A 144,179-nucleotide genomic window follows, 5' to 3' on the forward strand; every position below is an offset into this window, starting at 1 on the left:
GCAGACATGCGGAGCAGGCATGGAAAGGAAGGCAGAGAAGTGGAGCAGCACAGAAGGAAGGGAGGGAAGGCAGACATGCGGAGTGGGAAGGGAGGGATGGAAGGCAGAGAACTGGCGCAGCACAGAAGGAAGGAAGGGAGGGATGGAAGGCAGACATGCGGAGCAGGCATGGAAAGGAAGGCAGAGAAGTGGAGCAGCACTGAAGGGAGAGAGGGAAGGCAGACATGCGGAGTGGGAAGGGAGGGATGGAAGGCAGAGAACTGGCGCAGCACAGAAGGAAGGAAGGGAGGGAAGGCAGACAAGAGGAGCAGCACAAAGGGTGGCCTAGCTGTTCTGAGCAGGGAGGGAGGGAGGTCGGGCTGTCCGGCTGAGCACTACTCTGCATATTCCCCCCCTGAACTGTTCAGCAGTACAATAGTAAGTATTCTTTATTACCTGTACAGCCTCCTGGCACTTGCCCCTAACTCTTCCCTAACTCATTTCTTACACACATTTGTCTGGTGTTTATCCCAAAAGTGACTTTTAACTCTTTCCCTGCCTTCTGTGACTCTGTGTCACTGCTATGACTGCTGGGCTATTTATACATGAAATTGCCATTTTGCTATGACTTCTGGGGGTATGAAATTGACATTAATGTGAGTTCTGCGGGGTATTTATAAATGGAATTGCCACCCTTCTATGAGTTCTGGGATATTTATACATGAAATTGCACAATACAGGTGAGTCTGCATTATTCTGCCTTAGGAGAGCAAACTGTTTTTATCAAGGTAGATCTGATGGAGGTGTCCAGAGTAGATCCCAGGGCTACAAAGTCTGGGCACCCCCGATCTAATGAGTGTGATGCAGCTGCTGGTGTCTGTATGTATGTATGTCTGTATATATATATGTCTGTCTATATGTCTGTATGTATGTATGTATGTATGTCTGTGTATATATATATATATATGTCTGTATGTTGAGGGAAGAGCTGCTGGTAGTCGCTTTATTGTATGTTGCATTGAGTCCATAGCTGGTGGTGCTGTGTTGGTGCAGATGACAGAGCGCTGGCAAAGGCCTAGTTCTAATGACTCGGAGCTGCCCATCTGCCTGGCACTGCCCATGATCAGTATTAGCCTGTGGCACAATCAGCTAGGGGGCAGCCAAATTGCTGAGGGGTGGGGGGGGTAGAAGTGGAACTGGGCAGTATAACTGAGCTCAGTGGGGAATTGTTCAGTTGAGAACATAAAGGTGCAGCTTGTAATGTTATAGCACCCATTATAGCACCCATTGTAGCACCCATTGTAGGATCCTGGCTGTGGGTGCAACTGGCCGTAACTGGGGCCGGGGTATTTCCATCTAAACTCCCCCTCTCAGAGGCACAAGATATTCACTGACTGTAACTATGTGGGGAGGTAAGTGACTCCCTGATTGCTGCTGCCATTGGCCACCTCGGCTGTGGTTGGCACAAAGGTAGGATAGTGGGGTACAGGTGTCCCCCTTCTATTTGTACCTGCAGGAGATTGGGGGGTACAGGTGCCCCCCTTCTATTTGTAGCTGCAGGAGACTGGGGGGACAGGGGCCCCCTTCTATTTGTAGCTGCAGGAGACTGAGTGGCTGCTCTCCTCACACTGTTTGTGCTGACGGTGCAGTTTCCTTCCTCGGCTCAATGTTAATCCATGTGGATTTGTGGGATTAGCAGTGGCCTCACCTGCTGTGTGAGTGTGTGAGTGTGGGGGAGCCCCGGAGCGGCCAGTGGGACCCCACTCAGGAGAAGAGACACAGATAGTGAAGGCAGATAGTTGGTGCCCAGAGGGTAAATACCCCCCCCCCCCCCCCCAGGAGCAAGAGGAGGTTCTCAAGCAAAGGGCACAGGCTGGGGCAACAAGGAGAAGATTAACATCAGCGCTGCCTTGTCTGGATCAGAGCAGAACCCGAGCGCAACCCACCGCTGCCAACTTTACCCTGTCTGAACTTTACTGGATTTTCCCTGTGACCCCCCCCCCCAGAAGCAGCAGCTGTCCCCCTGTGTTATTTGTGAGGTGCCGAGACCTCCCAGTCTCTCCCAGAATGTTGGCTAATCAGTCTGCCATCTGTCTCTTCTCTGGGGTGTGCGCCACTCTCTTTGCTCTGGCCCTTCTCTACTATCTGTACTGGTGAGTACTGGGGCCAGTCTGGCTCTCACTCCAGCGGTTTATGTATGTATATATGTATGTATGTATGTATGTATGTAGGTATGTATGTATGTATGTAGGTATATATGTATGTATGTAGGTATATATGTATGTAGGTGGGTATGTATGTAGGTACGTATGTATATATGTATGTGGGTATATATGTATGTACGTAAGTATATATGTATGTAGTTATATATGTATTTCGGTGTATATATGTATTGTGACATGCCACTGGCCTGCACATGCACTTTTATGGGGGAATTAGCATTTGGTAGGCAGGTAGCGTAGGATTTTGGAGCTTAGAGACCGGGACCCCAAGGTTTAGGACAAAGCACAGGTTTATTAAGCACTGGACATTCCCAACAAAAAGGCAACAGAAAAATGTTCTGGTTACAGTTCAACAACTTCACTGTAGAACATGCAGGGTACAGTTCAGTAAATACATTCAGGGTTCCCCCCCTCTGGTCGCTCACCATCAAGGGAAACTCTCCCCCTCTTGCACCTTGAAGTATTTTGGCCCTGCTGGCTTCCCCTCCTGGGACTCAGACTCACCAGCCTCTGCCAGTCCTTTTCTCTTTCTTTCCCCACAAGGGATTTAGGCTCCAACCTCTGGAACTCTCTTCTGCCCAGCTCTGTCTCTCACAGCCCCTCACTTCCCTGGAGACCCCTGAGTTGTGCTCACACAGTCAAATACAAGAGTCCTCTGCACTCAACCCATTGCTCACACAGCCCTTTTACATTGCCAGGTAAATCCTCTCTCAGCTGCCACTTAATTACCTGGCGGAGAGGGAATATTAACCCTACCTGAGCCCAGTATCCCTCTGCAACACCCATCTTGCACTTTAAATGTACTCTTTTGCATGTACTTTCCTGCAAGACACTGGTGTTTTCCAAACACTCTGTCACAGTATGTATGTATGTAGGTATATATGTAGGTAGGTATGTATAGATGTAGGTAGGTATGTGTGACATCTATCCAACAAGTGCAATTGTGTGTTTGCTTTTCTACAGATCACGATTGTGTGACTTATCTCTATGTGTGTGTTAAGGTTGGATCTGGCACAATGGAATCTCCTGGCAGGATCTCAACTTCATTCTGCCTTACAGGGTCCTCATCCCCCAAATATTTCCCCCCTTTAAGTTATTTTCCTTCTTCTTGTTACAAACTTTACAGCATCATGATACTTCTTTCCTACCCACCCCTTCCCAGCTGGAACCTCCGTCTTCTTCTCCTTCCTTCCAGTTCCTGTGTATGTTTGTGGTTCTTCCCCGTGACTGTGGGGCGATATCATTTTCTGTTCTGTGATTGGTTGTTCTGTTTCAGGACGGTGACATTAAGTGAGGGTCCGTGCAAGCGCTTCTGATCCGCACCTGTAAGATGGGGCTCTGGGGGTTCCTGAAGACCCAGTTTGTGGTCCATCTCCTCATTGGCTTTGTGTTTGTTGTGAGCGGCCTGATCATCAACTTCCTACAGCTTTGCACCCTGCCTCTATGGGGCATCAACAAGCCGCTCTATCGCAGGATCAACTGTCGCATGGCCTACTTGTTATGGAGCCGTGAGTATTGTGGGGTGAGGGGGTTCAGCTCTGTTTGGGGAATGGTGGGCAGCGGAGTCTTACACCCTGGCATTCCTAATATGAAGTACTTGTATCATGCACACACAACATTTCTACTCTATATATTTCTATTTATACCTGTGAGTGGGAGCCGCCATATTATATTTCTTAAATAGTATGACTGCCCCCTCATGTAAGATCAGAGTATCATCCTGCCCCTGAGCCTCTATATTGTCCTGCCCCTGAGCAACATTGTATCCACCTCTCATTTAAAGGGTTTACCTTACAAACACTTTTTTTCAGTTCAGTTGTTCACCATAAACAAAGACTATTTGCAATTGCTTTCCATCTATTATTTTTTACCGGTTTCCCAAAATTTAAGTTTAAAGTTTAATGTCCCTGTCTCTGGTGTTTAAGTCTGGCTGCTCAGTGATCCAGGAGCATCTGAACTGTTATAATTTGCTACATTGAGTTGCTCCATTTCTCAGTAGGATCTATGGGGAATATAAGTGTAACTATTGGATCAAGTCTAACAGTTGCCTTTAATGTCACTCAGGGATTCTGCTCAGTAGGGACAAAGATAAGAAATGGATCAACTAAATGTATCAATTAAGAACAGTAAAAGCGTTGGCTCCCCCCCCCCCAGAGCTGCTTTAAAAGGTGAAATGAAACTTTACACTTCAATATTAGAAAAAACATCACAAATAGAAAATAGAAATTCATTTTTTCTGGGGAACTGTCTGAAACCAACTGAACTGAAACAAGTGTTGGGAGGTGAACAAACCTTTTAAAGCCTGAGTATAAAGTCTGCCCCTGAGCAGCCTTGTATTGGAATCTTATGGGAAGCCTCCATATTGTCCTGCCCCTGAGCAACATTGTATCTACTTCTTATGTAAAGCCTGAGTATCATCCTGCCACTGAGCAGCCCTGTATTAAAATTGCATATTGTCCCGCCCCTGAGCAAATTTGTATCCACCTTTCATGTAAAGCCTGAGTATCATCCTACCACTGAGCAGCCTTGTATTAAAATTGCATATTGTCCCGCCCCTGAGCAAATTTGTATCCACCTATCATGTAAAGCCTGAGTATAATCCTGCCCCTGAGCAGCCTTGAATTCAGATTTTATGTGAAGCGTCCATATTGGCCTGCCCCTGAGCAACATTGTATCCACCTCTTATGTAAGCATGAGAGCAACATTGTGTACAAATATCCCATGGTACCTATTTTAGGAATACACCAGGGCACACAGTTTGGATTGTTATGATTTCCCCATTAACTGAGACCATTAATGCAGTTGTGCCCATACCCAAGTACTGTCAGACAGGGAAGCACCCCTTGTGCCACTGTACCATAAAGCAATCCCCTCCTTGTAGCAGCGCATTCCAAACTAATAGAGCCTTGTACACAGTCACTGCTTTATGGCTGCCACACGGGGCAAAGTCCCAGGATGAATTAGGTAGCCAACAAACTGCTCAGCCCAGATCTGTCCTTGATTGGCTATGGAACCATTTATGTGGCCAGTCCAGCTGTGCAGCTATTGGTTAGCTCGGAATGGGCATGACCATGAGGTGGGGGTGTGGTTACCCATTTAAATCTTCCATGGGTGGGGCCAGGGCATATTAGAGGCAGGTTCTGTGATTCCTGTATGTTTATACTGAGCCCCACCGCAGGCAATGAATAGTTAATAATAACCTGCATTATTCAGTGCAGCACCCTCTGCTTTCCCACAATGCACTGAATTATTAAGAGTTAAGGGATCAAGTTCTGCGTGTAGGAAAGGATCTGAGAGATCCGCTGTCTCCTGTAATGAATAATACTCCTTTGGGCTCCATCCTCTGTACAGTCCTGCTATTATCTGCCCTCCCCCCAGGAGTCACAGGAATGGTACAGTCCAAGCATGGCATTTATTCTACTAGTATATCCCTGCCCCCAAATGCCTGCGTTATTCTAAAGGGCGTGGCTAAATTCGGTCATTCTTCCATTGCAGTCTTTCTTCCCTGTCCCCAAAGAGCCCATCAGGCTGAGGGGGAGGCTAAAGGTTACTCTCTAAAGGTTCACCCACAACACCTCCCCGGTTACCTCTTCCATATCTATATATTTGTGTGATTTCATATCATTGGGGGCTGCCATTATTGTTCTGGTACCTATGGCTGGGCACTGGTCGGTGGGGGGCATTTCCCTCTCCCCCATACCTAGATGTCAGTCTATTCCCAGTGGTTACCTGGAAGTATAATCTCTCTCCTTCTGTCTGTGGCCCCAGAACTGGTGATGCTTTTGGAGTGGTGGTCGGGCACCCAGTGCACCCTCTTCTCTGACCAGAAGACCATCGATCACTTTGGGAAGGAGCATGTGATCATAATCCTGAATCATAACTATGAAATAGATTTCCTGTGCGGCTGGACTATGTGCGAGCGCTACGGAGTCCTCGGAGTAAGTTGCCCGTAATTTACCCTCACAGCCCCCCATATGCCCTACCATGTGCCATCTTGTCTAACGTTATTTGCCTATTGCAGGGTTCCAAGGTACTGGCTAAGAAGGAGCTGCTGATGGTGCCGCTGATTGGCTGGACCTGGTACTTCCTAGAGATCGTATTCTGCAAGCGCAAGTGGGAAGAGGACAGAGACACCGTCATCCAGGGGCTCAAGGACTTGAGGGACTACCCAGAATACATGTGGGTGAGTGCAGAGAGGGGACAACAGGAGGATTGGATTCTCATGTCAGAGAAGGTATAGAAACAATCACTCACTAACTCATTTCTATGGTGCGAGTCAGTTTGGTGGCCACTTTCCTATATCTGGCAGCAACCTTACTCCTCCCCCCCCCCCCCCCATGGCTAAAGCGAGGAGGTGAGCCTGGGAATTCAGCCAAAACTGCTGTGATGAGTTCTAAGTAGAGAAACAACAAATCCACTATTTTGGGATCCTTTGTGAAAGATTCGGCTGAATACAAAATCCGAATTTCTCATTTACATATTCAAATTATGGCTAGGGAGGGTGAGAGAGAACAACTTCCTTGTTTGTGCGATGAAGAGATTTTAAAGAGGGTGGTTAACTCTTTTTGTATGTTGTAGAATGGGGAATTCTAAGCAACTTTTCCACTGGTCTTTATTTTTTCTTTTTTTATAGTTTTTGAATTCTTTGCCTTTTTCTTCTGACTCTTTCCAGCTTTCAAATGGGGTCACTGACCCCATCTAAAAAACAAATGCTCTGTAAGGCTACAAATGTATTGTTATTGTTACTTTTTATTCCTCATCTTTCTATTCAGGCCTCTCCTATTCATATTCCAGTCTCTTATTCAAATCAATGCATGGTTGCTAGGGGACCCTAGTAACCAGATGGCTGAAATTGCAACCTTGAGAGCTGCTGAATAAAAAGCGAAATAAGTCAAAAACCACAAATAATAAAAAATGAAAACCAATTACAAATTGCCTCAAAATATCCCTCTCTACCTCATACTAACAGTTAATTTAAAGGTGAACAACTGTTACACAGTGTAGGTGTCTCTGGTGTTTTGAAGTCTAACAGTTGCCTTTAATGTCACTCAGGGATTCTGCTCAGCAGGGACAAACATAAGAAATGTAACAAATAAATGTATCAATTTAGAACAGTTTACAGGGTCAGCGACCCCCCCCAAGCAGGTTTAGAAAAGTGAAAAATTCGACTTACACTTCAATATTAAACAGTCACACATAGAAAATGAAAAGTAATTGAAAGTCTTTAATTCTGGAGAACTGTCTGAAACCAACTGATCTGAAACAAGTGTTGGGAGGTGAACAAGCCTTTTAGTTGTTCCTTGAGAATCTGATCTGTCATTTTTCTCTGCTTTTCCCTTACTGCCCCTCACTCAGACACTCAATTCCCTCCCACTTTCTCTTACCCTCATTGATTCCACCATTTGTTTTCCTCTAGTTCCTGCTGTACTGCGAGGGCACCCGATTCACTGAGACCAAGCACAAAATCAGTATGGAGGTGGCGGATAAGAAAGGCCTCGCTCGTCTCAAACATCATCTCTTGCCCCGTACCAGAGGATTCACCACTGCAGTTCAGTGTCTGAGAGGCACAGGTAAGTACCCCCCGCAGTTAACTCTTTCTGTGCCCCTTGAGGGAAGCACATTCTAACCAGAAGTTCTTAGTGAGTGCCACAGAGTTACTCCAAAAGCAAAGACACATTGTTCCCTTCAGCTTGTCTTTCTCTCTCTCTCTCTCTCTCCAAGTGCAACTATCTCTCCTCCATTCTCCTTCAGAGTTCACTACTTGCTTCTTGCACCCCCTGCTGAACAAGTGGCCTGAGCAGTTGTATCTCTACTCAGTGCTTGCACCATCGCTAGTGCCAGGGAAACCATGAGTAGATCAGAGCGTGGGTCGTAACATGGGATAGGGCAGGAGGAGCTGCACATGAGATACAGGAAAACAAGAGATGGAAGGAGCAGTGATATATAGGATATTTAGGGTCACTGATACAAATATGTTTTGGGGTTGGGGGTCCACCGTCCCAGTCACATTACTATGCTCCCTTTTGCAGTGTCAGCGGTGTATGATGTCACATTAAGTTTCCGTGGGAACAAGAATCCATCCTTGCTGGGAATTCTGTATGGGAAGAAGTATGAGGCCGATATGTGTGTAAGGTGAGATTTAATCGGGCGTTGGGGGTGGAGGAGGAGGAGTTCATGTTTTGGAATGTGTCGCGGTTGGGCCGAAAGGGACAGATGTATATTATACGGTTTCTTCTCTTTCCTAATCGTGCACCATCTCTCCTTTATTTTGCTCAGACGCTTCCCCTTGGAAGAGATTCCTGAGGATGAGCAGGAGGCAGCTGCTTGGCTGCACAAGCTGTACCAGGAGAAGGTATGGAGGAACTGCCCCCCCCCGATGCTGCTGTAATGGGGTAACCTTGGCACTATAAGGGAATATCTGGCCCGTCTACATGTGTAGTCTACATGTGTAGTGCTTGGTACATGCCTGTGGAGCAGAGACGTTTTAATTGTGCATAATTTCTCCATGTTTACTCAGTCGTTCTCTTTCCCAGGATGCTTTGCAGGAGCAGTACATTCAGGAGGGAACCTTTCCAGGAACCCAGATTGTGCCCCCCAGGCGGCCTTGGACCCTACTGAACTTTTTATTCTGGGCTACACTACTCTTATCTCCTCTGTTCTCATTCGCCATTGGGATATTTGCCAGCGGATCTCCCCTCCTTATCCTTTCCTTCATGGGCTTTATGTGGACAGGTAACGTACCATGAGTAATTGCCCTGTGTAGGGATGGGCTGCTGGGTGCCTTGGTGCTCTGATGTACACAGCCCTATTTCATTGAATGTTTTGTCCCATGAGAGGGATTTAAGCATTGAGTCTCTGGAAGTTTTCCCTTTGTGGCTGCACATCCTCCTTCTGACCCTACAGGGAAGCTTCATGCCCAATAGAAAAGTCTGCAGACAGGTCGGCAGCAGTCACAGTTACCCGGGATGGGGTATTTATACGTAGCATGGGAATGACTTGTAGAGGGGCTCCCGCTTTTACCTGGGCTGATTGTGTAAATGACTGGAAATGTGATTATTTCTCTCCTCCCCGCAGCCTCATTCGCAGTGCGACGCCTGATTGGCGTGACGGAGATCGATCGGGGATCTAGTTACGGGAATCACGAGGTGAAGAAGTCGATTTAGCTGCAGGAAAACGCTGGGACGTCCTGGACTTTATCTTTTTATTTCTTACTAACGTGAACTGAGGAGGAGGAGGAGGGAACTCATACAGGCCACACAGTGACATTAAGAGCCAATAGGATCCTGCCATTACATAGACACAAACCAATGTCACTTCATGCTGCACATTCTCTCATCACGTGCCGTCCTGTAACCACTCCCTCTGTGCAGCACACAGGGGTCGCTCATTCTCCAGACATATAAACCCACTCGCTGCTGCTGCGCACCTCTCTGAGCCAGACCCCCCCACCTTCTGACATCTTCAGGCTGATGAAGAGGACACAGGAGGCCCCCAGGCCACTCAGCATTTCCTCTGCATGGAAAAAAAATAACACACCAATCCGCTTTCCTCTGCACGGAACAAAGCATGCTGGGACTCCGGCAGCACGGACTACTCTGCACCTCTAGATCCGAAACACCCCCCCCCCCCCCCCAACCAACAGTAGGTTTCAGGCTCTTCTTGATGAAGCCATGCTTTGAGGTACAGTTTGCTTAGGAACTGCCCCTTTTCCCTTATATCGTACCTGTAGCAACTATTCAACAATATCTGCAGTGCGCCCCCCAAATCTCACCCTAATGGACCCACAAACTTAACTGTTTAGGAGAACAAACCAGCATTCTCCCCAAATCTCCCCCAGACTTGCCATTAGGCGTGGGACCACCCCCTTTTGCTACACAGGTACAGTACCTCTCTTCTCTGCAGGGCACATTTACACTCACACTCTCTCTCTTACACACTCTTACACCTGCATGCTCTGCTGGGGAGAGGGGCACATGTATTTCACCTATACTTGGTATTGTGGGGCCCCACTGAGCAGGAGGCGGGGTTCCACTTACTCAGGGGAGGTGCCATACATCTGGCCAGTGTAGCACAAAAGGGTGGCTTTAATGTGTATGTGCTCATGTGTGATCAATTATTCTACTAGAAACCCAATATATATATATATATATATATATATCCCCCCTAATCCTGAGGGAAACACAGGTGGGTGCAACTATATGTCACTAAGTGAGGGGGGGGCCCCCAACAATCCCAAAATCGCTTTCTCTCCCATTGGAACACTGCCGCAGGATATTTTGAATGGGGTCTGGGTTCCAGCATCTCCACACTCCCTATCTGGCTCCCTCAGTTTTCCTATTCTATTAGTCACACCAGATGCACGTGGCCCCTTCTGAGCCACGGGGCCCCTTTAGGGTTTGGTGTTGCCTCTGCCTGAGGATAACGGTAGAATTTGATAGAGGTGGCGTCGGACATAATTATGATGCTAATTCAAAGGCATATCGGCATCTCATAGAGCAGAGTCACTAACGTAGGGCTAATCCCATGGGTTTACACGTGTGTGTCCTAGTGCAGCGTGTGTTTATATATGTGCAAGGGCCGCCTCTCAGGAACAACTGGAGCATTCTCTCTCTAATCATGGAACAAACGTCTCTTGCACAGTTATTCTCTGCTAGATGTGGCCCCGTGTGTGTATTTGCCCCCGTGCTGGCTACTTACCAGTGCAACATTAAACCTCTGTTTGTTGTGCTCCTGCTGAAAGCTTTGTGCACTGCCTGTTCTCCCAATGTGAATGTTGTACCCATGAAGAGCTGTGAATAGTTTGTACCAGCATGTGAATGGTGCGCACCCTGAGACCTGCTGTGTCTGAGCTCTCGTATAGATTGGGGTGCAATGTATGAATGATGTGGGTCAGTATTAGTACATAGTGTGGTACCTTTCCTATTTCATGTTCCCTTCAGCATGTGAGTCATTAGTTGCACTAGTTTTTTGTGTGTCCCCCTTCTCTTGGCCAGATCAGTATGTGTGTCCCCTCTCCTTCCCAGGGCCCCTGCCCCATATCAGGGTGTGAGCCAGTATATAGTCCCTGCCCTGTGTTGCTCCATTCTGCTGCTGCTACTGAGGAGCTGTGGCCCCCTGGAGCCACAGACATTTTATGAATGGAGCTCTTTTGGGGAGACAGTTGTACACACTGGGGTGCAGGTGAAGGGAGAGAGCAGGGGCCACAGTCCCCCTGACGTGTGTATGTTGTGGAGCTGCTGAGTGTGTGTGTGTGAGTGAGTGTGTGTGTGTGTGTATATGGAGTGAAAGCTGTATGTGACATTTACACACTGCACATGTTTGTACACACAGGGGAGGGGCTTCTCGAGTTTTGGTACACAGGGGTAGCTCTCTACTCTGCTTTCAGTTCACATATCTCTGCCCATTTCCTCACCCTGTAACGACAGACTAGGAGTAATAAATAATACATGAACTACAGTGTGCGACTCATGAATGAGCTTGTGGGCGGGGCACTGACACTCCTCATTCTGCTGCCATAGACGTTGGTGAGGGAAGGGGCAGGACATGGAGTTGCACTTACTCACCCCTCAGTGGGTGTAACAGGAATCACCCGCAGGCACAAGACTTTCCAAAGTGGGTACTGGCACATTGTGCAGGCATTTTAATTGTGCCCCTGTATTGCTGTGCCTAGGGATTGTATATGTGCCCTTGGGGTAAATCATGTCATCACTATGGGATTAAAGGAGAAGGAAAGGTACTGAAGCAGTTTATTGCCAATAGATTAGCCACACTAGTGCAAACTATAACGCTATATTTATTCTGCAGAATGTTTTACCATACCTGAGTAAACAGCTCTAGAAACTCTCTGTTTGTTTAGGATAGCAGCTGCAATATTAGCTTGGTGTGACATCACTTCCTGCCTGAGTCTCTCCCTGCTCACTCATAGCTCTGGGCTCAGTGGGAGAGCAGCAAACTGAGCATGCTCAAGCCCAAGCCCTGGAGGTTTAAGCTGATACCAGTTAGTCTGATACAGAAGCCCATGAGTACACAATAGAAGGAAAGAAATGTGCTGTTTGACAGAGGACTCAGAGCAGCATTACTTTGAGGGGTTACTGGTGTATTTATATAGACCTTTCTGATAAAGCTCACTTACTTTTAGCCTTTCCTTCTCCTTTAAGGATTTGCACCAATGTAGCCATTTCATTGGTCTCTGTGGGGGCGGGGTAGAACTGTATCATCCAATAGGAAGATGTTGTCCTGCTGTGCCGCAGGTTTCCTTTACTCTGGCACAGTGGGAAACTGCAATGGATCCCCACACATAATTGTTTGCACTTGGGGAGGTTACCCCGTTTATTTTGCTACCACAGTGGGGCCCCAACATGTGCAGGTTACTGGCAGCCTGACACTGTACAACTACTGAATATGGCGGCTCAGCAGACCCCTGGCCCAGGCTGAATGGGGGTCCTGCCCCTTACTAAGTGTCCAAACAATTGTAGTGAGGACTCGCCCTACTTGAGAGCAGCTATAGATAAGCCTGGTGCATCTCCCAATGGCACCCAGGACTGTGTGAATACTTCTAGTATTTCTTGAAGTACAACCAACTTGTGCATATAAATAGGTGATAAATAATTCAATCATGATGTCATCATTAATTAACCAATCAGTGAAGTTTAAAATACAAATAGGACACCCATACTCCTCCCATCACAACAAGTATGTGTAAATAAATAATAAAGCAAGTCCAATCTCAGTTCATCGTGGGTTAATTAAAATAAGCCGATCCAACGGGAGACGTTTCTTTCAAATGTAAGAGAAATCCACCTAGAAACGTTTAGTACATAAGCCCAAATGTAAAATGACCTATAAAACCAATAAATACTACAAAATACGGATATCCTATGTGAGGAAGACAGGAGTCCAGGATAACTGACCCTGATAATAAATTCCGTAGAGAAACAGAAAATGTATCTGTAAGAGATAAGACATAATAAAACTATTCCATATAGTCAATATTTACAAAAAGCAAATGATATTCTTCGTTCAGTCCTTTCGGATGATGAGTTTGCAGTAGCCAAATCCAATAACACTCCCTTTGAATTCGTAACCTTTTTATTAGGGATGCACTATTTTGGATTCGGCCGAACCCCCGAAGCCTTCACTAAAGATTCGGCCGAATACCAAACCGAATCCGAAGCCTAATTTGCATATGTAAATTAAGGGTGGGAAGGGGAAAACTTTTTTTACTTCCTTGTTTTGTGACAAAAAGTCACATGATTTCCCTCCCGTCCCTAAAGGTCCCCATACACGGATAGATCCGCCCGTTTGGTGATGTCGCCAAACGAGTGGATCTCCCTCTGATATGCCCACCTTGAGGTGGGCAATATCGGGCTGATCTGATCGTGGGCCCTAGGGCCCAACAATCGGATCCTAGCATTCTCAAACAGGCGGTCGGATCGCGGGACTGCATCAACGAACAGATGCGGCCGCGATCCGACGGGATTTTTAAACCGATCCGATCAAGATCTGTCCGACTTTCGGCCAGATCTCGATCGGGGAAGCCCGTCGGGGGCCCCCATACACGGGCCAATAAGCTGCCGACACGGTCTGTCTGCAACTTTTATCGGCCCGTGTATGGCCACCTTAACTTGCATATGCAAATTAGGATTTGGTTCGGCCGGGCAGAAGGATGCGTCCGAATCCTGCTGAAAAAGGCCGAATCTTAAAGCGAATCCTGGTTTCGGTGCATCGCTACTTTTTATATCCTACCCTTGTCCAACAGTTACTTTTTCTATAATTTGGCACCTCATTTGCGACACCTGGTGGCCAAGGCTGTGAAAATATTTAGCTAAAAGGGTTTCTTTTTTTTATTTTCTGATCCCTTTTATTACTCTTTGAAGTTTCACCACTTCCAGTGCTTCATTTTTGAGACTCTCCAGATCTGTCAGGTTTGAAGTTCCGTATGACTGATTTATGTTCATTCAGTGGCTTTGTCCTACACAGGCCTTACAACAAGGGCACTTTATATAAAATATCTCACATTGTGACTATCTCCGCTGGAGAAACAATTGACCGGATGTTTAGTGGCCAAAGTCGGTGCATCGCCTCCTCTCCTGATATAATCCCGTTACAATGTCTGCAGGGAAAAGTGCCCTCACATACCTCCCAATATTTTGGAAGTAAAAAAAAATGTTTTCCGCACGTAGCGCAGCAATTTTTTGACCACACCCCTTTCGGTGGCCACACCCCCTAATTACCATGTTCATTTTACAAAATTTGGCAGGTTATGAAATTTTGAAAATATTTCTCCTCATCTAAACTGTGTTTTTGTGTCTCAAAATTGTTACAAAGTATCTTATTTGCACCTGTTAGCTGTTCTGGGCTCTCTGCCAAAAGCCAATTAAGTGAGAAACTTTGTTTCTTTTTCTGGCTGTTCAGTGCAGAGAAAAGAGGGACTTTCCAGTACAAATGAGGGACTGTCCCTCCGAAAAAGGGACAGTTGGGAGGTATGCGCTTGATATTAGCCATCTGGGCTAGATCCCTTTTGTGTGTTTGTCTTGGTCATATTAAATCACCAATATTTTTACCCCTCCGATAGGAAACTATTGGGGGAAGTTGAAATAAATGGCCCATTTTTTGGATCAGTTTAAATATTCCCCAATTCTTTCAACAAACACAATTGATAAAGGGCTGGAAAAGCTGGAAACGTCGCTTAGCTTGAGGCACGAATAAAGCAACAACTTGTTCACCGTAATCAAAGTGTTGCTGAAGTATCTTCTTATTCCCCAATTCTTTGTCATTATTTTTTTACAGGCTTTGGAGTTTGTCCCACAAGTAGAAACAGAAGGGATTTGTGCAACACTTTTCTTTGCTTTACTCGGTCTAATCAAAGTTTCCTTCTGGGGAATTCTTGAAGCCTCCTGTTTAATCGACAACAATTCGCTTTCCTTGTAGCCTCCTGTTCAAATAGATCATCGTTTGATGTAATACGTTTTACTCTCAACAATTGGCTTTTAGGAAGACCCTTAAAAACCCCCTTGTGGATGGAAACTAGAAGGTGGCACTAAATGATTTTTGTGGGTTTAGTGACGTCACTAATTGATTCCCTGCTCGTTTAATGTTCACATCAAATTAATGTAACCGACTGTCATGTGCTTCAAAGTCAAACTTGATGGTGTTGTGTAACACTGATTGACAGATCATTGACCAACGGAGACAAACTATTGAGACCACTCGTCCATAGAAAGAACGTCTCATCCACATGTCTCATAAAGGAGTGGATGGACAATTCTGTATGAGGAAAAAATAAAGGTTTTTTTGAAATTGTCCATGAATATGTCCCCATTGCGCAGCCCTGTAAATAATACTCAGTATAATAATAATAATTTTTGGTTATTACTCATTGAAGCAATGTACACAGCAAGTTTACTATATGTGTCAGTAAAGGACCCTGAGAGAAATAAGTACAAATCATTTCAATCCCTTCCTCGTGGGGGGCAGACGTATAAAGATCCTTTACATCAAGTGAGCAAAGAAAAAAGTTTTCATTAGGGATTTGCACTTTTTCCAGTCTATTTAAAAAAATCTACAGTATCAATCAGGCAAGGCATCAAACTGGGTAACACTTGCACTTTATGTGTCAATAAATATGGCTAAAGGTTACCAGAGAGACCACGTTTGACACAATGGGGCGACACGAGGAATTCACCAGATCCTTATGAATTTTCAGCAGAAATATATATATGAGGTGTCCTGGGGGCACAATGAAACCTTACGAAGTGTCCCCATGTCAGGGATTCTCCAACCTGAAGGGCAAGTTCTGTTAAAGGGACCTGAGTTGCATCTGCACCCCCCCCTTATTTCATGTGCTCACCCCTTATTTCATGTGCCCACCCCTTATTTCATGTGCCCACCCCTTATTTCATGTGCCCACCCCTTATTTCATGTGCTCACCCCTTATTTCATGTGCCCACCCTTATTTCATGTGCCCGCCCCTTATTTCATGTGCCCACCCTTATTTCATGTGCTCACCCTTATTTCATGTGCCCACCCTTATTTCATGTGCTCACCCCTTATTTCATGTGCCCACCCTCTTATTTCATGTGCTCACCCCTTTATTTCATGTGCCACCCTTATTTCATGTGGCCCACCCCTTATTTCATGTTCCCGCCCCTTTTTTCATGTGCCCCGCCCCTTATTTCATGTGCTCGCCCCTTATTTCAATTGTGCCCGCCCCTTATTTCATTTCTGCGCCCGCCCCTTATTTCATGCGCCCGCCCCTTATTTCATGCGCCCGCCCCTTATTTCATGCGCCCGCCCCTTATTTCATGTGCCCACCCCTTACTTTATATGCCCTTCTTTCCAAGCCCACCATGCTGAGTGTCAGGCTTCAGTTCCAGACGTCTCTGCTCCTCTACAGACAGAAAGATATAGGAAGGCCGGGATTATTTTCCAGAGAAGACAAAACCGTACAGGGTAGAGACGGAGGCAAACTAAATCCAGGAGCCATTTATCAGTTGGTCTGGGTAAAAGGTGGGTACTTGAGTCCCTGCTGTGTCCCCAGGGAGAAGCACATGAAGGGGCCACATGAGGTCCTTGAGCCTCTCTGCAGTGACAGTGGCCTTGCTCAGTCTCAGTGGGGATCATAATAATAATAATAATAATAATAAAGAGCTCTGGGGCCCTTTATCGAAATTCACAAGATCCTTAGGGGCTGCTGCAGTTTATGGTCATATTTGCTGTTCCTTGAGGAAACCAGAGCACAGACTGGTCACTAATGAAACATGGGAAAGTAGAAATAGAAAGTAGTGGCCCTGTAAGGAATAAATCAGCCCAGTGTTGCCTGGATCTGCCCAGTCACAAGGAAGGAGCCAATGGGAAGATGGGATTCTGCTTCTGTCTGTATATAGGGAGTAACAGCAGGTAAAGCCTGTGGCACCGCCCCTGAGGACTTGTAGCACCGCCCTCGAGGATTTGCAGCACCATTAGGATAGAGCCCGCCTCCAGCATCTCTCAGAGGTATAAATAAAGTAGTGGGGACCAGGGCTGCCATCAGGGGGGGACAGGGGGGACAAGTGTCCAGCAGTGCTGCAGTTTTGAAAGAGCCGGGCCCCCCTTATGAGTGCCCGAGCAGTGCGGCCATTTCTCAAGTCCCCAATACGGAAGTGTCGAAGGACCTTAAGCCACAAAAACAGCCGAAGTCCCGAAGCGGCAAAAAGACCCGAAGCCACGAAAACAGCTGAAATTGAAGTCCTGAAGCAGCGGAAAGACCCAAAGTCACAAAAGGAGGCGAAGTTGAAGTCCTGAAGCCATGAGTTCAATTCTACTGACCACCAATTTGTCTGTGTGTGTTTTTTTGTTAATCCCCGGGCCACCAATGTATTATTTTAATATTCTATAGGCCCCTGCCACCAATGTTTTTTTTTTAATTTGTAAGGGGGGACCTTGCACCAATGGGTTTTTTTTAAAAAATGTTTGTGCCCCAATTTATTTTTAACTTGTAAGGGGGCTCCTGCCACCAATGTTTTTTTTTTTTTAAAAAAATAAATAAATTTTGGGGGGCCCCAATTTATTTTAACTTGTAAGGGGGGTCCTGGCGCCAATGATTTCTTTTAAAAAAAAACTTTTATGGGGGGCCCAGGCGCCAATCTTTTTTAACTAATAAGGGGACCCTGACCTTCAATAGCTTTTTTATAACTTGTGGGGGGGAGGTTACTTTTTAAGCGCTGATCTCTGTGTGGTCTTTTAACTGTGATGTGGAGTGGGCGGGGTCTGGGGCAGGGCTTGGGCACCAGTGTGGGTGGGGCCAGGGTAGGGTACCCCTTTGTGGGGAACCAAGTCCTTAGAATGATATTGCTGTGACCCCTCCACTGTCTCAGCCTCACTCTGGTCTCTGCACAGGAGGCTCTGGGCTCAGGGAAATATAAGAGTAAGGACTGAACTGCAGTATCTGCACCTGCCACTGGGGGGCAGTATTTCTGTCAGTCACTGATCAACTTCCTCACAGGGGTCTAACTACTGACTGTGTGACTGGCTCCTCCCTCTCATGTCAGTCCCTCCCATACGGAGGGAGGAGTAATTCTGTCAGTCACTGAGCAACTCCCTCACTGTGTGACTGGCTCCTCCCTCTGATGTCAGACGAGTAATTCTGTCAGTCACTGCATGTGTAACATCTTCAGCATTTAGCTTCCCTTCTGTTAGGCTGTTGCCCAATACAAATATGGCCGTGTTGGCGATGACGTTTCTTCTAGAAGGCCAATCACATGATTGTTTTTACAATCACGCCCTTTTCTCTCTCACCTATTGCGGCTCAACGTGACATCCCGCCTCCTCCCCAGCTTGTCAGTTTCTACCCAATGGCCGCAGGGGAGCTTCTCCGGAAGTGGCGGTGTCAGCTGGGTAGGAAGGCGGAAGTGAGCGTGAGCTGCCTGCGGATAACCCGGGATGGAGCGGTGACCGGTGCCCATGGAAGGGGCGGGGCCTGGAGACACCGGGAACGGAGACGGGGAGCCGGAGGTGGTTTGCACCATGGAGAACAAGCCCATTGTCACGTGTAAGGTTCTGCGCCTGTCAGTGCGTTCTGTGCTGCGATTTGTGACCCTCCTACTCCCTGTGGCTCCTCTACCGACCCGTGTCACTGACAGGGACCCCCGTGAGCTCAGCCCTCCCTCATGTACCGCCTGTACAGCTGCTTAGTCCCCTGTAACCCCCTGTAGTCCAGTGTATGGGCCTCGCCTACATCTGACTCCTCCCACATGTGACTCCTCCCCATCATGTCCCCTCCCTCCTGCCCCCCATGTACATGTAACACTAAGCAGAGCACAAGGAGTTCATGTCCAGCCAGTGAGAGGGGCTCTAACACTTCAGGTCAGGGCCTTCACTAAGTGGAAGATTCCAATGAGGGTGAAGTGCAACTACAACTCTCAGGCTACTGTGCAGGTGAAATAGGAAGATGATGGACTGCAGGAGGTTATTATGGTGAAACAAGAAGGGTGATTGTTTATTTGTTCAACACAAATGGCCTCAGGTTTAATTACAGTCAATATGAGGTATAGGCAGATGTAAAATCACAGGCTGGAACAGGCAGATGAGCTGAGGAATGTGACTCCCATGTAGTCAAATAATACATCAATTCCCTCAGGCAGTTCTACCTCAAAGTGGTCCGGATCTCACCCAGCAGAGGGGTCAGGGAGAAGGAGTCTAAGCCTCATCCCTATTCACTGTGGTCCCTTCATTAAAGACAATCCCGGAGCCATGGGAAGCCTCTCCTGCTACTGATCCTGGATGGAGCACAAAGCTGCTCTTACTGTCTGTCCTCTCTATCTCACTCTCCTAGAGAGTCTATAACAGATATAACATAATTCTAACTAACCTCATTCACTGGGCTCCGTGGTCCCCAACTTAATCTCTAATGTTTCAGGCCCCTTCACTGGGCCTTGTTGTACCCAGACTCAATGAGCACAACCAGTAGGTAAGGACACCAGCAGCCAAAGAGGAAGATCCACCCCTTTCTAAACACTATATGGAAGTGTAACAGGAAGTGGTCATTACACCTCTTGGCCAATAACACTAGTTCTGTAAATATAACTAGATACATGGGCTTTTGCCCAGCAACTAGGGAAAAGGAGGAAGGGTAGGGATGTAAAGCTATAGGAACATATTAATCCTATAGGTCCCTACATGTATATACCCCAAACCCTCCCCCCTACATGTGTATATACACCTCCCCTCCTTCCTCCATGAGTATATACCCCCCCTTCTACATGAGTATATACCCCAAACCTTCCCATACCTCCATGTTTACATACCCCTTCTAACTCCGTATATATACATACCTCTGTATCTTCATGTGTATATACCATAAACCCTCCCACATACCTGCATATATATATATATATATATCCCACCCAGAGCCGGGCCAAGCCGGGCAGGCGTCCTAGGCAGCCTGACGGCTGCTGGGCCGGCTAGTTGCGCGCTTCTGCGCATGCGCAAAAAGACACTTCAGCGCATAGACGCGTGGGCGCATAGACGCTTCTGTGCATGCGCAAATCGACGCATGCGTTCGCGTACTCGCGGTCGGCAGTGAAGGGACCGGACTAGGGGTAGGAGTAAGTACGTGCCTGGCGCCCCTCCACCTTTGCGCCCTAGGCACGTGCCTACTCTGCCTACCCCTAGTTCCGGCCCTGATCCCACCTCTCCTTTTTCTGTGTGTCAATACCCCACATCCCCCACCCTCCTGTATCCAAAATGCCTTTACCCTTCTTATATATCCACTCCTACGGCATGGGATATGTGTGTGTTTATACCTCTACTCTTTCTACGTATCCCGTCCTGCCCCACAGAACCTGTTAGGGAACTGAAGCCTGTCTGTGCTTGTGTGACTGCAGGGCTGTGATTGGCTGTCCCCTCCTACTGTGCTTCTGGCCCAAAGTAAAAGCTGCACCATATCATTCATTATATTGGGAGTTGGGTTAATTATCCAATATTTTGCCTTTAAGGAGCAAGTCACACCAGAGCGGTATAAAAATCCCCACCCAACATCATAAGCGAAACTTGAGTGTTGTCTGCCCCCAAGTACATTACAGTAAATTATACATTTTCCTGGCACTGGTGGGGGATGATATTTCCAGAATATTATTCTGCTTGGAGATTAGGGGATTCCCTGAAATGCTTCTCCTCTGCTCATTGTGTTGGGCAGCCGGGCAGTCTCTTCCCTGCAACACCCCCTCTCTGTTACCATGAGACTTCAATATAGATCTGTTATATTATAACCCTATTGATTCCCTTCTTCTTCTTTCTGCAGCATAGAAATCACTATCTGTACTTTATTATTGACGTTGCCCAATCAGGATGTATCCAGAAGGTTGCACACGGTGGCATCATAAGACCATTTGCAATTGGTCTTCATTTTTAATTATTGTGGTTTTGAAATAATGACACGTTTTTGTTCTGCATCTCTCACTTGGAAATTCAATTGCTATCTTATCACTAGGGCTTAGTTACCCTAGCAACCAGGGAGCAGTTTGGAATGCAGGAAGGCCTGTAGAGAAGATGTAGAAAGGGATCCATGTCATTGAGAAAATACAGAGATCCTGGTGTTAATCATTTTGGGCCCATGTTCATCCAGGGACTGGTCCAGTTGGAGATTATTTTCCCCCTGGTGAGGCAAATGGAGAGACATGAGAGGAATATTTCTCTGTCCCTGGGATGAAGCAGCAGTTACATAGAAATGATCTGGAACAAGCTTTTTGTTCTGGGGGGTTGCATTGTCCTGCCCCCGATTCTGAAATACATTTACAGGGGAAGATTAGTTCCACCGCTGCACTTATAGCCGGGCATCCACTGGGGTCTGTAAATTATATTGTATTTAATATTTTTATTTAATTTAACCAATCAGAAAACATGTCAGCTCCTGCGCAAGCCACTGTATATGTGCAGAGCAACTTGTCCATATGTTTTACTGAGCAGTTCAAGTTAACACTACTTACCTTTCATTTAACTTTGTGGGGAGGTATTTTGTGGGCTGATGGCTCCATTATTCCTGCAGTGTGTGTATATATATATATATATATATATATATATATATATATATATATATATATATATATATATATATAAACAATAGCAATATACTGAGCAGACTGTACATGTAGAGATACAGTTAAAGTGAGTGAGCCCTGAGGGCAGGTAACAGTATTTTATGCAACCCGTGCAGGATCAGGCCACTCAATTAGCTACAGTAAATGACATCAATATTATTTTCTTCCCATGAATACTCATTACCCCTGTATGATGTTGTGTTTCAGGGGCAGGAGACCAGAATGTATTCTATGCAGTTTTCCCCATCCTGACGCAGCAGCTGCCCCGGGAGCCAATGGAATGGAGAAGGTGAGACCCTTTTTACTGATGCCCCTGTTGCTTCCCTTATCCTGCCCCTCTCATCCCGCCCCTCTCATCCCGCCCCTCTCTCGCTGTGTGTGCTCTAGGTCGCCCTCCTGTGGCCTTTCTCTATGTTCTGTACATTCACTATCAGTACTATAACAGAGCCTTATGCTAAGTACCCCTTCCCTACCCTCTAATCCTGCACTGGCACATTATTTGCTCACTAGTCACCCATTGCTCTAACTCCCTGTTTCATTAGCCTCAAGCTTCTTTAGCTTGCGTCCCATTAACCCTTCCAGAGCTCCAGTCTCAGCTTATTGCCCCCACGTCTGAGTCATTGAGAAGAGACCCTCTATTTATCTCTCTTTTCCCTTGTCTCAGGGCTTACGGTCGTGCCCCAAAGATGATTCACTTGGAGTCCCAGTTTGTACCATTTAAGGAAGAACTTCTCCCGAAAGAGGGGAACAAGGCATTGCTCACCTTCCCCTTCCTCCACATCTACTGGACAGACTGCTGTGTGAGTAGCACCCACTGACTAGAAGCCTCTTGCCTCCGGCACAGGAGCACTTATCCACAGTAATAAGTGATGGAGTCAGGGGGCGGGGCTATACGCTTGTTCATTGTCTGGTCTTCTTAATGGTCTAATAGGGGTCCTTTGTGTAGATACGTAGGTGGTACTGTTGTGTGTGATTGGCTTCCAACTCTCTGTTGGGCAATTAATCCACCAACTGGCTGCAGCCTTAAATGTGATACACAGGCAATTTCTTTGTTTTGTGCCCATAGCGATGTGTGTGCTATGCCTGCACCGTGCTGGAGGGGTATGTAGTGATTTGTGTGCAGTCAACCATTGGTATTAGTTGTCATGTATGAGTTACACACACTGTACCCACATGGGACAGATCTGAATGGTTTGTTACTTTCCCTGAGCCACAGAATTATACAGTTTAATAGAACCACATCATGGGGCAGTTGTGCCTTCTGGATCCTACTGATTCTTATAAGTGACCTGACTGAGCTCCCAGAATGGGCTCATACGTATCTCATTGCTCCTGCTGTAATCTTGTATCAGCAAATCAACGTTTTATTATTTATATATATATATATATATATATATATATATATATATAAATACTTGTGAAACAAAAATGATTACATTTGGTCATGTATTTATTGAAAAAGAATGATCCAATAACATATCTGCATGGGGCAAAACTAAGGGAATCCTTTTCATTCAATCTCAGCTGAGGGGTAGAAAGATAATGAGGGGCCTCAGCTTTGGGGGACACAGTGAGGAAGGTGCCTTGGACATGCCACGAACAGAGCAAGGACTCTCCACTGTGGTGGCAAAAGGAACACAAAGTATTCAGAGATGTGTTATTTGTGGGAATATTTGGGGATCACAGTGTTATTTGTGGGAATATTTGGGTCTCACAGTGTTATTTGTGGGAATATTTGGGGATCACAGTGTTATTTGTGGGAATATTTGGGTCTCACAGTGTTATTTGTGGGAATATTTGGGGATCACAGTGTTATTTGTGGGAATATTTGGGGCTCACAGTGTTATTTGTGGGAATATTTGGGTCTCACAGTGTTGTGTGGGAATATTTGGGGCTCACAGTGTTATTTGTGGGAATATTTGGGTCTCACAGTGTTATGTGTGGGAATATTTGGGTCTCACAGTGTTATGTGTGGGAATATTTGGGGCTCACAGTGTTATTTGTGGGAATATTTGGGGCTCACAGTGTTATTTGTGGGAATATTTGGGGCTCACAGTGTTATTTGTGGGAATATTTGGGACTCACAGTGTTATTTGTGGGAATATTTGGGGCTCACAGTGTTATTTGTGGGAATATTTGGGGCTCACAGTGTTATTTGTGGGAATATTTGGGGCTCACAGTGTTATTTGTGGGAATATTTGGAGCTCACAGTGTTATTTGTGGGAATATTTGGGGATCACAGTGTTATTTGTGGGAATATTTGGGTCTCACAGTGTTATTTGTGGGAATATTTGGGGATCACAGTGTTATTTGTGGGAATATTTGGGGCTCACAGTGTTGTGTGGGAATATTTGGGGATCACAGTGTTATTTGTGGGAATATTTGGGACTCACAGTGTTATTTGTGGGAATATTTGGGTCTCACAGTGTTATTTGTGGGAATATTTGGGGCTCACAGTGTTATTTGTGGGAATATTTGGGGCTCACAGTGTTATTTGTGGGAATATTTGGGGCTCACAGTGTTGTGTGGGAATATTTGGGTCTCACAGTGTTATTTGTGGGAAAATTTGGGGCTCACAGTGTTATTTGTGGGAATATTTGGGGCTCACAGTGTTATGTGGGAATAATCAAGGTTCACTGTTTTATTGGTAGGAATGTTTGTGGCTCACAGTTCATGTGGCCTAGAACTGGGCTATTTGGGCTATTCCTTGGATGCCCCTCAGTGTAGGCATGGGGGGTACATGCACGGTTATTGGCCCAAATGAAATTGCTGCAGAAAGTGACAAGCAAGAAGCTGATATTGCCGCCAGGTTGTGGCTAAGACTTGGTTATTGTGTCCTGGGGGTTTGAAGCAGATGTATAATAAACTGTCAATAATTATCAATAATGAATCCATAATTCACTGTTGATATAGACATGTCCCCTGTCTCATGTGTTGCCCTCTGTTTTATTCTATATAAGATTTACAGAACCTTTATCTGATTGGCTGTGCTGCTCCCACACAGGGAGACTTTATTGCGTGTCTGTGTATGGGGTGTATATTGTAAGTAACCCCTCCCTATACAGATAATACCCTCTGTACTCTTATGTCTTGCACACTCACAACATACACTCAACCTTGCTCATTACTGAGTCTGTGCCCAACTCAGTCACTCTGGGCTAAATTGGGCTGTTGGCAATTTGTATGGGCATTAGTCAGGTGACCCCGCTGGTATAGAGGGGCCCAGTCTGTGCTTATATTGGCCCCTGTTCTGCCAATGGAACAAGCACAAGAAATGAAGCAAATGCTGTTTGATGAGTGTGGTATAGTCTGTATGATATTCTGTGTGATCTCCTGCATGAATGTGCATGGGGGTGGAGTGTAAGAGAACACAGGGCAGCGGAGCTGAGTCATTCCCCCTGAGTGGGGGGCACTGATCAATAACGGCTCCTGAAAGCAATGGACGTGTTTTCTCTAGTCGACCCTCCTGTCAGTGCAGACGTTAGGGGTTACTGTATGTCATCCTTTACCTCTCGAGACGGGACAGAAATTGTTGATTCTTGACTCCTCCTCCTGCTTATATGTGGCTGGCTCCACCCCCTCACGTTAGTTCTTTGTCCTGCCTTAAGCCATAGATGCAAAGATTCGAATGATCGGACTTCCCCATCTCCCAACCACCTGCCACTAAACTTTCAGATGAAATAAAGTAGAAAAAGAACAGATCAGCCGATGTTCTGCCCCTTCATCAATCGTAGGAAAGTTATGTCCGACGTCATAGGACTGAGCCAGTACCGCTTAAGTGGAGCACTACAGGTCAGGTGTTAAACTGTGATACATATCATAGAAAGACACTAGTACACGCCAGTCCACAGGGACATAGAGAGCAACTAGAGCCAGTGAGGCACAACACTAGAATTTCTGGCCCTACTCAAATCAGATTATTAGTGTTGGAGAAAGCCGACTCCTTAAATGATCTCAGGGCAGATATACAGGCCACGGAAAGAGCATGAAAACCAAACAAGCTACCAAAATGTAGACGCCGCAAGCATTCTTTAAGAAGGTCTGAAAGAAATGATTGTTCAGACTGTAAAGTCAGTTCAAAAAAAGGGGAGGTACAGGGACCACCAGTATTGTCTCCACAATCCACTATATCACAACCAGCACAAGGGCCAGCCTCAACCCCTAATATAGAGGAGAGGAGCTCCTCACCTGGGCCAATTCTACCTGCTCCTCCAACACCAGTCACTCCTCAGTAAGCCTCATCTGAATGTTCTGCACCCGGAACCAACCAGCACAAAGTTCCCCAACTCAAGTGCCTCCACAGTTTGGTGAATTCTTACAGTGGAGCGTGAACACTGTCCAACCACCCCCCACAACCACTGCTGGTAATACTCAGACAAGTAGCGCACCGTTCAGACTCTCGACTCAGATGAGGGATTAACTTCTGATTCTCAGGAGGAGGGTGTTCTTCTTTTAGATATGGACACATCTGATCACTTACTGTCCAATACAGATTCAGACTCCGAGGATGAACAGATGTCGGCCACTAACCCCAGGTGTCAAAAAGATTACTTAGGGAAATGATGCAGACATTGGAAATAAAAGATGAGACAGTAGACTTCTAGTCGTTAGGGATGGGTGAATTCGACCTGTTTCGTTTCGGCAAAATGTCGCTGACGCCAATAAAAGTCTATGGGCGTCAAAAAAACGTTTTCGCGCTGCGAATTGTTTTGACACGTGTCTTTTTTTTTTTTTGACACACAACGCCATACAAGTCTATGGGCGGCATTTTTGCGGCGAAACAAGGCGAAAAAATTCGCCCATCCCTATTAGTCATCCAAATTAACATTTCCAATATTCAATTCTGTTACACAGGCCATTGAAGCAGAATGGAACCAACCAGATTTTTTAAGACTTATCCTGTACCAGACGACCACCAGAAGAAATGGGACAAAGCCCCTATAGTGGACTCGGCAGTGGCCCACCTGTCCAGACACACAGCGTTATCTGCCGAGTGGGCATCATTTAAGGATCCATTAGACCATCGCATGGAATCCATTTTGAAGAGATCCTATGTCCAAGCAGCAACAATATTAAGACCAGCAGTGGCATCAGGCTTAACTCACACAGCCAGACATTGGGCACAAGAGCTTACTCGACACCCACCGTCATCAGCACAGAAATTACAAGGTGAGGTAGACAAACTGGTGACCACATTCACATTCCTCGCAGAGACGGCCATGGAAATCGAAATCAGACTAGGGACCAAGCAAATGCAGTGGTTACAAGACCAGCCTTATGGCTCAAACATCATTCAGGAGACACTGCGTCAAAACTAAGTCTGTCAAATAGATTTTCCAATAGAAAAAGTAAGATATCCCAATCCAGACCTTTTCGCCCCTTTTGGTCGAACTTCAGAGCAAGCCCAACCGACCAGACAAACGTAAAGCACCGTGGCACCAACAAACTCTTCCCAACATTACGAAAACAACCTCCAACAGAACTACCTCATCCTGACTCAGCCCAACAAGGGCCAAATTGGGTAGGAGGCAGTTTACTAAGATATCTGGGGGATTGGGAAATTCACATAACAGACATGTGGGTACTAACTATAATTCGGCAAGGTTACAGAATCCCCTTATCCACTCACCTACCACCCTGAAGGTTCCACACATCTTCAACTACACCCAACAAGGAGCACCTGTTACAGCAAGCAGTCTATTCACTGTTGGGAGCAGGGGTGATACAGGAATATTTACAATACCGGAGATACAGAGGATTTAATTCCAATCTCTTCCTCATCAGGAAGAAAGAGGGCACCTTCAGAACAGTGCTGAACTTGAAATCCCTGAACCCAATCTTCACCAATCAAAGGTTCAAAATTGAATCTGTCTGATCTGTCAAAGTGGCTATGGAACCAAACAACTATATGACATCCATAGACCTACAGGGCTCCTATCTACATATACTCATCTACCCGAACCCAGCAGATTACTAAGCTTCGCCATAGGCGACCAGCACTACCAATTCATGACGTTACCCTTTGGGCTCTGTACTGCGCCACGTGTTTTAGCCAAAGTACTAATGCCAGTCATAGCCTCAGATCACTGGGGATAAAAATCCTACTTTATTTGGACTATATGTCGATTACAGCACTGTCAGTAGCTCAAATAGCCAAAGATACTCAGACTTGCCTTCAAGTACTCACCCAACACGTATGTCTGATAAATTTCCGCAAAAGTGCTCTACAACCAAGCCAGACCATATGGTTTTTGGGCCTCGACTTCAACTCCCGAGCACAAAAAGTGTTCTTCCCACAGGACAAGATAAACTGATACAAACCAAATCGCAGACAGTCTCAGCTGAGGACTGCCTGCGGCTGCTGGACTTTATGGTGTCAGCCTTATACGCAATCCCTTTCTCCAGATTCCATCTTCGGCTACTTCAGAACAATTTTCTAGACGAGTGGAACAAGAACCACAAGGATTTACAACAAGCGATAACCATATCCCACATGAGCAGATAAAGTTTAATGTGATGGAGGGCCCCGGACAACTTTAACAATGGCAGAAGTTGGGCTCCTATCCACTGGGAGATCAAGACCACAGATGCCAGCCTCCGAGGCTGGGGAGCAGTTTACCAAAATCACACTCTACTGGGAATATGGGCACCAGGAGATAACACGCTACCCATCAAGTTCCAATTCCTGGAACTCAGGGACCCCTCAAGCATCCCAATTTGCCTCTCCTTCGTTTAACGGTGTAACACTTGAGACCGGATGGTGGACCCAACAAGAGTACTCACAAAATACTATAGACATTTTACTACAAGCACACAAACAGTCTACAGCTAGAGCATACTACAAAGAGAACGTTCCAGACAGCAACAGGGTGTCCACTGGGAGGATAGTTCTTCATACACAGTAATTGAGTTCCTCACAAAAGGCTTAACCCTCCACACACTCAAGACACAGGTGTCAGCCCTAGCTGTCCTAACCCACACACGGTGGTCAGACAGAGCAGAAATCCAACAATATTTTAAGGACTTAGCTAGGGTACACCCCCCCCCCATTGAGACAGGCGCTCCCAACCTGGGATCTGCCACTGGTGCTGACTGTCTTGCAGAAACCCCCTTTCGAACCACTGGTATTGTGCGATCTCAAGTGTCTGTCACTTAAAGTTTCCTTCCTGGTAGCCATCACTTCCGCAAAACAGGTGTCTGAACTTGCCGCCATATTCCAAACCATGGACCTCTCTCCACTCAGATAAAGCAGTACTCAAGACTTCAAATGGTTAGAGGACAACAAGGTGCTCCAGAATTTATTGTAAGGTTACTCACCAAACAGTGAAAGTGGTCCGGGTGCCCCAGCCCCAGACCCCCAGCTTCAGGGAGCGGTACAGCAGAAGATAAAGAAGCAGGGCTGACCGGCACTCAAACGGATCCACAAGACCAAAGATGCTCAGTTAAAAGATACATTTATTGGTAGAAAAATTAAAAATAAAGCTTCATCTCCATCCACCCTCCATCAAGACTGCCGCAGAGTTCCTACCCAAAGTAGTTTCCGAATTTCACATCAACCAGGACATTATATTACTGTCCACAACCGTCACACGAGCGAGAGAAACTGTTACACATGCTAGACGTAGTGAGGGCCCTGAGAATTTACCTAAAAAAGATCATCAACGTACCGACGATCAGACAGCCTTTTTGTTTCCTACGCTGTGCCCATTCTACAAGGGCACAGAGCACATCTTGGGCACTCCAAAATATGGCAACGGCAGACCAGATCTACACAGCGGCCACTTGGGCCTCATCAAATGCTTTTATCAAGTTTAATGTTTTTGCTTCACAACTGTTCAGGCTGCAGTAGCATAATGAGCAGGTATTCTACGCTAGGCAGCCAAGGGTCATACCCACCCCAATAAAGGGACGTCCCCTAATGTCTGCACTGACAGGAGGGCCGACTAGAGAAAAGGGGATTTTATACTTACTGGAAAATCGTTTTCTAGTAGGCCTGAACTGTCAGTGCAGTAAGTCCCACCCAGGCTGATTTTAGTATGGGAGAGGGGCATCTTCTGTCACTATCATTTCTATATGTTGTCTCTTGGTCTTTCTTCTAACTATAATGTCTCCATCAACTGAGCTTTCCAAAAGAACTAACGGGAGGAGGTGGAGCCAACCACATATAGGCAGGAGAAGGAGTCAAGAATCGTCAATTTCTGTCCCGCCTCCAGAGGTCAAGGATGACAAAACCCCTAACGTCTGCACTGACAGGAGGGCCTACTAAAAAAGGATTTTCCAGTAGGTATAAAATCCCTTTATTTAGCTACTTCCATGCCCAGGACTCGCTGGCCTCACAACTAATGACTTGGCAAATAGGGGCCAATTTCATGTGACTGCCTGGCCACTAGAGGGCACGAGTTTCCTGGAGTCTGTGGGCAGGTATAGTTACTAGGGATGCACTAGGAATCCACTATTTTGGATTTGGCCGAACCTCCGAATCCTTCGCAAAAGATTTTGCCGAATACCGAATCCTAATTTGCACATGCAAATTAGTGGTGGGAAGGGGGAAAACATTTTTTACTTCCTTGTTTTGTGACAAAAAGTCATGCAATTTCCCTCCCCACACCTAATTTGCATATGCAAATTCGGATTTGGTTCGGCCAGGCAGAAGGATTTGTCAAATCTGAATCCTGCTAACAAAGGCCGAATCCCGAACCCAATCCTAAATTTGGTGCATCCCTAATAGTTACCCTTGAATTTGTAATGAAAATTAGTTAAGGATTTCAGTGGTGAGTTTGGCCAGTCACAGTCGTCTTGTCTGTCTGTCTGTCCAGGACACGGAAGTCTATAAAGCCACAACAAAAGATGACATCACCAAATGGCAAAACGCCCTGCGCGCTCACAGCACCACTGATTGGCTGATTATGGTGGTGGAAAGTGAAGCAAAGAAGAAGAACAAAACCAACATTCTCCCCCGGACGTCCATTGCCGACAAGATCCGCAGCGACTTCTGTAACAAGCAGAGCGACAGGTGAGTGATGGGGAGTCTGGAGCTTATGGGGGGTATGTTGGATACAGGGGGGGCAGATAAGCAGTACATGTCTCTAACACACACAGGTGCATGGTGTTGGTGGATCCTCTAAAGGACACGTCTCGATCCCAGGAATCCTGGTCTATGTTTCTAGCCAAGCTGCGCACTCTGCTCCTCACGTCCTTCACCCGAAATCTTGGCCACTTTGAAGATGAGATGAGGACCCTGAGAGAGAAGAGAACTGAACCAGGCTGGAGCTTCTGTGAATATTTCATGGTCCAGGTAAAGGGCCCATAAATCCCTGGTTATACACAGAACTCTGAGTCACTGTATTTCCTCCTTCTGGGCTGTTCTCTTTCCCATGGCCAAGCAGGAAGCTCTTCCTGGGTATAATCCAATCTCTCTGTACATCCGCCTAAGCTGTTCTCTTTCCCATGGTCAAGGATTGAGGGAGAGCAGGCTATGGGAGCTTGTGCCTCACTGCCCTTTCTCTCCCCAGGAGGAGCTGGCGTTTGTGTTTGAGATGCTGCAGCAGTTTGAGGATGCTTTGGTTCAGTACGATGAGTTGGACGCTCTCTTTTCTCAATATGTACTAAACTTCGGTGCTGGGGGTAAGTACCATTACCTGGAACCCACCAACTGTGCATGGGAGAGGATGGTCCCTGCACATTGTCTGCCACAACTGTACGACAGTAAGCGATAACCAGGACCAGCACTGCCATTAAAGGAGAACTAAACCCTAAAAATGAATAGGGCTAAAAATGTCCTATTTTATATGGTGAACTTATTGCAGGAGGCTAAAGTTTGAGCTTGTCAATAGCAGCAATGATCCAGGACTTCAAACTTGTCACAGGGGGTCACCATCTTGGAAAGTGTCTGTGACACTCACATGCTCAGTGGGCTCTGATTGGCTGTTGAGAAGCTAAGCTTAGGGCTCGTCACTAATTATCCAGCAGAAAATGAGCTTCCCTGGCTGTAATATAAGCTGATGCTACAGGTTTGCTGATTATTCAATTCTGATGCTAATTGCACTGGTTTCTGTGCTGCCATGTAGTAATTATGTGTATTAATTACTAATCAGCCTTATATTGTGACATTTCTATTCTATGTGTACTGTATATTGTGAGTGGCTCCCTAAGCTCAGTAAGTGACAGCAGCACAGAGCATGTGAATCAGTGAATCAGCAGAAAAGAAGATGGGGAGCTACTGGGGCATCTTTGGAGACACAGATCTTTACTGCTAAAGGGCTGTGGTTGCCTTGGGCTGGTACAGAAGCACAAAACCCAAATGTACAACATTTCTAGCTTCTTCTTTAGTTAGGCTTTAGTTCTCCTTTAATAATGCCAAGGGTGGGTATTAATGTAAGGCATGTTTCAGGGTGGGTGCCATTTTGTTACAGATGGGGCCAATTGGTTGAGCTCATTCTGCCAGCCAGTGAGGAGATGGGACGGCCTGGCCCTGCGCAAACCAATCGACATGGAGAAGCGAGACCTGATCCAGAGGCGCCAGGCCAACCTGCTGGAGCTGCGCAGTTACCTGTTCTCCCGCCAGTGCACCCTACTTCTCTTCTTGCAGCGCCCCTGGGAGGTGTCGGGTCGAGCCCTCGAGTTACTCCATAATTGTGTGCAAGAGCTGAAACTGCTGGAGGTGAGTGAGGGGGTGCACTTGTGCGAGTGATAGTCTGACAAGGGGTAATGGGAAATCTGACTCTAATTGAATTCCTTCATCTCCCTCACCTGTAATTGAACTAATTCTGCACTCCCCCCCCATATGCACCCAGTGTTCTACCTTCACTCTTCTGTCCCAGCAGCACCCTCAGCCCTGCCACAGGGACACCCACTTCAGTCTCATCTCCTTTCCTTCAAGTTATGCCCATAAAAACACTTGCCCTTTTCTCAAGTGGTTAGACTTGGTTATAGTAACCCCCCATCTACAGAATATGGTACGATCTGCTGTGCCCACCACTTTCCCTTGGTTGCTGTAAGTTTATCATTGAGAGGGGGCAGCAGATGAGATGGAAAAGAGAAAGGCAAAGACTGAAGACTATGATCCCCTCTCAAGGGCATGTCATTGCAAGTAGAAGAATGGGGTTCAGTGTTTTTCACCCTGTCAGATGTATTTATGGGAGTTGCAGTTCATCTGATGCTGATCTAGGGGCTCTCTGTTAAGGTAGGAGCCTCCTGTGACTCTTTGGTCTCTTCCCTGTAGGTGTCTGTCCCTCTCGGGGCTCTGGACTGCTGGGTGTTCCTCAGTTGCCTCGAGGTGCTTCAGAGGATTGAGGGGTGCTGTGAGCGAGCTCAGATAGAGGCCAACGTGTCCCACACCGTGGGTTTGTGGAGTTACGCCACTGAAAAGGTGCGATGTGTCTGACACTATCTGACCAATCCTATTAGTGTCTGATCAATCCTATTGGTATCTGATCAATCCTATTAGTATCTGACCAATCCTATTAGTATCTGATCAATTCTATTAGTACCTGATCAATTCTATTAGTATCTGATCAATCCTATTAGTGTCTGATCAATTCTATTAGTATCTGACCAATCCTATTAGTATCTGACCAATCCTATTAGTGTCTGATCAATTCTATTAGTATCTGATCAATTCTATTAGTATCTGATCAATCCTATTAGTATCTGATCAATCCTATTAGTATCTGATCAATCCTATTAGTATCTGATCAATCCTATTAGTATCTGACCAATCCTATTAGTATCTGATCAATTCTATTAGTATCTGACCAATCCTATTAGTATCTGATCAATCCTATTAGTATCTGATCAATCCTATTAGTATCTGACCAATCCTATTAGTATCTGACCAATCCTATTAGTATCTGACCAATCCTATTAGTATCTGATCAATCCTATTAGTATCTGACCAATCCTATTAGTATCTGATCAATTCTATTAGTACCTGATCAATTCTATTAGTATCTGATCAATCCTATTAGTGTCTGATCAATTCTATTAGTATCTGACCAATCCTATTAGTGTCTGATCAATTCTATTAGTATCTGACCAATCCTATTAGTATCTGACCAATCCTATTAGTGTCTGATCAATTCTATTAGTATCTGATCAATTCTATTAGTATCTGATCAATCCTATTAGTATCTGATCAATCCTATTAGTATCTGATCAATCCTATTAGTATCTGATCAATCCTATTAGTATCTGACCAATCCTATTAGTATCTGATCAATTCTATTAGTATCTGACCAATCCTATTAGTATCTGATCAATCCTATTAGTATCTGATCAATCCTATTAGTATCTGACCAATCCTATTAGTATCTGACCAATCCTATTAGTATCTGACCAATCCTATTAGTATCTGATCAATCCTATTAGTATCTGACCAATCCTATTAGTATCTGATCAATTCTATTAGTATCTGACCAATCCTATTAGTATCTGACCAATCCTATTAGTATCTGATCAATCCTATTAGTATCTGATCAATTCTATTAGTATATTTTCCTTTCATTGGAGACAAAGCAGCAGATCTGTGTAAAGTGAATGTGGTACACACTCCCTCCCTGCTCCTATAACCATGTTATTGTGTAGCACTAATGACTGGCACACTAATGACTGGCACACTAATGACTGGCACACTAATGACTGGCACACTAATGACTGGCACACTAATGACTGGCACACTAATGACTGGCACACTAATGACTGGCACACTAATGACCGGGACACTAATGACCGGGACACTAATGACTGGGACACTAATGACTGGGACACTAATGACTGGGACACTAATGACTGGGACACTAATGACTGGGACACTAATGACCGGGACACTAATGACCGGGACACTAATGACCGGGACACTAATGACCGGGACACTAATGACTGGGACACTAATGACTGGGACACTAATGACTGGGACACTAATGACTGGGACACTAATGACTGGGACACTAATGACTGGGACACTAATGACTGGCACACTAATGACTGGCACACTAATGACTGGCACACTAATGACTGGGACACTAATGACTGGGACACTAATGACTGGCACACTAATGACTGGCACACTAATGACTGGCACACTAATGACTGGCACACTAATGACCGGGACACTAATGACCGGGACACTAATGACCGGGACACTAATGACCGGGACACTAATGACTGGCACACTAATGACTGGCACACTAATGACTGGCACACTAATGACTGGCACACTAATGACTGGCACACTAATGACTGGCACACTAATGACTGGCACACTAATGACTGGCACACTAATGACTGGCACACTAATGACCGGCACACTTATGACCGGCACACTAATGACCGGGACACTAATGACTGGTACACTAATGACTGGCACACTAATGACTGGCACACTAATGACTGGCACACTAATGACTGGCACACTAATGACCGGCACACTAATGACCGGCACACTTATGACCGGCACACTAATGACTGGGACACTAATGACTGGCACACTAATGACTGGCACACTAATGACTGGCACACTAATGACTGGCACACTAATGACTGGCACACTAATGACTGGCACACTAATGACTGGCACACTAATGACTGGCACACTAATGACCGGCACACTTATGACCGGCACACTTATGACTGGGACACTAATGACTGGCACACAGTCCTTATAACATACCCCCCGCCACCCTCCTGCTGCCAGTCCTTCAGGTCCCATTGTGCCCTCCTGCTGCTGCCACATCTCCATTGATTTCATGGTGTTTGTGTCTCGTGTCTCAGCTCCAGGCTCTTGGCTCCCTGTGTGGTTTGGTGTCTGAGACAGGCCCTTGTTCTGAAGATCTTCACCGGACTGTAGACTTGTTGGCTGGACTTGGAACAGAGAGGTCAGAGACAGGTAAGGGCAGAGCTCTGCTCATGTTCATGGTTTCATATTGATCCAGTCTGTGCTCTTTCAATTTCTATAATAAATACTCTGATTCCTGAAAACCCATTTAAAGCCCCCCTATAGCCCACCTATGTCAGCCTGAGAACCCTCTATAGCCCACCTGTGTCTTCTCTAGCCCACCAGTGTGGTACTGATACTGATATTATTTTTTTCGCTTGTTCCTGATGATGTTCCCTTGCAGCCAATACAGCTGACAGTCCTTATAAGAAGCTGCAGGAGGCGCTGTCCTCTGAGGAGACCTTTGAGAAGCACTATCTGGTGAGTGTGATACTGCTGGAGACTATGAGCCCATGGCACTGCCCACTCTGAGCCTGTTCTCTGCCCCCCAGGAGCTGTGCCAGGCAACCATAGAGATGTACAACAGCATCGGGAGGACTCGCTCTGCCAAGCTGCTCGGGAAGGACCTGGCCAACTTCTACATGTAATTCCCTGTTATATCTTCTATCTCTTCATCTCATCTCTTTATTATCTACATCTCTTTATTATCTACATCTCTTTATTATCTACATCTCTTATTATCTACATCTCTTCTGTTGGACAGTATGTTGAGGAGAGTAAGAGGAGAAGCACAATAATTGGGTGCACCACTAGTCACTATGGGGAGAGCTGTTGTGGTTTAGGGGAATCAAATATGGTGGGTGACTGGGGACTCCAAGCTCCTCCTCCATATTTCAGACTGTAGCTCTGGGCTTCTATAGCCAAATCCGATGTTGTATGTGGGAGAAACCACTTTTTCTGTTTTTCCCTCATTCCTTTCTAAGTGCCTGTCTTTTCAGGAAGAAGACCTGCCCACAGAAAGCTGAGCCCTTCCTACAGAGCGCCCTGAATATGTACCAATCAGAGGCCTGGGAACTGCCCCTCACTCACACTCGCAAACAACTGGCCGAGTGTCAGAGGCAACTGGGACAGACAGAGCCGTATCCTCCCTGTGTAAATCCCTTGCCCCCCAGGCAGCCTATCTGTGTCACATGGTACAGCGAGAGGCGGGGCTAGAGGCTCACCATCTGCAGTGTGGCACAGAAGGGAATATGGTGCACTCGTAGGTTTGATCCCAGTCAGGGCAATATCTGCATGGAGTTTGTGTTTTTTCCCTGTGTCTGCGTGTATTTCCACTGGGTACCCCACTTTCCCTCCACTCCACAAATACATCCAGGCAAGTTAATAAGCTCCTGATAGAACTGGCCCTAGTGCCAGGGAATGTGATAGGGACCTTAGATTGTAAACTCACTGGGGCAGGGACTGATGGGAATGTGATAGGGACCTTAGATTGTAAACTCACTGGGGCAAGGACTGATGGGAATGTGATAGGGACCTTAGATTGTAAACACACTGGGGCAGGGACTGATGGGAATGTGATAGGGACCTTAGATTGTAAGCTCACTGGGGCAGGGACTGATGGGAATGTGATAGGGACATTAGATTGTAAGCTCCACTGGGGCAGGGACTAATGGGAATGTGTTAGGGACATTAGATTGTAAGATCATGGGGCAGCGTCTGATAGGAATGTGATAGGGACCTTAGATTGTAAGCTCACGGGGCAGGGACTGATATATACTCTCTGTACAGCGCTGCAGAATATGTCAGTGCTATATACATAGAGGATAATAAAAAAAGGGAACTCCAAGACAACGCGGGGTCACATGGTGATACAGGCAGGAGGGAGACTTATGTGGTGCATTGTGAGAATGAAGAAATATTGGAGTATGAACAAATGGGGTTCAGCCTGGCGTTCCCCCCTTCCCCTGTGTGTGCGCCCCTTGTTCTCTCTGATTTCAGTGTTGATTCCTCAGCCCCCCCCCCAGATACCTCAGGACTTGCAGTCTGCTAGCGGCTGATGTGAATCTCTCTCAGGAAGAGCGACAGCTTTTCTGCCAAGAAATCCTCAAGTTTGCAGCTAAGAGCAGCACCAGCCCAGGTAAGGGCCACTCCTATGTGTGACTGGTCACTAGCACTCTACTGAGCCCCCAACTAACATACTGGTGAGCATGTACCTACATACAGTCTGGTGAGCATGCACTCTATTTGCATATTTCAATATGGAGGAAAATGTGTGTGTTAGAACTGCTGCCTTGTAGCCCTGGTGTCCTGAATATACAGACACTTAGCTCTCCCCCAGCCATCTTAATTAGCCCTCCTCCATCTTAATTAGCCCTCCTCCATCTCAATTAGCCCTCCTCCATCTTAATGTTCCCTCCTTCCTCTCTCCCCAGAGTCCCCGGTCTGCCTCCCATTGGGATCCTTCGCACAACTCACCTCTCTCAGCTTTGAGCCCCCCAATGCGGTTGTGCACGTGGGAGGGTCCCTGACCATGGAACTGACCCTTCTCAGCTTGATGCCGGAGCCCCTACAGCTGGACTATATCTCTGGCCACTTCCACTACAACCTGGACAGGAGCAGTTATCGCAAGACGGCCGAGTGGCTAACGAGGCACAAACCAGCCAATGGCACAATCTTCTTTCAGACTGAGGGGCCCCCAGGGGCCAGAGGAACGGCGCCTGCTCTAGAACTCTCTGAGATGCATGAGAAGAGCCCATCAGAGGGGGGACTAGTAAGCGCGGGCGTCATCTGTAGAAATGTCCATGTGCTGCTCCGCTCTCAGGACTCCCAGTCATCCTCCTCATTGGACAGACAGACCAGTCTCACCCTGAAGGAAGGAGCCAACACCCTGAAGTGCCACAATGTCACCCTACAACCTGGCCTCAACCACCTCACCTTTCATACACAGGTACCAGCACATAGCTCTTTGCTCCTCCCACTAAAGGGCAACACATGGCACAGAAGGGAACTATGGGACATGTCTGCCCCTCCCACTGATGGGTGACACATTTGGGAACTAGGGTGTGTAATATAATAAGTGAATGTGCTGCATAATGATATTGTGTTTTTGCTCAGGCATCAGAGTCGGGCACCTATACCCTGCGCCAGCTGGTGGCATCTGTTGGAGAGGTGCAACTGCAGCTCCCCCATATTTACCCCATCGTTCAATATGATGTATATACCCAGGATCCTCAGCTGAAGGTGGAACCCCAGAGTGGTGAGTTGCACATACAGGTCCCTATATGCACATGGGTTACCCAGACAGCTGGCTGATGTGGCTCCTCCCTCTCATTCCCAGAATGCCTCCTGGCTGGAATCCGACAGAGCGTGAAGTTCACAGTCACCACAGGACATTACACTATAAAGAATGGGGACACCCTGCAGCTGAGTAACACTGAGAATATGCCTGTCCTACTGGGAACCGGCACCACAGCCGCCATCTGCAGGAACAGCCAAGGTGAGTGCCAGCTCCTCTGCCACAAACACTCTGGCTGGTGCACTCTGGCTGCCATGTTTTTTCTGAGTGTCTCCCATTTGCTTCTCTCTCACACACACACACACTAGCATTGAGCCTCTTTCATGGCTTTACCTTTAGTCTGTCATGAGCTCAGAACAATAGTTGGGCCTTTGTGTCTGTGACACCCTAAAGTAGGACGACATTTTAGCTTCCCCTTCTCCTTTGTAGGGGTCCCCTGGCATGAGTTCATGTAGATGGGGGAGAGTGCTGTAATAATGGCTGAACATGGAACCCACTCCCCCTCATCTTGCCCCTGTATATGGACCCCCTGTATTCACACCCACTGCACCTTTCCTCTGAGCCGTACACTAACACTCCCATACACACACTTACACACACTCTCACTCCCATACATACACTCTCTCACACACATAAACACTCTCTCACACACATAAACACTCTCGCTCTCTCTCTGAGGGCCACACAACTGACGAGTGCCTCTTTCTCCAGGGGAGGTGAGTGAGAAGTCGCTCAGTATTCAGCGCTCTGAGAAGGTGACGAGTATCTGTCTGCCCCCCACACCCCCCTATCACATTGTGGAGTTTGAGTTGGACGTGGTGTGTTTGCTGCCAGAGGCCGGACACCTGCTGAATGGAGAGGTGCCCCACAGAGGGCGGGATCAGTTGGACTCACTCATCAGCAACACTACAGAACAGCGGGTGGGTGAGGGACCCATGGGCAGGGGGGAAGGGTTGGGGACAAGTGCCTGTAACAATAGGATTCATGTTGCCAAGTGATGAGAACTTTGTTTATGTGCAGGTTACTGTTGACTGTCCGTGGTCCATCTATTCCACCATCATCAGTCTGTCCTTCCAGCTGCCCCTGAGAGCTCAGCACACTCTGCTCTCCTCTGGGACCCGGTAAGTAGGACCCCTGGGTGCTGCGCCTATATGTATGCACCGGTCTCACGTCACCTATATGTATGCACCGGTCTCACTGCACCTATATGTATGCACCGGTCTCACTGCACCTATATGTATGCACCAGTCTAACTGCACCTATATGTATGCACCAGTCTCACTGCACCTATATGTATGCACCAATCTCACTGCACCTATATGTATGCACCAGTCTCACGGCACCTATATGTATGCACCTATCTCACTGCACCTATATGTATGCACCGCTCTCACTGCACCTATATGTATGCACCCATCTCACTGCACCTATATGTATGCACCAGTCTCACGGCACCTATATGTATGCACCTATCTCACTGCACCTATATGTATGCACCCATCTCACTGCACCTATATGTATGCACCAGTCTCACTGCACCTATATGTATGCATCGCTCTCACTGCACCTATATGTATGCACCGCTCTCACTGCACCTATATGTATGCACCCATCTCACTGCACCTATATGTATGCACCAGTCTCACGGCACCTATATGTATGCACCTATCTCACTGCACCTATATGTATGCACCCATCTCACTGCACCTATATGTATGCACCAGTCTCACGGCACCTATATGTATGCACCTATCTCACTGCACCTATATGTATGCACCGGTCTAACTGCACCTATATGTATGCACCCGTCTCACTGCACCTATATGTATGCACCAATCTCACTGCACCTATATGTATGCACCAGTCTCACGGCACCTATATGTATGCACCTATCTCACTGCACCTATATGTATGCACCCATCTCACTGCACCTATATGTATGCACCGCTCTCACTGCACCTATATGTATGCACCCATCTCACTGCACCTATATGTATGCACCGCTCTCACTGCACCTATATGTATGCACCCATCTCACTGCACCTATATGTATGCACCAGTCTCACGGCACCTATATGTATGCACCTATCTCACTGCACCTATATGTATGCACCCATCTCACTGCACCTATATGTATGCACCAGTCTCACGGCACCTATATGTATGCACCTATCTCACTGCACCTATATGTATGCACCGGTCTAACTGCACCTATATGTATGCACCCGTCTCACTGCACCTATATGTATGCACCAATCTCACTGCACCTATATGTATGCACCAGTCTCACGGCACCTATATGTATGCACCAGTCTCACTGCACCTATATGTATGCATTGCTCTCACTGCACCTATATGTATGCACCGCTCTCACTGCACCTATATGTATGCACCCATCTCACTGCACCTATATGTATGCACCGCTCTCACTGCACCTATATGTATGCACCCGTCTCACTGCACCTATATGTATGCACCGGTCTCACTGCACCTATATGTATGCACCGGTCTCACTGCACCTATATGTATGCACCGGTCTCACTGCACCTATATGTATGCACCGGTCTAACTGCACCTATATGTATGCACCTATCTCTTATGTATGCACCCATCTCACTGCACCTATATGTATGCACAGCTCTCACTGCACCTATATGTATGCACCGCTCTCACTGCACCTATATGTATGCATCAGTCTCACTGCACCTACATGTATGCACCCATCTCACTGCACCTATATGTATGCACCAATCTCACTGCACCTATATGTATGCACCGGTCTAACTGCACCTATATGTATGCACCCGTCTCGCTGCACCTATATGTATGCACCAATCTCACTGCACCTATATGTATGCACCGCTCTCACTGCACCTATATGTATGCACCAGTCTCACTGCACCTATATGTATGCACCGGTCTCACTGCACCTATATGTATGCACCGGTCTCACTGCACCTATATGTATGCACCCCTCTCACTGCACCTATATGTATGCACCGGTCTCACAGTCTGGGCACTGAGATGATGTGTTTTAAAAGTAGGGAGGGGTGTGTGTATGGGGCTGGGTTTCCATTTGGAGGGGTTGGACTTGATGGACTTTGTCTTTTTTCAAACCAATTAAATGTGTAACTGTAAATGTAACTATTTAACATCTGCCAACCGGGTAACAGAACACTGCTTGTGCTGGTGTGGGACATATACAGTTAGGCCCATAAATATTTGGACAGAGACAACTTTTCTCTAATTTTGGTTCTGTACATGACCACAATGAAGTTTAAATGAAACAACTCAGATGCAGTTGAACTGCAGACTTTCAGCTTTAATTCAGTGGGTTGAACAAAAAGATTGTATAAAAATGTGACAAACTAAAGCCTTTTTTTAACACAATCACTTCATTTCAGGGGCTCAAAAGTAATTGGACAAATTAAAAAAACTGAAAATCAAATGTTCATGTCTAATAGTTGTTGTAAAAGCCTTTGCTGCAATGACAGGCTGAAGTGTTGAACTCATGGACATCAGCAGATTGTGGGTTTGCTCCTGTTTAATGCTCTGCCAGGTCTTTACTGCAGCCGCTTCTTTCACTTGCTCTTTGTTTGTGGCCTTTCTGTCCCAAGTTTAGTCTTCAACAAGTGAAATGCAGCTCAATTGGCTTCACATCAGCTGAATATTCCACTTCTTTGCTTTAATAAACTCCTGGGTTGCTTTGGCTCTATGTTTTGGCTCATTATCATCATCATTTATTTATATAGCGCTGTCAAGATACGCAGTGCTTTACCTTAGTTATAACAAACAGGGAATAAATGGAGGATAACAGACAAGGATTACAGATACAATAGGGTTAGAAGGACCTAGAGATTAGAGTTTACAAACTAAAAGGTTAGAGTACAATTGAGACATTAGGATTATATAAACACTGTCATTTTTGATACAGCAATGATTAATTAAGGTACATTGAATAAGCCTCTTTAAACAGATGGGTCTTTAAGGAGCTTGAAAGTTTGGAAGGAAGGAGAAAGTCTGAGAGCTTGTGGCAGAGAGTTCCAGAGAAAAGCAGAAGCCCGAGAGAAGTCTTGTAGACGAGAATGGGCAGAAGTGATCAGAGGAGAAGTGAGGGAAGATCAGAAGCAGAGCAAAGGTTTCATGAAGGAGAGTATTTGGAGATTAGAGATGAAATATAGGGAGGGGTTTCATTATTATTGAGTGTAAATAATTTGAATTTGATTCTAGAAGAGATTGGGAGCCAGTGAAGAGACATACATATGGGAGCAGCTGATGTTGAGCGGTGAGATAGATGAATGAGTCTAGCGGCCGCGTTTAGATCAGATTGGAGTTGTGAAAGGTGACTTGTTGGAATACCTGTGAGGAGTAAGTTGCAGTAATCAAGGCGGGAGATGATGAGAGACTGAATCAGTGTTTTAGTTGATCCTGAACTGAGATAGGGTCGTATTTGAGCAATGTTGCGCAGTTGAATACGGCAAGATTTTGCAAGTGTTTGAATGTGAGGTGAAAAAGACAGATGAGAGTCTAAGATGACTCCTAGGCAGCCTGTGTGGTGGAATGAAAGGTGGTGTTGTTTACTGTGAGTGATATCTGAGGGACAGGGGAAGATCTTGGAGGAAATATGATGAGTTCTGTTTTAGAAAGGTTCAGTTTCAGGTGGCGCTGTGACATCCAGGAGGAGACAGCAGAGAGACAGTCTGTGACTTGGGAAAGGACAGAATTAGAAAGATCAGGAGTAGACAAGTAGAGTTGGGTGCCATCAGCATAAAGGTGATACTGAAGTCCAAATGACTGAATGAGTTTTCCTAGTGAAGTTGTATAGAATGAGAACAGTAGGGGGCCAAGAACAGAGCCTTGAGGAACTCCAACAGAGAGTGGGAAAGTAGTAGAAGTAGAGTTAGAGAAGGAAACTTTAAAGGAACCGTCAGACAGATAAGATGTAAACCATGAAAGAGCAGTGTCCCGAATGCCAGATGAGTATAGAATGTCAAGGAGGAGTGTGTGGTCAACTGTGTCAAAGGCTGCAGAGAGATCTAGAAGGATTAGAATGGAATAATGACCTTTAGACTTTGCCAATAGAAGATCATTGGTTACTTTGGTGAGTGCAGTTTCAGTCGAGTGTGATGGGCGGAAGCCAGATTGCAGGGGGTCGAGGAGGGAGTTGTGAGTGAGATGCTGGATCAGGCGTTTGTAAACAAGCCTTTCTAGTAATTTGGAGGCGAATGGAAGAAGGGAGACCGGTCGATAGTTAGTGGGAGAGCTGGGATCAAGGGAAGGTTTTTTGAGGATAGGTGTGATTAGTGCTTGTTTGTATAATGATGGAAAGGTACCAGTAGAGCGTGAAAGATTAAATAGGTGGGTAAGTGCAGGAGAGAGTGTATCAGAGATTGGGTGGAGAAGGCGAGAGGGTATGGGGTCAAGGGAGCAGGTGGTGGGTTTTGAGCAGACTAGAAGTTTGCTGACTTCATCTAGAGTTGCAGGGGTGAAGGAGTGCAAAGTAGATGTGAGTGGACTGCACGTTGGTCTGAGATTGTTGTCGGACGGTATGCTCAGCCTAATGAGATTGAATTTTTCATTAAAGAAATGAGCAAGATCTTGGGCGGTAACATTAATAGGTGGAGGAGGTGGAGGGGGGCATAGGAGTGCGTTAAATGTGGCAAACAGCTGCTGTGGTTTGGAGGACATAGTAGATATTAGATAAGAGAAGTATTGTTCTTTGGCTAATGATAGAGCTCGGTTATAGCAGGAGAGCATGAATTTGAAGTGGATGAAGTCAGGATCAGTTTGTGACTTTCTCCACCGTCGCTCAGCTGATCTACTACATCTTCTGAGGTACCGAGTTACACTAGTGTGTCAGGGTTGGGGTGTAGCTGGTCGGCTGTGACGGGTGATGGAAGGTGCAAGGGAGTCAAGTGCTGTTGAAAGGGCATCGTTGTAGAGAGAAGCTGCCATATTGGTACAGGAGAGAGTATTAATATGAGATATGGATTGTGCTGATACTGTTGATAATTGTTGTGGTTCAAAGGCATTAAGGTTTCTGTACGTGTGGGTAGAGAGAGATGGTTGTGAAGGTGCAGGTGAAAGCAGTATCTGAAAGGAGAGGAGATGATGGTCAGACAGAGGCATTTAGCTGGATTTGAGCAGACAGTGTCTCTGAAGAGCTCACAATTCATTCTTGTGCTTCTGTGTCACATGATGGATAAACACTAGTGTCCCACTGGCAGCCATGCACCCCAAGCCATCACACTGCCCCCCAAATGTTTTATACACAACTGTGCTATGCTTTGGATCATCAGCTCTTCCCAAGCCTTCTCCACACTTTTTTACTCTTGTCATCATTCTGCTGGAGCTTCATCTTGGTTTCATCTGTCCAAAGAATGGTTTTCCACAACTGCGCTGCCTTTTTTAGATGTTTTTTATCAAAGTCCAATGTAGCCTTTGTATTGTTGATGCTTATGAGTGGCTTGTACCTTGCAGTGCCCCCTCTGTATTTACTTTCATACAGTCTTCTCTTTATGGTAGACTTGGATATGGAGACTCTACCTCCTGGAGACTGTTCTTCACTTGTTTGGCTCTTGTGAAGGGCTTTCTCTTCCCCATGGAAATGATTCTGAGATCATCCACCACTGTTGTCTTCCGTGGACGTCCAGGTCTTTTTGTGTTGTTGAGTTCACCAGTGATTTCTTTCTTTCTCACCATGTACCAAACTGGAGATTTTGCCTCTCCTAATATTGGAGCAACTTCTCAGATGGTTTTTTTCTGTTTTTGCAGCTTAAGGAGGACTTGTTTCACCTGCATGGAGAGCTCCTGTGTCCTCATGTTGCCTGTTCCCCCCCCTCAAATCAACTCCAGGGCTTTTATCTGCTTCATTGATAATGACATAACCAAGGAATTGCCCCACCTGCCCATGAAATAGACTTTGACTCAATGGTCCAATTACTTTTGAGCCCCTGAAATGAAGAGATTGTGTTAAATAAAAGGCTTTAGTTCCTCACATTTTATACAATCTTTTTGTTCAACCCACTGAATTAAAGCTGAAAGTCTGCAGTTCAACTGCATCTGAGTTGTTTCATTTAAACTTCATTGTGGTCATGTACAGAACCAAAATTAGAGAAAAAAAGTTCTCTGTCCAAAGATTTAAGGACCTAATAAATGTAAATGACACGGAATGTATCACATCTCCAATATATTCTCTCCTGTCAGGAAATATATTCAGGTCTGTGTGGAAAACACGTGTGAGTTCCAGTTCCAGCTGTCAGAGAGCAGTCTCACCTCCACGCGGGACTTGAAGTTCCAGCCCCTGCACCAAGCGGGTATCCAGGTAATATCTCTGTGTAATGTAATGAGATGCATGTAATAGCTGTGTATATGAGCAATACATACATATCACATGACTGTGTATAACCAGTGTTTGTGTCTCACATATACAGGAGCTCCAGAGCCAGCAGTGCCTGTTCTTCATTTGGGAAGTCACATGGTGCCCGGATCTGCCCCCATCTCTGCCCTGTCATTTCTCTGTCAGCTTCTACCCCATCCCCTCCCCCAATCCCTGCAGCCACCTACAGCCCTTCACCTACCTCTTCCACCTGGAGCACTTTTATGTGAGTTACAAGCATGTGTTGTTATCTTATGGCCCTCCACTTGTGTGCTGTATACATTATGTACTCATTTATATATATATATTAACCCTCTCTTCCCCACAGACATTATACACAGTGCGTGCTGAGATCTCGCCACCTCCTGATTTGAAGTTCTGTAAGACGGGCGCTCTCTGCTCACTGGAAGTCTCTATCACTCGCTTGTGCGACTCGTTGGAGAATGACAACGAGGAGACGCTCACCGACTGCAACGGCTACAGCAGCGCCCAGCTCTTCTATCAGGGTGAGGTCTCTTATGTGCCGCTCTCTGCAGTGTCAGGGCAACTACACTTGTACGTGGTGGGGGAAATGGATACCCAAGAGGGGCCATTACTGCTTCCTTACCCCAAACACTACTCTCCTCCTCTCTCCTTCTGCTCTCTCTCTCAGAGCTCTATGCACTCTCTTTAATCTCCTCTCTCTCTCTCTCCTTTCTTCTTCTGCTCTCTCTCTCAGCTGTGTACTGGCTCTTTAATCTTCTCTCTCTCCTCCTCTCTCCTTCTGATCTCGCTCAGCTGTGTGTATTGTCTCTTTTATGTTCTCTCTTTCTGCTCTCTCTCTCAGAGATCTATGCACTGTCTCTTTAATCTTCTTTGTCTCCTCTCTCCTTCAGCTCTCTCTCTCAGCTGTGTACTGTCTCTTTAATCGTCTTTCTCTCCTCTCTCCTTCTGCGCTCTCTCTCAGAGCTCTGTGCACTGTCTCTTTAATCTTCTCTCTCTCCTCCTCTCTCATTCTGCTCAGGGCAGTGCTTGTTGCAGGTAAGTGTTTGGCACAACCCAGAGACTTACCTGTCATTGGTCCCTTTGCAGTTGCAGATGGCGGCAGTAACTGGGCAGTTTGTGGGCGGAGCTCTGGAGTTGTGATGATACCAGTGAAGGAGGGTGCGTGTCACACGCTCAGTATGGAGGTTATGCCTTTATTTGCCGGTTACCTTCCTTATCCCGACGTGCGGCTCTCCCGGTACCTCCCTCACCATTCTCACTCCCAACAACTGGATGCAGGTGAGCCCCCGCTATTGAGTAGGACAAACATGTACCTACCCCCCTACCCTGTATATGGGTTCATTATAAACTGCTCCAATGTCCCTAACTGGAGTGAGTGTGCCTTTAATAGCCGCACAGGATTCTGGGTATACGGCTACACGTGTGCTCAGGTGAGTGTTTGCTTTGTGCTCTGCATCTCTGGGACATTTTCTGTGATTTGCTCTGGGCTTTGAGTGGCGGGTGGATCATCGTATCTGCCCAAAGTCCCAGCTTAAATGTCCCACCCCCGAATAGTACAAGGCAGAGAGCACCCAGTTCACTGAAGAGCCTCCAACCTTTGCATCAAATAGAATCCCTGCCCCACCCCTAGGGCCATTAATTTAATGATTCACTTGCCTTTCTTTTGCCCCACAGACAGCTGGATTGAGAATGACTCGGTGTCAATGGAGGATCCATGTGAAGTGGCCAGTGGGCGGGGACAGAACAGAGGGTGTGTCTCCCCGGGAGCCACGGGCAACAATATGGAACACAAGGGACTCCCAATGCCCCGGCTGCAGCCCTTTCACCCCGGGCAGATCAGCAATGGCAGTTTAGGGCGGCAGATCCTGGTGGTGCCCAGCACAGACGACCATGTCCTGGAGGTGAATGTCACATGACCCTGCGCCCCTCAGGGGCGGAGCCAAACCTGTATCATGTCTGTACAGTCGGGGGTTGGACATGGAGGGGGTGGGGGCGGATGATTTCAGAACACGGCCCCGATGGAGATCATTGACTCTGCTCTGCATGTGCTCCTGATTGGGCAGGTAATGAGCGGGGGCGGGTCATCCGGAGCAGATTATCTTTGGACTCTACGTAGCAGAATTACAGGCGGGATTCTCATTGGAAATAACTGGAATACTGGGGGGGGGCATCTTCTGCTTCTTGTTGCCCCTGTCCCTCTTCTTATTGGCTTTTCTACTGGACTAACTGGGCTGCATTTCCCTTGCCACTCTCATTGCCCCCCATCTGCCCACAGCCTCCCCGGTGTTTCTCTATCACTTTCTTTGTCTCGCACAACTGCCACGTGAAATTGCCCTGTGGCACCTTTATTCTTACTCAACTGGCACAAGAGGGAAGGGTGTTGATGTTCTCAGACAGGTAGATCGGTGCCCCCCCAGGCTTGTCAGGTAGAGCTGCTCTGTGCTGGGCAACATGTGCCACTCTCATCATCACTCTGCTCTGGGGCAACGCTGGCAGTTGTGTTCCCCCCCCGCTGCTGGAGCACCACACGTTGCCAAGTGATGGAGCCAACGCATTTCAGTATTTGATGTTTACACAGACTTTATTTACAGGGACAAGGAGCTTCTTTACTTATAGTCAGTGCCAGGCTGGGGGCAGTTGTGCCAGTGGGTACAGTTCCTGGGGGGGGGGAATATGGAGGGAGTGCAGTGGGAATGGCAGTGGGAATGGCAGTGGGAATGGCAGTGGGAATGGCAGTGGGAATGGCAGTGGGAATGGCAGGGGAAATAGCGGTGGAATTCACTGAATGTGGGGAGAGGCTCTGCAGACTGTACTTTGACTCTGGGGGCACAATCTCTGCAGATGTGGGAGCCAGTGAACTCCGCCCCAAGTCTCAAACTTCTTTTTACCTCCGATAATCATGGAGTTGCCCCCCTTCCTTTCACACAATGGCCAGTCAGAAGAGGGGGTGACTACGGTGCAGCTGTGGGAATGTGGGTGCAGCTCTTGGCCTCCCACTGCTCATTCACAACAAAGATTGTCTTACGTCGGCCCCTATTTTGTGGGGTGATTTTTGCACCAATATATTCTATACACATGTGTGAGTCTGAGCCCCAATGTACTGCCCCACTCTCTGCCCCCTCCATAGTAACACTACACTGCTGCCCATTGTGATATCTACCTGCTGCTATGGGAAAGCCCCGCCCTGACCGAACCCCTATGTACTTAGCCCCACCCCCTTCTATGTAATATACCCTGTGGGAGAAATGTTAAATTAAGGTGACGCTTCTACTCAGAGTTAAAAGAAAATACACATTTTAACAGAGAATCTGTGTCCGTCTGTCTTTCACTCCGCCCAGAGAATCGCTCGTCTCTCGCCCCTTAAAGGGGAACTCCACCCAAAAACTGGTCTTTCATAGTGGAATATAAGTGTAATATTAGGCAACTTTCCATTACACGTTCAGTGGCCAGTGATCGGATCATGTTGATGGCCCAGGGAGACTCTACAGACAAGGACTAAATCAATGCACCAATGAGGTCCTCACTGACTGCGAGTTACAGTATATACGGCTATTTTCATTTATACCATTTGGCTCAGGTATAAACTCATTGTATCCAAATCACCAGCCCCCGACTTCCAGCTCAGAGCACCCCCCCCATGGATCCAGCACCAAAGTGACTTCTCTCCGAGCCCAATTGTCACAGTCATGGCAGTTTAGGGAGGGAGCTCTTTGTTCCCAGAACGTGAAGACTTTAATTCACCTACACGCCTGGTGGTACAGAGAATGGCTGACATTTGTGATTGGGGCACAAGGATGGTGAAAATAAGTAGAAACAGTGTAGTGTGGATTCTCACACCCTCCTTTCCAGTGGATATAGATAAGCCTGGTGCACGTGGGTTGAGGCTTGGCAACCTCCTAATGCAATTCTGTGGGAATAAACCTCACGGCACTCAGACCTTACACCTTAGACCTTAGACCTTAGAGTGCCGTGAGGTTTTTTCCACACAATTTAAGTAGAAACCACGTAGGGTAAGTCCCCAGGCAACCGCCAACAGGGTGGGAAGGAAAAGCAAAGAGAACAATGAGATTTTTTCTGCAAAAGAAATAACTAAAAAATTCCCCAAACTGGGCCAGAGATGAGTAATACAGGTATTGGGTGTAATCCAGATTGTACCTTGTGCTGCCCAACAAGCTGAAATACTTGGCACTGAATGGGCCCTTGGGCTGCGCTCTGTTCTAGAGACCCCCGAGTGATGGCTTTAGCACTGAAAGATTTGGCTGCTGGTTCCCCTGCTGGAACAATTGAGACTCAGACTTGTCCATTCTTGTAGTGGAGACCTCCCAGCACCTTCTACGGTTGCCACCTTTTCTGTAAAAAAAATACCGGCCTTCCTAAATATTTATCTTTATTCCCTATTAATAACATTGGGATCACTGACCTTCCTATATATTTATCTTTATTCCCTATTAATAACATTGGGATCACTGACCTTCCTATATATTTATCTTTATTCCCTATTAATAACATTGGGATCACTGGCCTTCCTATATATTTATCTTTATTCGAATGGGTCTTATAGTTTTCGAATGGGTCTTATAGTTTTTCCTATATATTGAATGCCACACTGACACGTAATAAGATAGATAATGTTTTTGGTTCCACAGTTTGCATAAAAATCTATTTTGAATCTGCGAGAGCCATTGTTGCCTACAAAATCCTTAGATGTTTTCATATATGTGCAAGCACCACAGCGAGTAACCCCGCATTTATAACAACCCTTAACTTCTAACCAATGCGCTGGCTTGCATGACCTTGGACCCACAAATAGACTAGGAGATAGAATAGACCCCAAGCTGGAACCTCCCTTATAAGTAAATTGTGGTCGTGATGGTAAAATATCTTTAAGATTGGGGTCCAATCTCAAAATTTTCCAATGTTTTTCAATTGTTTTATGGACAAATGGACTGTGGTAATGATACGAGGAAAACAATCACTCGCACCCGACCTCTCCACTGGAAGTCTTTCAGACCTCTGTGCCCTTCGATTGTGTCTATTAAATCTTGTGGTACTCTTCACAGTCAAAAGATCCTCACGACTGGTACCCACTGCCCTATCATAGGCACTCTTGATATCCCAAAAGGAATAACCCCTCTAGACGAGACGATCCCACAAAAGCATGGCCTGATCATTAAAGGAGTCCCATGAGGTGCAGACCCTGCGAAGACGCAGCAACTGTCCCACAGGGACCCCCCGTATCACATTGGAAGGGTGACAGCTGGCAGCATGCAATAGACAGTATGTATGAAAGCTGGAAAGAGCCAGAGGAAAAAGGTAAATAATCCAAAAATGATAAAATATAAATAATGAAGGTAAAAGGTTAAGTAACTTGAAGTTAAAACTGAACATGCATTTAAAGGGGAAGTTCAGCTTACAAACACTTTTTTCATTTTAGTTTCAATTTATTTATAACAGTTTTTCCAAAATCTAAGTGTAAAGTTGAATGTCTGTGTCTCTGGTGTTTGAGTCTGGCAGCTCAGTAATTCAGGTGCAGACTCTAAACTGTTACAATTTTACAACATTGAGTTGATTTCTCAGCAGCATCTCTGGAGTATTAGTAAGGGCTCTTACGGACGAGCGTTTTTACCTGTGCTCCCCTGCGTTCCGTTTTTCTGCATTCAGCCGCAGGGGAGCGCAGGAATAGACGCATTGAGCTTTTTCCAATGGGGCTGTACTCATACAGGCACGTGTAGGCGCCGAACGCAGGAAAAATGCAGCATGTTGCGTCTCAACCTGCGTTCAGCGCCTACACGCGCCTGTGTGAGTACAGCCCCATTGGAAAAAGCTCAATGCGTCTATTCCTGCGCTCCCCTGCGGCTGAATGCAGAAAAACTGAACGCAGGGGAGCGCAGGTAAAAACGCTCGTCAGTAAGAGCCCAAACTATTGTATCAATTCTAACAGCTGCCTGTAATAAAACTGATTGATAAGAATTGTCTCAAGTAAATGTATCAATTTAGAACAGTTTACAGGGTCAGCGACCCCCTCCTCCCAGAGCTGCTTTAGAAGGTGAAAACTGCACAGAAAAGAACCCCACTAGCACATGCGACTTGTGTCTGTAGTTCAAGCCCTTACAAGAGTTTTACTGCGTTGGCGCAACGTTTCGAGGCTCCACCCCTTTGTCAAGCTTGCCCTGCAGAGACAAGTCTCGTGTACTAGTGGGGTTCTGTGCGGGACACTATACAGCACAGGAGGGGTGCGCTTTGTACCCCCACACCTGAATGATGGGAGACGCTGAAGGCAGACCCATTGGTGAGATTTTAGGGCGGGGGGCTCTTATTGCCTGTGTGGGTATTGGGGGGGTTATTGTACTGGGGGCATCACTTCCAGCGTGCGGCATTCTGATTGGTCTAAAAGTGAACTGGGACTAGTTACATAGTTAGTTACATAGTTAGTTACATAGTTACATCAGAGCTCTACCTGCCCCTGTTGCACTCAAAGGTTTGCGGGCCTTGTGAGTAGGCAGTTGTATCCTGGGGTAGTGGATTGGTTTGGGGGGTACTGCCTTTCCAAGTAAGGTTTGTAGACCGAGAAAATACCGTTATATTCGGGGGGCACATAGAAAGGCTCAGGGGTTAACAGGGGGAGGGGCAACAGCTGAATTTACTTAGTATTTCAGATCAGAGAGTTTCCACCAGTGTCGGACTGGGATACCAGGGACCCACCAGAAAACTTTAGACCAGGGGCCCACTTTCCAAACTATTATTCCTCTCATCATTTAACCTCTTTATTCTCCTAGTTTTTTTTATATGTCATTACTGTACTCTAGTCTTTCAACATTAAGCCTATTTTTTGCCATAAAGAAATATGGAATGACCATGAAATAGACCAAAAGTTTATCAGTATGAGGGGCCACTGACACCTGGGCCCCCCGGGAGTTTTCCTGGTCTCCCTGTGGGTCAGTCCGACACTGGTTTCCACCATCAGCTGCACCGGCGTCTGGATTGCGTTTGGCTGCAGCGGTGAGTCCAACAGTTCCCTCCTCCCCTAATCTTGGTCCCTCCCCTCAGTTCTCCCCTTAGCAGCGTTACCTTTACCAGCAGGTCATTCTCAGCCCCTCCTGGGACGGCACCGTGAGGGCGTTCAGTTTGCTCAGGTACCCGCTGCCCTTCTGGCCTCAAAACCGGCACCGAGGGGCCACAGAAGTATTGTAACGCAAGGGGAGGAGCCACATTCGGGGACTGAGCTTTGTTTTTTACGACAATAGGCAGAGGATGAGGCAGTGTTGTTAATGGGGCAGCAGTTAATTACTTGGTACCTACAAATCAACAATATATATATATATATATACACACACACCTATACCTACATATATATATATATACACCATGCTGCTCTGATTTGTGCCACTGCTACTGAATAAGGTCAATTCCCGACTGTCTCTGCAGGTGTCGCAACTTTCGCACCTTCATGTCCCCAAAACCAGTGCAGTTCTGGTGCCTCGGGGTGGAGGGAAGAGGTTGTTTGTGCGGGGGGGGGGGGGGGGCACTGGATTCCTATGAGGTTTATGTGTGGAGCCTGCAGACCGGGCGGCTCCTTCATGTGAGTCACATTTACTAATGTACCCCCCCTGATTTACTGATGTACCCCCTGATGCCCCTTCTCTTTGCACTGGGACCCCCATTCTCTTTCAGAACACCCCCGCTCACATTGACTGACCTGTTACTGCCCTGGCACTGAGATCTACTTTATGTCCCCCAGGTAGTCACTGGGCACGAGGGGCCAATCAGCAGTGTGGCATTTAACCCCTGGTGTTCTGTACTGGCCACTGCCTCCTGGGATAAGACTGTGAGGCTGTGGGACATGGGGGAGAACTGGAGGATCACAGAAACGTTGAAGCTGAGCGCAGACGGTGAGAGGAGCAGCACTTGTTTGGCTTTGGATCCCCTTAGCCCAGTGCCACGTCTCATTCTCGCCCGCAGCCCTCGCTGTCACATTCCGCCCGGGTGGCAGGGAGATCGCTGTGGCCTCTCTGGACGGTCAGGTCACATTTTGGGAATCCGAGAAAGGGACACAAAGTGGATCCATTGAGGGGAGACATGAGCTGAAGTTGGGCCACAAGGAGCTGGACAAGGTCACAGCCAAACATTCTTCAAAGGGCAAGTAAGTGGCACCATCCGTGGCCTCCTAATCTTCAGCGTAGAGACTGTGACCCTTATTATTCTGTCGGTAGATTGTGGCCAAGAAGTTTGAGATGTTGTGTAACTACTCTCTGGATGCCATGGAGGTGGGGGCTCTGCAGGGATCAACTGGGGGGTTGGAATGGGGGGAGGTCCCTTGATCTGTTTCTCATTAGTTAGTTAGTATAGATATGGGGATATATCATTTATGTGACAGTAGGGAGGGGTGTGTGTATGGATGCTGGGTTTTACTTTGGAGGGGTTGGACTTGATGGACTTTGTCTTTTTTCAACCCAATTTAACTGTGTAACTATGTAACTATATAACCTGATCCACAACCCGCTGACCAGGAAGTGATGTTGTTGTGAACCGGAAGTGACGTCATCAAAAGTGGGACAGAAACAAATTTTGAAAAATTTTAAAAGGACTAAAATATAGACAATATAACATAAGATTAGAAATTTAGATGACACCCGCAACCTGCAGACCCAGGGCCGGATTTGTAGAGAGGCCACTAAGGCCCAGGCCTAGGGCGGCAGGATTTTAGGGGGCCCCCATGCTGCTCAACAACAGCCACATTGGCTCCGAAACACTGAGGAGACACAATCGTTTTATTAATTTGCTGTGAGCCAATGTGTGAATAAAAGGGAGGGGGTGACAAATGTCAGTGTCTCTAGGGGTCCCCTCTATGTAAATCTGTGCAGACCCGAATCTGTACCCGCACCTGTAACCCTCTCCTCATTGCCCAGGGTAGCGGCTTTTTTTTTAGGGGTAACACGTGGGTACCTGACCCCCTGCAGGAGGGAAAAAGCACAAGTAGTTCTGGTCCAGGTTATTTGCAGCAGCAGCAGCACAAGGTCAGCACCAAGTACTTTTATCTGAATTCCCACCTGATATAGTCACAAGTGTCTCTTCTCCACCCTCCTCTGCCCCTCACTGTAAATAATGTGTTTGTGGTGCCAATACCCCCCTGCTCATCATCCCTGTCAGGACTACTCCTTCTCACTCCATTATCTGCTTGGGCTGCTCTCATTAAATAATATGCTACACACCTCCCCACATTTTGGAAAAAGAAAGATTAGATTTTTAGACAACGCCTATATGTGTGGCCACACCCCCTTATTACCATATCCATTTTACAAAATTTGACAAGTTATGAAATATTGAACACATTTCTGTGGTTTTTATGTGTTATTTTAGTTTTGGAGGTAAATTGCCCTTTAAGCTGCAAGTCACAGTTTCCCCAAGAGACCTGCTTATCTTAAATGATTACAATGGTTTCTTTGCTTATCTTAAATTGTTACAAAAGTATCTAAGTGCACCTGCCACTGCCAAAAAAGCCAATTACGTTTTAGAAACTTTGTATCTATTTTTGGCTGTTCAGTGCAGGAGATCAAAATGACAAGTCGGGACATTTCAGTAACAATCCAGGACAGCGGGTTGAGCTGTGAAAATCAGGACTGTCCCGTGAAAAACGTCCCAGTTGGGAGGTATGATGGAAATGTCAATACCCCATTGCCCAGTGTAGAATGTGCTGGAGATGCCACAGACTCATCAGTTACAGACACAATATATGACACATATGTGACACCCCAATCTTCCCTGTTATGTAAGTGGAATCTTCACCCCAAATGATTCCCAACCCTTTCAGCAACATTCACATAACTGTCACCTTATCTCCAAAACTAAACTCATTGTAACCAACTCACCTGGGACTGAGACGCAGATACAGCGATGCCTCGAAATGTATTTGGGAAAAGAAAACGAGGCTCCACTTCTCTCAGTCGCCACAAATCTGTATTTCAATACATTTTGCTGCAAATTTGGGTAACATTTATATCGTTCAGCTGTAAATAGGAACTAGAATAAATACAGAAATATCTGCTCAGTCTGAGTCTGGTGGGAACAATAGTCCAGTACCTGGGGGGCGAGTGGTCCAAGTGTATTATGGGTAACAGAATGTTTGTGTGAGGGGTATCCACACCTGAGGGGTTAATAGTCTGCCGTGTGAGAGGTTAATAGTCTGACATGTGAGGGGTTAATAGTCTGATGTGTGAGGGGTTAAGTCTGACATGTGAGAGGAACAAACAATACTCTCACATACTCGGCGCCGATCCAGGACACCATGTGAGGACAACAGCGTTTGTGTAAAATTTTTGGCTTTATTTAAAAAAACACACAGGTGAGGGTTGCAGCGGTGGGTGTTCAGCCCTGTACACCCACCGCTGTTTGTACTGTTTGTTCTGCACTGAATGCAGGCGTGGAGGAGCTGGCGTCTCGCACAGGCTGAGGCTAGGAAGAGACAGCATTTCCAGGTCAGCTCCCATGCGAACCGCATCATTTTTTGTTTAGTTGACATGTGAGGGGGTTAATAGTCTGGCGTGTGAGGAGTAACAGTAGCTGAGGGGTTAATAGTCTGGGGGGGTAGAGTAGAGTAAATAGTACGTGAGGTGCATCATTACTTAAGGGGTTAATAGGTAGGAATATAAAGTGTATCAGAGTATCAGGAAGTATCTGTGTATGAGAGATGTGTATGAAAGTGACTGAGAACATGAGGAGACCAATCAGCACTCAGCCTGACAGGATTATTTCTTTCTGTAATGTCACTGACCAAAGGGAAAAAAGATCATGTGCAAGTCATCAGTTGCCAGGCAGGAAATGAAGAGACATTATTTACTGACAGTGAGAAAGGAAAATCCTTGTTCTGTAAGGGGGGGGGGGTTGGGACCCTCAGTAGAGAGAGCGCAGGGGGGGGGGGTGAGGGGCATAGGCGGAGGTGCATTTTTTGTTTGGGAAGGCTAAAATTGACCCCTCTCTAGCTGACTAAGGGCTCTTACACACGGCTGTTTTTTGGTGCGCTCCCCTGCGTTGCACTTTCTTCCGTTCAGCCGCAGGGGAGCGCAGGAATAGACGCACTCAATTATTGTGAAGGGGCTGTACTTGCAGGTGGGACGCAGCATGTTACATTTCACCTGCGTTCGGCGCATACGTGCGTCTGTGTGAGTACAGCCCCTTCACAATAATTGCGTTCGTCTAATCTTACACTCCCATGCAGCTGAACACATACCTCCCAACTGTGCCTTTTTCGGAGGGACAGTCCCTCTTTTGACAGCTCAACCCACAGTCCCTCATTTGTACTGGAAAGTCCCTCTTTTCTCTGCACTGAACAGCCAGAAAAAGAAACAAAGTTTCTCACTTAATTGGCTTTTAGCAGAGAGCCCAGAACAGCTAACAGGTGCAAATAAGATACTTTGTAACAATTTTGAGACACAAAAACACAGTTTAGATAAGGAGAAATATTATAATAAATTTCATAACCTGCCAAATTTTGTAAAACAAACATGGTAATTAGGGGGTGTGGCCACAGAAAGGGTGTGGTGAAAAAAATTGCTGCGCTACGTGCGGAAATTTTTTTTTTGTCCCTCTTTTTACTTCCAAAATGTTGGGAGGTATGTGAACGGAAGAAATCGTAACGCAGGGGAGCGCAGCTAAAAACGCTTGCGTGTCAGAGCCCTTGATGCTAATGTCAGATATAGTATTTGATGCGGCTAAAAAAAATTAACCCTCGCAACTACCTTGTGCACCTCCCACTGATTTCAATGAGAACCGTGAGGAAGAGCAGGTGGAAATGCTTTACCAACCCAAAATGCGCAGGATGAGTTTACAGATGTTCCCCTTAATTCCATCTATAATAAAGGGGAAATCTTTTTTGTTAGGTGACCTATTTTAATAGGAAGGGGCTTTTTTATTACAATTTATAAATTGAAAATCTGCTGTAGACTAAAAATTGGTTGGTTTATTTTCATGGGTTCCGATGGAAGATTGAAGCCTGTTGTATTAGGTAGGTTAGCAAGTTTCCCCTTTAAACTAAATCTTAGTAGGATGTAGAGATGGATAATCTGAGACAATTTGTAACTGGTTTTCATTTTTTATTATTTGTGGTTTTTGACTTATTTTGTTTTTTATTCAGCAGCTCTTCAGTTTGTCATTTCAGCCATCTGGTTGCTAGGGTCCAAATGACCATAGCAACCATGCACTGATTTGAATAAGAGACTGGATTATAAATAAAAGAGGATCTGAATAAAAATATGAGTAATAAAAAGTAGCAATAATAATACATTTGTAGCCTTACTGAGCATTTGTTTATCAGACGGGTTCAGTGAACCCCATTTGAAAGCTGGAAATAATCTGTTAATGTTTTTCAAAGTGGCTTGGAGGATTTTTTGGATTTTTTATTATCAAAAGAGCCATTTTGCCCCCTCCTCCACTAAAGAAAAATAGTCTGGAGCCGAAAACAGATTAAAAACTTTTAAAAGTTTTAACCTTTTTTTAATTTTAACTGTTACAACAACAGAATACAACAAACAGAAAGTGCAGTGTGTATGTGTAGGGCTACTTTGAAATAAATGAAACACTGAATAGCCCTATTAAATGTTACTGTTCTCATCTGTTTAATGTGACTACTGTTTCTGAAGCTCCATGTTGATCTTCCCTCTCTTGTCTTGAGTGTGTGACCTCAGTAAGGACCATAATGAATCATCTGCTGCGGCTCAGTCTTGCCTGTCACTCCTGGGACGTCTATACAGCCCTCGCTCCTGCTGGCGGCTTCCTGAGTGTGCGACCGCCGTAATCTAACCGTTAACTTCCCCCGGTCACACACTCAAGCAGCCGCCAGCAGGTGTGAGGGCTGTATAGCCGACCTGATAGGCAAAGCTGCAAGACCGAGCCGCAGCAATCAGGATGAAGAGCCGCATGAGGCTCCGGAGCCGCAGGTTGCCTACCCCTGTTCTATACCATTAAAAGCAGTGGATAGTGGCACACCAGGCATTGTACATACAGTAATTGTCAGCAGACATGAACTAGGATTCAAAATAGGCCTAATCACCAGCTAGGGTTGCCACCAGTGGCGGAACTACTGGGGGAGCAGGGGGTGCGAGCGGGCCAGGGCCAGCACCCCCACAGGGCCCCCCGGCAGTCCGTTCGCCGCTGAAAATGTGGCCAAATGTGGCTGTACGGATCACGCACCACGGCCTGTCCCCTCTAGGATCGCTACTGGTTGCCACCTTTAATAAGAAATATTACCGGCCAGTGGGGGGCGGGTACCAAAAGGGGGCGGTCTGTGATGCAAAGGGGGCGGAGCTACATGGTGTCAGAAAAGGGGCGGAGCAACATCGCAGAGCCGTCCACAGCGCTGGAAAAAAGGTAAGTTCTTTGCGAATTGGGGGCAGGCCAGGGGCTTTTTTTAAAGGGTATTACAAATTACCAGCAAAATATGGCATTTTACATCAGCCATTTTGGCATTTGCCAAAATCCACAGATTGTAAGTCTGGGTCTGACTTTAAGGTAGTGGATATTGACACTTTCAGTGGGTTCTGACACATCAGACATTTAGGCAGGGGACTAATAATGTAACATTGCCACAGAAACACAACCTTGGTTTTTTTTCAATATATACATTTATATTTTTTAAACAAACAAACCTCTATACTTTCCCTTGTACAACAAAAAACATTTATTATCTATTGGTCCCCCAACCCCTTTTGCTCCCCTTTCCATTCCCTCCTACAGTGTCTCTTGTTACTCTTTACTCCTATTCCCCTCACATTATCTTCTTCTTCTTTTATATATTTTTCTGCACTTTATTCCCCCTTTATCCTACTCTTATTTTCTCAGTTTTCTTTTACCCCACTGAGTGTTTCCACTACTGCATTTAATTATTGTTCCCACTACAGAGTGTAAATGGCTCATTATATTGTGACTAGTAGAAGAAAGCCCCTAATATTTACAGTACATTTAGGAGAAGGGATAAAAGCTGCAGCGATGATTCCGTTAGTGAGAAGTGCAGGTGAAATCTTACTGATCATCTTATTAGTCTTCACTGCTCTTCCAAAGCCTTCAGTTCCTGTAATCTCTCTAGCCACGCCTACTACTTGATTGGTAGATTTTGCTGTCTGTAATGAGAACTGCACTCCGATTGGAGAGACTGAAAGCAGAAAGATCCAATCAGAACGTAGCTAATTACAGCAGTACCGGGTAGAGTCCTGCGCGGGTCCATTTTTTGGGACCCAAACCCGACCCGTACCCGCAACCTGCAGTCCGCAACCCGCATTCTTACACGCTTGGACCCGCTACCCGACCCTACTCGCAAGCAAGGGCTATCCTGGCCCCTCCGCTGCCTGAGGCAGCAGCAGTTGCAGCTGCCCCCCTCCCCTGGAAATTCGCTCATAAAGTACCAGGAGCAGCATTTTTGCTGCCCCTGGTACCTAGTGGGGCGCTGCTGCCTGAGGCGACAGCCTCAACTCGCCTCATTGGCGAAGCACCCCTGCACGCAAGTACCTTATCCGCAACCCGGACCCGCTGACCATCAAGAATCAGGAAGTGCTGTCATTGTAAACCGGAAATGAAATCATCAGAAGTAGACGTGATCAGAAAAAAAGGAGTAAAACAGGAAATGCTGTCATTGTAAACCGGAAGTGACATCATCAGAAGTAGACGTGATCAGAAAAAAGGAGTAAAACAGGAAGTGCTGTCATTGTAAACCGGAAGTGACATCATCAGAAGTAGACGGGATCAGAAAAAAAGGAGTAAAACAGGAAATGCTGTCATTGTAAACCGGAAGTGACATCATCAGAAGTAGACATGATCAGAAAAAAGGAGTAAAACAGGAAGTGCTGTCATTGTAAACCAGAAGTGACATCATCAGAAGTAGACATGATCAGAAAAAAGGAGTAAAACAGGAAATGCTGTCATTGTAAACCGGAAGTGACATCATCAGAAGTAGACATGATCAGAAAAAAGGAGTAAAACAGGAAGTGCTGTCATTGTAAACCAGAAGTGACGTCGTCGGAAGTAGAAGTGACCAGAAGAAAGGAGTGAATATTGATATTGAGAAGACCCGCGGCCCAACCCGCAACGTACCGCAGGTTTTCGCAGGTACCCGACCCGCTGCAGGACTCTAGTTCCGGGCCCTGCAGAAATGAGAAGAGCTTTCCACCAATGTGCTGTTTAAAGTACAAGCTACTTGCAGTAAGAGAGTTTTTTACTTTTTTCTAGGTGTCAGCGAGGTTTGGGGAGGCTTAGCCCCTCCTGCCTTATTGAAAATCCGCCCATGTGAGGGGAGAAGCTGCTGAGGGGCTGGTTTTTGTACATTTCATTCCTTTATGTGACTGTCAGAGAGGGGAGTCTGTGGCACTGGGGTTGTCTCACTGTCAGTAAAGTGTGGGTTTTATTTCCCCACCCGCAGGTGGTACTGCCCTGTCTGTGAGTCTATGGGGACTTCTCATGTGTGACAGGGGCGGGGGGAGCTTCTGTGTCAAACATTGGGGTCAGGGTTGTCAGGTTGGTGGTTTCCAGACAAATTGGGCGACTAATTTAAAGCCCAGGCGGGTCTTAAAAGTACAAACCAGACAAGGTACAGATTTGGGCTACTTTTTGGGCCCTTGTCTGGTTTGTACTTTAGAAACCAGCTGAAGTTTCTTCTTGCCCTAATGTGCCTGTGTCCCAGTGCATGTTGGGTAATGATAAAATGAGGAGCGGACTCAAAAGTAGCAAAAATATGCTGTGGTTACATTTATTCAAGGCCACTACACAATAAATGTAAATATGTAACTACAGCATATTTTTGCTACTTCTGAGTGCGCTCCTCATTTCTGACTTTATCAGTATCTCTCGGGATAGCGGTACACCCGGAAGAGGATTTGATGCATAAAACAACACAGCTAAGGCAGAACTAGGGATGTAGGGAACGTCGGAAAAAAAGTTCGCGAACATATTCGCGAACTTGCGCAAAAATGCGAGCGGTTCGCGAACGGTTCGCGAACCCCATAGACTTCAATGGGAAGGCGAACTTTAACATCTAGAAAAGACATTTCTGGCCAGAAAAATGATTTTAAAGTTGTTTAAAGGGTGCAACGACCTGGACAGTGGCATGCCAGAGGGGGATCAAGGGCAAAAATGTATCTGAAAAATCTGCCTGTGTGTGCTTGGAAGAGATAGTGTAGGGGGAGAGCTGTTAGTGATTTCAGGGACAGATGATAGTAAGCTTGCTGGCTAGTAATCTGCTTGATACTGCTCTGTATTGGAGGGACAGAAGTCTGCAGGGATTTGAGGGACATTTTAGCTTAGGTAGCTTTGCTGGCTAGTAATCTACTGTTCTCTTTAAACAACTGCCATACGTTGACCTTGTAGGCATTGTTTGCCCAGTTTTTTTGGACGCAGCCACTGAAGCACAGTTGCCAGAAAAAATATGCCACATAAATGCTGAAAATAGTCATTTTTTGCCATATACGTTGAGTCACTACTGCCATATACGTATACACTACTACAGCGGTGGATACGGATTACGTAAAATATATTATGGCTGCTTGAAAAAAGTGACTCCGGTGTTTTTTCTGGAGACGGTAATATTATGGATATTTAGACAGAATGTGAACAAGGTCACACAGCTCGATGGCGGGTTGAAGAAAACAGTGTGCAAATAATGCCTACAGGGCAAATAATGCCTAAAAGGTCAACTTATACACTACTACAGCGGTAGTAAAATAAAAAAAAGTAAAATAAAAAAAAAATGAATATTAAAAAAAAAAATTAAAGTTGGTGCTGCTGAACTACTAGGAGCAGCAGATTAGCACACCAGTCCCACTCCCCAACACTGCTAGACTAATAGCACTGGGCTCTTATAGTAGTAGTAGTAGTAGTAGTAGTAAAACAACAAAAAATAAATAAAAGCAGTCCTTACAAGGACTACTGTTATTGCAGCAGTCAGCAGATGAGATCAGAAGCAGGACAGCTGCCCACTGCAGCTACATACAGAGCACTGCAGTAGAAGGTAGATTACTAGCCAGCAAAGCTACCTAAGCTTAAATGTCCCTCAAACCCCTGCAGACTTCTGTCCCTCCAATAACAGAGCAGTATCAAAACGATTACTAGCCAGCAAACTTTCAACTGTCCCTGAAATCACTAACAGGCAGCAGCTCTCTCCCTACACTATCTCTTCAGCACACACAGGCAGAGTGAAAAAACGCTGCAGGGCTTCGGTTTTTATAGGGAAGGGGAGTGGTCCAGGGGAGAGCTTCCTGATTGGCTGCCATGTACCTGCTGGTCTGGGGTGAGAGGGCAAAAAAAAGCGCCAACAATGGCGAACCCAAAATGGCGAACGTCGCGCGACGTTCGCGAACTTCCGGCGAGCGCGAACACCCGATGTTCGCGCGAACAAGTTCGCCGGCGAACAGTTCGCGACATCTCTAGGCAGAACATTTTTGATTACTCTGCATGTTGGGTAATGTGGTTTTTGTGGAACAATTTGCTGCCAAGTTGAATGTAAGACTACAATACCCAGCATGCACTGGGACTGACTTGTGTAGAAGTCGGGACTTACCAAATTATGGGCTCAGTCCCCCAGTCTCCCGTCCCTCTTAATCATTCTCACATTATACACTCACTTTCCTCCTCAATTTCAGACAATTTCAGGGTAAAAATCTGCTGGTCACCAACATGTCTAGAGGTTGAGCTGTTTTACTAATATTTATTGTAATTGTATTTGTATTAGGGACCCCTGTACCTCCTGGGCCCCCCTCGGTATTTACTCCCCTGATGACAAATCTGTGACATTTTGCTTCATGGAGAAATATGTCAAACTAAAAATTTGAAAAAGGCGTATTTTCACATATAATTATATATTTTTTGAGACTTTTTTTTTCCCACTGCACATGTCAAGTAATTTCAGTGGGTGAAGTTTCAGTGGGTGGAGCAGAAATAAGTCACTTCAGAAATGAAACGAAAGCTTCTCAGTGTCACTCGGCTGCTCAGCGAAGGAGAATCAGAGAGATTTCTGCTCAACTCCATTGCGACCGACAGGTTATATCTATATTTTATATATTATATAGGGGGAGGAGTTTAGTAGACACAGCGATACTTTATATACAGTTCTTTAATGTTAATTAAGAAAAGTCGCAACTAAAATATAAGATACTCTAGTGTCTAATACAAGGGCTGTAAACGCACGACATATGGAAATATTTCAATAAGTTTTTATTGGGGTTTTTTCAAGTTAAATTACAGCTTTTGGTAAAAGCCTAATATATAATTTAAGTAAAAGTTTTTACATTAACACATAATGACATTAATAATCACATTAATTATTAAAATTTGTATAGAATTGGTCACAAACAATATGTTTATACAGTATTCTAGTAATAAACTTATATTTCAAAACATTGTTATAACAAACCTTATTGTTTGACTAAATACCTCTATTAATAGTAAGTCAAGGGAATTTTTCTAGAAAAGCTATAATTTTTTAAGGTAATAAAGTATTATAAGTATATATCTGTATTACACCCCAACGGTGGACATATGGAAATAACCATTACAAAACTTGTTTATGAAGAGGTTCAGCAGTCTCTTAATCCTTATCGCTTCTTGCCAGCGGAGGTGGTTTAAGAGAGATAACAAATTTTTTGCTGACGCAGTGCGGGTGGAATAATGTGATATCTGAAATTAATATGAAATGGTATTTAAAGGATAAGTTAACCTTAAAAATAAGTGAATGTAAAATTGACCAGGGGGCTATTCTAAGCACTTTTGCAATGTAGATTCATTATTTGTTTTTTTTAATTCTATGGTATGAAGGGATACATGTACTGTTAATATGAATGAATTTTGTTACAACAGCGCCACCTGCTGGTCAGTTTCCCACCAGTCTGACCAGCAAGTAGTCAAGGAAGTTGTCAGGAAAAGGAAAGAGACTGCTCTGATGTTCTTCTGCTTAGGAAAATAATGTAAACCCTTTCTCAAATCTTTCCTAAGCAGAAGAACATCAGCCTCTTTCTTTCTCCTGACAACTTCTTTGACTACTTGCTGGTCAGACTGGTGGGAAACTGACCAGCAGGTGGCGCTGTTGTAACAAAATTCATTCATATTAACAGTACATGTATCCCTTAATATCTTGGAATGAAAAATTAATAAATAACGAATGTACATTACAAAACTTCTAAGACTAGCCCCCTCATCAATTTTACATTCACTTATTTTTTAGATTTGGTTAAGGTTTAAGGTTTAGGAATGTTTCCAAGGCAAGCCAGACTTTGGGAACTCCACAAGTAATAAAATAAGTCAATATTTAAAGGACAAAAGGACTATGAGCTTGAACCTGCTATCTTTTTGTACATTTTCCCTTAGCCCAAATAGACCAGTTGAAAATGTTGAATTCTCCAATTTTCAGATATAAAATTCATATTATACTTAGAAATGGAATTGAAAGTTGGTGTAGTGTAATTTCTGTTTGTAAATAACCAGACCATTTATCCGCCACCTTTTTGAGGGGATGTTTTTGCTACAAGGTGGGCCCATAGTCTTTGAGATATGAGATTTATGTTCAATAGGTAGGGCTTTTCGAGGAATTTATATATTGAATTGGCTAACCAGTGTTTCTGGGGGGCAAATGACCACTTTTGATGAACATGTATATGAAGTGATCACATGGCTTCAGGTTATTCTTAATCTTAAATTCAATCCAGCTAACTAATTTGCCATTAGTGGGGGTCCACTAAATCTTTGATCATTGAAGGTAAGAGCGAATTAATTTATACTTACCGACATTTTCTTTTCCCGGCCACCCCCCTGGTCAACATGAAAAACGTAACTGATGGGTATTCTCCTGCTGGTTCCAAGCCTCGGACAGAAGAAATGGTTAAATCTTCAATCTAGAAATCCCACCTCTTCCTAATTACCAATCAGTCTAATATAAAGTCACAGAATAAGGTGGGCAAGGCCATCCCCCGTCAACATGAAAAACTGATGGGTAGTACCCAAACAATCAGTCAGGGAGGGAATAAAACATACCCAAATGCTGAAATGTTTTAATTTACAGACATGGCTGAAGAAATAATAGACTGCCCAAACTGGGCCTGAGATCTAGACAAAACACCTAGTTTATAATGTTTTATAAAAGTATTAAGAGTTACCCATGTCGCTGCCCTGAAGACACTCTTGTCTCTGCTGCCCAAGAGGCCGCCATAACTCGTGTAGAGTGAGCTCTCAGCGCTTAGGTAGTGTATTGCCCTGATTCTGCTGTTCTCATTCCATGATTGGGAGAACTTCCCCGAATAATGACCCGCTCCTGTAGCCTCAGCAATGTCTGTTCTGACCTTCACCGCACAGCCCTGAAGTATTTCCTTGAAGGAGACTAAAGCCTGAAAAACAGCCATGAGCTCCAGGTTGTTAGAAGGGACTTGGGAAAGATTCTCCAACCATCTCCCTTTAGCTGAAAAATTCGAAAGATGTGCACCCCAACCTATGCCTGAGGCCTCGGTAAACACCTCTATCCAGACCGGCTCCTCGAGCAGAAGCCCCCCTCGGAGATTGCTGGGCACACTCCACCGCCCTAGATGTTTCTTGCAATTTCGGGTAATCCGAATCCTCTGGGACCAATCTTGCCTTAAGGAATCCCATTGGTCGAGAAAGGAAAGCTGCATTGGTCTCATCTTCCATTTGGCCCACCTGACAAGGTCTATTGTTGATGTCAGAAGACCCAATAAGCTCATAAATTTCCTCGCTGATACCACTGACTGCTGCCGAAACTGTGTTATCTGAAGAATCATTCGATCGATCTTCTCTCAAGGAAGATAAACAAGCCCCAATAAGGTGTCTATCTGGGCTCCTAGATAAATCATCTTTTGGGCTGGAATCAACTGACTCTTTGCTAGATTTATGATCCAGCCAAACCTCTCCAATACCATCCTGGTTCTCTGAAGATTGGCCAGCAGAGTTGTGGAGTCTCTGGCTACTAGAAGGAGATCGTCTATGTAATGGTAAACTTCTATCTCCTCCTGTCTCAGCTGGGCATGCGACAAAAATAAGGTAAGAGATAGAATTGTCGCCTGGTGTCGCAGCCTTGATCCGACGCAACACGATTGTCGGAGGCAGAAGCAGTCGCTCATGGAGTCCTACCCTAAGCCTTCACCGCACAGGCCACTCACTCAGCAGTTTTGGGACTGTCTTTCTTAGAGGCCAGTTTGCATAGAATTGCAGGGCAACAAGGACGCGAGTCGACTGTCATCCTTTAAAGATGCTTTAAAGATTTGTTTTCTCCTATAATAGAGGAAAGAAGGACACCCAGATCTGGAATTTTTCCACAGGAGTTGTATAGGCATAAAGGGGGTCTGAATATCATTAAAGCCATGACTTGAGAACAGAAACTTCAAGTGAATAGCGAGTAGAGGGGCATTTTTGAAGTCAGAGGGTCAGAGGGTCTCTTGCAATAGCGCATTTGTGTCACTTCAATAGACAGGCATGTTTTGGCCCCATATAAAGCTCTTCCTGGGGGTCGGCCCCATATAAAGCTCTTCCTGGGGGTCGGCCCCATATAAAGCTCTTCCTGGGGGTCGGCCCCATATAAAGCTCTTCCTGGGGGTCGGCCCCTTCTGGCTGGTGGTAAAAGTGCTGGTTCGGTTGGACTGAACGCTGAGGTCACATTAAACAGGTGGGAAGAATATCATATTGAATAACATGCACAGACACAGCACATTATTTTAGTATCACCTAATAATGGGGATTGTTTGGAGCTGGATCGTTTGCTCTTTGGATCAGTACAAATGTGTCCTACATGTTCCTCCCGTGTTCCACTCATTCACACTCATTTCTCTTTCAGTCACAACCTGCTCATCCGTCAGCTCATCATGTGGCCCCAGGTAAGTGTTACTGGGATAACATACCTCCCAACATTTTGGAAGTAAAAAGAGGGACAAAAAAATTTTTTCCGCATGTAGCGCAGCAATTTTATTGACCACACCCCTTTCTGTGGCCACACCCCCTAATTACCATGCTCGTTTTACAAAATTTGGCAGGTTATGAAAGTTTGAAAATATTTCTCCTTATCTAAATTGTGTTTTTGTGTCTCAAAATTGTTACAAAGTATCTTATTTGCACCTGTTAGCTGTTCTGGGCTCTCTGCTAAAAGCCAATTAAGTGAGAAACTTTGTTTCTTTTTCTGGCTGTTCAGTGCAGAGAAAAGAGGGACTTTCCAGTACAAATGAGGGACTGCGGGTTGAGCTGTCAAAAGAGGGACTGTCTCTCCGAAAAAGGAGGTATGGGATAGGGCAACACAATGTGGCACTTGGGTTAATGTTTGAGGGGAAACAGTTTGGGGATCATATTGTTCTTCGTCATGTCCGCAGCCTTCACGTGGAATAATGTTAAATTAGTGGTGTAGTTGGGGGTATTCATGGCTGGATAAGGCTTGAAACAGAATGTTATAAATTAATATATCCCACTAAAGAAAAGAGAAAATCATTTAAATATATAAATAATAAACATGTGTTTTATGTATGTAAATAGCTGATATACCTGAGGGCTAAGAGTAGGGATCACTGGGGCTCGACTGTCCTTCTTCCAGTTCACTTAAAGGGGTTGTTCACCTTTGAGTTAACTATTAGTATAATGTAGAGCAGGAGTCTCCAACCTTATTTTACCCATGAGCCACATTCAAATGTAAAAAGGATTAAGGAGCAAGTGTGAAAAATGTCCCAGGGGAGCTAAATAAAGGCTCTGATAGATCCAATGTGAACTGGCAGTCTAAACGAGGTTCTGTTTGGCAGTATAACTGGATTTTGTGCAACTACAACTTGACTCCAAACCTGGAACTCAAAAATAATCTCCTGCTTTGAGGCCACTGGGAGCAACATCCAAGGGGTCGGGGAGCAACATGTTATTCACGAGCTACTGGTTGGAGATCACTGACATAGAGGGATAGTCTGAGACAATTTGCAAAAGTTTTTCCTTTTTTATTATTTGTGGCTTTTGACTTATTTAGCTTTTTATTCAGCAGCTCTCCAGTTTTAATTTCAGCCATCTGGTTGCTAGGGTCCAAATTCCCCTAGCAACCATGCACTGATTTGAATAAGAGACTGGAATATGAATAGGAGAGGCCTGGATAAAAAGTAGGAATGACAATACATTTGTAGCCTCACAGCATTTGTTTTTTAGATGGGGTCAGTGACCCCCATTTGAAAGCTGGAATGAATAAGTAGAAGAAGGTAAATAAGGGGAAGTCTGAATAAATGGCATTTTCTATGCTGAAATCCAGCTGTGTAACAGTTATTCTCTTTCTGCATCATTTGAAATCCTGGCAGGGAAGGAGGAACTTAACACTTATGTTCCAAACTACTCCACGGCTTACAGACAGCATGCAGGAACTACATAACCCACAATGCATTGCACTGGGATGTTCCTTTCCTTATTGAAATCACGTCTGCAGGGAATTGTGGGGTTTGGAGGATGCAGGTTGAGGACAGTTGATACAAAGTAACAGTAGTCAGACAGCTCAGCAAAGTAGTCAGACAGATCAGCAGGAGAGCAAAAAGGTTAAAGGAGAATTCAACCCAACATAAAAAACCCTACCCTAAATAGACCCCCCTCCCTCCTCCCCCCAGCCGTGGTGTTACCCCAGGCAAATGCCCCTAACGTTTTACTTACCTCTCTGTGCAGATTCAGGCATCAACTTCACAGGCGCCATCTTCAGCCACTTCAGTAATTGTCTGAATGAGACTGGCGCTTCCGCAATTTTCGTGCATTTCGGTGCATGCGCATTTGTCGCAAAACAAAAAATTGCTCCAACTGCGCATGTGCTGCCACACAGGTCTCATTCTGAAGATTTCCGAAGAGAAGAAGATGGCGCCCGTGAACTCCGATGCCTGAATCTGCACAGACAGGGGTAAGTAAAATATTAGGGGCATTTGCCTGGGGTAACACTTAGCCTGGAGGGGAGGAGAGAGGGGGGTCTATCTAGGGAGGTAGGGTTTTTTACATTTAGGGTTGAATTCTCCTTTAAGTTTTTGTGGAGTTTCCCTTTAAAAACGCTAAAATAAATAAAAAATGAAGACCAATTGAAAAGTTGCTTAGAATTGTCCATTCTATAACATACTAAAAGTTCACTTAAAGGTGAAGCACCCATTATACACAGTAACAAGGATTAAGGGCCATGTGTTAATTTTGTACTGTTACTGTAATGTGAGCAGCTCTGTATATACAATCAAGATACATTGTGTATGTACATAACCACAGATCACTACAGAGAATATAAATCAACATGAGAACAATTGCATCACTGTGTCACCCTTGTTTCAATAGCAATTCAGTAGTGTATCAATTGCACAGCCCCCCGCTTCTCATGTATCAAAGGGGACCCTATTTCCAAAATAATGACACAGTAGCTATTTGATAAAGGGGTAGTTCACAGTTAAGTTTATTTTTATTATGTTACAGAATGACCAATTCTAAGCAACTTTTCAATTGGTCATCGTTATTTATTTTTTATAGTTTTTTTAATTATTTGCCTTTTCCTACTGACTCTTTCCAGCTTTCAAATGGGGGTCACTGACCCCATCTAAAAAAACAAATGCTCTGTAAGGCTACAAATATATTTTTATTGTTACTTTTTATTTCTTCTCTTTCTATTCAGGCCTCTCCTATTCATATCCCAGTCTCTTATTCACATCAATGCATGGTTGCTAGGGGAATTTGGACCCTAGCAACCACATGGCTGAAATTGCAAACTGGAGAGCTGCTGAATAAAAAGCTACAAATAATAAAAAATGAAAACCAATTGCAAATTGTCTCAGAATATCCCTCTCTACATCATACTAACAGTTAATTTAAAGGTGAACAATCCCTTTAACAAAAATCACTGTATTCTTTTTATTTTTTTTCCCGAATTGCTTGATTTTCGGGTTTTTTTAGCTAAACCCAACACAAACCACCATCAAATTGAGATTGGTGCCTCTCCCATTAACTTATACAGGACCTCGACAGATCTGAGATGGTTCTTTTTGCAGCATCGGGGTATAACGGGGCAAATGGGGTGAAGTGACGAAAATTCACCATCACGACGTCATTTCAGCACTCTGACGATTTACTAACGAGCGATGGCGTCATTTCGCACTCTAATGCCAGGCGAATTTTCAGTCTGGCGAAAGAGCGTTACTACACAAATTCACTACGTTTTTGATTTTACTGACCGTTACCTCTATCGCCAGACTTCGCCACCAAAAAACGCTGTCGTCTTTTCCTTTTTACAGGGTGATAGGCTGAAAACGATTGAAAATTCTTTTTGGGGTACCCTCCTTCCCCCCTACATTTGATAACATATGTCACATAAACTATACACTGGGCTCATGTGTAGGGCAATATAACAACTTTATATAATTTTATTAAGGTTCCCTGGACTTGTGTAGTTTAATGTATTTGCTGCAACATATACGTCCATTGTACTTTAACTTCCCGCCGTATGCAAATTAGCCACCGCTAGCGTAACTTTGAACTGCCGATTGTATTGCACCTTCGCAAGCATTCAGTACCCTGTGCGCAGCTTCAGATCTTCGTGAATTAGCGTTGGCCAGGCGAATTTACGCCTGGTGAATTGTTGCGATGTGCGTGAAGCCAGCGCTGGCGAATTTTCGCAGGTAAGTATATTTGCCCCAATGAATCTCGAAAAAAAAAAATTCCATGAAAAATTTGAGTTTTTGCCCCAAAAAACGAGACCAGACAAACTCTAGGTTTAGTAAATAAACCCCTAAGTCTTTTGCTCTCAGATAATAGACCGTAACCCAATAGAACTGAGCCCCAAATGACTTTGTTCTCAATCCCAGTTCATTGGCTGGTGCTTCCCCTAAATCCTAAATCTGTACAAATACCTGACACTGTGTCCCACCTTCCATCCCAAAATGCAAACGGAGTTCAGTTCTCCCCAATTGGACTGTAATGTTACATGTCATATTGTACCTTATTACTGAGATAATTATGTGTCTCTTTATTCCTAGAGTCTCTGCTGTTTTGCCTTTCTGTCTTCTTTGTTCTCAGAAACACATGCAGGTAAGTTCTCTATATTCCTAATTACATAATTGTGTCCCATTATTCGGAGTCCCCTGTGTAACAATGTGCAGATAATGAGCCACTGGGGGAGGAACAGTCAAGTTATTTCGGACATTATCTTCTGGTTGTATAAAGGGCTGATCATTCCATCGCTTCCCGTTCAGAAGCACAAACTCAATTATTTTCCAAAGTGGGAATCCAAACAAAGTTCAGGTTTAACCAGTGACCCTTTAGCACCAACCTTGAGATGAAATGTCATAACTTGCCCTTTAAGGAGTTGTTCCCGTTTGAGTTAACCTTTAATATGATGTAGAGGGTGATATTGTTTGATATTGAGAGAGATATTCAGCAGCTCTACAGTTTGCAATTTCAGCCGTCCGGCTACTGGGGTCCAAACGATTCCAGTTTCCAGTATATCACCACAGAACATAATAAATACAGACCTTTTTCTATTATATTACTATTTAATAATGTGCATAATCTTGGGCATAATTTGAATATTATTGTAGCCTATGATTAAGTATCTGAGTGATATGAAACGCGTAAGGCTGTATCGTTGTGGACTGAAATAAACTACTTGATGATTTGACAAGTCTGCCTGGAAGATTGGTCTCTGCTAGTGACTGCCCTTTTTCTTTATACGGTGGTCCGCTCCCTAATCTGAGGGTTCAGGATGGTGCACCTGGACCTCCCTTCACAACGGGTGAGTTCTACAAAAACCTGAGAATTTTCTACTTCTGTACTGACTTCTAACAACAAAAGTGTGTGATTTTGCGTTGCGCATAATTTGTATATTATTGTGCAAACAAACAACTCCCTGTTTATTTACCTTTCTGCCTCCCAGGAACTATTGACAGTTGATATTAAGAGCGGTAAATGTTCATGTATTTAATCACATAAGTATTTTATCTTTAAAGAAACAGAAGTCCCTTTGTGTTTCTATTCAAGACCCAACCAAAAATTTAAAGAAATTCTTGTTGAATTGATACTCACCCCAATAATCTCTCCTGCTATTCCCACAATTCTCTGCAACATCTTGTGATCGGCAACACTACAGTTTCCATCGTCGTTGTGCTTCTCTAACAAGAGGGGAGTAATTAAAGCTTCAGGTGACATTAGCTGAAATCTGAACACTCAAAAAATTGATGTTACAGACAGTGGCGGGCCAAGTTGGCACCCCAGGCAACCTGTCCGACTACGTCGCCCCCTGCTGTAGGGAAGACCGCATGCGCTAATGACACGCCAATGTGCATGCACGGAAGACAACGTGCACAGAGGACGCGCACACTCGCAAGAGGAGAAAAACTGCTGCCACAGCTTCTGGAACTAGGGGAAGGCGTCCCTGGCACCCCTCCACCTTTGCGCCCTAGGCACGTGCCCCTTCTGCCTTCCCCTAGTTCCGGCCCTGGTTACAGACATTCTCAACTCTAGAACCATTTATAGGAAGGGCCTTATAAGCTGAAGTCAACAATCAATCTTTTGTTTCATCAACATTAAGGGGGTTATTTACTAAGATCTGAATTTTTCTCATGTTTTAATAAAAACAAATGCGACCAAACTCCCATCCATTATTAATATTATAACTTGAAAAAATCAGATTGAGAAAAAACGTGAAACTTTTTTGGATTGTTGTGCAACAAACCCAGGTTTATGGAGTTTGACGCCACGAAACGCTTAAATTCTTTGGATTATCGTGCGAAACCCAGCGCAGATCACAATATCTTCAACTTGGGATAGGGATATTGACTTATACATAAACTTGGCAGGTTTGAGATGGAGTATTTTCAGATTTGGACTTTTAGCAGCCTCAGGGTAAAATAAATCTTGAAAATTTTGAATTTTCCGAGATAACACAACTGGACCTTTAATAAATAACCACCTAAGGGACAGATTGTTTTCAATATAGGAGGTTGGCAGCTGTTTCACCTCTTCCCTATTTGCTGACTTGTTATTATCACTGATTAAATCTATCTTGGTTCTTTCATTAGTAGTGATGGGCAAATTTATTCGCCAGGTGTGTGAATTCACGAAACTGCGTCTGTTTTTTGGACACCAGCGCATTTTCGCCGGCAACAAAAAATGGACGACGGCATCAAAAACTAGACGCCACCACTGTTTTGCAAATTATTCAGCATTTTGCGAATTTCGCAGGAAATTTGTGAATTTTTCGGCGAAGCAAAACGCCCCAAATTCACCCATCACTATTCATTAGCAAATATGATACTATGATTGGAACCAAAGTGAGTGGTCATTAGTGTAAACGTAATGGAGAAGACACAAAGCCCTGCGGCCGCCAGTTCTTACTCTGATTGTATCAACATTTCTTTTTGAAAGAGGAGGAATTTCCTGCAGCATCAACAGGTACAGGGTTCTTATAGCCTGTAATATATTTTTACTCTCTGTCACATTCACGTGGCATCTCCAATATCAGAGAAACGGCCTTGTATTTTTTGTGCAGGTGCCCAGTTTGCTGCCTAATGACCCTCACAGGTTGGACCTCACAATTAGACATGAGCTAAATCTTACGCCAGGTTTCACCACTAAATTGTGCTAAAAAAAAAAAAAAGTTGCTGTGGAAAAAAGCAGTGCCGTGGTCACTACAAAAAAGAAATGACCATGGACTTTCGCCGTTCTGGACAGATTTGCTCATCACTTCACAATCCTCAGAGATTCCTTTTCAGCTGCTGTAAAGCAACACCAGGTGTTTGTGGAGCACCCGGATTTACCAGTTACTCACGGCTTCTGATTTGCAGTTACAGTAACATCATCTGTACAGTTACTGATAGAACCAGTCACTGCATATTCCTCCACGTTTATTAAGCCTACACAAAACAAACATGAAAACAGTCGCTCATCTCATATTGTGTATTCTTGCGTAGTCTGATAATTTATCTATGGAGCAGATAGCAAGGAGGAGAATAACGGTAATGCATTGCTGGTCTATTCGATTTATTCACTAACTTGTATCCCAGCTCGCTTACCACCTTTCCGTATCTTTCTGCTTACTTTCAATGTAATTTACACTTTGCAATTGGTCTGGAATTTGTTCTTATTTTGGGAGCCTTATGACCGTTTACTCGCAGTTCGCCAGGAACGTATTCTCTGTACTGATCTACCCGTTGTAACAAAATACCATGGTGGTCTAGGGGGGGACGGCAGAGACGCCTGCCACGAGCTTTTTCCTCTTCCTAAAGCCGCAGTACTAGGGCGCGTGTGGCGCGCCTCTGCTTTCTTTATTGGCGCATGCGCGCTGGTGTGTTTACATCAGCGCGCAATGTTGCGAAATTCAAATGTTTAAAAGGCGCAATTGGGCCTGTGATCATTACTCGTTATAGGATCTTGTTTCTGAGATTCCTGGTGCTTCTGTGCTATTGAGCTTTTGCTATTCTGTGATTTTGATCACCTGGTTTGGCCCCTGTCTCCTTCTGACGATTCTGACTTCCAAAATCCTGACCCTGACTGGTGACTGACTCCTCTATTCCGTAACCCTCCTGATTGATCTCCTGGTTTGACCCTTGCCTGCCTGACTCCGTTTGTACTCTGCTGCCTGCCCCGACCCCGCCTGATTGACTTCGCTTTCTGTCTACACCTTGTACCACGACCTTCTGCCCAAAAGACTTTGCATTACCGTTGTGCCCCTTTGCTTGTTCAGAACCCCTCGCTTTGCACCTCTCTTATTAAGACCTGGCGGCATCCGACTAGCCGAGGGCTCCTCCGGGGGTGAAAGGCGTTAAAGGCAGAAACAAGAGCCAAGAACAGGGTGCTTAGCATTGGTTCTGAATTTAGGGTGCCGACTGTGACACCTGTATGGCTCAGTCTTTCCCAGACTGGAACCACAGCAGCAGCACCTTCTTTTGGCAACATACAAATACTGATGCCTCTTTCTCAGCTACTTTGGATGTTACTTTCTCCCGCACTGCCGGTGACTTCTTTCCCAGGAGGACCTTCCCATAACCCTACACGACCCTACTCACACCGTGCCGATAATCAGAGCAAGCCAAGACCCCTCAGCATCTCCTACATCTCCTCCTCGTCTTTTGACATCTTTCCACAATCGATCTTGCCCAAAGTGCAAGCAACACATTATTGCGGCCGTACCACCACCCTCCAGCAGTTCAACACATACCAACTACTCCTGGCGAAGGACTCTTGCCACTACATAGATGGGCACCAACATCCAACAAAGTGAAAGGTAAGTGGGGGGGAGACAGTCCCACATCTGGAGTAGCCACTGCGCCCGTCCTCTGGCAACCCTGCTAATAATAAGGCTTATCAGTCCTTCGGGTTTGATACTGACCCCGAAATTGGGTGGAGGACTGTTCCCAGTGGGCACAGAAAAAGAGTATTATGGGTTTTCTTTCAGGTTTGTCTGTATAGACATATACAGTATATTTATTTTGCTACACTTGCAGAATTTCTCTACTTTTTCATTTCTCCTTCAGGTTGTTACTAGCAGGTGCAGTTCTTCTCTTTAACCTCAGCCGAGTAGGGTTTATCTTCCTAAAATGCTTTATTTTTCTACAACCCTGACACATTTATTTAAAACAAACATTATTAAATGAGATCCTATTGCTATTGCTTCAAATGGTCCTTCTGTTTGGCGGGGGTCCACGTGAATGTTAACTTTTAGTATGTTGTAGAATGACCAAATCTAAGCAACTTTTCGATTGGCCTTCATTTTTTCTTTTCTATAGTTTTCCAGCTTTGAAATGGATGTCACTGACCCCATCTAAAAAAACAAATACTCTGTAAGGCTACAAATGTATTGTTATTGTTACTTTTTATTCCTCATCTTTCTATTCAGGCCTCTCCTATTCATATTCCAGTCTCTTATTCACATCAATGCATGGTTGCTAGGGGAATTTGGACCCTAGCAACCCGATGACTGAAATAGCAAACTGGAGAGCTGCTGAATAAAAAGCTATAAGCAAAAAACACGAATAATAAAAAATGAAAACCGATTGCAAATTGTCTCAGAATATCCCTCTCTGCATCCTACTAATGGTTAATTTAAAGATGAACAACCCCATTTAAAGCTGATCATATTTGAGTTGCCAATTTGACCCCTTTAGACCGAGTTGGCAGTTTATCTGCCTGTGTATGTGCCCTCCCCAATCTGGGTGAAAATCGGAACAGATATCTATTAATGAGGTTTAAATATCCCATTGGGGCAAGGACGGCATTGGTTCTCTACTGACAGTCTACATTTACCTTCCAGGGGTCGCACAATAATATTAGTCGGCACAATGTGTCCATATCAGGGAAAGATCTGCTTGTTTGACAACCTCACTAAATGAGCAGAACTCCCAGAACTCCCAGATAGAGAGATACGGACTGACTGTGGCTCCAACATTAGTGGGGATGAGGGATCACAGTAGGTAGGATTTGCCTTGGGTCAGACACAGAAAGTGACCATTTCTTTTATCTCTTTCACCATCTGAAGCAGTGATTGTGGAGACCCCCCTTTATGGCACAGTGCAGCTCCCCTGCAAGTTTCCATTTGTGACTGAGTTCCAGGATTCCATTGTGACGTGGGTGAAAGTATCTGATAGAGATAATGATGTTGCACCTCAGGTGGTTCACAGCTTTCAACGTGGACAAGACATCACAGAGGATCAGGATCCATCATATAAAGGGCGAACCTCTATATCTCCAGAGATGTCCAAAGGCAAAATGGATCTCACTCTCACCGATGTGACCTTTGATGATGAGGGATCTTATTACTGTCAGGCAGCCAATAGGCTCTCCAGAGAATTCAAGGAAATCCAACTCTCCATAACCAGTAAGTGGGATTCTCTTATAGAGGAATAATATATTTCAGCCCTTTAGGGATTCTCCAAGCAGTGGGGATCATGGGAGATTTACAGGGCAGCACAATTGCATGGTGGGTAACGTTGCTGCCTTGGTTCAGTTCCAGTTCTCCACAAGTCTCACCGGGTTTCCACCCAAAAGCCACAGGCAGGTTATAGTGACCAATTGTCAGTGTGATAGTGTTGATGTTAAACTGTAACCTCCACTGAGGCCGGGGTAGATCTGATGACTTGTGTATAAGTGCTGTGCAATATGTCCGCCCTATATAGAAAGAAGATCATTTCTGTGGCAGTTGAGTGTGGCAGTTGGGTTCTTTAATTGGTACAGAAGTGACAGACTGATGATGACATGTAGATGTATGAGCTTTATAAATAAGCCCACGGTGTGTTTGGGGGTACAAGCCTTTGTCCTTATACAGAGGCCAGTGTCGCTGCTAATGATTGGCTCTCACTTTCAGGTTTAGGCGCAGAAGATCCCTCTGTTACAACTGACGGGGAGAATCGGCTGAAGTGCATGAGTGAAGGACTTTACAAAGACCCTCAAGTTCAATGGCAGGACAGAGATGGCAATGATTTCTCCAGTTATGGAAAGCTGAATGTCACTGATCTCGGTGATGGGAGGAAGAAGGTGGAGTCAGTGCTGGAATATCCATATGAGACCAACAAGCAATACTTCTGTCATGTGAAGGAGGGGAGACTGAGAAGATCTGCCAGAGCTGTGGTGTCAGGTAATGGGACGAGACAATATGATGGGAGTTTATTAAAGGGGCCACACATGCAGCAATACAGTAGCATATTTTGGTTGATGCCTCTTCTCTGGGGTAAGTATGGTGCCAGGTCAGTGCTGTTTGCCCATTACAGTCACACAATGTCTGAGCAGGGTATGAGGAATATACATCGAATTATTGGCAGGAACTGTCGGCATCAGTGAGAAGTCTAAAGCCATAGGAGTCCGACCACAACTGGACTAAATGTAGCACCATCCATCAGATGTGAGGCCACTTTGGTCATGTCAGTGGCTTGAATAGTATTTGGACAGATGGCCCCACATAAATGCAGAAAAGCAAGTTAAAGATCAGATGTTTCAGTTCATAAGCTTCAGAACACGGCCAGTTATTCAGTTGGGTCGGAACGTGGCCACAATTCCTGAGCAAATGCCCAGCTCAAAATAACATTTTGCCTAATAAAAAGTAAATATAATTCCAAGCAACTTCCCAATATAAATGTATTTCTAATTTCCATGGTTTGAAATGTATGTGTAACTGTAACTGATACTGAATGCAGTGTCTGTCCCCTGTATCCAATGGATACAAAACATTGACACTATTGGGAATGGTACTTGTGCCCATACACACTCCTTTACAACCAGGGCCACCATCAGAAATCATGGACCCCCATACTGCCCTCCTGCAGGAGCCAATTATTATTCCACTTCTCACCTAGGCTTCCTGGGTCGTAGACCCTGCCAACAAGTAGAATGAGCCTGTGACTACAAAAGACCTATAAACAAATACAAGAAATGTTGTGCACAAAATGTCTTAAATATATCGATAATGGGTTGAGTGCAGAGGATCTCTCTTATCTACCCTGTCCATGCCCCATCCCTTTAGAGACCCTCAGATCTCATCTCTAGATCTCTTGGGGAACCTTCTGTCTAAGATCCCCTGAATGGAGCACACTCTGTAACCCCTAAACGTGGTCCTGTTTTGCTTTACACACCAGTATTACCTGCCAGCTTTTGCTGCAAAGGAATCCTGGCATGACCTTGAATAACAACAGGGACATCAAACATGTGCATTTAGGGTATTTTTGGGGGATCCCTTCGCCAGGGGTTATTAACTTAAAATGTTACTGTGTGAGGCCTAATGCCTAATGTTCCTGTTGTGGATAAACAGACGCTGGTGATTGTTTCTGTATCCTGTAATTACTGTGAGCCTAGAGCTTCCAGCCATACTATATAATCTAATGAATCAGCGCTAGTCCTGTTATTAATGATGTTCCCATTGGGCACTGATAGGTCAGCTCTAAAAACCAGAATGGCTACGTCTCAAGGCAAGAGATGGGCAATAAATATATAAATATATAAATAATTGGGGCTTATGGGGGGCAGACCCCTAAGATGAAAGTGTATGGAGCAGAAGCTGAGATCGGATTCCTATAGGATTATAATTCTAATCTTGTGTCTCTTTCAGATGGGAAGGAACCTGTCTTTATTAAGGATGATCCGTAATCTCCAGCAACGAGAAGCTTTTACCCTGTGATGATGCCACTCAGCTTCTAGTTTGCCAACATATGATTGCTTCAATATTCACTGAGCTGCATAGTAACAGAGTAACAGAGTAACAGAGTAACAGAGTAACAGAGTAACAGAGTAACAGAGTAACAGAGTAACAGAGTAACAGAGTAACAGAGTAACAGAGTAACAGAGTAACACAGTAACAGAGTAACACAGTAACAGAGTAACACAGTAACAGAGTAACACAGTAACACAGTAACACAGTAACACAGTAACACAGTAACACAGTAACACAGTAACACAGTAACACAGTAACACAGTAACACAGTAACACAGTAAGTTAGGCTGAAACAAGACACACGTCTATCAAGTTCAAGCTTTTAAAAGGCACATTTATTAAGGGCTGAGTTGTGTTTTTGAGGAGATTTTGCAGTCAAAAATTTATATATTTTTTGTCTTAAAAAAACTTGGATTTTTCGGGTGTTTGTAAAATTTTGTTTGAGATTTTTTTTCCCCCGGCCTGGAAATTTAAATCAGAAAATACACCATCTAAAACCTGTTGAGGTCATGTAGGAGTCGAGGGCAGAGGTCCCTTGAACCATTTGAAGATGTTAATGGCCTTCACTCGAAAACTTGAATCATTTGAGCGATTCAACTTTTTTCCCGCAGAAAACTCAATTAATTAAGCTTGCTGATTGTTTGTTTTTCCCCAATGTAGCTTTTTCTTAAATCACAAAGCATTTGAAGGAATGGAGAACATATAATACAGAGATGAGGGAAAAAGGAATTTCCCAAATTAGACACTTAATTGATGGAGACACTGGAGAGTTATTGCTTTGGGGTGTTCTTAAAGAATATTATCAATTGGAAGAAATAGATCATTTTCAACTAAAAAGAGGTACCAAATTATTGGGAAATTGATACTATATTTTGCTTTTTAAACATCATCTTTATGACCCACTACTTAGTTTGTTGGAGAACTCAAACTTTAATAGAATTCATCAAATATCCCAATTACTTTTGTCGCACAGAGAATACGATCCTTTGAAAAATTCTGGAGGAAAATGGTCTTTAATTTTAAAGGGATACTGTCATGGGAAATTTTATTTTTTCAAAACACATCAGTTAATAGTGCTGCTCCAGCAGAATTCTGCACTGAAATCCATTTCTCAAAAGAGCAAACAGATTTTTTTATTTTCAATTTTGAAATCTGACATGGGGCTAGACATATTGTCAATTTCCCAGCTGCCCCTGGTCATGTGACTTGTGTTCTGATAAACTTCAATCTCTCTTTACTAAAATGTAAGGAATAAAATGTTGACATCTTCCTCTATATGTGGTCATGTCCTTGTATTAAGACATTTTGGGAAGAGATTCAAGAATTTATAAGAAAGGTAACTAATTCCAAAATTAAATTTGTCCCACAATTTGCACTGCTTGACCTTATAGGTTATCTTCAAGAGTCGGATTCAATTTCTGATTTTTCCATTGAAACTTTTGTTTCTTAGTTGTAGCAACACGGAAGTCAATCTTTTTAAACTGGATTACAGATGCTGTTCCAGTTTTGGAAATCGTTTTTCAATATATTTATAAGATGCAATTAGATATAAACCAGTAGATCATATGACAAGGCAACATTTTACAACAAAATGGTCTTTTTATTTAGAAACATTATAGGGAACAAAAAACAATTTGTTTACAAATTTTTGGGTAAAAATTGGAGTTCCCAAAAGGTTACGTTACCTTTCTAGATGAAATTTGAATTTGTTCCATTCACATTCACATCATTATAAATATAATATTTTCTGTTTCAGGTGTTTATCAGACATAGGGGCACATTTACTAAGGGTCGAATATCGAGGGTTAATTAACCCTCGATATTCGACCATCGAAGTAAAATCCTTCGACTTAGAATATCGAAGTTGAAGGATTTACCACATTTACTTCGATCGAACGATTAAATCGTTCGAAGGGAACGATTCGAAGGATTTTAATCCATCGATCAAAAGGATTTTCCTTTGATCAAAAAAAGCTTAGAAAGCTTATGGGGAAGGTCCCCATAGAGTAACATTGGTGCTCGTTAGGTTTAAAGTGGCGAAGTAGGTAGTCAAAGTTTTTTTTAAAGAGACAGTACTTCAGTTATCGAATGGTCGAATAGTCAAATGTTTTTTAGTTCGAATCATTCCATTCGAAGTTGTAGTCAAAGGTCGAAGTAGCCTATTCAATGGTCGAAATACCCAAAAAAAACGTTGACATTCTAAGTAATTTATATTCGAATCCTTCACTTGAGCTTAGTAAATGTGCCCCATAGAGTTACAGTCAAACATTTTGGTAGTCATTATCTATTGCTTATTGCTAGTTATTTCTGGTTTTTACTAGAGTTGGTTGATGTATTTTAATAAATTTTATTTACTCTGAAATGTCTCGTCATTTGTATCATATGAATTGTTTATTGCTGGATTATCTTAAGATTCAATAAAAAGAATTTGAAAAGAAAAGAAACCATTCGAGGTGTGAGTCCATTTAAGACAGGGGTCAGCGACCTTTATTATCAAAACAGCCATTTTGCCCCGTCTTCCACTAAAGAAAAATACTCTGGAGACACAAAACACAACTTTTAAACTTATAAAAGTTTTAACCCTTTTTTAATTGTAACTGTTACAACAACAGAATACAAGAAACAGAAGTGCAGTGAGTATGTGTAGGGTTACTTTGACTTATATATGTGGGATCTGTGGATAAGGTCACTGGCAATACCAATATTTCTGACCATCTTGGAGTAACGATGTAAAGGAATGGTAAAGCCTGTAATGTATGTGGGGCGTGTAAGAGTTAAAAGAAATCTGTTAGGGCCCCAATGGTATCTTCCCAAACAGATCGCCCCATGCAAAGGGTTACCCTTGATATATTGGGACCCCCTACCAGAAACCACAATGGTAACAACTACATATTAGTGATTGGTAATTAATTCTCAAAATGGGCAGAAGGTTAACCTCTCCCTGACCAGGAAGCTAAAACTGTCACAAAAATATTAGTGGAGGATTTTATTTGTCATTATGGAGTATCAAGGACCCTCCATACAGACCAGGGTAGGACTTTTGGATGGATTTGTGGAGCGGCTCACACTCCTCACTATGTTGTTCTCATTGGTGCAAGACCATCGGAGGGATTGGGGTGACCTTCTCCCATGTGTTATGATGGGAAGCCATAGCAGTGTACAGTCCTCCATAGGATATTCCACATTCATGGTGATGTTTGGGAGGGAGGTGTGAGTCCATTTAAGACAGGGGTCAGCGACCTTTACTATCAAAACAGCCATTTTGCCCGCGTCTTCCACTAAAGAAAAATACTCTGGAGACACAAAACACAACTTATAAACTTATAAAAGTTTTAACCCTTTTTTAATTGTAACTGTTACAACAACAGAATACAAGAAACAGAAGTGCAGTGAGTATGTGTAGGGTGACTTTGATTTATATATGTGGGATCTGTGGATAAGGTCACTGGCAATACCAATATTTCTGACCATCTTGGAGTAACGATGTAAAGGAATGGTAAAGCCTGTATGCGGGGCGTGGAAGAGTTAAAAGAAAACAGATCGCCCCATGCAAAGGGTTACCCTTGATATATTGGGACCCCCTACCAGAAACCACAATGGTAACAAGTACATATTAGTGATTGGTAATTAATTCTCAAAATGGGCAGAAAGTTAACCTCTCCCTGACCAGGAAGCTAAAACTGTCACAAAAACAAGTCAAGGAATCAAGGACCCTCCATACAGACCAGGGTAGGACTTTTGGATGGATTTGTGGAGCGGTTCAAGCTCACACTCCTCACTATGTTGTTCTCATTGGTGCAAGACCATCGGAGGGATTGGGGTGACCCCATGTGTTATGATGGGAAGCCATAGCAGTGTACAGTCCTCCATAGGATATTCCACATTCATGGTGATGTTTGGGAGGGAGGTGTGTTGCTTGGAGACCTTGTTTAATGGTGGGATGGAGATAAAAGATTTTTAAATAAAACAACTATGTAAGTGGAGTCGCAGACAAGTTGGCAGGTATCAGAAATATGGTTAAATATCACCAGGCCATTGGGAAACAGAACAAGTACTTTAACTTAAAAATAACTTCCCAGGTATATGAACCAGAAGAAAAAGAATGGGCAAGAGATTGAACCAGGCCAACCGGTGTTTCTCCTAAACTTTGACCAAAGTATAAAGGTCCATATGAAATTGTCCAGAAACTCTCTGATGTATTGTACAGAGAATGTGATACAGAGGGAAAACACAGTTCTCTTCAGCATTTTGCAGCTTGAAACCGTTTCTCGGTCTTTGGACTCAGTTGGCTGAACAGCCTCCCACTCAAAACCTGACGAACCACCAGTGGTCACATCTCAAATCCCATTGTCTGATGAAGATTCCAACCCTTCCAACTTAGATGACCTACACTTGACTGATGTTGAAGGGTCTGAAGGGTCCAATTGTGAAACTGATGAGGAACCATTGTCACCTCAATGCCTGATGTCACTTTATATCCTGGGCCTCAGAACTTCACAGATCCTCCTGCCTTACTACCCAGGCCCCAGAGACAAAGAAAGGCCCCCGTGTGACCATTGTGTTCAGTTATCCAGGACACATCTTCTTAAAGGAGAGGGCAGTGTAATATTCTGTTACAACTCACCCTGGTAGTCTAGTGGTTGGACAGCAGGGGCACCTATCTTCTGCGCCGCAGGCTCCATTACCCTAGGGCGCGCGCTCGTGCCTCCTTGTGACTTAAAGGCGCAGGCACGCTGGCGTAATTTAAAAGGTACTTAAAGAGATAATTTCTTTTTACACACTGCCCGTTATAGGAGTTTGTTCCTGGTGCTATTTGAGCTTTGCGCTATTCTGTTTTGAGCCTGTTGATTCCTGTTGTGACCCCTGCCTGGCTTTTGACTATTCTGACCTCTGGATCCTGACCTTTGCCTGATTACCGACTACCTCTTCTGCTAAATCCCTTCTGATTGATCACCCGGTTTTGACCGTTACCTGCCTGACTTTGCTTATTCTCTGCCTGCCCCGACCCGGCCTGTCCTGACTATGATTCTGTCTTACACCTTGTACCACAACCTTCTGCCCAAAGACTTTGCTTTACAGTTGTGCCCCTTCACTTGTTTAGAACCCCTCGCCTTGCACCTCTCGTTATAAGACCTGGCGGCATCTGAGTAGCTGAGGGCTCCCCCCGAAGCCAAAGGAGGCTGCTACAGGCAGAAGCACAAGCCAAGACCAGGGTGCTTGGTATTGGTTCTAGATTCAGGGTGCCAACTGTTACATAAGCAGACAAATGGGGATGATACAAAGGTCTGATGGCTGTTTTGGGCAATCGGGAAACAGCAAGGCTGATGCCATGTGACTGTGTGAGGAATGCTGGGAAAGAGAAGACAAGAGAGGAAAGCAAGGAGAGAGCAGACACAGATCTGACATCAGCAGGAGACAGAGATCCCCTGGGAGGTAAAGTTGGTAAAGTGCAGGAGAAGCTGCAGCAACTGCCAGTTCCACTTAGTGTCTCAGTGAGTGTCAGTCAGGGAAGGACTTTACTCTTCATTTAGGCCCCTCAGGTTCCTGTTCCAATAGGCCTCACTGTCGCTGTTGTAGATCTGGGGCCAGTAATGGACTCAGGGAATTGTTCCATAAGAAGCAGAAGGTTCATTAATCAGGTCTCTTCTCTGATCAGAGTAGGTTACACCCCAGGTTCCAGAGCCCGTTAGGATCAGTCACCCCGGTTTAGTTACTGGCCCAGTTCTACCCAAAGTAGAGCCAGGACTGACTACTGGACACTGAACTCTATGGGAATACCGTACGGATAAACATGAACGGATTCCACATGTCCTGGGATTCATAGAGACAACACCAGGGTTACAGATAAGTGACATCAATGTAAAGTGTCACCAGCAGCCTGAACTGTCACTTATATGTTCTGCACCACAGGGGTTAATAAATGGTTAATAACTGTATTACTTTGTTCTTTACTGATATTCTTTGTATTTGTTTGTTCTTGGTTCTGATTTACATGTTCTAGTAAAACAGAGACTTCCATATTCACTCTCTTTATAAATACACAAGTGTGTCGTGTTTACTTTGTACCCGGCTGTTAACCCACACCTTGCCAGGCTACCCAGAAGGAAACAGGTCATTTGTTACAATACTGTATTCAACAGCACATTGGCAAGGAATGGGTGACTTTGTTCCGCTCTCTGCTCTGCAGAGAGTCTGTGACTCAAGCAGTGGGTGGGACTAAAACACTGATGGAAGTTTACTGGAGGAGGATCAGAGAGTCTGTGACTCAAGCAGTGGGTGGGATTATAAAACAATATATTTATCCTTTGCTGCTTAATTGAAATTCATTATTTTGAGCTCTTCCATCACTCACCACTTTTACTATGTCCTTGTCTCTCCTGTTGACTCAACTTCCCATCTGCCTGCTCTCCTCTTTTTAATATCCATGCAAATATGGACAATAAACACATTAACCCCAGACATGCCAGTAAGATCCCTGTAAATATGGACAATAACCACATTAACTTCAGACATGCCAGTAAGTTCCCTGCAAATATGGACAATAAACACATTAACCCCAGACATGCCAGTAAGATCCCTGTAAATATGGACAATAACCACATTAACTTCAGACATGCCAGTAAGATCCCTGCAAATATGGACAATAAACACATTAACCCAAGACATGCCAGTAAGATCTCTGCAAATATGGACAATAAACACATTAACCCCAGACATGCCAGTAAGATCCCTGCAAATATGGACAATAAACACATTAACCCCAGACATGCCATTAAGATCCCTGCAAATATGGACAATAAACACATTAACCCCAGACATGCCAGTAAGATCCCTGCAAATATGGACAATAACCACATTAACCCCAGACATGCCAGTAAGATCCCTGTAAATATGGACAATAACCACATTAACCCCAGACATGCCAGTAAGATCCCTGCAAATATGGACAATAAACACATTAACCCCAGACATGCCAGTAAGATCTCTGCAAATATGGACAATAAACACATTAACCCCAGACATGCCAGTAAGATCCCTGCAAATATGGACAATAAACACATTAACCCCCAGACATGCCAGTGAGATCCCTGCAAATATGGACAATAAACACATTAACCCCAGACATGCCAGTAAGATCCCTGTAAATATGGACAATAAACATATTAACCCCAGACATGCCAGTAAGATACCTGCAAATATGGACAATAAACACATTAACCCCAGACATGCCAGTAAGATCTCTGCAAATATTGACAATAAACACATTAACCCCAGACATGCCAGTAAGATCCCTGCAAATATGGACAATAAACACATTAACCCCAGACATGCCAGTAAGATCCCTGTAGAAATGGAATATGATGATTAAAGGAAAACTGTCATGTGGAAACAAGACTGTCAGTGTGTTCTGCTCTGATTAACTTCAGTCTCTCTTTACAGTTGTGCTGCAAGTTGTAGTGATATCCCCCCCCCCCCCATCATAACAATAGGAAGGTAACAACTCCCTGACACCTCTGCTGAACTGAAAGCACTGCTCATACTCCCCCCATTACTTTAGGGTGATGACACATGGGGACATATGTTACCCACGGGAAATTTGTGCAACTGACAGTTGAATAATCTCCCAACAATGCCTTTGATATAATTGGAATCCCTAACACTTGAATTAAAAAAAATTTCACAATTGAATTTTTTTTCTCCAAAAATTTGTGTTTCTAAAAAAATTCCTTAAAACTGAAAAAATTAGAGATTTATAAAGTGTAAAATACACAAAAAACCCTACTACAAAAGTCCAGCAAGGAAAAGCAGTTGAAGTCCTACAGGGAGTCAATGGGGGCTGCGCTGATCCTTTGGGTCCATTTTTAGCCATTCGACTTTTAGAGGTTTTTGAGGTATTTTGCAATTTTTTTCAGAACGTTTATGACTTTTATTCTTTTGTGCGTTTTATATTTGGATTTTTTAATAAATGACAAGACATTCATGGTTTTAGAGAAACAGAGTTTAATGGTAGTTTTTTTTTAAAAAAACTCTAAAACCACTAAAATAAGAATTGATAAATATATATAAATCATATTATTTACGTCAATTGCCTTCTGCTGTATTTTTTGGCAGTTCTGCAATTAATATACTTTATCACCTGCAATTCACATGGACGCCAAAGAAACAGTATTTTTTTGGAGATTTGTCGCTCACAGTTAGAGCAGATTTTTTTTTGTACAACAGTGTGCCAGGATAGACCACCAAATGCTTGCTTTGCTAAAAATACTCTCATACCCCTCCTAGTGGTAGAAATGAGAATAGCCCCAAGCAGGAGAAATAGGACAACTCTTACAGATAACATTGAGTAGGAAAAACAATAGCTTATCTGAAAGCAGTTCCATTGTGCAGTGCTACTGTTGTACTGGTTTCTGAACCCACAGGATCAGGCACAATGAATTGAGAAGCCTCCTACACCAATATTACAATACAATATTACATGTATTTTATACAATATTAGAATTATAAAGATTACTACAGAAATAGATAATGAACATATTAACCCCGCCAAGCCAGTAAAATCACTGCAGCAATGCATAATGACCATATTAACCCCAGGCATGTCAGTAAGATGAAAGAAAAAAATAGAAGAGAACATTAACCTCAGACATGGCAGTAAGAGCACTGCAGACATGGAATATGAGCACATTAACACTAGACATCTCAGTATACTCACTTAAGAATGGATAATGTGCCTGTTAATATCAGACATGTCAGTAAGATCATGCAACATTTTGTTTTATCTCCTCAAGTCTTTCTTTTCTACCCCTGTCTATGTCTTTGCCCATTTCTTTAATATTAAGGCTGATCCTATCCTATCTGATCCCCATTGTAAGCAGCAGTCCTGTCCTGCTTTATGGCAGCTGAGATTCTATCTGTATAACAGAACATTCTGTCCCAGTGGCTGCACAGATCCTATCTGACCCCCATTGTAAGCAGCAGTCCTGTCCTGCTTTATGGCAGCTGAGATTCTAGCTATCTGTATAACAGAACATTCTGTCCCAGTGGCTGCACAGATCCTATCTGATCCCCATTGTAAGCAGCAGTCCTGTCCTGCTTTATGGCAGCTGAGATTCTAGCTACATTCTGTCCCTTTAGGCCAGAAAGTGAGAACCTGTGGCAGATCCAGTTAGGGTACGATTAGTTGGATTGAGGGGGAGACATTCTGAGACTGGCATAGAACAAGTCTGGCTCTTCAGGAAGGTCAGGGCTGTAAGGGGCAGTTTTGGGCATTGGGTTCCGTGTCCCCTTCAGTGGTGCATACAGAATTTCTTCAGTGCTCCTTGGTGGCAGACGTGTGTTGGTACCTTTAGGGGATGGCACAACACTGGCATAATGAAGGCTGCTCCTCTCTGCTCCATCCTGCTGAGAAACACAAAACACAGAAGAGATCAAGTAACTTATTCAGTTGTTTCTGCAGAAAGAACAAGACTACAGGGTAAGGGCTGATCCTGGGCACTGGGTGATGTTTGGTTGGCACCTTATCTCCCACACCCAGTGCTTCAGCCTGTGCCCACCCAGTTCTGGGCTCTGATACCCACCTGAGTGTTTGGCCCCCTCGCTGTGCCAGGACCGGGTGTGATTGACTGAGGAGCAGCTGCAGAGAGATGAGAATATTCAGGTAAAGGTGTAATGTCCGTGTGTCCTGTACATGAGTGTGAGGCTCTATAGACACATCAGAACTGGGGGGATTAGCCAATAGCAGGACTGGCCTATGGGAATGTGGGGAGACACCCCGGGGGTTATACACTCGTATCTAAATACTGTAGGATGTACTATATGGTGTTGCATTAAGCAGGTACACTCGGGGGCATAGAATTAGGGGCAACAGACACTGTGACCTGCAGGGACAGATTGGCCATTTCTGATGGACATTTTCATTAAACTCAAAAAAAAACTGTTTGTGAAGTTTTTGTGACACTCGAAATCTGTCGCTGCAGGACCCAGTCACTTACCTTTCCAGCACTTTCTACAGGGGCCCTTCCAGCACAAGAGAAACACCAGGGGCAGAAGGAGGAGGGAGAGTAGAACATAAAGGTTCTGGTACCACTTTGTCCCTGCGCAGAGAAGAGACACAAGAATCCCAGTTATTTTCCTCTCACTGATTCATCTCATACTCAATCACTCACTCACTGTACCCCAACTCTCTGGCATCTAAATACACAAAACTCACCCACTGAGATTGTCTTTGGGACATGGAATTCCAACTCATGTAGCCCTCACCTGTGCTCACCCCCCTTACTTACAGGTGAGATACAGGTGCAGTGGGAGGAGCCTGAGGAGTGTCACATGTTGGAGAAACCTCCCTTACTTACAGGTGAGATACAGGTGCAGTGAGAGGAGCCTGAGGAGTGTCACATGTTGGAGAAACCTCCCTTACTTACAGGTGAGATACAGGTGCAGTGGGAGGGGTCTGAGGAGTGTCACATGTTGGAGAAACCTCCCTTACTTACAGGTGAGATACAGGTGCAGTGGGAGGGGCCTGAGGAGTGTCACATGTTGGAGAAACCTCCCTTACTTACAGGTGAGATACAGGTGCAGTGGGAGGGGCCTGAGGAGTGTCACATGTTGGAGAAACCTCCCTTAGTTACAGGTGATATACAGGTGCAGTGGGAGGGGCCTGTAGAGTGTCAAATGTTGGAGAAACATCCCTTACTTACTGGCGAGATACAGGTGCAGTGAGAGGAGCCTGAGGAGTGTCACATGTTGGAGAAACCTCCCTTAGTTACAGGTGAGATACAGGTGCAGTGGGAGGGGTCTGAGGAGTGTCACATGTTGGAGAAACCTCCCTTACTTACAGGTGAGATACAGGTGCAGTGGGAGGGGCCTGAGGAGTGTCACATGTTGGAGAAACCTCCCTTACTTACAGGTGAGATACAGGTGCAGTGGGAGGGGCCTGAGGAGTGTCACATGTTGGAGAAACCTCCCTTAGTTACAGGTGATATACAGGTGCAGTGGGAGGGGCCTGTAGAGTGTCAAATGTTGGAGAAACATCCCTTACTTACTGGCGAGATACAGGTGCAGTGGGAGGGGCCTGGGAAGTGTCACATGTTGCACTTGGAGGAACCTCCCTTACTTACTGGTGAGATACAGGTGCAGTGGGAGGGGCCTGGGGAGTGTCACATGTTGCACTTGGAGGAACCTCCTTTACTTACAGGTGAGATACAGGCGCAGTGGGAGGGGCATGGGGAGTGTCACATGTTGCACTTGGCAGATCACATGGGTGTCCCACAATTCCTCAGTAACATTGATGGTGGAAGTCTTGTTGTAGGTCCCATCCGGGTTCTCATTCAGGGTCTCCTGAGCTGGATTTTCCTCTGCTGAGAAGCTCCAGGAAATGTTCAGCTCCGGGGGGTAAAATCTCTGGGCCTCACACACCAGTAACTGCCCCTCAGTCTCTGCTCTCAGGTGCAATACTGGGGTCACTGGGAATAAAGACATGAACGTTTAGTACAAAGCCCGTTCCTATGTTTGTACCTAAATGTCTCCTTTGGTCTGTAGGGATGTGTCATGATATCCCTCCACTCAGCACATGGATATGTAAAGTTGAATGTAGTTCCGTCACAAAGAAGTCAGACAGAATAAAGCAGAGTGAACAGAGTTGTGTCTCTTTGTGCCGATTGCAATACAAATAAAACCAAAACAACAGAGAATGTCTATTAGGTGGAGACACACTGCTGCGTAACTTCTGAATTCCATAACTACCCCATGGAATTGTTCTAAGATAGACCTGTTGTCTTCCTTCAACACTGCAGATCTAATGTGGTTTTCTGAAGGTCATTCCATGACCCAAACCTGGAAGCTATGGGGCAACTCCTTGTGATACTTCTACTGGAGAAGCCTCAATACATGAATTTCAATGTAGAAGAATTTACTTGACTAGACTCTCTTTCACCAAGGGCTCACTCAACTGTCAAGGACAACAATCAGGCCTCACGTTCTCTTCCAATAGAACAATTGGGTAACAATGTATTATACACTGTTTTATCCTGAACATGAAAGGGACAATCAGTTGGACTCACCTGCCTGAGCTCAAAAGTTATATGTGGGGGGTAAGGGGTCAACTAAGGGCTCAGCAGAATTTCAAGGGAGGTCTTCAAGTGAGACTTTCTATAAAGTAGGAGAATGACGGGTGTAATATTGTGCGTTGCAGTGGACTATCAAACGTCAACTTTTATCTGTTTAACTGTAACATAGTAACAGAGGTTGGAAAAAGACAAAATTCAACCTTAAGTCTATATATAACCTGCCTAACTGCCAGTTGATCCAGAGGAAGGTGAAAACCCATCTGAAGTCTCTCCAATTTGCCTCAGAGGGGGAAAAATTCCTTCCTGACTCCAAAATGGCAATGGGACCAGTCCCTGGATCAACTTGTACTATGAGCTCTCTCCCATATCCCTGTATTCCCTCACTTGCTAAACACCATCCAACCCCTTCTTATACCTATCTAATGTATCAGCCTGTACCCCTGATTCACTTCCCAGCTCTCCCTGTAACACCCCTTTCCCTCCTCTAATCTCATTGGCCCCCTCCTGTCTGCTGGGAGGAGCTACTGGTGAATAAAGCATCCGACCCTTCCTTGTACCTATCTAATGTATCAGCCTGTACCCCTGATTCACTTCCCAGCTCTCCCTGTAACACCCCTTTCCCTCCTCTAATCTCATTGGCTCCCTCCTGTCTGCTGGGAGGAGCTACTGGTGAATAAAGCATCCGACCCTTCCTTGTACCTATCTAATGTATCAGCCTGTACCCCTGATTCACTTCCCAGCTCTCCCTGTAACACCCCTTTCCCTCCTCTAATCTCATTGGCTCCCTCCTGTCTGCTGGGAGGAGCTACTGGTGAATAAAGCATCCGACCCTTCCTTGTACCTATCTAATGTATCAGCCTGTACCACTGATTCACTTCCCAGCTCTCCCTGTAACACCCCTTTCTCTCCTCTAATCTCATTGGCTCCCTCCTGTCTGCTGGGAGGAGCTACTGGTGAATAAAGCATCTGACCCTTCCTTGTACCTATCTAATGTATCAGCCTGTACCCCTGATTCACTTCCCTGCTCTCCCTGTAACACCAGCAGACAGGAGGGAGCCAATGATATTAGAGGAGACAAAGGGTATTACAGGGAGAGCTGGGAAGTGAATCAGGGGTACAGGCTGATACATTAGATAGGTACAAGGAAGGGTCGGATGCTTTATTCACCAGTAACTCCTCCCAGCAGAGAGGAGGGAGCCAATGAGATTAGAGGAGGGAAAGGGGTGTTACAGGGAGAGCTGGGAAGTGAATCAGTGGTACAGGCTGATACATTAGATAGGTATAAGGAAGGGTCCGATGCTTTATTCACCAGTAGCTCCTCCCAGCAGACAGGAGGGAGCCAATGAGATTAGAGGAGGGAAAGGGGTGTTACAGGGAGAGCTGGGAAGTGAATCAGGGGTACAGACTGATACATTAGATAGGTACAAGGAAGGGTCGGATGCTTTATTCACCAGTAGCTCCTCCCAGCAGACAGGAGGGAGCCAATGAGATTAGAGGAGAGAAAGGGGTGTTACAGGGAGAGCTGGGAAGTGAATCAGTGGTACAGGCTGATACATTAGATAGGTATAAGGAAGGGTCGGATGCTTTATTCACCAGTAGCTCCTCCCAGCAGACAGGAGGGAGCCAATGAGATTAGAGGAGGGAAAGGGGTGTTACAGGGAGAGCTGGGAAGTGAATCAGGGGTACAGGCTGATACATTAGATAGGTACAAGGAAGGGTCGGATGCTTTATTCACCAGTAGCTCCTCCCAGCAGACAGGAGGGAGCCAATGAGATTAGAGGAGGGAAAGGGGTGTTACAGGGAGAGCTGGGAAGTGAATCAGGGGTACAGGCTGATACATTAGATAGGTACAAGGAAGGGTCGGATGCTTTATTCACCAGTAGCTCCTCCCAGCAGACATGAGGGAGCCAATGAGATTAGAGGAGGGAAAGGGGTGTTACAGGGAGAGCTGGGAAGTGAATCAATGGTACAGGCTGATACATTAGATAGGTATAAGGAAGGGTCGGATGCTTTATTCACCAGTAGCTCCTCCCAGCAGACAGGAGGGAGCCAATGAGATTAGAGGAGGGAAAGGGGTGTTACAGGGAGAGCTGGGAAGTGAATCAGTGGTACAGGCTGATACATTAGATAGGTACAAGGAAGGGTCGGATGCTTTATTCACCAGTAGCTCCTCCCAGCAGACAGGAGAGAGCCAATGAGATTAGAGGAGGGAAAGGGGTGTTACAGGGAGAGCTGGGAAGTGAATCAGGGGTACAGGCTGATACATTAGATAGGTACAAGGAAGGGTCGGATGCTTTATTCACCAGTAGCTCCTCCCAGCAGACAGGAGGGAGCCAATGAGATTAGAGGAGGGAAAGGGGTGTTACAGGGAGAGCTGGGAAGTGAATCAGTGGTACAGGCTGATACATTAGATAGGTACAAGGAAGGGTCGGATGCTTTATTCACCAGTAGCTCCTCCCAGCAGACAGGAGAGAGCCAATGAGATTAGAGGAGGGAAAGGGGTGTTACAGGGAGAGCTGGGAAGTGAATCAGGGGTACAGGCTGATACATTAGATAGGTACAAGGAAGGGTCGGATGCTTTATTCACCAGTAGCTCCTCCCAGCAGACAGGAGGGAGCCAATGAGATTAGAGGAGGGAAAGGGGTGTTACAGGGAGAGCTGGGAAGTGAATCAGGGGTACAGGCTGATACATTAGATAGGTACAAGGAAGGGTCGGATGCTTTATTCACCAGTAGCTCCTCCCAGCAGACAGGAGGGAGCCAATGAGATTAGAGGAGGGAAAGGGGTGTTACAGGGAGAGCTGGGAAGTGAATCAGGGGTACAGGCTGATACATTAGATAGGTACAAGGAAGGGTCGGATGCTTTATTCACCAGTAGCTCCTCCCAGCAGACATGAGGGAGCCAATGAGATTAGAGGAGGGAAAGGGGTGTTACAGGGAGAGCTGGGAAGTGAATCAATGGTACAGGCTGATACATTAGATAGGTATAAGGAAGGGTCGGATGCTTTATTCACCAGTAGCTCCTCCCAGCAGACAGGAGGGAGCCAATGAGATTAGAGGAGGGAAAGGGGTGTTACAGGGAGAGCTGGGAAGTGAATCAGTGGTACAGGCTGATACATTAGATAGGTACAAGGAAGGGTCGGATGCTTTATTCACCAGTAGCTCCTCCCAGCAGACAGGAGAGAGCCAATGAGATTAGAGGAGGGAAAGGGGTGTTACAGGGAGAGCTGGGAAGTGAATCAGGGGTACAGGCTGATACATTAGATAGGTACAAGGAAGGGTCGGATGCTTTATTCACCAGTAGCTCCTCCCAGCAGACAGGAGGGAGCCAATGAGATTAGAGGAGGGAAAGGGGTGTTACAGGGAGAGCTGGGAAGTGAATCAGTGGTACAGGCTGATACATTAGATAGGTACAAGGAAGGGTCGGATGCTTTATTCACCAGTAGCTCCTCCCAGCAGACAGGAGGGAGCCAATGAGATTAGAGGAGGGAAAGGGGTGTTACAGGGAGAGCTGGGAAGTGAATCAGGGGTACAGGCTGATACATTAGATAGGTACAAGGAAGGGTCGGATGCTTTATTCACCAGTAGCTCCTCCCAGCAGACAGGAGGGAGCCAATGAGATTAGAGGAGGGAAAGGGGTGTTACAGGGAGAGCTGGGAAGTGAATCAGGGGTACAGGCTGATACATTAGATAGGTATAAGAAGGGGTTGGATGGTGTTTAGCAAGTGAGGGAATACAGGGATATGGGAGATAGCTCATAGTACAAGTTGATCCAGGGACTGGTCCCATTGCCATTTTGGAGACAGAAAATAATTTTTCCCCCTCTGAGACAAATTGGAGAGGGTTCAGTTTTTTACCTTCCTCTGGATCAACTGGCAGTTAGGCAGGTTAAAAAAAAGTTAAACGGTTGAACGTGTGTCTTTTTTCAACCTCACTTACTTTGTTACTACTGTACGTTAGTCCTGGAGTCTTTGTCCCCACACTGCCTTCTCCCTTCTTTCTCCACAGTGTGGGAGCAGAATCATTAACATTTATCACATCATGTTATTTTTGTGCTTTGACTGCAGGAATTCAACAAAAATAACCTAAATGTAACAGATCTCTCACCATTGTTAATAATGAGGAGGGTCCCAGTCCCTGTGTAATTCATCTGTTTGGATTTGTTCAATATCAGAGCCTCACACACATACGTCCCACTGTCCTTGGGCCTCACTGAGGAGATGATGAGGGAGCTGGAGTGGCCCTTTAGACCAGAAATGAAGATCCTGGAATTATTCTGCAATGTGACATCTGTATTATTCAGTGCTGAGCCATTTGGGTTTGTTCCCTTCAGTTTCCAGTAAATATTAAATAGGGTCCAGTCACTCGGGGCACCTTGTACAGTACAGGACATGAGCGATTTCTCACCCAACAATAGGGAAAGACTTGGGGGCTCCTGAATGACTCCAACTGCAACTGCCCCTGTGGAATAAAAATATGTTTCCATATTACCCAAAATACATAGTTACCCCTCTGACAATGCAAATAATGTGAGACCTATTACATGTGCCGGCTCTTATTCCTTTTCCTTTACCCTCTCCCAACCAGAAAATATATTACATGAATACACAGTTTGTAGAATAGATGGAGAATAGATGGAGAAGAGTTGGAGAAGAGTTGGAGAAGAGTTGGAGAAGAGATGAAGAATAGATGGAGAATAGATGGAGACTAGATGGAGAAGAGATGGAGAATAGATGGAGACTAGATGGTGAATAGATGGAGAATAGATGGAGAATAGATGGAGAATAGATGGAGAATAGATGGAGACTAGATGGTGAATAGATGGAGAATAGATGGAGACTAGATGGTGAATAGATGGAGAATAGATGGAGAATAGATGGTGAATAGATGGAGAATAGATGGAGAATAGATGGAAAATAGATGGAGACTAGATGGAGAAGACATAGAGAAGCGCAGGACCCACAGCAGCACCGACTAATGAAAGTCATAAGGGCTCAGACCACAAAAACAAAATTGACTCAGTCATTGCACAAATTGCCGCCACTACTTGTCCACCTTCCAGCTGCCAGTACTTGTAGGGTTACAACAGAGGCTTTGTGGGGTTACCCTCATTAACCTTTTCACAAACATCTCCAAATCAAGAAATGTCAGTGCAGTCAAATAAGTCCCAGAGTTGCACTTTATTCTCATTATGATTCAACCTCTGAACTTCTGAGAACTCCCCTCCCAGATTAATAAAGTGTCATCTATATATCTAGGCCCAAAATGACATTAGATTACTGACCATGGATGGAAATGTTCCCAGTAACCCGTATACATTTGGTGCAAAAGGACTATCCATAGCAGTCCCTGTTTCCTGATTAAAAACTTAAGTTTCACAAGAAAATAATTGCAGAAAAATATAAATCAATTCCCTGCAAAATGAAACCACTTTTAGAAAAAACTTAACTGGTTACAACCTTTATATATAGAGACTGAAGATCTAGTGAAACCAATAGAAGTCCTAAATCTCACCCAAAATCCTCCACTGACTAAATCACAGAAGTCCAGTCCTTCCAATAGAACAGCAGGGTCATAACCAGCGGCTGTAAAACTACTCTCCCTTTATCAGTGAACTAAATAATAATATAACGATCCTTTCTCTGGAATTTCCACTGCTTTCCTTTCATTAAAGAATAAATTGATATAAACCAAAGTGACTTTCATCTCAATCTCCCTCAGGCCTATAAAGACTTTCTAAAGGTCTCCAGATAAGGACCACTTCTCATGAGGCCTAAATGTATCGGACACGGTGACTGATATTCTTTGATCATCACATAATGGGGCAAATTCACTAAGCGCCGAAGCTCCGAACGCTAGCGTTAATTCGCTAGCGTTAATTCGCTAGCGTTAATTCGCTAGCGTTAATTCGCTAAAGTTTGGCATTTTCGTTACTGCGCAAATTCACTAACGAACGCTGGCGTAGTTTCGCTAGTGTTTCTTCGCACCCTTACGCCAGTCGAATTTTCGCTAGCGACGTAACTACGCAAATTCACTAACTTGCGCAGTGTACTAAACGCTACCTTTTACGCTAGACTTCCTTCGCCACCTCAGACCAGGCGAAGCGCAATAGAGTAGATAGGGATTGTTTCAAAAAAAGTCAAAATTTTTTGTAAGTCCCAAAAAACGCTGGCGTGTTTTCTACATGATGGGTGATAGGCTGAAAAAGATTGAAAAATTTTTTGGGGTTCTCCTTCCTCCCCCCTACATTTCCTGACTCATGGCAACTTACCTAGACAGTGGGCACATGTGTAGGGCAAAATAAAATTTTTATTTGCTGATTTGAAGGTTTTCTTGGCATTTGTAGTGCTGATACGTGTTCCTCCATTGAAATTTGAATTTGGCGCCGTATGCAAATTAACCATCGCTAGAGTAACTTCGCTTCGCTTAGCGAATCAACACTAGCGCAACTTTGCAACCTTACGCTACCCCTGAGCGCAACTTCGGATTTTAGTGAATTTGCGGAGCGCTGGCGAAACTACGCCTGGCGAAGTGCGGCGAAGTTGCGCCTGGCGCAACTTCGCATTTTAGTGAATTTGCACCAATGTGTTTTCAATGTATCTCAATCCACACAGATCAGGATCCGGCCCATTGAAGGGAAAACTTTCAGTCCATAACACAAAATGATTTACTGTTTCTTTTTTAGTGGTTCCAACCTTCTTCTCTACTGGGTCTGCCACCAGCTTGGGCTCTTACCAACCCACCATTAAAACAGCAGACAAGGCCGGAGCTGGATTTACAAATTCACTGGCAATTTAATGTTTCATTGTTGAACGGTGGGGTCAGAAGGAGAGGAGCTTTTATACAATAAAAATAACTCCGGGAGGAGGTGCTCATGTTACAGGAGACACATTTTGCTGAGTTTTATGGTCAAAACCGTTTTAATTGAATTAAAAAAACAGTTGCAGTTGACCCAGTAAATCCATATGAAGTCATTAGTGAGGCTGAATGATCATTAGTCTGAACCAAACACAAATTCTACACTTTATCCAATAAAGCCCGGAGCCAGTGGGCTACTTTGGCTAAATGAAGATCTTGTGTATTTAATAACATGGGCCAGTCACTGCTCATCCAATCAGATTTCCCAGGTGTCTCATAATTATTATTTTATAATGAATCAATCAATATGACACAATGTCACTTATACTTCATACGTCACCGTTTTGTACAAATAAAGTCTCAGTATTTTACTGGTTATAGACACTTCTCCACTAATTAATGCCTCACATTATCCCCGTAATTCACCAGACACAACCAATAGCGAATGAATTGTTAGAAGCTTCTAGATGGCGACAAGAGGTGGGTGTTTCCTGGGGGTAAGTGGCGCCACTTTAGGTGCAAGATTTATTATAACTTTCGGCTGTATATGGATTTATATTTCTTCTGTGTGAATTCACACCAACAAACCTCATGGATAAAAAAGCTGAATTGTGGTTTATAACACAGAGTTTTCTCTCATTATTGTACATTACTCACTGCACATATTGTTATAAGGGACCTCTATAGACTCCCTGCTGCTAATTATAGTATAACTCTAATCTCTAATATATCACTTGCAGCAGATATTTCTTGTCAATTAATTCTACATCAAATAAATGTGATATACAGAATAACGCGGAGGCAAAATTGTTGGGTTACATGGACTGACTGTGCTTGGGGTTAGGGATGGACCAAATCCAGCAAATACATTACATTACACAAGTCCAGGGAACCTTAATAAAGACAATAGAATTGTTATATTGCCCTACACATGAGCCCACTGTATAGTTTATGTTCCATATGTTAGAAAATGTAGGGGGGAACCCGGTTATCCAAAAAAGATTTTAAAGGGATCCTGTCATCGAAAAACATGTTTTTTTCAAAAAAAAACAGTTAATAGTGCTGCTCCAGCAGAATTCTGCACTGAAATACATTTCTCAAAAGAGCAAACAGATTTTTTTATATTTAATTTTGAAATCTGACATGGGGCTAGACATATTGTCAGTTTCCCAGCTGCCCCTGGTCATGTGACTTGTGCCTGCACTTTAGGAGAGAAATGCTTTCTGGCAGGCTGCTGTTTTTCCTTCTCAATGTAACTGAATGTGTCTCAGTGAGACCTGGATTTTACTATTGAGTGTTGTTCTTAGATCTACCAGGCAGCTGTTATCTTGTGTTAGGGAGCTGCTATCTGGTTACCTTCCCATTGTTCTTTTGTTTAGCTGCTGGGGGGAAAGGGAGGGGGTGATATCACTCCAACTTGCAGTACAGCAGTAAAGAATGATTGAAGTTTATCAGAGCACAAGTCACATGACTTGGGGCAGCTGGGAAATTGACAATATGTCTAACCCCATGTCAGATTTCAAAATTGAATATAAAAAAATCTGTTTGCTCTTTTGAGAAATGGATTTCAGTGCAGAATTCTGCTGGAGCAGCACTATTAACTGATTCATTTTGAAAAAATTTTTTTTCCCATGACAGTATCCCTTTAAGGAGTTTTGCAGCCTATCTCACTGAAAAATGAAAGACGCCAGTGTTTTTGGGACTTAGAAACTTGTACCACTCACAAAATATGAAGTAAGTGACAGAAGAATGAGGAAGATCTATTCACTCCAATACACTTCTCCTGGTCTGAGCTGGCGAAGGCAAGTCTGGCGAAAGAGGTAACGTTCAGTAAAATCCGCATTTTAGTGAATTTGGGGAGTAACGTCCATTCGCCAGAGCGAAAAGTCGCCTGGCAATAGATTGCAGTCCCTGCAGACGGTAACGCTGCTGAATCATCGCCAGTGTTAGTCACTTCGCACTTTAGTAAATCTTCCCCATAGTGTATAATCTTATTTCATGCAAGTAATTAAATACATTGAAAATAAGGGACAAACCCTACGAGCCTTATAAAGATGCAACATCTAGTTAATGTGCAGTTATTGGATCCATACAGTTATACGTTTTATCAAATAACTACGTCAATGGCCTCTTTCAAAAACAATTCCATATTCAAACTTACACAAACTGCTTTAAGACTTTCCGCAACTCATCATCTCAGTTTAAAATGGGGAGATCCTTTTTAATTATCCTCTTAACTTCATAATATTGCTTGCTATATGAAGTAATAGAAGTATATGAAGTAATAGAAGTATATGAAGTAATAGAAGTATATGCAGTAATAGAAGTATATGAAGTAATAGAAGTATATGAAGTAATAGAAGTATATGCAGTAATAGAAGTATATGAAGTAATAGAAGTATACGAAGTAATAGAAGTATATGCAGTAATAGAAGTATATGAAGTAATAGAAGTATATGAAGTAATAGAAGTATATGAAGTAATAGAAGTATATGAAGTAATAGAAGTATATGAAGTAATAGAAGTATATGAAGTAATAGAAGTATATGCAGTAATAGAAGTATATGAAGTAATAGAAGTATACGAAGTAATAGAAGTATATGAAGTAATAGAAGTATATGAAGTAATAGAAGTATATGAAGTAATAGAAGTATATGAAGTAATAGAAGTATATGAAGTAATAGAAGTATATGAAGTAATAGAAGTATATGCAGTAATAGAAGTATATGAAGTAATAGAAGTATATGAAGTAATAGAAGTATATGAAGTAATAGAAGTATACGAAGTAATAGAAGTATATGCAGTAATAGAAGTATATGAAGTAATAGACATGGGTCTTTCACTGTGCAGGGCTTTTTTGGCATCATTAGGTTCCTTAAGTAGGTGAGGTCTGTCTTTCTTAAAAGCTCTGACAAATGTTACCTTTAATAAATGTAAAGGGCATCCATAGGCCTAAAAACAATCCCTCAAATCAATCTATTGTGACACAAATTCCTTATCTGTGCTACAATATGACTGAAGGCACTGAAACTGGCCAATAGGGGATCAGATAATTCCTTACAGATATGATACTTTCTCTGATTGGACATTATTACTGATAAAAGTCTCCTGTAATATCAAATTATAATATATATATATATACCAATTATTCTGAGACCAGCACTCCCTGTTGTAAAAGTTAATTTCTTTATTGTATCTGTGCCCGACGTTTCAGTCGGGCACAGATGCAATTTTTATACAATATTTATTGTGAGGTTTTTGGTATTTGTATTATCCTTGAAAAAGGTCCCAATCGGGACTGAAACGTCGGGCACAGATACAATAAAGAAATTGACTTTTACAACAGGGAGTGCTGGTCTCTGAATAATTGGCGTATACATAATTACCGTGCACCCCTCCCTTTGCTGAAACAATTTGCCGTGGAGTGCGGATACTCACTTGGAAGGATATATATATATATATACATATATTTATGATGGACTTACCTTTTTTGAAGTTTTTGTATATTTTATATATATATATTAATATGAAGTTTTAATCAATCAGGATTTGAAGATCAAATTTATATTAATGTTCTGAATTAATTTAAATATCAAAGAATGCGGCAATGAGATTTAATTTAGTTTGAAACTCTGAAGCTATGTTGCATTTTATTAGATAAAATATTACAATTTAAGCTATTCTGTTTCCTATATAGAATAGCTTAATATACAAAGAAACATTGAAGGTCTATGATACAATGTTGAGAAATACAGATACTAGACACATGATTTTGTTAGTAGATTTGAAACTTATTTAGGCATATTGTAACATATTTAAGCTTTATTTCAGATCTGGTTAAGGGAAAGCAATTTTGGATATGTTGAAGGGTTAACAATCTGATTGATGTTAATTAATGACATCATTGGATTGTGTTCTAAAAAGCCATTGGTAAAGTTGTGCCTATGACTACGTACGAATGAATACGAAACGCGTCAGGACATGGATGTTTTTAAAATGATGAAAGAAATTGATTGTTTTATTCCATGATTGCCAAATTTTCTTCAGTTGCATTTCACCTTCAGCTGCAGGTTCCGGGCGATGCAATTTGGCGATTGCGTTATTCTATTCAAGATGCATGTTTTGTATGCGAACCCTTGAGCGTGGGACCTGGGGTACACCCAAGTCATACAGTTAATTGGTTGAGAATCTTAAACTATAATAGGAATCTGATAGAATTTTTAAAATTTGTAATCTCAATACATTGAGTTATTTATAGTTAGCATTTCCATTCTCTGATTGTATATACAGTATATATATATGTATATATAAAATACACAACTGATTATTTATATATATATATATATATATATATATATAATACACAACTGATTATATATATATATAGACATATAGGAAACAAGTTCAGTGTCACAGCAGAGAATAAATAAATTAGAAATGTATCAGAACAAACAGGAAGTGAGGGATGTTGGTGTGAATTCACACAGAAGAAATATAAATCCATATAAAGCAGAAAGTTATAATAATAAACCTTGCACTTAAAGTGGCGCCACTTACCCCCAGGAAACACCCACCTCATTCTGTTATATGAGCCGCCAGTCCCATACACACTGCTGTATTAACCCATTCCTTTCTCACTGATTATTATTATTATTTATTATTTTATATTATTAAGGCAACACTGGGGCGAATAAATATGACAATCTATCAATGAGTAAATTTTTTTTTCCAAAAACCTCTGCTAGAAATGCTAGAGAATTGTGCTATAGGGCTTGAGGAAGGGCAAGATTTAGCCCGAATTAATCTGACCGAATAAACACAACTTTTCACTTTTGCAACAAAGAGGTGCTGCAGTGTTTTTCTTCTAGAGAATTGTTTTTTTTTAAGATCATTTCCTTTTTACTCTTTGATAAATATCCCCCCTCAACAGGTGTATCTCTAGGGGTACAAAAGCACTCGCTATAATAAAGATTTAGACTTGGTTACAAATACACATCTGACTCTCTCTCCCACTCATATCTAAGTATAAACATGAAAAACAGAGAATTTTTACACTAAATTTTTTTTAAAAAAAAGACAATTCGGAATTTGCTTTAAATGCACTGTTTCACCCCACAGAGCCCCAGTTTTCTGCAGAGGAATAGGAAAAAGAAACTCCCTCCATTGTGCCCAACCTGCCTATATCTCCCATATGTGCAAATCTTGGTCAAGTATCCAATGTCCTTTCTCTGATTTCCATGAAGTCAAACCCACCCCTCCCCAATGCAAATCTCCCCACTTGCTAAAGCAACAACCCCCTGGGCCAGTGAATGAAAGAGCCACTAATACATAGTAAGTAAAATCTTCTGAACCCCTAATCTAGTATATTGGGGGCACTAAGAGTAAAATAATAGGCCATCACCCAGAGGACCCCACAACCAGGCCTATTAAATAAAGATATTAATAGTTTTTAAAGTAGTGTTTTGAGGGACACAGTTTATGAAATCACCCCAGCACCTGGACTAGTATATTGGACACACACACACATATATATATAGTATAATGAATCACCTAGCCATCTGGACTAGTATATTGGAGGAGGCACAAGCCAATAGCATATTTATTCCTCTAGCACCTGGGATAGTAGTATTTTGGGGGCACCAGGAGGTCCAACATACCTGAGAGGAGGCTGAAGAGCAGGAGAGCTGGGACCATGATGCACAAGATGCTCAGAGACGAATGTGCCTCTCTCCCCCCGTGTCCTGTTGAGTGAAGGGCTGAACTCCACCTCCCATGAAACCACACAGTACGTCACGGCACATTGGTCACAATATGAGAAGAGTGGATGAAAGGCTGAGACACAACTCACTGACCCCATTCTCAACCCAAGTGGTTTGGACAGGACAGGCCATGAGTTTGGTTGTGAGGACTGGGCGGATATGGGGTGGTCTGTGGTTCCTGGAGTTGTCAAAGCAAATGAATGATGGTCATTGTAGGTATTTCTGACATTTCTGCAGATGGAACCAGCTCCACCCTGGCATGGATGATGTAGGGGCTCCACTACTAATGGTTTCTATACACGTGGTACATGGATCCTGTGTCTACTGAAGAGTGGAGTTCTGTGGATGGAGCTATTATTTGTACCTTGTTTTTAAAATGAGGGTCACGATGGCAAGAGGGTAACTTTCAAGCCTATGATTAAGTGTCCTGGTGCTTCAATAAGAGGGTAACTTTTAGGTTTAGGTTGATAAAATGAGAACGCAGAGAATACACACTGGTCACTAGTTACATACTTAAAAAATACAAAAGTTCTTCAAGTTCAACCCTTCTAACTGTCTTCAATGCATATAGAGGATACACACATGGCTATACTAACTGTAGCTCATTCCTACCCATCGTAAGGAGTCCAAAACTGCCCCCATACTCCAGATGAGGCCTCACCAGGGACCTATAAAGAGACATAATTATGTTTCATGCCTTGAGTTAATGCCCTTTTTTTATACCAAACAGAATATTATTTGCTGTAGTGGCCACAGAATGAAAACTGCCTAGAGTTGCACAGTCTGTTATCCACAAATTCCCCAAATTCTTCTCAGCTAAAGGAAACTCCCAACACACTGCCATTTAGTGTATAACTTGTATTTATATTATTTTTGTCAAAGTGCATAACCTGCATTTATCAACATTGAACCTCATTTTCCAGTTTGCTGCCCAGTTTCCCAACTTAGACAAATCACTGTGCAAAGTGGCAGCATTCTGCATGGAATTTAGAGTTTTGGCCAATGACTCAAGCAGCACATAGACTTCTAGCCTGGTGAAGAGTCTGTATGAGAACAGGCCGGGGGTCTTGCCTCTCGCACTGATGCTGCATCAGAAAGCAGACAGCACATATGGGTAATTTAAATTTTAAAGAAAGCTCCTCGCATATATGAGTTTTGTTTCCACTCTTACCCAGAAGCTGACTCATATAGAGAGAGAATATTAATCTACATAAGTGAGGAATTGGTTCTTTCTGGGCCGAATTAGCAATACAATCAGTAAAAATGTATTATCATTCTCCAATATTGGGAAATTGATTGTAAAATATTCCTATCTGAATCATGTGGATGAGGGAAAAATATTCTAATTTCTTTCTCCCCTTATACAGTTCTTATGGATTTATTCACTACCCCACCAACCAGACTGATGCTCTACTGCTCAAACACTTCAACACATTCTGACCGGTTGGTGGTTTGTACCGGTGCCCCCCATGTCTGCGGAACCTTTACTGTGAGAATCAGACGTGACACACATGCGTGTGATGAACCAAACCGGCTCTCACAGGACTGGAAATGGGACAGAATTGAGAAAGGAAAAATAAATACTTATCATTCTCCCACATCTCATGTTCACTCCCAATGATAAAGTGTTGTCTGTAGAGCACAAGCAGAGGCCATTGAGGGAGGCACCACGGCCACTAAAAGTTGCCCCTACCCCTCTGTCATGTTCATCACACAACGTACAAACTTCTTACACTGGGGCAAATTCACTAAGATTCGTAGTTTCGCCAGCGCTCCGCAAATTCACTAAAATCCGAAGTTGCACACAGGGGTAGCGTAAGGTTGTGAAGTTGCGCTAGTGTTGATTCGCTAAGCGAAGCAAAGTTACGCTAGCGATGGTTAATTTGCATACGGCGCCAAATTCAAATTTCAATGGAGGAATACGTAGAATCATTACACAAGCCTGGGAAACTTTCAAAACATCAAATAAATTTTTTTTTTTGCCCTACACATGTGCCCACTGTATAGTTAAGTTGCCATGAGTCAGGAAATGTAGGGGGGAAGGAGGGGAGCCCCAAAAAATGTTTCGATCTTTTTCAGCCAATCACCCATTATATAGAAAAAACGCCAGCGTTTGAACTTTTTTTGAAGCAATCCCTATCTACTCTATTGCGCTTCGCCTGGTCTGAGGTGGCGAAGGAAGTCTGGCGTAAAAGGTAGCGTTCAGCACAATGCGCGCCTTAGTGAATTTGCGTAGTTACGTCCGTAGCGAAAATTCGCCAGGCGTAAGGGTGCAAAGTAACACTAGCGAATTTACGCCAGCGTTCGTTAGTGAATTTGCGAAATAACGAAAATGCCCAACGCTAGCGAATTGACGCTAGCGTTAGGCGCTTCGGCGCTTAGTGAATTTGCCCCACTGTCTCACTGCAGTTCCCATAAATTCCCACTAACCTACACCTGAAAGCTTTTGTCCCTAATTGGCAGACAATCGCCCAGAGTCCTACCTAGTGCCATTACCTGACTGTGGGAAGAAAAATGCATGAAAAATGCGTAAGTCATATTATCCTCACCTTTCCTTCCACATCAACCAATGGGATTTGAGCCTTCAGACTTCTTATATAAGGAGGCACATGGGCAGCCATTAGTTGGTGGTTAGAGGAGGAGTCAGAACCATTTGTGGGGGATCTAGAGCTACAGCTGCTGTTTGTGGACTTGTTTGGGTCAATGGAAGTTGTGAACTTCAGTTTCTTATTCCAATTTCTGCTCCCTGCTCATCCCATGCCTGTCTGGCTGTTATTTTCCATTCCTCTGCCCCTTTGCTAAGTGGCTTTATGACTTATAAACTGCTTCTATCCATTTTTTCCCAGATGGGCCTTTCTTTCTCATTGTTTTCAGTGTTTTGATCACCCAGATGGCAGAAATATTGTGTCTTTCAGGTGAGTTCCCTGCAGCATGTTGAGAGGTTTAGAGCTAAACGGTCTCTTAGTTAGTTCCACGGTTAGAAATTGCTTAGTGTGAGTATCAATCCAACCCACTGGGAAGTCAGGATCTATGGAATAATTTAGCTTTAGAAGTGGGACTTGAGTTTGAGGATCATCGTCTGGAAGGACTTGGATCATCTAATGGTCTATATACTCGTGCTACATACATAGTACTACTATATACCAGCGCAATATTGATCTTTGCTCAGCAGTTCCATGCCATTGGTGCTCCTTTGTCGGCTTGTCGGATTTTTGCCTCCCACTTACCCTTATTCTAGTTACAATAAATCCTCTGTTTGTTGTTGTTTGATAAGGTGACTGCAATGAGTCAATCATACCCTAGAAAGATTGCAACATGTCTGTCCTTAAAGTGATCCTTAAACTTCAGTATAAATGTCATTAACTGCTTCAGGTCCTGATCTTGTGTAGGTATACAGCCGAACCCTTATATAACAGGGAGGTGTCTCCTTTAACAAATTCAAAATGCCACTCCCTTGGTGGGTTTAGTGCTCTGTCTTGAACATGTGTCCCTTGTCCATGGTCTTTTTGAAATTCTTATGCAGGGCTGCTTTATCTATAGGGCCAATGGGGCATCTGCCCAGGTGCTCAATTGATTTATCAAACCAATCACTCCTGCTGCCCTCCTTCTCCCGCTGCTTCTCCTGCTGCACAACGTTCATCTGTTCTACACAAAGGCCATGTGTTCCACTGTGGAACGCACAGCCATATTGGATTTATCAGCAGCAGACAGACAGGCCGAGAGAAAGTGTACACCAAGCCGTAAGCTAATGCTTCCAATCCATCCACTGATCTTCCTGGCATGTATGGAGTTAATGGAGTGCTTATTGGACTTATTTCAGTCATCTTATTGCTATTGCCCGATTGCTGCATTGCGTATTGGTAATTTCTACAGTGATTATACTGGCACAGCTGGGGTTAATATGCTGATTATCCATTTTCTGTAGAAATTGTGCAAGCACATTATGGTGAGAAGACTCTGAGGAAGTGCCAAGTTTTTATGCAAGAAACGCGTAAGTACTTGCACCACTAAGGGGCAAATTCACTAAGCGCCGAAATGCCTAACGCTAGCGTGAATTCGCCAGCGTTGGGCATTTTCGTTACTTTGCCGATTCACTAACGGATGCTGGCGTAACTTTGCTAGTGTTACTTCGCACCCTTACGCCTGGCGAATTTGCACAACAGATGTAACTACGCACTCACACACAACAGACATACACACACAGACACACACACACACTCACACACACAGACATACACACACAGACACACACACACACATACAGACACACACACACAGACACACACACACACACAGTCACAGACACACACATACAGACACACACACACACTCACACACACACACAGCCACACACACATACAGACACACACACACACACACTCACACACACAGACACACACAGTCACACACACATACAGACACACACAGACACACTCACACATACAGACACACACAGACACACTCACACACACAGACACACACACACAGTCACACACACAAACACACACACACACATACACACACACACAGTCACAGACACACACACAGTCACAGACACACACAGTCACACACACACACACAGTCACAGACACACACACAGTCACACACACACACACACACACAGTCACAGACACACACACAGTCACACACACACACAGTCACAGACACACACACACACACAGCACACACACACAGACACACACACACACAGACACACACACACAGTCACAGACACACAAACACAGACACACACACACAGACACACACACACAGTCACACACACATACAGACACACACACACACACTCACAGTCACACACACATACAGACACACACAGACACACTCACACACACAGACATACACACACAGACACACACACACACTCACACACACAGACACACACACATACAGACACACACTCACACACACAGACATACACACACAGACACACACACACACTCACACACACTCACACACACAGACATACACACACAGACACACAGACACACACATACAGACACACACACACAGACACACACACACAGTCACAGACACACACATACAGACACACACACACACTCACACACACACACAGCCACACACACATACAGACACACACACACACACACTCACACACACAGACACACACAGTCACACACACATACAGACACACACAGACACACTCACACATACAGACACACACAGACACACTCACACACACAGACACACACACACAGACACACACACATACAGACACACACACACACTCACACACACAGCCACACACACATACAGACACACAGTCACAGCCACACACACATACAGACACACAGTCACACACACAGTCACAGACACACACAGACACACATTTTGAGTCCAGCGCACACAACAAATTGTTATGCTCACAAAGAATAGCCAACATAACCAAGAAGACATTAGAGGGAACATTGCTGGTGGGTCCTAGACCCCAAGTCTGACACTGGGCAGAGAAGTTTAAAGAGACACTGACATCAGAAAATAACCTTTTTATTATCAATCATAACATTGTCTTTAATTGCTATTTATAATTTTGCCATAAAAATATTTGCCCAATGCTGTTACATTACCCATCTGATCTCACATGTTCCTGTATGAGGGGGCTGCCATATTGGTGCAGCAGGAGTCCGTTAGCATTAGAAAGTCTAATTGACAGGCTGAGATGGGACAGTCAGCTTTAAGGACTTCAAATAACAATTACTTACAAAAGCAGCAAAAAACTGTCAACATGACCTATAGGTAACTTTTCATGTAGATTAATATTTTGAAAAGAAAATTTTAAGTGTCAGTATCACTTTAAGTTTTATGGATGGAGTAACTGTTTGGAATAATGGACAAGATGACCATTGAATAGTCAGCTATAGTATATAGTGGTACATAGTGGTACATTGCAGTATATAGTGGTACATAGTAGTACATAGCAGTGTATAGTGGTACATAGTGGTACATAGCAGTATATAGTGGTACATAGTAGTATATAGCAGTATATAGTGGTACATAGTGGTACATAGCAGTATATAGTGGTACATAGCAGAATATAGTGGTACATAGTGGTACATTGCAGTATATAGTGGTACATAGTAGTACATAGCAGTGTATAGTGGTACATAGTGGTACATAGCAGTATATAGTGGTACATAGTAGTATATAGCAGTATATAGTGGTACATAGTGGTACATAGCAGTATATAGTGGTACATAGCAGAATATAGTGGTACATAGTGGTACATTGCAGTATATAGTGGTACATAGTAGTACATAGCAGTGTATAGTGGTACATAGTGGTACATAGCAGTATATAGTGGTACATAGTAGTACATAGCAGTATATAGTGGTACATAGTGGTACATAGCAGTATATAGTGGTACATAGTGGTACATAGCAGTGTATAGTGGTACATAGTGGTATATAGCAGTGTATAGTGGTACATAGTAGTACATAGCAGTGTATAGTGGTACATAGTAGTACATAGCAGTGTATAGTGGTACATAGTGGTACATAGCAGTGTATAGTGGTACATAGTGGTACATAGCAGTGTATAGTGGTACATAGTAGTACATAGCAGTGTATAGTGGTACATAGTAGTACATAGCAGTGTATAGTGGTACATAGTGGTACATAGCAGTGTATAGTGGTACATAGTGGTACATAGCAGTGTATAGTGGTACATAGTAGTACATAGCAGTATATAGTGGTACATAGTGGTACATAGCAGTATATAGTGGTACATAGTAGTACATAGCAGTATATAGTGGTACATAGCAGTATATAGTGGTACATAGTAGTACATAGCAGTATATAGTGGCAGTGTATAGTAGTACATAGCAGTATATAGTGGTACATAGTGGTACATAGCAGTATATAGTGGTACATAGCAGTATATAGTGGTACATAGTAGTACATAGCAGTATATAGTGGCAGTGTATAGTGGTACATAGCAGTATATAGTGGTACATAGTAGTACATAGCAGTATATAGTGGTACATAGTAGTACATAGCAGTGTATAGTGATACATAGTAGTACATAGCAGTGTATAGTGATACATAGTAGTACATAGCAGTGTATAGTGGTACATAGTAGTACATAGCAGTATATAGTGGTACATAGTAGTACATAGCAGTATATAGTGGTACATAGTGGTAAATAGCAGTATATAGTGGCAGTGTATAGTGGTACATAGCAGTATATAGTGGTACATAGTGGTATATAGCAGTGTATAGTGGTACATAGTGGTACATAGCAGTGTATAGTGGTACATAGTAGTACATAGCAGTATATAGTGGTACATAGTGGTAAATAGCAGTATATAGTGGCAGTGTATAGTAGTACATAGCAGTATATAGTGGTACATAGTAGTACATAGCAGTGTATAGTGGTACATAGTGGTACATAGCAGTATATAGTGGTACATAGTAGTACATAGCAGTGTATAGTGATACATAGTAGTACATAGCAGTGTATAGTGATACATAGTAGTACATAGCAGTGTATAGTGGTACATAGTAGTACATAGCAGTATATAGTGGTACATAGTAGTACATAGCAGTATATAGTGGTACATAGTGGTAAATAGCAGTATATAGTGGCAGTGTATAGTGGTACATAGCAGTATATAGTGGTACATAGTGGTATATAGCAGTGTATAGTGGTACATAGTGGTACATAGCAGTGTATAGTGGTACATAGTAGTACATAGCAGTATATAGTGGTACATAGTGGTAAATAGCAGTATATAGTGGCAGTGTATAGTGGTACATAGCAGTATATAGTGGTACATAGTGGTATATAGCAGTGTATAGTGGTACATAGTGGTACATAGCAGTGTATAGTGGTACATAGTAGTACATAGCAGTATATAGTGGTACATAGTGGTAAATAGCAGTATATAGTGGCAGTGTATAGTAGTACATAGCAGTATATAGTGGTACATAGTAGTACATAGCAGTGTATAGTGGTACATAGTAGTACATAGCAGTATATAGTGGCAGTGTATAGTGGTACATAGTGTCAGGTTCTGCTGGGTTACTGACTCAATGCCATAACCATTTGGCCAGGTAAGCAGCCTGTAGGGTTCCTCACTATATGTTACCAGGCCTTTGCAGCCCCAGCCCAACAGCAGCCTGAATTCCAGACTTGGAGACAAGTTTTAGTTGTAGAAAAACCAGTTGTAGTGCCAAATAAAACCTTCTTTAAGCTGCCAGTCCACATAGGGGCTACCCAATGGCCAATCACGGCACTTATTTTACACCACCCAGGACATTTTTTTATACTTGTGTTGCTCCCCACTCTTTATACATCTGAATGTGGCTCATGGGTAAAAAAAGGTTGGGGAGCCCTGCTTTATAATATATTAGTGCTGGGACTTTTTATTAGTCAGTACAACTCAATGGTACCCTAATAAATTCATCAGGTGAATTGTAGAGGTGTAATGTGTCTGTGCCACAGGGGTGCTGCTATACCAGGGGCTCAGGTGCTGTTGGGCCATTCTCTTATATCCATGTGATTCCCCCACATATTCTGTACCCCCAGTTAAATGCAGAGGCCCATTGTGTTAGTAGCACTTTGGGCAGATGCACCTGGAGGAAAATATTTTAGTAGTGGGTCTGTCTGTGTGTGACTGTGTGTGTCTGTGTGTGTGTGTCTGTGTGTTTATGTCTATGTGTGTGTCTGTGTTTATGTCTATGTGTGTGTCTGTGTGTGTGTGTCTGTGTGTTAATGTCTGTGTGTGTCGAGACAAGTGGGTTAATAATGTGGGTTAATAATGTGGGTTAATAATGTGAATCAGCAGGAAATGTGGGTGTGGCACTGCATATACAGAATATATTTATATATATATAGAGAGAGAGGGACGTGATGTACAGCAATGAGTGAGTTTCCTAATGACACAGCTGCTCTTATTGGGTTTGGGCTAAAAATACATAGTGACTGTGCCAATCAGTGAAATGCCACATACCCAAACCTGTAGTCACATGGGCAGATTATCCATAAATTAGACACACAAGTCAAGTTTAATGTTTATGTCTCTCTATATATCTATATAACCTGCGTAACTGATGCTGATCCAATGACTGGAGAACAACTTCTAAACCTCTCCAGTAAATTGATTCCATGATGTGATTTGTATCTGTATCTGTAACCAGATTTGATTCATATTCCTGCCACTTGTTTTCATTTAGATCCACTGTCTAATCCACCCAACCTAATCCAGATCCACTGTCTAATCCACCAACCTAATCCAGATCCACTGTCTAATCCACCAACCTAATCCAGATCCACTGTCTAATCCACCAACCTAATCCAGATCCACTGTCTAATCCACCAACCTAATCCAGATCCACTGTCTAATCCACCCAACCTAATGCAGATCCACTGTTGAATCCAGATCCACTGTCTAATCCACCCAACCTAATCCAGATCCACTGTCTAATCCATCCAAACTAATCCAGATCCACTGTCTAATCCAGATCCACTGTCTAATCCACCCAACCTAATCCAGATCCACTGTCTAATCCAGATCCACTGTCTAATCCACCCAACCTAATCCAGATCCACTGTCTAATCCCCCCAACCTAATCCAGATCCACTGTCTAATCCACCCAGCCTAATCCAGGTCCACTGTCTAATCCAGATCCACTGTCTAATCCATCCAAACTAATCCAGATCCACTGTCTAATCCACCCAACCTAATCCAGATCCACAGTCTAATCCACCCAACCTAATCCAGATCCACTGTCTAATCCACCCAACCTAATCCAGATCCACTGTCTAATCCAGATCCACTGTCTAATCCACCCAACCTAATCCAGATCCACTGTCTAATCCCCCCAACCTAATCTAGATCTACTGTCTAATCCAGATCCACTGTCTAATCCACCCAACCTAATCCAGATCCACTGTCTAATCCACCCAACCTAATCCAGATCCACTGTCTAATCCAGATCCACTGTCTAATCCACCCAACCTAATCCAGATCCACTGTCTAATCCAGATCCACTGTCTAATCCACCCAACCTAATCCAGATCCACTGTCTAATCCCCCCAACCTAATCCAGATCCACTGTCTAATCCACCCAGCCTAATCCAGGTCCACTGTCTAATCCAGATCCACTGTCTAATCCATCCAAACTAATCCAGATCCACTGTCTAATCCACCCAACCTAATCCAGATCCACAGTCTAATCCACCCAACCTAATCCAGATCCACTGTCTAATCCACCCAACCTAATCCAGATCCACTGTCTAATCCAGATCCACTGTCTAATCCACCCAACCTAATCCAGATCCACTGTCTAATCCCCCCAACCTAATCTAGATCTACTGTCTAATCCAGATCCACTGTCTAATCCACCCAACCTAATCCAGATCCACTGTCTAATCCACCCAACCTAATCCAGATCCACTGTCTAATCCAGATCCACTGTCTAATCCACCCAACCTAATCCAGATCCACTGTCTAATCCAGATCCACTGTCTAATCCACCCAACCTAATCCAGATCCACTGTCTAATCCATGTTGGGTGATGTTTCCATTGAATATAAAGACTCAGCTAAATTGGACGGACTGACAGATTCATTGGGAACAAGGAAACTAATGCATCCTCTGCGCATGCGCAACACTCACGGTCAAATTTACACCAGAAAATGATTAGTGGGCGGAACACTAAGGAGAAGAAGCGCTGCGGGAATAACATTAGAATAACCCGGCAAATACATAAGACTTTATGAGTTATTCCCTTCTATTGCCACTGGCTCCTTCTCTCAAGTACAATAACTTCTCTTCCCGCTTCCCGAGCCGCGTTAGGAAAAGAAAGAAAAAGGGAAAGCGGCCGTCGCTCTGTACGAGGAGTTTTACAAAACATAGTGGGCGGGGCTGTGGAAATAGCACAATAAAGCGTAGGTGTGAGTCATCAGTTACCGGGTAGAACAGAAGCAGACAGGTTAGTCCGTTCCCGGCAGTGTTTGTGGCGGTGCTGCTGCAACTTCTGAATCTGTAAGTTTTGGGGGGAAATATTTGGGGCGGGGCCGGGGATTCGCTCCTCCCTGGGGCACTGACCCTCAGTAGTGAGAAGTCGGGGATGTGAGGGGCGGGTGGGACTTGTAGTCTGAGGAATAATTGTCAGTGTGAATGTTGTGTGAGCGGCTGTCAGCGAGTCAGTGCTGGAGTCATTGGGAGGGAACATTTATATATTTCTGTTTCTCACATATTTATAGGATGGGTATGAGGTGTCATGGGCTGAAGGCTTCTGGGACCCCCCATGTCACGAGGCTGTTGGTATGATCCATGTGAGGAGATGCTCCTGGGCCTCAGGGGATTGTGGGAGCAGTGATTGTGTTCTATAACTGATTCAGCTCCATGTTCCCTTGTAGTTACCTGAGATCTGCTCTTGGGGGAATGTTATGGGCTCACTCTTATGTCTGACAAATAGAGGGACAGAGTCAGGCCCCCCATAAAAGTTAAACTTCATTGCTGGCCAGCCCCCCCCCCACACAAGGTAAAAAAAATTGGTAGCCAGGCCCCCCACTTACAAGTTAAAATAATGATGGTCAAAGGCCCAGGGGTTTAATTTACAAATAAAAAACCATTGTTCTTCAGTGCAACTTACCTCAGGTTCTTCTTCCTTGTCCTCTGCGATGGCAACTTCTTCGGTTTTCTTCAACGACTTTCAGCTCGGCTTCAGCTGTTCAGGACTTCGGCTTGTACACTCTTAAGGGGGGCCCAGTACAATTATACCCCTGTGCCCCCCTGATGACGGCCCTGACTGGGGCTGTGCAGTTCTTTCATAGTAATATTCCAATTACACCCCCAGTACCAGTACATTTCCTTTCTCTAAAGAACTGCAGCTCCATATTGTTCTGTGGTCACAAAACAACCCCTCAGGGACTTCTAATATCCTTATCATTTACAGTAGGGGGTACATTATCCCTTATAATACATGAGTGATACTCAGAGTTCCCTGTATAACTCAGCCTGCAGCCTTGTGCCTTTATATGGTCACAGAACAACCCCTCAGTGACTTCTAATATCCTTATCATTTACAGTAGGGGGTACATTATCCCTTATAATACATGAGTGATACTCAGAGTTCCCTGTATAACTCAGCCTGCAGCCTTGTGCCTTTATATGGTCACAACCCCTCAGTGACTTCTAATATCCTTATCATTTACAGTAGGGGGTACATTATCCCTTATAATACATGAGTGATACTCAGAGTTCCCTGTATAACTCAGCCTGCAGCCTTGTGCCTTTATATGGTCACAGAACAACCCCTCAGTGACTTCTAATATCCTTATCATTTACAGTAGGGGGTACATTATCCCTTATAATACATGAGTGATACTCAGAGTTCCCTGTATAACTCAGCCTGCAGCCTTGTGCCCTTATATGGTCACAGAACAACCCCTCAGTGACTTCTAATATCCTTATCATTTACAGTAGGGGGTACATTATCCCTTATAATACATGAGTGATACTGAGAGTTCCCTGTATAACTCAGCCTGCAGCCTTGTGCCTTTATATGGTCACAGAACAATCCCTCAGTGACTTCTAATATCCTTATCATTTACAGTAGGGGGTACATTATCCCTTATAATACATGAGTGATACTGAGAGTTCCCTGTATAACTCAGCCTGCAGCCTTGTGCCTTTATATGGTCACAGAACAATCCCTCAGTGACTTCTAATATCCTTATCATTTACAGTAGGGGGTACATTATCCCTTATAATACATGAGTGATACTGAGAGTTCCCTGTATAACTCAGCCTGCAGCCTTGTGCCTTTATATGGTCACAGAACAATCCCTCAGTGACTTCTAATATCCTTATCATTTACAGTAGGGGGTACATTATCCCTTATAATACATGAGTGATACTGAGAGTTCCCTGTATAACTCAGCCTGCAGCCTTGTGCCTTTATATGGTCACAGAACAACCCCTCAGTGACTTCTAATATCCTTATCATTTACAGTAGGGGGTACATTATCCCTTATAATACATGAGTGATACTCAGAGTTCCCTGTATAACTCAGCCTGCAGCCTTGTGCCTTTATATGGTCACAGAACAACCCCTCAGTGACTTCTAATATCCTTATCATTTACAGTAGGGGGTACATTATCCCTTATAATACATGAGTGATACTCAGAGTTCCCTGTATAACTCAGCCTGCAGCCTTGTGCCTTTATATGGTCACAACCCCTCAGTGACTTCTAATATCCTTATCATTTACAGTAGGGGGTACATTATCCCTTATAATACATGAGTGATACTGAGAGTTCCCTGTATAACTCAGCCTGCAGCCTTGTGCCTTTATATGGTCACAGAACAATCCCTCAGTGACTTCTAATATCCTTATCATTTACAGTAGTGGGTACATTATCCCTTATAATACATGAGTGATACTGAGAGTTCCCTGTATAACTCAGCCTGCAGCCTTGTGCCTTTATATGGTCACAGAACAACCCCTCAGTGACTTCTAATATCCTTATCATTTACAGTAGGGGGTACATTATCCCTTATAATACATGAGTGATACTCAGAGTTCCCTGTATAACTCAGCCTGCAGCCTTGTGCCTTTATATGGTCACAGAACAACCCCTCAGTGACTTCTAATATCCTTATCATTTACAGTAGGGGGTACATTATCCTTATAATACATGAGTGATACTCAGAGTTCCCTGTATAACTCAGCCTGCAGCCTTGTGTCTTTATATGGTCACAGAACAACCCCTCAGTGACTTCTAATATCCTTATCATTTACAGTAGGGGGTACATTATCCCTTATAATTTTATCTGTATCTGACTATTTAGCATTAAGAGTGGCCAATGTTCTGGTGCCTTCAAAGACGCCCAATCAAAATCTTTCAGCCAGCCTGATTGATGAGCCGTCCAATATCCAAGTCTTGTGACTATATCGCTTGTCTCGTCTCCCAAAATACATACACTGAATATCATATGAAAAGTGGGTTTGGATGATATTATCGGTGCATCTATGGCCACCTTAATAATGAGAACAACATTTTTTTAGTTTTAAAAATACGTTTTTCTAATGTTTTGCTACCATAAATCATTTTTCATTTCACCTCTCAACTGGTCATTTGTTTTTTTTATCTCTGATTGGGAAGGGAAAGTGGAGGCAATTCCTTGTTTAGTGGTAGAAATACTGCAAAACATAGATATTATATATGTTTTATATAAAAGAAATATACAAAAATTGTGTTCTGCACAAGCTCTATAGTGATACAGATAAATTTGCCCGTCAAACCACCCTAAACCTGCCAAACTTCCGCAATTTAAAATGTCAACATTGAGACCATGCCCCAAAAATTCCTTAAAGGGGTGATTTGCCTTTAAATTAACTTTTCATATCTTATACAATGGCCTATTCTAGTAAAATTTTCGAATTCTCTTTATTGTTTATAGTTTTTGAATTATTTGCCCTCTACTTCAGCTTTCAAATAGGGGTCACTGACCCCATCTAAAAAACAAATGCTCTGTAAGGCTACAAATATATTGTTATTGTTACTTTTATTCCTCATCTTTCTATTCAGGCCTCTCCTATTCATATTCATGTCTCTTATTCAAATCAATGCATGGTTGCTAGGGGAATTTGGACCCTGTGACCATCATGACCATCATGAGGAGGGTCTTAAGGTGCAAACAAAGAGGGCATGTGGGTACTGGATGTAAAGTTGTGTAAAGTAAAGACCTTCGTGTGCAAATGCTGGTGTATTGGGCGTAGGCAGTTCTTATCAGTCTGAGTTTTATAATGATTAAATAGAAAGTAAAAGCACTTTCTAGAGCTTATAGCTCACAAAGGAAGATCTTTCTACTCGACAGCAACTGCCGTTTGCAGGGATCTTACATCTGGGGTGATTTTTCTACATTGAGTCTAAAGATCTGGTGAGTAAAGAGACAAGCCTGGGTTGAATGGGGGGAGATAGAGCCGGTCAGTGAACAGTTAGACAGTTGGCAGTTAGTAATTGGTAAACAAATAAACATGTACAAATTTGCGGTGTCACTCATCCTGGTATAGTTCCAGGGGCCTATGATTAAGTGTCCTAGTGACATGAATTGCATCAGGCGAGAGATGACTATATAATAAAGCTTCAATTTTTAATCTACTATTTTTCTGGTCTGATCAATATGTGAGTTTGCCAGTGTGCCTGGCACCAACATTTATGCTTTTTCTATACGGATAGTTCCCAGGGCACACATAAGCACTCACCCCAAATCTCCCCCTAACTGGCCTTCAGGCTGGGCCCCCTTAGCTCATAACAATTTTACAGATATATAGAAACATTGGGGTGTCACCCTGCTATAGTTCCAGGGGTACCCAGGGTACAAACAAGCACTCACCCCAAATCTCCCCCTAACTGACCTTCAGGCTGGGCCCCCTTAGCTCATAACAAGGTTACAGATATATAGAAACATTGGGGTGTCACCCTGCTATAGTTCCAGGGGTACCCAGGGTACAAATAAGCACTCACCCCAAATCTCCCCCTAACTGCCCTTCAGACTGGGCCCCCTTAACTCATAACAAGGTTACAGATATATAGAAACATTGGGGTAACAGTCACCCTGCTATAGTTCCAGGGGTACCCAGGGTACAAATAAGCACTCACCCCCCAAATCTCCCCCTAACTGACCTTCAGACTGGGCCCCCTTAGCTCATAACAAGGTTACAGATATATAGAAACATTGGGGTGTCACCCTGCTATAGTTCCAGAGGTACCCTGGGCACAAATAATCACTCACCCCAAATCTCCCCCTAACTGACCTTCAGACTGGGCCCCCTTAGCTCATAACAAGGTTACAGATATATAGAAACATTGGGGTGTCACCCTGCTATAGTTCCAGGGGTACCCAGGGCACAAATAATCACTCACCCCAAATCTCCCCCTAACTGACCTTCAGACTGGGCCCCCTTAGCTCATAACAAGGTTACAGATATATAGAAACATTGGGTTGTCACCCTGCTATAGTTCCAGGGGTACCCAGGGCACAAATAAGCACTCACCCCAAATCTCCCCCTAACTGACCTTCAGACTGGGCCCCCTTAGCTCATAACAAGGTTACAGATATATAGAAACATTGGGGTGTCACCCTGCTATAGTTCCAGAGGTACCCCGGGCACAAATAAGCACTCACCCCAAATCTCCCCCTAACTGTCCTTCAGGCTGGGCCCCCTTAGCTCATAAGTAGTGATGGGCGAATTTAATTCCCGCGATTCGCCGCCAGCGAATACATTTTTTAAATCGCCGGCATCAAAAAAAAATGGATGCCGGCGTCAAAAACCGGACGCCGGCGCCAAGCAAATTTTTTCCCCTTTCACGAATTTCCCGTGAAAAAAGCACTCACCACAAATCTCCCCCTAACTGGCCTTCAGGCTTGGCCCCCTTAGCTCATAACAAGGTTACAGATATATAGAAACATTGGGGTAACAGTCACCCTGCTATAGTTCCAGGGGTACCAAGGGTACAAACAAGCACTCACCCCAAATCTCCCCCTAACTGACCTTCAGGCTGGGCCCCCTTAGCTCATAACAAGGTTACAGATATATAGAAACATTGGGGTGTCACCCTGCTATAGTTCCAGGGGTACCCAGGGTACAAACAAGCACTCACCCCAAATCTCCCCCTAACTGACCTTCAGGCTGGGCCCCCTTAGCTCATAACAAGGTTACAGATATATAGAAACATTGGGGTAACAGTCACCCTGCTATAGTTCCAGGGGTACCCAGGGTACAAACAAGCACTCACCCCAAATCTCCCCCTAACTGACCTTCAGGCGTGGCCCCCTTAGCTCATAACAAGGTTACAGATATATAGAAACATTGGGGTAACAGTCACCCTGCTATAGTTCCAGGGGTACCCAGGGTACAAATAAGTACTCACCCCAAATCTCCCCCTAACTGACCTTCAGGCTGGGCCCCCTTAGCTCATAACAAGGTTACAGATATATAGAAACATTGGGGTGTCACCCTGCTATAGTTCCAGGGGTACCCAGGGTACAAATAAACACTCACCCCAAATCTCCCCCTAACTGACCTTCAGGCTGGGCCCCCTTAGCTCATAACAAGGTTACAGATATATAGAAACATTGGGGTGTCACCCTGCTATAGTTCCAGGGGTACCCAGGGTACAAATAAGCACTCACCCCAAATCTCCCCCTAACTGACCTTCAGGCGTGGCCCCCTTAGCTCATAACAAGGTTACAGATATATAGAAACATTGGGGTAACAGTCACCCTTCTATAGTTCCAGGGGTACCCAGGGTACAAACAAGCACTCACCACAAATCTCCCCCTAACTGGCCTTCAGGCTTGGCCCCCTTAGCTCATAACAAGGTTACAGATGTATATATGTATATATATGTGTATGTGTATATATATATATATATATATATATATATATATATATATATATATATATATATATATATATATATATATATATATATAAAACATTGGGGAAACAGTCATAGTTCTAGGGGTACCCAGGGCACAAAAAACATGGTTCATGGTTCCAGCTATTAGTACTCACTTAATGTTGAGGTCAGTTGTTAAGCGATTTAAAGTCATATTATTCTAAAAGTGATCTAAACTCCAACATCAACCGATGGAGATTTGTAGTAGCAAAGAGTTGGTTTCAGACAGTTCCCCAGAAATCAGTAAAATGTATTTTTCCTTTAGTCCTTTTGGCAGCCACCTAGAGATGTATTTGTATTCCCTTCTAGGTAGGACAAGTGGTAATGGAAGAAAAAATAGAACAGAGGGGGTTTATCTTAACACACACCCATTAATAGAAGCTACCCAATGACATCCTAAGTGATTTTAAAAGAGGACCACATGGTGCTCAAAAGTTTTATGAAGGGGAGGGAATTCTTGCTGCCGAAAGGACTAATGAAAAGTACATTTCATTAAGTATAGAGAGCTAGCAAGTAACTAGGCTGGTTTTCCAGGCTACACCACCTTCTGGAGAATCTCTTTGCCAAAGGAAGCTTACAGAGTGGCTAGAATATCAACCTTATAATGCCATATGAATGTGTTAGGAATACTCCAATTTGCAGTTCTGCAGATGTTATCCATAGAAACAATGGCTAAATGAGCCCATGAGGTGGATATCTTACTGGTTGAATGAGCCCTGAGACTTATCCTTAATGTAGGCCATCTGGATTGTTTCCTTAATCCATCTGCCTAAGGAAGGTTAAGATGCCGCAAGTCCCTTGTTCTTCCCTGAAAAGCTGATAAACAGGTGTTCTGACTTCCTGAAATTCTTAGTGCGATTAATGTAGAGCCTTAGAGCTCTAACAACGTCCAATAGATGAGCCAAGTCATCCTCACCCTGCTTCTGTAGAATGTTTGGAAGAACTTTAGGTCTAACTTAGAAGAGCTTTCAGGATCACTCGATCTGGAAGAAATAAAAGATACTGTCTTTGACAGACAAGGCTTGTAGTTCTCCAGTTTTCTTTATAAAAGTAATGGGTACTAGAAACAAGGTTTTGAAAGATAAACACTTGAGAGAGCACTATTCTTCAGGCTCATAAGGACTCTCACAAAACTTGTTGAGCACCAAGGACAAATCCCATGCTGGAAAAGACTGAAGAATTCTGAGATGGATCTTGGCGATGGGATGGGATGCAGGAAAGAGATCTATCTAGTAGAGCCAACAGGGCTGAAATCTGCATTGTGATGGTGTTAATGGCAAGGCCCTTTGTGAAACGTTCTGGAAGGAATTTCGAATGGTTTTATTAGTGGGTTGGGTTCAAGAAGTCTGTTGTGTTATACACCAGGCATGAAAAATCTTCCAAACTCTAGAATAGACCCTATTTGTTGAATCTCTTTTTGACTGGATGAGAATATAAACCACTTATGGGGATAATCCCTGAGATTCTAAAATGGACCTATCAGAATCTAGGCCAATTTCAAGATTCTGGTATAAACATTTCCTTGAGACAAGAGTGAAGGTATTTGCGGAAGAATCCAAAACTCCCTGGCCATTCTCTTGAAAAGAGAGAACCAATTCCTCTTGGGCCAAAAGGGAACTATGAGAATTGTGGTCGCCTGTTTGCCTATGATCTTTAGGAGAACTCTGGGTAACATGGGAAGAGGAGGGAAAATGTACACATTTCTGCACATGCCACTCTTTATTATCCACAAATGAGAGGGGAAAAAAATACCGGAAGTTGTCAATTATCTATTCTGCCTTTGCATAGGCTCTGATGAAAGTACAGGATAGCTTTGAACACCACTCTCATCTCTTTAAAGTTGGGCTATGCTGATTTCTCCATCACACTTTAGTGGCCATGAGCTGTGTGGTTGTTGATGAGTCTCCCAATCCAGTCTACCAGCTGGAAGGATCTAACTCTCGCTAGATTCCTCCTGTTCTGCCACCACTCCAGCAATACTCTTTTCTCCCTGCTTAAACAGACCTTTTTCTTCAATCAGGAATTTTTTTTGATCTCATCTTGACAGGATCTCTGATTGAAGAAGAGTGACAGCAACAGTTCACAATCACTAGCTGCAACTTATGATCGCATTGACTGCACACATTACATATTTAAGCAAAAACTTATGAAATGAGGAAGGAGAGGTGGCCTAATAAGAAGAATGGAACTGCTTGTGAAAAAAAGACTAGCCCTCCCTATAATCTTTATGGCAAACACCCAGTCTCTAGAAAACAAAACGGATGATCTCTTCTGTAGATTAGCTGTTCAGCAGGATATGAAGCTCTGCTCTGTCCTCTGCTTCTGCGAGACATGGCTCACTCCATTGATTCCTGATGAAGCTGTTACACCACATGGCTACTTTGTCTTCAGACAAGAATGTGATGTCAAGTTATGTGGCAAATCACGTGGAATTGGTAATGCAATATTAATCAAACACGCATGGGGTACAGATGACAGCATTGTGAAAGTCATGTGTACTCAACATATTGAATTTCTAGTAATCAAATGCTGACCATTCTACTTGCCGAGTGAGCTGCAATGTATCTTTATTATTGCAGTCTATATACCACCATCAGCTATGGAAGAAGAAGCATTGTGTGAGCTGTATGATCTGGTCACAAGCCTACAAATCATATATCCTGATGCCGCTTATATAATAGTTGGTGATTTCAACAGATGTGGCCTCAAAAGAATGGTCTACGTAAAAAGGTTGAAGAAACCGCACCTTATGTCCTAATAGTATTCAAGCAGCACCTATGTTATGTAGGTCCACTGGTCCACGTGTCAAGTAAAAATAATCAAAAGGAGTAGGTGTGCTAACCAGCAGTGTTACGATCTCAGAACCTAAAAAGAAAAAGCATTCCCAATAGTGCAGCAAACCTATAAACAGGTAAGTGATGTATAGATATACAGAACTACTCACAAGCGCCTTGTGGTTGTTGTGCCTGTATGTGTTTTATCCGGCTTTATCCAGACTTGTGTCTAGTTTGGTTGTGCCTAAAGAGAAAAAGCTACAATAGTGCAGTATAGTTGATCTAACGTATAGACGGTAAGTTACCGTCCACGCTTACCCCTTCACCACGAATCTATGGCTGGTGAATAAATTCGCTGATCACTACTGAAGGTGTTTTGTTTTCCTATGCCTCTTAGCAGGAGGGTCTTGAGAAGGATTCTGGGTGGACATCTGAAGAAAGAAATAATATTTATTACTGAACAGTAATTCAAAGTATTACCAAGTATCCCAGAAGCATACAAACACAGCTACCTTACAGTCTAACCCAGGGGGCTGCAGCCTAGGCAGGAGTACCGTAGCCACAACATTTCCTTCTATCTCACCGAAAACATAAATTTTCCCACACCAGAAAATGCCTGGGTATCAAGCAAGAAGTAGACATGGGTTACATCGCGTACTCTCAGCAATGCACATGCCTGACCACGTGAGACATCGAGCCTTACCCATGTGCCAATTCCAATACCAGAACTGCACACTCCGGGGGAAAAAGAGGTGCAACATGCCCCTAGAAGATCCAACCACTTGGGTGAAGCTTCCTATTGTCATCAGACCCCCTGAGAGCATGAAAATCTCTGCAAAAAGAATAAGAAAGACAATGAGTATGTGCACTGTGAAGACAGGACAAAGAAACACTGAGGATGTCATTGGATAGTCTCAAATAAATCTCTAAGTTGCTGATGTGTAGGATGTAAGAGGAATACTTTTTCCAATAACTTTCTATTTTCTTTTTGTGACAGTTTTTTAATATTGAATTGTGAAGTTTTATGTTTCCCCTTCTTATGTGTTTGTGAAGCAGCTGTGGGAGGGGGGGGTCGGCGACCCTGTAACTGATCCATGAGTTGATCCATGTGTTTGTCCCTGCTGAGCAGAATCCCTGAGTTCCATTACAGGCAGTTGTTAGATTCGATACAATATATTCCTCATAGATCCTACTGAGAAATGGATCAACTCATGGATCAGCCATTGGAACCTGCATGTGGATCACTTACACTCACACCGACACTTTAATTTTGAAAAAACGCTAAAATATGAAAATAGAAAGCACTTTAACAGGCAAAAACATTGCCCCCTCTATCAATACCTGTAACTTTTAAGTAGAAAGGGGAACTTTATGTAGAATGTTTGGCTACTGACATTTATTGTTGTTATTATTATTGACACAATCCCTGATCCTTTCTTTTATTTCACGGCTAGTTTGCCCTACATATCGTTTTTGGCACGTTAATAAATAAATTACGTACCTAGTAGTGCAGTTTATTTAATGTCTAATTTCATATATTTTTTTTGAGAGTCATAGAGATAAAATACAGTGTACAGTGACATGTTATATTCTGTCTATAACTCCATTTGTTCATTCGTTTTGTGCCTAAATCACATTTTATGAAAATCATTTCTATTTATAAGGCTTGGCAATAGTTTCCTCCCTAAGTTACAAACCCACATTCCCTATTCAGTGTTTCCCTGCAGAGTCTGTTTGTAAGACAGTTTTATTTTTACTAATGATATTTTTAATCTTATTAAACTGGGGAGTGTAGATGAAGATACAACACCCTCTCTATTAACTATCTGGACATCATACAATGTAGTGGGGACAGTAACATACTTACAGGGCTATGTAATAAAAGGACAAAAACAATTTGAAGCTGCTCAGTCCTAAAAGTTGAATATTTAGCTAATATATATTCGTCGGATAAATAACAAAAAGCCTTTCTCACCCTGTAACAAAAGTTACCTGGGTGTGTGTACTTTCAAGTATGAAGGAAGTCGGCAATCACTCCGGGAGCCTCTTGTAATAGGTAAAGTTCAACTTTTATTTCAAACACATTAAAACCATTGCATCCTGACGCGTCCAGATACGAAACGCGTCAGGATGCAATGGTTTTAATGTCTTTGAAATAAAAGTTGAACTTTACCTATTACAAGAGGCTCCCGGAGTGATTGCCGACTTCCTTCATACTTGTATGTAATAAAAAGGCACTAAGTTTGCCCAGAAGCAGCAACTCATAGCAACCAATCAGAAGGTAGAATTTACTGGTCACCTGTTTAAAAGAAAACATCGTATTGGTTTCTATGGGTAACTGCTCCTTGGCAAACTTAATGCCTTTTATTGCAGTCATATGGGGTTTAGTATTATATTTTGGAAACCATGTAATATAATCTTATATCTGTTCTTGTCACTACTCCTATGAGTTTACAATCTAATAACCTTATCACATTCCCATCAATCCCTTCCCCAGTGAGCTTGCAATCTAAGGTCCCTATCACATTCCGTCAGTCCCTTCCCCAGTGAGCTTACAATCTAAGGTCCCAATCACATTCCCATCAGTTCCTGCCCTAGTGAGCTTACAATCTAAGTTCCCTATCAAAATCCCATCCGTCCCTGTTCCAGTGACCTTACAATCTAATGTTCCTATCACATTCACATCCGTCCCTGCTCCATTGAGCTTACAATCGAAGGTCCCTATCACATTCCTATCAGCCCCTGCCCTGCTGAGCTTACAATCGAGGTTCCTATAACATTCCCACCAGTCCCTGCCCCAGAAAGCTTACAATCTAATGTCCTTATCACATTCCCATCAGTCCCTGGCCCAGTAAGCTTACAATCTAATGTCCTTATCACATTCCCATCAGTCCCTGCCACAGTGAGCTTACAATCTAATGTTCTGATCACATTCCCATCAGTCCCTGCCCCAGTAAGCTTACAATCTAATGTCCTTATCACATTCCCATCAGTCCCTGACCCAATAAGCAATAGACAGCTAATATCAAGCTCTTGGCTCAAGTGAAAGTCAGCAACTCAAGGGTTGAGTGAATACCTTAAATGTAGGACAGTTGGGGTTGCTGACAGTCTGGCCCTTTTAAAAAAAGAGCTGTTGGTCCAAAATTCTGGTAGTAGCAGTACAAAACTTCAAACTTCTCAGAAACCGCTAATAAAAGAAAAACTATAACAGTGCTCATAGGTTTGACTTGAGTAAGTTTACTCAATGTATGTCTTTGGATTTAGATGCCCTTTAATGATTTGCTTCTGTTTATATATATATATATATATATATATATATATATATATATATACATACAGTGAGTAATGCTAGTGTGGTATTAATTTGGTGAAAATGCCACTTACTGTATGTGAGCTGCAGTCACATGGGGCAGATCATCTGATATAAGTCACTTAGTGATTTTCTCAATATAAAGCGATGCATTTCAGGTTTTAATAGGAATGTCTCCCTATAGCAATAATCATCTGCCCTGCACTAATCTCCCACGGCTAAACTCACACCCTACATTCCAGTTACTGATGTGTCCGACTTCCAAAAATATAGACTCAGGATTCTGGGGAAGTGGCCCATTGTGGGAATGTGAAAAGCTGATGCCCCTTACTGGTGTCTTTACATGAATGGCCAGTCTGCCCAGTGCCCACCCATCTCTCCCATTAACTCCCCCATGATTATTCCCCTTCTTGTTTACCCAATGATCAGTATAACTGCAGTGTATCACATACTTGTTTCCCCTCGCCTCATACTCACTCCCAACTTCATTTCTGTTTTTATACAGCAAGAAGCCGACCATTGAGGAACGTGATCATGAACCAGGTAAGTGTTACTGGCAAAATATCAGAATTGGGTTAAAGGAGAAGTAAAGTAAAAGATAATAAGAGGTGGCAATGCGTTAGACAATACAATCCTTGTGCCTGGTTTCAAACACAGGGCCCCAGAGCTGTAAGGCAGTAATAGACTGATAATATCAATACAGTTCACTTTGTTCAACCACTGTATCTAATTATCCCAGACGTTGGTGTGAGACGTCTTTATTTCTGTTGGTTAATGTACATAGAGACATGGCTGGGTCTCCAGGAGAAGGAGTGAGGATACTGAGGATACATGTGACCTAATTTGTGTCTTTTTATTGGCTGAGAGATACATGTGTACTAATAATGTGCCACTTTATTTCTAGTTCTATCAGTTCTACTTCCTGTGGATCGTATTAGTAGCATCACAAGGAGGTAAGTGTGTTTCCTATTAATAACAACATTAGTACATCATGGGCCAATACGAAAGCCTTCCCTTCTGCAGGGTAAACGTTACAGACCAATAGAAAGGGAAACAAATCCTGTGCATCCCCTACACTATGTATAAATATTCATATGTATAAGTTATTGTTCAAGAGTAAACAAAAGTGACAGTGTCCCCTTATAGTGTCATTTGGGACAATGAGAAGGACCCGCTGTTCTGCCCAAATCTCAAATCTGAGTTTTGGCTGTTGGGTTTCACTTCTGCAATTATGAACTTTCTTTGCTTTTCTTGTTTTTTGTTTCTGCGATTTTATTCTGATCTCACGTGATCTTACTTATGTGCTGATTTATCTCACCTACCCTAGTTATTTGCATAATATTTGCCTCTTTTGTTTCTGATTTAATCTCCTTATTCCTACTCTGCTTTTGTGCGATGGAACTAAATCCTATTTCCTTTATGGTAAATATTGGTGAGATAAAACATCAATACTTCCTGACACCTCATTGTATGAATGTAGACACAAATGCTCAAGTGTGTATCTTATGCTCTAACCAGTGTGGTATTGGAACAACCAAACTCAAATTCGAATTGTGAATTATCCAAACTTGATTTGAGTTTTTATTCAAATTGGAATTTCTAGATTTATTATACTCTGGTCCTTTAAAAACTCGAATACGACTATTCGCTGCACAAAAGGAGTTCATGTATAAGTCAATGGGAGAGGTCCAGGGACCAATTTGCACATGTTAGTATTAGTAGCCTTCCTGACATTCAAGTTTTTTTCAGAGAAAAAACTCGAATCGAGTTTAATCTAATTCGATTTGAATTCGATTTGAGTTTTCGAGTCAGTAAAAATCGTCCAAGTTTTAGATATTCAATTTTTTTTATAAATAACCCCCCAGTTGAATTTTGAGTATATTTGAATTTAATAGAGTTTAAAAAAACCTCAAAATTCGACCTTTAATAAATGTGCCTCCAAGTGTCACATTAGCCTACCAATCCCAGTCTTTTGTAACTTTCTGTATTTCTCTAGATCTCTTAGATATTCTTTTCCCAGATATTTGCCTGTGTATCAGTTCTGTTGGGCAATGCCTAACCCAGGAACTCATAGTTAATGGGATACTGTTGTGGGAAAAAATGTTTTTTCAAAACGCATCAGTTAATAGTGCTGCTCCAGCAGAATTCTGCACTGAAATCCATTTCTCAAAAGAGCAAACAGATTTTTTTATATTCAGTTTTGAAATCTGACATGGGGCTAGACATATTGTCAGTTTCCCAGCTGCCCCAGTCATGTGACTTGTGCTCTGATAAACTTCAGTCACTCTTTACTGCTGTACTGCAAGTTGGAGTGATATCACCCCCTCCCTCCCCCCCAGTAGCCAAACAAAAGAACAATGGGAAGGTAACCAGATAGCAGCTCCCTAACACAAGATAATAGCTGCCTGGTAGATCTAAGAACAGCACTCAATAGTAAAATCCAGGTCCCACTGAGACACATTCAGTTACATTGAGTAGGAGAAACAACAGCCTGCCAGAAAGCAGTTCCATCCTAAAGTGCTGGCTCTTTCTGAAATCACATGACCAGGCAAAATGAGCTGAGATGCACCTACACACCAATATTACAACTAAATACACTTGCTGCTTCAGGAATGACATTTTATATTGTACAGTGAATTATTTGCAGTGTAAACAGTGTCATTTAGAAAGAAAAACTACATCATAAAAATCATGACAGAATCCCTTTAAGAAGACAAGTGGGCTGCCATACTGAATGATCATTACTTAGAGTTCATCTACTGAACATTTCTTTTGTCTCTATAACCAGGTCATGTAGAGTCTGTGGATAATTACCTGTATGGGACAGTTGAGCTCCCGTGTGAGTTTCCCTTTGTGACTGGGCCCCAGGATTTGGTCATGACATGGCTAAAAGTGGTGCAAGATTCTGAAAATGTGGTGGTGCACAGCTATAGAGATGGACAAGACATCACAGAGCACCAGGACTCAAGGTATAAAGGTCGGACTCGCAGGTCCAGAGGCAAATTGAATCTGATCCTGACTAATGTGACCTTTGATGATGAGGGAACCTATATCTGTCAGGCAGCCAATCAGAAGTCCAGGGGATCCAAGGAAGTCAGACTCTCCATAACCAGTAAGTGGGATCCTTTCTCTTATAGAGGAGCAATCACATCTCTATACCAGAAACCATTAAGGGAAAACACACAAACCTATAACCTTATCTATAAAATACATGAAGTACTTTACTATGTGAAACATTAACTGAAATATATCAGCTTGGAGCAGAATCAAATCTTTGTGTTCACTGGGGCCTATTTACTAACAATAACATCTACACAGATTCCGCAGACTGATGAGTGGGTTCCGGTTGGATGAGATTTTTTGGGTGCAAGTGATTGATCTCTGTTCTATTGTACATTATACAGATGCCGGTGTCGCTGCTAATGATTGGCTCTTACTTTCAGGTATAAATGCAGAAGATCCCACTGTTACTATGGTTTACACTGATGGGGGGAATCAGTTGAAGTGTTGGAGTAGTGGGATTTACAGAAACCCTCAAGTTGAATGGCACGACAGGGAAAAGAAGGATCTCTCCGGCTACGGAAAACTCAACATAACTGATATTGGTAATGGGAGGAAGATGGTGGAGTCGGTGCTGGAATACAATATTGAGCCCCAGCAGCATTATTTCTGTCATGTGAAGGAGGGGAGACTGAAAAGATCTGCCAGAGCTGTGGTGTCAGGTAATGGGACAGTATAACTGGTTCTTAGGACAAGGGCACAAATAGTGTTGGCTCCAGGTCCGGACTGAGAATTAAAATAGGACCTGGCATTTCAGGTACATAGAGGCCCAATCAGCCAACACAGAGGCCCAAAAAGCCACTACCAGCCCACTAAATACCGACTTTCTATGGGACCTTATAGCAGCCCCTCTGGCATTTGCCAGAACCCACAGATTGTCAGTCCGGGCCTGGTTGGCTCCGCTGCTCTCAGCCTGCGTTTTATCTACACAACGAGAGACGTGAATCCGCTCTCTTCCTCACCTCTGTGTATCAGCACTGAAAGTACTGCTTCCACCTGAGTGCAGGTACATGGAGTGCAGATAGACCCAAATATTGTTTACTCCACTCCATGGGGCAGATTTACTAAAGGGCAAAGTGGCTTACTACTCGCAGGGACTTTGCTGATTTACTAACGGGCGCAGGTGCCAATTTGCTAGCAAAAGAGACCGACGCTAGTGGTGATTCGCATTCTATCACCAGCCGACTTTTCACTCTGGAGAATGGACGTTACTCCCCAAATTCACTAAGATGTGGATTTTACTAAATGTTACCTCTATCGCCAGACTTGCCTTTCCCAGCTCAGATCAGGGGGAGTGCATTGGAGTGCGTAGATCTTCCTCATTCTTTTGTCACTTACACCATATTATATATATATATAGTTACATATTACATATATATAGTGAAAAATGCATTAGTTCAAAAGACGCTGGCGACTTTTCCTTTTTTCAGGGTGATAGGTTGCAAAAGTCATAACAAATGTAAAACATTTTTTGGGTTTCCCCCATGCATTTTCTAACATATGGAATATTAATTATACAGTGGGCTCATATGTAGGACAATATAACAACTCTAATGTCTTTATTAAGGTTCCCTGGACTTGTGTAATGTAATGTATTTGCTGCAACATGTAACATAAAGAAGTTCATTAAACGTTAAATTTCGCACAGTATATAAATTAGCCTGAGCACAAGATCTGCACAAATGAACGCTTGCGCATCTTTACTTTGAGTTGCTCGCTTTGCCGAAGTAACGCTAGCGAAAAGCTGCCATCGTTCGGCGCCCACGACGAAATTCAGATTTTTAACGAATTAGCGCTGTCTGAGCAAAGTTGTTGCTGGTGAAGTGTTGCGATGGTGCGACGCTGGCGACCTTTAGCTCTTTAGTAAATCTTCTCCCATGTGTTTTGTGACAAAACCAGGTTTATTCAATACTAAACAGGGTTAATACTAGGGATGCAACAAATTCACAATTTTTGGATCAGCCGAATCCCTAATCCTTTGCTGAATACCGAACTGAATCCTAATTTGCGTATTCAAATTAGGGACAGGAAGGGGGATGAGACACACACATGCAACGCGTGGTTAAACATTTTCTACTTCCTGTTTGTGTGATGAAAAGTCACGTTATTTTAAGGATCGGGATTTAATTCAGCCGGGCACTTGCATTCGGCTGAATCCTAATCCTGCTCAATAAGGCTGAATAATGGATTTGGTGCAGGGTCGGACTGGGGGGCCCGGGGCCCACCGGGACTGCTGGTCCAGGGCCCCCGCCCCCCTACTGCGCCGCTCGAACGCCGCCATGCGCATGCGCGAGCGGCGCTTCTCGGCGCGCAAGTGCCGATGCGCATGCGCAAGTGGTGATGCGATGCGCATCGCCAGAAACTTTTTAAAATGTTTATACTATAAGAGGGGGTCTGGCCCGGCGGGGGCCCACGAGGGTCGGGGCCCACCGGGTTTTTTCCCGGTGTCCCGCCGGGCCAGTCCGACACTGATTTGGTGCATCACTAGTTAATACTCATCAATGGATCAGTCGTATATGTAATTCTGTCACAACACTGAGAGCAGCTTGATAGGAGTCCAGGAGCAACTGTAGGAACAACGCCCCTTTAAGGCTACCAGCTAGTGGCCCTTATCCCCTCCAGTCAAAACTGTTGTGGGTGATGTACTGAGCCAGTAGAGTGTAAGGAAGAGCTCCATCCAGCTGTCAGTCTGTAGGTGGAGCACAAGCTGCTCTTTCTATATCACTCTTACCTTCCTAGAATGTGTCCCTAACAAAACTAGTCCTGTAATCTGACTAAACCTCATTCATGGGGTCCCTGTTCCCACTTTCACTAGAAGGGACGTCCCTCTTGGGCAGAACTCTTTACTGCTCCTTGTTGACATCAGGCTTCACAGACACAGGAGTTAGACATCCATTGTACAGACATTACAGACATTACATTTTCTCAGCTAATAAATTCCTGGGAAATGAATGGCCTCAGGGTAAGAGTTGGGCAGTGAGTATAATAAGTGGGGTCAGGCAGATTAGCTGAGTGTGTTTATGGAGAGAAGATGGGACATGTGAGAGGAATAATATTGTGTCTTTGTGTCTCTTTCAGATGAAACCGTCAGTGTTAATGATGAACTTTAATCTCCTGCAGTGAGAAGATTTTACCCTGCGATGATGCTGTTTGTTAATGGGTATTTCAATTCTTCTTTAGATTGTTTGGAATATCAATTGAGATGCTTATAAAAGAACTGTGCATTTACACTAGAGGCCCCCGCGCACCAGCTCTAGGATTCAGCCGCAGATTCAGCTTTGCACAGTCAGATGCGGGGAGCTTAGTCCCCCAAACACAAATCTCCTCTCAGGGACTAATCTCCCCGAAATTAAAATTTCAGTATGATTTACATTTTCATGATAGTTCCCCTTTCATTTGTTCTCTACAAAAATGCTGACTTTCAGCCCAATTCTGAACCGAATCCTGTGTTCTGTGGATCCCTAGCGACATTAATAATGCTGTCATTATAATCATAGTGTGTGACTTATACTGGCAGTGATTTACTATAAGGACTATTGGGTTAACTCAGATATATAAATAAGATATTGTACGGTAAATTTATCAAAGAGTGAAGTTCCACAGCTCTCCATTCATTTCTATTTATCAATGGGTCAATGATAAATTTCACCCTTTGATAAATACGCCTATAAAAATCCCATAGAAATGAATGGAGAGAGGCAGAACTTCACTCTAGTGGCGGAACTTCACTATTAACTTCACTCTTTGATAAATATACCCCTGTGTCTCATGCTGCTGAGTGTGTAATTATTTTCCCATTGCTTCTCTGTGTGTATATATATATATATATATATATATATATATATATATATATATGTAAATGGGTGCACACCAGGAACATTTAAGGCAGGGTTACTTAAAAGTTAAACATACTTTATTGAAAAATATAAAAACAGGCCAACGTTTCGGTCTCCTTCTCAGACCATTATCAAGACCCGAATTGTCATAGGGAAACAGCTTAATATAGATAAAATGCATAAGCACTCACCCAATCACGTGTATGGAGACAAGTCATGTGACAGAACCCAATCACCTGAATAGCCCAAACATGTGAAAACGAAAAAGGAGAACACCTGAACCAGAGATAGTCCGGAAGTAAAAGGAAACAAGATTAAAAACATACATGACACATGTTTCAAAGAACCACTGATAAGCAGAGAAATTGTAACTACAAATCAGATTACATGTACACAACTATAAATAGCTTAAAAAGGGGACAGCCTGTGATTAAACCAATATGATGTTACCTCAGCTAGAGTATATTGCGCATAATGCTACTTCACCTTTGATTCAAAAAGCACATAAAAGAACAATGTTCATTTAACCCTAAAGGGGCCATCGTGTTTAATTTTTTTATCCAAAAGATTTTTGATCTATCCCCACCACGTTTCAGGGGCGGTACATGGACTATGGCAATATATTTGAAAGTGGGTAACCTATGTCCCTGTTCAAGAAAATGCTTGGCAGCTGGTTTAATGGATACACCATCCCTGAATGCTACGCTAATTGCTGAGCGATGAGCATCCATTCTCAGTCTAAGAGTAAGGTCTGTCTTGCCAACATAGGGGAGGCCACAAGGGCATGTGATCAGATATATGACATGGCTCGTATTGCAGGTAATATGGTGTCTAATCAAGAATCGCTTTCCAGATTGCGGATGTAGAAATGAGTTGCCCGGTGTCATGTACCTGCATGAAGTGCATATAGCTATATATATATATATATATATAGATAGATATAGATATATATATATATGAATAGAAGATTGGCAATCTCTGTATGGTTTGGTGAAAAAACGTGTCCATTTATTCACACACTTTTACATGTTATCCGACGTTTCGGTCCGACATGGGGACCTTTCTCAAGGATACAGTGCAGTATGAGTGTTACAAATAAATACCCACCCCCATCAGTGAATTTTGGGCGCCACAAGTGATGTCATAAGTCCATATATGGAGTGCCAGTTCATCCGTAATCTTCTCTGCCTTTTACAGGCAGCAAGTGCAATACTTCTTCACACCACCGGGTGTCAGCATAATGCTTGTTGTGTACCTTTTGCATACAAACAATAAAGAAACTGATTTTACTTACATAATTGCAAGATAATTCTTTGTCACATAGATCTTAAGTTTAATCTCTCATGGAATGGAAGGTACAGGACCTGTCGACATGATAAAATCAAAATTAGGTCAGGAAACAATTCAGCTGTAATTGTCCATTTCACCCTTTAGGGGTAACACAATCTAGTTCAAAAATCCAAAAGGCCTCCCTTTTCAGTAACAGCTTGTCAGTATCCCCACCCCTGGAAGGTTTAGGTATATGCTCAATGGGCATGCAATTGAACTGGGTCATGTGTGGCCTCTCACCAATGCTTGGCCACCGGTTGCTGAGCAATATCTGTTTATTAGGATCCACTCGCCTGTCCATGTCCAATGCTGCCCTGATGCTTGCCCTGTGCATATTGATCCTTTCCTTAAGCTGTCTAATGGTTTTCCCACAATAAATGAGTCCGCATAGGCATTTTATTACATATACCACCATAGTTGTGGTGCCGAATTTTGTAACCTTTACCAGTTCTTGGGTGCCTGAATTCTGTTCCCAAAATTAACGTGTTGCACACAACACATCCAGTGCATTTGTATACCCCATTTGTATACCTCATTTGTATACCCCATTTGTATACCTCATTTGTATACCCCATTTGTATACCCCATTTGTATACCCCATTTGTATACCCCATTTGTATACCTCATTTGTATACCCCTGGGCGTGGTGTGAGAAAATGTTACAATGGGGGTTGGGTGTATTTCCCTACTGGGTCAGAGGGACTTAGGTGTTTCTGGAGTAGTTGAACTTGGCTTTACCTGGGACTCTTTGCCCCATGGTGTCATCTTTGGCCACTACTTCCCAGTAGTTAAGTACGGCCTTCTTAGTATCCCTGCTATGGGGATTACATTTACTGACATGGTACATATTGCTCACATCTTTATCCCCCGCTTCAAATGCCTTTTTCTTTAATAATTGTTCTCGATCCATGGACTCCACAGTGTCCATGTCACGGTCGGCACCCTGAACCAGAACTAGTGCCAAGCTCCCTGGTCTTGCTCGGCTTCACCAGTAGTGTGACCGCCTTTGGCTTCGGGAGGAGCCCTCAGTGTACTCAGCCCTCAGTGTACTCAGCCCTCAGTGTACTCAGCCCTCAGTGTACTCAGCCCTCAGTGTACTCAGCCCTCAGTGTACTCAGATGCCACATGGACTTTTCGAGAGGAGCAAGACGAGGAGTTCTAACAAGCAAAGAGGGACAACAGTTGTTAAAGTCAGTTAGGCCGAAGGTCGCGGTACAACAGGATAAGGCAGAATTGTAGGCAGGCTGGGTCGAGGCAGGCGGATAACTGGGATCGTCAGGAAGGCAAAGGGTCAAACGGGGTAATCAATCAGAACAGGATCAGGCAGAAGGAGTAGTCAATAAACAGGCTGGGTCGGAGTACAGATATCAGGATGGTCAAACAGGCAAGGTCACAACAGGAGATCAATATTAAACCAGGAACAGACGCACGCTGGCACTGTTTGGCGCCTATTGTGCAATTTGTATGTGTATAAATATTTATGTTCACTTTAGGCTCTGCCATTCCTGATGACGCTCGAGTCTAAGAGCCGAAACGTTGAATAAACCCATTTTTTTTCTTCACAAAAGACCTATGAGTGCGGATTTCTTTGCTCTATATATATATATATATATATATATATATCTGTCATGTATGAATTGACCAATAAACTGTATCACAGCAGTTCATTCACTTTATAAACTGTCATTCCATAGTGAGAAGCCTTGAGCTCGGCATTCCCTGCCCTGTTCATAGACAGAAACATTTATATTGTTTAGTTATTGTCAGAGCGATGGTTCCATATACAGAACAGACAAATCTGCAGATATAAATGACATTCGGGGCACAATAATATTCTTCCCAATTGTTTGTAAATGCAGCCGCTTGCTGACAGACTTTAGTACATGGGCTGTTCTTTTTCATTTTGTTTTTATTGAATATATTCAGATATATCACAAAATATCAATATTATGGGGCTTAAATAAATATTTGGGCAGAAATGGGCAGAGAACATGTAAGTGAGTGGGACTGTGATACTGATGTCTCTTGTGGCAGTTGGCAGTGCCAGGACATGTGCCCCCTTATGAATACAGTGCTGCCCCCTTAGTGCCCCATTCTGAGAGACAGTGAAGAGCGGCATGTTTGGGTTTATCCTATGGGGCAGGTGCCAATTGGGGTGTTACCTTTTATAGTAAAAAATACCAGCCTTTCTTATATGTAACGCTATTATGGGCTATTTTAAGCCAAAAGGGTTAAAGTCCAGCTAAAGCAATAGAGCATGGGTTACATTGGACTCTAACACCCAAGGCAGGGCCTTCGCTAAGTGAAAGTAATGAAGGAAGGGGGCAGTGTGACTACAACTCCCAGAGGCTACTGTGCATAAAAGTAACAATGAGGACTCCAGGAGGTTCATGCAACAACAAACAAACAACTTGTATTGTCCATGACAAATGATCCACAGGGTTATACTCACAATCCCCAGAGGTAATTGCAGACAAATCGTTAGAATACCAGGACAGCCGCACACCTCCAGACATTTTGGAAATAGAAAGAGGGACAAAAAGATGTTTTGACCACACCCATTTTGTTGCCACACCCCCTAATTACCACGTCCATGTTATAAAATGTGACCGGTTATGAAAGCTTGAATACATTGCTGTCGCATTTTTATGTTATTACAGTTTTGCTAATGAAGGTGAATTGCTCTTTAAGCTGTGAGTCTTAAGTTCTCCCAAGAGACCTGCTTATCTTAAATTGTAACAAAAGTATCTAAGTATCTATTCTGGGCTCTCTGGCAAAAGCCAATTAAGTTAGAAACTTAGGATCTTTTTCTGGCTGTTGAGTGCAAGAGATCAAAGAGAAAGTCGGGACATTTCGGTAACAATTTGGGACTGTGGGCTGAGCAGTCAAAATCGGGACTGTCCTGCGAAAAACGGGACAGTTGAGAGGTATGCAGTTGGGCAGAGACAGTAGCCTGTGACACCATGTAGAAGCAGTTGAGGAAGTTGAAGATACACCTCTAGGATGGAATATCCCGGTGTGATCCGGATCCCATACAGTGGAATAATCAGGGAGAAATAATCGAAGTCTTATTCACTATCCATCTGTGATCCCTTCACTTAGACAGACTCTAGGAGCCTAGGGGAGAGCTACTCCCTACTACACTCCTTGTTGGAGAACAGGCTGATCTTTCTAATTAACCTCGCTATCTTATTCTGCTAGAGAATGCTATGAAAGGAATTACCCAATCACTGGCTGAGCCTCATTCCCAGGGTTCCTGCTCCCCAACTTATTATTACATGTGCTGGATCCTCTAGGGCAGAACAGATTTACTGGGCCTTGTTGTACCCAAACTCCCTGGAACACATCCAGCTGGGTCACCAACCAGAAGCCAAACAGGAAGGACCACCCCTAACCAGGGACTATGTTACAGTGTGACAGGAAGTGGTCATAGGCCTGTAGGCCAATAACTGGAATATGTAAATTATAACTAGATACATGGGCATCTGTTCAGCAACTAGGGAGATAAGTAAATCTAGTGATTTAATTCCATAGGGGCATGATAACCTATGGGTCCCTACATATATATTTATTTTTCTTCCCTATTAATAATATTGGCATAAGGCATTGTTTTTTTAAGCAAGGCTGGTGAAATTGTGGCCAGGGGGCAACACTAGGTGCCTGATTTTTCTGCTTTGTTATTAAGCAAAAACATTCCATAGCAACCAGTGTATAGTTTGTATGTTCTCCATGGCTTCTCAGGGTTATGCCAATCCTCACATTTTATTCATTTATATATTTCTTATTTGGTTTTGGTGCATTTGTTACATTTATCTTATTTCTATTACATGACTATGAGTTCAGTGGGAGAAGCCATGCTTGTGCCATAAATATCTTCTATAGAACCATCATATTGTACCATTAGGAACCACATTGCACACTGGGAGGAGTGAATTATCACATGAATTGGTTCCTTCAGTTTATATATAAGCACCTCTGATCTGAATTCATATCATCCTGTCCAGTTCTCACCAACAAATGTAAATGCAGAGCATAAGGTTTTGACTGTAAGGTGATTTACCCCTTCTTAAATCTCTGCAGTCCTGCCCAGATCATCCTGTACCAAATTGCCATGAACCCATTGGGCCAGATAGTGAGTTTCAGAACATGTACCAGATCCAGTTAGGGCACAACTAGTTGTATTGAGGGGGAGACATTCTGAGACTGGCATAGAACAAGTCTGGCTCTTCAATAAGGTCAGGACTGCAAGGGACAGTTCTGGGCATTGGGTTCCCTGTTCCTCTCAGTGGGGCATACTCAATTTCTTCAGTGTTTCTCAGTTGGTGACATTTTCCAGTGTTGGCACCTTTGGGGAGAGGTACAATGGTGGCATAATGAAGGCTGGTGCCGTCCTCTTTATCCTGCTGAGGAACATGAGACAGAGAAGAAATGATCAGATAAGGAACTAGACCTCCTGTATTGTCACGTTATCACAGAGAAAGAAATTGCCTTCCCACAATAGCCCAGTATTGACCAGGCCCACGACTCTCACCCCAAACTCACACAGACTGGCCAAGTATCTCCAATTTGTAGTTCAGAAGGAGATTCCATTCTGGGCATTAAAGTACCCAGGTATGCTATAGAAGAGTAGGAGATGCCACTCTGAGTATTGTTATCTCCAGGCAGTGGGTAGTACTGTGGTACATATCAGTATCTAATGAAGAACCTTCCTACAGGTAGACATGAGAAGTCCTGCCAAGTACCTCATATACCTGGAGGTTTCTTCTCTTACAATCATTTTGGCTGAGCCAAATACTGTCAAGGAATTAGCATAACTGACTCCCTAACCCTAATACACTGTCATTATTGGTCTAGCAGATGAGATGAGACACAGTAATGTGTTTGGATGGTGTAGGAGATACAGATCATTCTTATCTTGGCCTTTCCCTCAATATGAAGAGAGAACATGGCTGCAGTATTGAGAGGTGACCCCAAGCAAGGTAATAATCTATGCCTGTCCTGTTCTCTGCCAGGGATTCTAATACCCACCTGCATGTTTGGGTTCGACCTGCTCTCTGTGCCAGCACCATGAACAGTCTCCTGGGGGGCTGCAGATAGAGAACATTGATTTTAGATTTTAGTTTCAGAGTATCCTGTACCCAATTTCTTTTTATTAGGTTTAACATCAAAGAACAGAATATTTGTCACAATTTCCACAAAATTTTCATTTGGAGTGTACTAGTATAACAGTAAAAAATAATAAACTTTGTCCTAATCCAAGATTTCTCCGCTTGACATTCTAATAAAAACATTAAATAATGAAGTCAAAATAACCAATCTTGTGAATGGTTTGATGACTATAGTATCAGTCTATGTTATCCATACATTTATGTATTAATAGCCACTTTTTGTCATCCACAATTTACAAAGAAATAGACCATATTTGTCTGAAGTGTTCCATGAAGTAGTGAAAAATATCTATATTTTTCGATTTGCATTTTGATCAAAACAAAAAAGTATGAGAGTCAGATATCTTTTAAAATATTGTACTATATCAAAGATGGATATGCCTAATTAAGTTCCTATAAATTAAACCTTATTCCTTTCCAATTTAGGAAAACATTATAGATAAAATGGAGAAGAAAAGGAGTTACGTTTTAGTAGTTTGAAGAGAATTTTCCAAGTTTTAATTATATCCCCATATAAAGGATTGTTTCTGACATCAATATGTTGTTAAATTTTAATGAAGAGAAGAAATTATAAGTTCCTTGGACTCCACTATTTTAAAATTTAGGAGTTTTTCATTTTTCAGGCAACTATTAAATTATGTATTTTATTGTAAAGGTCAAGTTAAAGTTCCAGAAATCAAACACATTGAGGCCAGCCAATTTGCCAGTTTTTTGTTACTCTCAGTTTATCAAGAGAGATGTTTGGATTTTTATTTTATTTTTTTGTTAAATGTTTGGCCTAATTTCTTTATATGCTCATTATTTACCTGCAAGATTAAGAGGCCAGTTCAATAATTTATTGCATAAGGAAGTCATGGATTGGATCATGGAGTGAAATTCAGAGAATAAAGACAACATTTATTTCTTTATATGCTCATTATTTACCTGCAAGATTAAGAGGCCAGTTCAATAATTTATTGCATAAGGAAGTCATGGATTGGATCATGGAGTGAAATTCAGAGAATAAAGACAACATTATGAAGCCAACAATTAAAGACAACATTATTCCTACATGCTTTAATTTAATTTTAAGATCATCAAGTAAACATTTTGGGATAGAGTCATAAAAAGTTAATATTTCTGTTTTTTTCAAGATTAGCAATGTAGCCTGATAACGTTTTTTTTCTAAAAAATTAAAGAGTTTTGAACAATTAAGAGAAGATCATCAGCAAACGCTAATGTTTTCTAATGTTTAAATGTTTACCCTTATTTTAACTCCCTGGAAAAAGCCAGAAGAGTCTAGATATCTGAATAATATTTTAAATAATAGTGGGGACAGAGGGCAACCTTGTTGTGTTCCTCTAAAAAGAGGAAAAGATTCAGACTGTTTCCAACTGCAACATTTCTAAGGGTCTAAGGGTTTTTATGTAACAAAGGATATAAATAGGCAAGCTTATGACAACAATTCAATAGATATTCCCACGACCTGTTGTCAAAGGCTTATTCAGCATCTAAACTAAGTAAAGAAAAAGGTACATTTATTTTACAAGTATAATAAAGTATAATAAGGTTTGAATATTTCTTACTTCTGACCTGTTTTTAACAAAACCATTTTGTTGAGGGGAAATAATATTTGGCATAAAACTTGATCATCTGTCTCCTAAGATATTTGTAAAGATCTTAAAATCATAATCTATCAGTGAAATTCATTATAGGACAAAGTTTGAGATAAATCTTTACCACCTTTGGGAATTAATTTGATATATACAATACATAATTTTTTTAAATGACACATGAACTATGATGTGTCCACAAATGCCCACCTACTTCTCATGTCACCAAACAAGGGACAGGACATGGGATAATGAATTTTTAACCTGGGCATGAGTAGGCAGAACATCCTGAGGTGGGGTAACTAGGGCCCTTTGTCCCTTTATATGTAGGCAAAAAAGATGATATTTCACAAATTATGGGGGCCTTAAAATTATATTGCTGCAGGACCCAGTAACTTACCTTTCCAGCAGGTTCTGCAGGGGCCCTTCCAGCACAAAAGAAACACAAGGGGCAGAAGGAGGAGGGAGAGTAGAACATAAAGGTACTGGTACCACTTTGTCCCTGTACAGAGAGGAGACATGAGGAATCCCAGTCAGTAACCATCAATGGTTCATCTCATATTCACTCACTCACTGACTTTACCCCAACTCACAAGAACTTCTCCTTTGGCTGTGGCACAATTGTCCCCTGTGCCCCCTCTGGTCTGTGCACCAAATGGCAATGTATCACTCGGAAGAACTGAATAGAGCAACTGAGGGGC

The 144,179-nt window shown here is 43.6% G+C and overlaps 5 protein-coding genes and 1 long non-coding RNA gene across 12 annotated transcripts; 4 read left to right on the forward strand and 2 right to left on the reverse strand.

Annotated features, from left to right (window-relative positions):
• Positions 1–3,477: 3,477 nt before the first annotated feature.
• agpat3.L (1-acylglycerol-3-phosphate O-acyltransferase 3 L homeolog) lies at positions 3,478–11,657 on the forward strand. The gene is given in 8 exon segments (NM_001086987.1): positions 3,478–3,709; positions 5,970–6,139; positions 6,223–6,384; positions 7,618–7,771; positions 8,231–8,333; positions 8,478–8,553; positions 8,735–8,933; positions 9,276–11,657. Coding segments are annotated over 8 exon segments (1,131 nt in total). The 5' UTR covers positions 3,478–3,531; the 3' UTR covers positions 9,365–11,657.
• Positions 11,658–18,527: 6,870 nt separating this feature from the next.
• trappc10.L (trafficking protein particle complex subunit 10 L homeolog) lies at positions 18,528–49,451 on the forward strand. The gene is made up of 23 exons (XM_018245774.2): positions 18,528–18,729; positions 21,983–22,064; positions 22,440–22,575; positions 30,592–30,788; positions 30,875–31,070; positions 31,288–31,399; positions 32,188–32,435; positions 32,997–33,143; positions 35,543–35,657; positions 35,890–35,966; positions 36,038–36,129; positions 36,485–36,625; positions 37,511–37,623; positions 37,919–38,433; positions 38,601–38,742; positions 38,824–38,982; positions 39,493–39,701; positions 39,802–39,902; positions 45,988–46,105; positions 46,215–46,385; positions 46,488–46,665; positions 47,231–47,422; positions 47,819–49,451. Exons 1-23 carry the CDS (start codon positions 18,642–18,644, stop codon positions 48,058–48,060), a joined length of 3,771 nt encoding a protein of 1,256 aa, XP_018101263.1. The 5' UTR covers positions 18,528–18,641; the 3' UTR covers positions 48,061–49,451.
• Positions 49,452–61,164: 11,713 nt separating this feature from the next.
• On the forward strand, positions 61,165–81,545 carry LOC108707794 (butyrophilin-like protein 2). 5 transcript variants are annotated; one of them, XM_041581381.1, is made up of 7 exons: positions 64,030–64,156; positions 67,950–67,989; positions 72,115–72,166; positions 77,610–77,948; positions 78,435–78,704; positions 80,169–80,251; positions 80,609–81,545. In XM_041581381.1, exons 1-6 carry the CDS (start codon positions 64,071–64,073, stop codon positions 80,204–80,206), a joined length of 825 nt encoding a protein of 274 aa, XP_041437315.1. In that variant the 5' UTR covers positions 64,030–64,070; the 3' UTR covers positions 80,207–80,251; positions 80,609–81,545. The 5 variants fall into 5 exon arrangements, with proteins under 5 accessions (XP_041437318.1, XP_018101267.1, XP_041437316.1 ...); XM_041581384.1 differs by lacking the exons at positions 64,030–64,156; positions 80,609–81,545 and adding an exon at positions 61,165–61,327 and having other exon boundaries at positions 77,613–77,948; positions 80,169–80,324; XM_018245778.2 differs by lacking the exons at positions 64,030–64,156; positions 80,609–81,545 and adding an exon at positions 61,168–61,327 and having other exon boundaries at positions 80,169–80,324.
• A 7,773-nt stretch (positions 81,546–89,318) lies between these two features.
• Positions 89,319–96,897, reverse strand: LOC121399623. 2 transcript variants are annotated; one of them, XR_005965221.1, is made up of 4 exons: positions 96,442–96,897; positions 90,263–91,732; positions 89,849–89,904; positions 89,319–89,669 (listed from the first exon to the last, which is right to left on the reverse strand). It is a non-coding gene; the product is annotated as an uncharacterized LOC121399623 (long non-coding RNA). The 2 variants fall into 2 exon arrangements; XR_005965220.1 differs by having other exon boundaries at positions 89,319–89,672.
• A 4,549-nt stretch (positions 96,898–101,446) lies between these two features.
• LOC121399615 (NADH-ubiquinone oxidoreductase chain 5-like) lies at positions 101,447–106,422 on the reverse strand. The gene is made up of 2 exons (XM_041581154.1): positions 106,393–106,422; positions 101,447–102,028 (listed from the first exon to the last, which is right to left on the reverse strand). Exons 1-2 carry the CDS (start codon positions 106,420–106,422, stop codon positions 101,447–101,449), a joined length of 612 nt encoding a protein of 203 aa, XP_041437088.1.
• A 9,467-nt stretch (positions 106,423–115,889) lies between these two features.
• LOC495478 (uncharacterized) lies at positions 115,890–135,865 on the forward strand. 2 transcript variants are annotated; one of them, XM_041581073.1, is made up of 6 exons: positions 115,890–115,977; positions 128,999–129,036; positions 129,398–129,446; positions 131,282–131,605; positions 131,937–132,215; positions 134,632–135,865. In XM_041581073.1, exons 2-6 carry the CDS (start codon positions 129,028–129,030, stop codon positions 134,661–134,663), a joined length of 693 nt encoding a protein of 230 aa, XP_041437007.1. In that variant the 5' UTR covers positions 115,890–115,977; positions 128,999–129,027; the 3' UTR covers positions 134,664–135,865.
• The last annotated feature ends 8,314 nt before the right edge of the window (positions 135,866–144,179 follow it).

Source organism: Xenopus laevis, chromosome 2L, assembly GCF_017654675.1.
Source record: "Xenopus laevis strain J_2021 chromosome 2L, Xenopus_laevis_v10.1, whole genome shotgun sequence".
NCBI classification, from domain to species: Eukaryota; Metazoa; Chordata; class Amphibia; order Anura; family Pipidae; genus Xenopus; species Xenopus laevis.

Excerpts from the sequence above, each read along its gene's own strand:
- LOC495478 (XM_041581073.1), top strand. Across the intron at positions 131,606-131,936 it reads AGTCAGACTCTCCATAACCA|GTATAAATGCAGAAGATCCC; the intron begins GTAAGTGGGATC and ends TCTTACTTTCAG. Across the intron at positions 132,216-134,631 it reads TGCCAGAGCTGTGGTGTCAG|ATGAAACCGTCAGTGTTAAT; the intron begins GTAATGGGACAG and ends TGTCTCTTTCAG.
- LOC108707794 (XM_041581381.1), top strand. The coding sequence starts at position 64,071 with ATGAAACGAAAGCTTCTCAGTGTCACTCGGCTGCTCAGCGAAGGAGAA. Across the intron at positions 72,167-77,609 it reads GTTCTCAGAAACACATGCAG|CAGTGATTGTGGAGACCCCC; the intron begins GTAAGTTCTCTA and ends CACCATCTGAAG. Across the intron at positions 77,949-78,434 it reads AATCCAACTCTCCATAACCA|GTTTAGGCGCAGAAGATCCC; the intron begins GTAAGTGGGATT and ends TCTCACTTTCAG.
- LOC121399615 (XM_041581154.1), bottom strand. The coding sequence starts at position 106,422 with ATGGGGGGCACCGGTACAAACCACCAACCG. Across the intron at positions 102,029-106,392 it reads CCGGTACAAACCACCAACCG|ACCCATGTCTATTACTTCAT; the intron begins GTCAGAATGTGT and ends GCACAGTGAAAG.
- trappc10.L (XM_018245774.2), top strand. The coding sequence starts at position 18,642 with ATGGAAGGGGCGGGGCCTGGAGACACCGGGAACGGAGACGGGGAGCCG. Across the intron at positions 31,400-32,187 it reads ACTAAACTTCGGTGCTGGGG|ATGGGGCCAATTGGTTGAGC; the intron begins GTAAGTACCATT and ends ATTTTGTTACAG. Across the intron at positions 36,626-37,510 it reads CAACTGGGACAGACAGAGCC|ATACCTCAGGACTTGCAGTC; the intron begins GTATCCTCCCTG and ends CCCCCCCCCCAG.